This window comes from Cupressus sempervirens, chromosome 11, assembly GCF_028749045.1.
Source record: "Cupressus sempervirens isolate cs-2001-9-10 chromosome 11, ASM2874904v1, whole genome shotgun sequence".
In the NCBI taxonomy this organism is placed as follows: domain Eukaryota; kingdom Viridiplantae; phylum Streptophyta; class Pinopsida; order Cupressales; family Cupressaceae; genus Cupressus; species Cupressus sempervirens.
Genome location: NC_143128.1, coordinates 622,275,778 through 622,419,956, shown reverse-complemented (window position 1 = coordinate 622,419,956; position 144,179 = coordinate 622,275,778). Strand labels below are relative to the sequence as shown.

General features: G+C 35.0%; 3 protein-coding genes across 5 annotated transcripts; 2 read left to right on the top strand and 1 right to left on the bottom strand.

The window, feature by feature from the left end:
* Window positions 1-30,363: 30,363 nt before the first annotated feature.
* Window positions 30,364-105,435, bottom strand: LOC149531238 (short-chain dehydrogenase TIC 32, chloroplastic-like). Of its 3 annotated transcripts, XR_016358407.1 has the most exons (9): window positions 105,151-105,432; window positions 103,999-104,230; window positions 103,779-103,858; window positions 76,216-76,369; window positions 75,962-76,040; window positions 75,798-75,879; window positions 75,511-75,557; window positions 31,541-31,828; window positions 30,364-31,081 (listed from the first exon to the last, which is right to left on the bottom strand). XR_016358407.1 is itself a non-coding variant. In XM_089808451.1 (8 exons), the coding sequence occupies exons 1-8, from the start codon at window positions 105,266-105,268 to the stop codon at window positions 31,067-31,069; spliced, it is 807 nt and encodes a 268-aa protein (XP_089664577.1). In that variant the 5' UTR covers window positions 105,269-105,435; the 3' UTR covers window positions 30,364-31,066. The 3 variants fall into 3 exon arrangements, 2 of the variants coding, with proteins under 2 accessions (XP_089664577.1, XP_089664576.1); XM_089808451.1 differs by lacking the exon at window positions 31,541-31,828 and having other exon boundaries at window positions 105,151-105,435; XM_089808450.1 differs by lacking the exon at window positions 30,364-31,081 and having other exon boundaries at window positions 31,272-31,828.
* LOC149531240 (uncharacterized) lies at window positions 82,288-83,362 on the top strand. Its single transcript, XM_089808452.1, has 2 exons — window positions 82,288-82,505; window positions 82,704-83,362. Exon 2 carries the CDS (start codon window positions 82,736-82,738, stop codon window positions 83,360-83,362), a length of 627 nt encoding a protein of 208 aa, XP_089664578.1. The 5' UTR covers window positions 82,288-82,505; window positions 82,704-82,735.
* Window positions 83,409-85,116, top strand: LOC149531239 (uncharacterized). The gene is made up of 4 exons (XM_089808449.1): window positions 83,409-83,730; window positions 83,846-83,998; window positions 84,147-84,547; window positions 84,685-85,116. The coding sequence occupies exons 1-4, from the start codon at window positions 83,517-83,519 to the stop codon at window positions 85,099-85,101; spliced, it is 1,185 nt and encodes a 394-aa protein (XP_089664575.1). The 5' UTR covers window positions 83,409-83,516; the 3' UTR covers window positions 85,102-85,116.
* Window positions 105,436-144,179: the final 38,744 nt, after the last annotated feature.

Sequence of the window (144,179 nt, the reverse complement as noted above, 5' to 3'; positions counted from 1 at the left end):
AAATCAGCAAATGACATACAAAACTTGACTAAAAAAGCTAATGAAGATGACCCATGCGGGGTCCCACCGGGCGTGCCAAAATGTATATGAGCAATGTTAGTATGCTAATAGAAACCAAATTTAAATAAAGCTTCTACAAACTAAATAAAATTCATAAACTTCAAGATAGACTAAGATGAGCTCTTAATTGAGAATATGAGCCATTAATGGTCTCTCTCAATAAGAAGCTCTCTTGTTGAGTAGCTTTGTCTAAATAGATAGGATGTATGCTCAAGCTTTATGCTTCAAAAAGGGCTTCAAATGGAGTTGGAATTTGGGTGTGAGTGTATGGTTTTGATGTAAAATGGCTTCTCAAAATGGCATTATGACTTTACTTCATGGATTGTGTTATTTTGTAAAGGGGAAGGATCCAATTTATAGGCAAGAGGCTTGAGGGATTGAGGGCTAAGATGCAAGGATGGGAAAAAGCTTATGGAAGGCTTAGATTGCATGAGAGGAGAGCACATGGATTGTGCTTCCTTATAGCCAATCAAGGAGTGACACATGTCAAATGGTGAGAGGATGGAGGAAAGGGGAAGGATGAGTCAACAAAGGAGGCTCAAGGGATAAAATCTTCATAAAGACCCTCATAATGACTTGTAAGAGCAATAAAAGGGCTTGTAAGAGTCATTTATGACCTAGTGGACTTCATAAAGTTTTATGGTTGAGATATTTTGAGGGTGATGAGAGCAAATTCGACTTGGGCTTGATTAGGAAGGTTCTAAGCTTGCTTAGGCTTGTGCAAATGATTAGAGGATGGATTAGGATGGTTTAGGATTAGCTTAAGGATAGGCAAGTGGATAGCATTTAATGAGGGTGGGTGAAGGAAGAGATATTTGTTAACTTTGGCTTGGGTTAGTAAGTTTTAACCCATGTTTAGGGAATGTGACAAGGTTAGGAGGGGATTAGGATTAGGTTTAAAGACATCTTCTAGAAGAGTCTAGATTTTGGAGGAGGATGAAGACTTTCTAGAAGAGTCTAGAACTTCTTAGGATGAGGATGAAGACTTTCTAGAAGAGTCTAGAACTTCTTAGGGTGAGGATAATTTAGGATTTTAGGAAATAAATAAAGTTTTATTTATTTCAAGGGTTTGGGTTGAGGAGATATTTATTAAAACTTTTTTAATAAACATGAGGATTAATATTTAATTTTAATTAAATATTTTGAGTTGGGATTAGGGGTAGGAAATGATGGGATTAGCCTTTAATCGAAATTAAAGAAGGATTAGAAGATTTTGGAATAGGTTATTGGTCATAAGGAAATTGGCCAAGTTTTGGGCAAAAAAAAAATTTTTTATTTATTTTAGGATTTTTGGTCAATTTATTAATTAAATAATTAATAAATAAGAAAATAATGTTTAAATAAGATTTAAACATTTTTGGGAGGGATTTCTTAATTAAATATTTTTAATTAAGATAAAGGGATTTATTGGCATAAAAATTAATTAATTAATTAATTAAATAATTAATTAATAAATGATGATGTCATCAGAACTTTTTCAGAAAATAAAAATACTTTATTTTCTAAAGGTTTTTAGGTGTCTACACAATGAACCAAGTGAGAATTCAGAACATCAATTTTGGACTTGTTGTCTCACGTGAGGATTTCAACAAAGCTACACAAAGAAATAACAATTTGACCAAAAAGATAGGTTTTTGACTCAAAATTCAATGATTTTGTTGGTGTAAATAAGTATTTACTTATTACACTTACTTAAGTTTTACTTAGGTTAATGCATTATTTAATTATTTTGCATTATTTTATTATTATTTTAGGTGAGACACTTAGGAGTTTGTGAACTCTCATTGAGTTACGCAACTCTAATTATGCACATGGTGTCTACAACACAGGAGTATGCATCATTCACTGAGTTGTCATGTTGACAACATAGTTATCCGCACTCCTCATTTAGCACATGTTGTCTACACCACTGATTTGCGTGCTACACCATTGTAGGCTTATCCTCACGTCATCGCACTTAATCCCGTGCTCAATGGAGGATTATCCATATTTGGTGGACATGTGCCTAGTTGTATGACATATCGTGATGCTGACTTCTATGCATTCTAGAAGCTCTCCTGAGGCCTTTATATTTAGGCACTCCTAGTGTACTCTAATACAGTTATTGAATAAATATCATCATTCTGATCATACTCTGTCTATTTTGGTCTACTGTGTGCTTGTGTTGAGTTCTTTAGTTCTTGGGTGAATTTTGGCCTAAGCCAAATTCTTACATGGTATCAAAGCCAAGGGAGATTCTCATCACGTAACTATTCGAGACCGTTCATGCTTGAGCACCTCGACACGAATCCAGAGGATCCGCAAAAATTAAGAGCGTCTAGAGCCAGATCTGACCTCACTGTTGTGTCTGGAGCATCAATTTGGTGAAAATCGACTATAAATTTGGCTATCTTTGGCTAAAGTTGATCATGAGGCAAATTTTTTTTGCAAATCAGAACCTGAAAGCCCCAATTTGCAATTCAGGTATGATTGTTTATTTGATCTGATTATTATTTTTCGGATCTATTATTTCTCTAGTTATTTTTGAAATTATTATTTTTTGGATCTATTCCTGTTAGAGAAAAAAAATTTGCAGTATTGGTCTGTCAGATCCCGTACTGCAAATTTGGTTGGAATATTTATTTAATTCATAGGTTTTCATTAAACATCGTGGGCATCTTTGCAAACAAGGGCAGGTTGTACTCTGCAGAGAAGTTTTTTCAAATTGTAGCTTCAATTCCCATAGGCAAAACATCACCGACCAACCCATGGCCAATAATTTTCATCATCGTAACAGTATAACCAACTATTGCAAACCCAATTTTGGTGAGAAGCGCTCAACAGGTTGTTCTCTTTTCTTAACGCTTGCGGAAAGTTCCTTTTACATAGTGCATTCAACGTTATTCCCACAAATGTGGGACTATTCACAAAACTGCGGCAATCGCAGTCCACCAAAGGTCTGATAATCCGGCGTAGGCAATCTGAACTCGGACACAGTTCTAACATTGTCCAAATCTTCGTTTGATGACACCTAGCTACCCGAAGATGCTGCAACATGTATAGTTGGTAGGCCAACTCAACGCCAACCTGTTTGTACAGTCACGATAGCAGTAACTCATCAAACCTCCATTGCAATCCGGTCACTCCTCCATGTGGAGTAGCACATCACAGCCAGTAATCACTGAGTCAATGCCCAGTCAGATCTATAGGCTGCTACGTCAACCTTGTCCGTATGATTGATACAATTGTGACATCATTGCCACGTCATGCTGATGTGACTGTAGCCTTGGAGGTCGCTGACATCATCAAGTCAGTACCTTAAATTTGACGAGCATTTGATCATCATTCCAAGGCTACATAAAATTTCTGTGATGGCAGTATGACCATCAAATTTAACCCCGTATTTCACTGATGCAACCCCTCTCCAAATCAATTTTGATTTTTGCAACCCAACTTCAAGAGGCCATAACTCGCACATCCGGACTCCAAATCAGGTGCAATTTTTTTTGAAATTGGGTAGAATTTTCTAAATTTTTTAGTGGTGTAGCTATTTTCTAGTTTTGGTGCATATATTGTTTAGAAATTGCATTTTTTGGTTACTGTGCCTAGATAATCTTGCATTTTGCAACTTCAAATGCTCCGTACGAGCACATCTGGAGTCGAAAATAGGTTCTATTTTTTTTTGAAAGTGCATTTTTTTTCATCTACTTTCTAGATCTGGCATCAAATTATAGGGTTGTCTAGACAAAATTGTCACTTTCAGCAATAGGGCCTTTCTTTGCTTTGTAATGCTTCAGAATTGTAGCACATTGTAAAGTTTCAGATTTGTACTCTATTAAGAAGTTGTAACAAGCAAAATCAAAAGTCCACGAAGGCCAAAATTGGCAAGTAGCCCATTGTAATTGCACTAATGATAAAGTGCCCAAAGTATCTATTTCGGGGGGTTTCTTGATTTAGTGAAAAAGGGGGGTGTTCTCAGTGTTGTGTTCTCTCTTTTCTGTAATTTTCTTTCATTTTCTGCATTATGGGTAACTTTAAGTTTCCAAAATTAACTCCTCATAACTATGCTTCGTGGTCAATCAAAATGTTGTATCACTTAATGCATAATGAAGTTTCACAATATGTAGATGGTACTCTTTCTAAACCAACAGGTGATAATGTATCAATAAGTGAAATTTTAGATTGGGTAGCCATGGATAGGAAAGCCCTAGGTGATATATGTCTGGGGGTAGATGATAAAATCATGTATCAAATCAAGAAATGTACTACATCCAAGGAAGCTTGGGATACCCTCGAAAGCCTTTATGGTAAAGTGTCTGAAGGGGATGTGTTCAAGATTGAAGATGAGCTTGTATCCTTAGATCCTAAGTCGTATGACTCAATACAGGACTTCATCATTAAGGTGAATGAATTAAGGACAAAGCTTACTGATTGTGGGAGTTCTATCAAAGATGACAAACTAATATATCTCATCCATAACAAGCTGCCATCAGAATATTCCACATTTGTATCTTCTTTTAACACCTTTAAGACTACCTTAGGGCTACCTACAAGAAAGTCACTTTTGATGAATATGCTAAACTATTGGATGATGAAGAAAAGAAATTGAAATCAATGGGGATTCTCAAATCACCTCAGTCCAAAGCGTTGGTGGCCAACAATGAGGGTTCTCAATATTTAGCTGGACAATCTTCAAACAAAGGAAAGGGTAAGAAGAAATGGAAGAAGGACAAATTAGAGGATGTAGAAAAGACAACACCACAATCTAATCAACAAGAAAATTCCTCGAATTCCAACAAGAAAGGGGACAACAATAAGGAGAAGAAGAAGTGTGCGTATTGCAAGAAATCGGGTCATGAAGAGCATGAGTGCTATCTCAAAAAGATTGATGAATTAACCAACATCATGAAGAAACATAATGTTCCATTGCCTAATGCTTACAAGGATAAAGGGTCATCTTCATATTCAAAGGGCAAAGGGCAAGCCTTCATGGAAAATGCAAACTCTTCAAAGGAATGGATATTTGACTCAGGTGCCTCATATCATATGGGTTCTTTAAGAGAGGATTTTTCTTCATTGAATCACTCAAAGGTACCGCACATCTTCATGGGAAATGATAGCAAAATGGAAGTTGAAGGAAAAGGAAACGTGGAGATGGAAAATGGAGAGTTTCAAGAGGTTCTCTATGTTCCAAACCTAAGTTTGAATCTCCTATCAATCTACCAAATCACTCAACTCGGAGATGGACATAGAGTTAAGTTCCTTCCGGACTCAGTAAAAGTGCATAGTCTTAGAGATGATTCCTTGGTTGTAGTGGGGAAAGTGAATGATCACAAGAGGTTGTACTCTTTCTCGCATTTTGTTCCCAAGTCTCTTTCAAAGGCCTTGTTAACTCAATCCAATTCAAACATGAAATTATGGCATGAGCAGTATGGTCATCTTGACTATCGCTACCTTCAACAACTTTGCACATAACACATGGTGAAAGGTCTACCTCAAATCAACTTTTCTAAGGGTGAATATTCATCAGATTCAGTGGATATGCATCTAGAAGGGAAGTTACAAAGAGGGCAGTCTTCTAGAGAAACAAGTGTTCTACAGATGGTTCACATGGTATTAGCAGGTCCTTTTGCATTCAGCCAAGGTCACTATATGCTTACCTTTGTTGATGACTTTTCAAGGTTCACTTGGGTCTACTTTCTACATAGTAAGAATGAAGTGTTGGACAAATTTCTAGCCTTCAAGGCTCATGTGAAACGAAAATCTAGGAAATCCATCAAAGTACTCTAAATGGACAATGAAAACATGGATGTGAACAGAAGACTTAAGGACTTTTGTAGACATGAGGGAATTGATCTTTAGACTCCTTCAGCATTCAGTCCGCATAAGATAGATGTTGCAGCTTTGAGGATTCAAACTCTTAAGTCTATGGAAAGTTGCATGATTCATGCCAAGTCTCTCGATCCATCATTAGAAGTTGAAGCAATCTCTTATACCGCTCACATTCTTAATCATTCTCCTCATCCAGCCTTAGATGGAAAAACTCCTTTTGAGGCATGGTGTGGTAGAAAACCTATTGTGACACACTTCAGAGTCTTCGGTTGTCCTTCATGGGCAAAGGTATCTTCCAAGGGATGTAAGCCATAGACATCTCGACCTTGTACTTTCATTGGTTATGAAGACAGTGTGAAGGCATATAGACTTCTAGATCCGAGACACATCAAATATTTGTGCAGAAGGATGTACACTTTTAGGAAAGTTCACCCAGCTTGTCCTCTACTCCTCTCCGCACATCATACAGTGTGGACACTGATAGTGATTTCAGCGATAGTACTTCAACAGATTTAGACACATGGAGTTCTATTGATAGATATAGTGAGAGGTCACTTCATCAATTCACTCCACATGCATACATCACCATAGTGATAGGTCCAAATCAGCAGGGTACATCTAGTCTTCTAGATACAGGTTCAGTGACAGATTTGGGGGACAGTATTCATGATCTGCCTCTTCTTCTTGATGTAGAAATACCTTCTTCAGTTGTCACGAGGGTTCCATACTCTCTTGTTCATTCTCTACATGATTGATCCTCACAGTTTGAAGTGATTGTGGATACCTATGATCAACAGTTGCAACAGGGTTCTTCATTAGTTGCAAAGATAGATAGTTCTTTGGGACAGGTTCTTCAGCTAGATGAGCAGGTTTTAGAGACATCACTTATCCATGGGATTCTTTCCACACATAGCGGAAGCGTCTCATTTGTACCCTTGGCTTTGTTTCTTCCTAAGGGGAGGAACACCATTCTACAGTCTTGGATCAGCTTCTTCAGTGGAGTAGTCACTATTCGGCATTCTTCTTTGGGGGGGGAGCCCATCCTATCTCTCTTCCTCTTCTCATCATTCTCTTATGTATATATTGGATGTATTTCCCAATGGGGGGGTCTTGATTACTCCATCCATCCATGCATCCCTATTTATCTCTCTTTTTGGGGGAGGGTTTTTCCCATGAGGTTTTCCCTCTTTCCCCTCTTTATGAGAGATTGCATATCATTATGTAAATGGGTACCTAACATGGCCTAGTAGCTTGGACCCATATTGCATTGCATCCTAGATTTTGTAAGCTTAAGGGCATTCCCCTAAGTTGCACTTAAGGGGGGGTGTTGTTGTAAATAAGTATTTACTTATTACACTTACTTAAGTTTTACTTAGGTTAATGCATTATTTAATTATTTTGCATTATTTTATTATTATTTTAGGTGAGACACTTAGGAGTTTGTGAAATCTCATTGAGTTACGCAACTCTAATTATGCACATGGTGTCTACAACACAGGAGTATGCATCATTCACTGAGTTGTCATGTTGACAACATAGTTATCTGCACTCCTCATTTAGCACATGTTGTCTACACCACTGATTTGTGTGCCACACCATTGTAGGATTATCCTCACATCATCGCACTTAATCCCGTGCTCAATGGAGGATAATCCATATCTGGTGGACATGTGCCTGGTTGTATGACATATCATGATGCTGACTTCTATGCATTCTAGAAGCTCTCTTGAGGCCTTTATATTTAGGCACTCCTAGTGTACTCTAATCCAGTTATTGAATGAATATCGTCATTCTGATCATACTCTGTCTATTTTGGTCTACTGTGTGCTTGTGTTGAGTTCTTTAGTTCTTGGGTGAATTCTAGCCTAAGCCAAATTCTTACAGATTTGGCAATCTTTCATTTGAAAATTCACACCAAAGAATGTGCAAAAATGCAGAGCACTCTGCGAGGAAACCCAAATTGACAGTTTTCTCACATGAAATTTTGCAGAACTGCAAGTGAGAAAAGCCAAAACTGACAGGTTTTGACTTTACTTGAAGAGATTTTCAATAATTTTGACAGTTTTTGAATAAAGGATTAACAATATTTGCAAGTTTCAGGAAAATATGAACATCATTTTTAGATTTTTGGACATAATGTTGGTTTGAAAGTATAGAGTTGTTTTTCAGACAAGAGATCCAAGTAGTAGACTTAAACAATCCAACCAAGGACAATGTAACTCAGAAGGACAGGGGAGCCTTGAGCTTTTTTTTGCTTGGATTAATTAGACAATTTATAGACTTGAAAAAGAGACTCTTTATCCCTATAACCAAAAATGGTAGAGGCAAAAAAACCTTTGTCTCACAACTTATGTGCATGTGTTCATCTCACACAACCGTGTCATCCCACTAGAGGGCACCTATATTTTTGGTTTATTCTAAGGACTCAATAATATATACACTCAATGAGCACCCTTGTGATAGGGGCCAAGGGCATATACCACCTTCCACCATCTAGGTACATGCCTATGGTGAGTATCTATAATAGAGATTCTTCCCCCTCCTTGCACAAGGATTATGCCCCCTTTCAAAGGTGAATTAGGTAGCAACTATCTAAAAGTTTTTACTTGGCTTCCATTTACATTAATCCCTGGTGGCATCACAAATGAAGTTGAGGCCAATAGCCCACACCAGTATCTATAAGTGCACACACTTGACTAGAAAGCTTGGGGATGGTGGCGCCTAGTGCAACAAACATAGCCTCTTCTTGATATGCGATATCTGAATCAAGAAGAAGAAATTAATATGGCTTTGGAGTCTTTCGCTCTACAAAGCTTCTTTATTATAGTGAGTTGGAATCATCAACAAAAGGTTTGTGCTCACTTGGATCATTCCTGGAGGTTGGATCACTCAAACAAGCCCTCTAAAGGTTGACTCAAACTAGTGGCATGGATTCAAGGGTCAAAGTTTATAATTTTCCTAGAGGGAAAAGAGCATACTTCTCTACCTTGTCACCTTACCCAAACACACAGAACATGTTCATCACCGAGTTAATTTATCAATCCCAATGCATCTTTTCTCAAGATTTTAATTTTCCTAAAAGGAAGTCATCATCTCTTCATAAAAAAGATTTGTATGAGAGAACTACTAACTTTCTTGCCTCCCTCGGGTATCGTCTTCCAAAGGCATCTAGGTTTTTTTATTTACTCTTGGGCATCACTTTTAAGTAGCAAAGAGCATACTCCCTTATTTCTTTGTCTAGAGCCCTACGAAGTTCACAAGCCCTATTAAGTTATGTGTGTAAGAAATTATTAAAAAGACAACATTTGAGTGGGTTTGAATATATTCTTTGACCAAAGAATCTTTGACTGAGCATCCTTCGATCAAACTTTCATTATTGTTTGCATGTTTACGATAAAGTATCTTCGACAAATGATTTGCACACCACTGTTAGGCTATCAAAAATCAAAAATCATATACCAAATGCTTTAGAAACAAGTGTTAGATTAGACAAAATCATGAAAAGTTGAATCTAAAAATTGAAATTTTCCTTTACTAGTGTTGAGTTTTAAGAAAAATTCTACACAAACCCATGCAAGAATATGTTGTGCACCATGCAAGAAATGGTTTTCTCGCATGCAAGGATACACTTTTCCATGCAAGAGAATACAAAACTACAAGCGAGGATTATGTTTCTTCATGCGAGAATCGATCTTATCGCGTGAGAAACTGCTAAGTCGTACAAATAGAATGTTAGAAGAATTAGAATGTGGAAAAAAGTGGAGCCCAGAAAATGTATTTTTCGGCCCCACAGTGGGTGCTAGAATGTATGTGCTAATTGTGGGCCTCTAAATTAACCACACACTTCAACATTATCCTTATATGCTAGAAACATCCTGAAATGAACATGGAATTGTTAATCTAGAATAATCCAACAAACTAATTTGTTACCTTCTAAATAATTGGATTTAGTTGTCCACTCTCAGAGTTGAGAGATCAGCAACCAGACCACTAGTACGAAATTTTTTAATATATATGAAATGCAAGATTAAACTAGATGGTGAGCATATTAAACTAAGAATAAAATGAGAAAATTAATCTAGATGTGTGCATTTTAAACTATATGAAATTGAAAATGTGAAAACACTAAGCTATGAATGCAAATGATTGAGTCAAAAATTTGGCATTAGTTTGATACTATTCATGTGCATCCCCCAAAATGAAGAGTTGAAGGTTTCTTAAATAGAATCCTAGAATTTGATTAACTGTTGAGATCAAACTAAATAAACGATTGAGATTGAAGATGAGATTTAGTCAAACTAGAAAATTCCCTTATGAAAAGGAAGTTAACAAATCACTTCTGAATGTAATAATGAGTTAATTGATCTAATTCCTTTTCTAATTTCAGTCCACTCGGTGTTTCCAATTATGAACTAGAGAGAATTTGGAGAAAATATTTGATTTAAAAAGGTTAAATATGACCTCATAAATGAATAATCTAATTAATTAAATAATTAAATTCAATAATTAGAATGTGGATATTTAGTTAAATCAAATACGTTTAATTCCTCGTGTATATCAGCTAAAGGGGTGAATTCAATTTAATTAAAGTACTAGGACTTGTAATTAAATCAATTCAATTAATAGGTTTAATTTAGATAATTTGATTAGTATTTAGGAATTAAATAAAGTATGTGATTAATGTAGATTAGGGATTTTTTGCATTTGACACTTAGGTCAAGTAGAGATTATTGAAATCAAAATTGCCTAGTACAATAAGACTTTGACTAGAATCAATAGACCAAAATTGGTTTAGCACACCAATGTGCCAATCTAGGGGCATTACAGTAAGAGGAAAATATATTTTGACACACTTGATATCTAATTGCCAAGGATAGGTATTGTTTGTTCCATTTGCCCAATTTCTTATAATTATTTTGACCCAATGTGACATCTTCTTCAATTTAGGGAAAATGGAGAATGGGATATGCATATGTTTGACTTGGTGCTTGGGTCCCCCCAGGAAAATTTAATTTAGAGAAATAGATGGTTCTCTTCCCTGCCTTACATGATGGATTTTGAAAAAGAGATATTATTTTTAGACACTTTGCAGAAATTTTTTAACTTATCATTAACTTTTCCAATTTCTCTTTTTCCAAAGAGAGGAGGGTTATTTTATCATCTAAAAATTAAAAATTCAAGAGGTCTTCCTCATTGGGTAGGGTAATATTTTGATTCTTGGGAGAAGTTGGTTTGTCTCTTAGTAAGTAGAAAATGCATTTGTTGCAATCATAAATAAGGAAAGGGCAAGTGGAAAATCCTTTCTAATGGACCCTAAAATAAGAAGTTTAGATTCACACTCATTAACATCCACTTTGGTATTAGCATCTCTCATGAAAACCATTATCATCTACTAAAAGTGTTTAGGAAAGTTCAGTTTTCATCATCATAAAGATAAATTCCAATTTAATCCTATCATAAGCATTTTCATAATCTATGAACAACATACTGACCAACTTCTTCGAGTCCCTAGTCCAACTCATAATCTCCCAATAGGTGATTGGATTCTCTAAAACATGCCTCCCCTTATCAAAATGAATTTGGGTAGGATTAATGACCTTTGGTAAAACTTCCCCAGTCTGTTGAGAAGAACTTTGGCCAAGATTTTGTAGGAGGCATTTAACAAAGTAATTGATCTGTAATTCTTTATTAGTGACTTATTCCCATCCTTAAGAATTAGCTTGAAGACTCTTGAATTGATCCTATTTCCTAGATATCACTAAGTAATAGCTTCTTTATATACCTAATACAAATCCTCTCCTATCCACCTCAAGTTAGTCTTGTAAAACTTCTCTAAAATCTCATCAAGGCCCAAGGCTTTATCATCCCCTAAAGATTAACATCTTCTTTACTGACTTTCCTTTGGATAATGTTTTTTATTTGATCTCTAGCTTTGAACATGGAGTAACCTATGTCAACTATAGAAAATAAATTAGTATAGAATTGGGAAAAGGCTAGAAAGACCTCATATTGATTAGTGATATTGACAACCCATGCCAAATACTATCAATTCTTTCCTTGGCCTCTTTGTTTTTGAGTAATTAAAAAAAAGATTAATCCCTTTGTCAACATTGCTGAAAAAATCCAATCTAGCTCTTGCCATTGCTCTATGGTCTTTAAAGATTCATATCATTCTCAAAGAGTTCTTAGCATGGGAAAGGGCTTCATTTTCTTTTTTATTGCATGGATGATTTTGGATACAATTTGTAGCAACTACTAATTTCTCATGGAGCATAACCTCTTGTTTCCTAGTAACTTTTTCCTTCTTTTTTGCTACCACTTGAAACATTTTCCTTGAACTTATGATATTCTTATCCCATCTATCTATAGATGAATTATAATCTTTTTTTTGAAGTGTAATCCTTAAAAGAAATCGTGTCCAAGATGTGGTGGTGGTCAGACAAGGTATATGGAGTGACTAAGTGTGAGCACTTACCCCTTCACATTTCATGAAGCTAAAGAAGTATTTATTAGCATAAAATAAATGTACTATATATTTTTCTCTTATGCTATTGGAGATTACATTAGTTCTACCAGATGACAAGGTTGTCATGCTTGTCACCTATCAATAGGTCCCAAAGGTTATGCTTACTGAGCTTTTTGAACCCAAGGATATTTTGATTCCCTTTATAACCAAATTTTCTCCCACCCCACTTATCTTTCCACCTCCCACTATGTTGAAGTATCAAAGAATGACCCACAAAATCTCCTTCAACTGGGTGATTGATTTCAATAGTCTTACTCTTATCTTTTTAGTCATTGTCGTGGTCTCACAACACACGCCCCATTTCTCTTAGAAATAGGGATCCCCTAGTATTTTTTGTCTCCCAGACCCTAGTCTAGGGCCTGGGTCATTTGTGGACTCCTCCAGGAGTCCAAGTCAAACCTCAATCTCTAACTGGGGAAGTCTAAAGAGCCTGATGCAAGAGAAAAATGAATTTCTAGTGTCTAAGTGCTAAAAGTGCACACTAGTGCACATGTTCACCAGCTCAAGGTTCATAGGTGCACTTAGTGCATGAGTGCACACTCATCTCCTTCTAGGAGATGCACATATGTGCACTTGCGCATGTGCACACCTCCGAAAGGTGCACACTTATGGAGATGCACACCCAAACCCAGGTCTATATAAACCTAGATCCCCCCTCTTCCACTTCATTGTTCTCCATGTGCTTCTACCAACTGCACCTTCTTACGCCTTTGATGTGCTCTACCAACCTCTAACCTTGAAATATTGAGAAGGTGTTTCACCTTCCTAGAGCTAATCAGTATTTGTAGGTTTCTTATGAAGGAGCTGAGACATGGTACCAAGAAAATGAGAAAGAATCTCGAGAGATAATCATATCATCTTTTTTTATTGATATAATACCAGTGGGCCACAGAGTTAGCAAAGTAGACATGACCTAGGGATATATGAAGGATGGCATTGGATATGCCATTGTGCTTTTGATTAGGGTCATGAGACTACCAGTAACTAAACACCTACAAACCTAGATGGTCCACTTCATAGAGACCATCAAGACAGAAAAGATGTCAATAGATTGGGCTACAATTCTGAGTGATAACCTAGATGATTAGTTAGTAGCTATCAAGTTCGACCCAAAATTCTACATGACATCATATTTGGTGTACTTACTAGTGGCTAGAATGATAGACTACCTAGGACTTTACAAGAAAGGAAGCATGCAAGATGTTAATGTCTAGCCTTATGTGGTGTACCTTCAAATGGTAAAGAAGAATCTCTTAGAGCATAGCATAGAGTACAAGGTACTAAATGATAGATTCATATTTGCAATCATCTAATTCATAGAGGATGATTATGCTAAAATAATGTCAGTAGAGGCAATAGCTAGGATCATTGAGATCGACACCTACTAAATAAAATTAAAAATATTCACCTACCTAAGGGTCGTTGGTACATTGGAGAACCCTAAGAAGCTCCCATGACATCCATTTGATAGGGTCATTTTTCTAGAGATTTCCAGACAATTCACATCTGCATATGACAAAGTGAGGAATTAGCACAAAAAGACATTGGTGTGGCCAATCACCATCAGTGCTTTCAAGGTCAAACCAAAGTAGGATATAATGACCTTCAATTCAGAATGGGATCAATATCCTCTAGAAGAGTACAACTTCCCTTGCCCTTACTTCAACAACATTGGTATGGTTCAACATCTGGTATGGAAGCAATTTGTAAATGAAGATGCATTGGAAGACCATTGGATGAATGTGATAGATGACTATGATATCCAAATTAGGCATTATTGTAGGATGACTCTACATCTAGAAGAGAAAGTGCTCAAGGTCAAGATCTCACTAAAGGTTGTCAAGAAAGATACATAAGATGTCTTAGATCCATTGTACAATAGGGACAAAATCTACGAGAATCCTATAATAAATGTAGAAATTGGAAGGGATGAGAATGAAAATATCAATCATAGAGCTCACCACATATTCCAATTATAGAAGGAATGGATCAAGAAACCTTTCAAACTTCATCCAATTCCTTAGGATATTCCTCTTCAAGCCATAGCATGGCCTATTAAAGGTAAAGGTGTAAAAGTTGCAATACCAACCTTCTTGGTTCAATCTCCATTGAGGCTAGAAATAGTGCATCAACACGAGCAGGAGGTTGAGTATTCTGAAGTCAATATGGGATTTAAAAGGAAGAGAGCCCTAGCAAAGGGTAAGAATAAAATGGCTCAAGCTCAAGAGCCTCAACTAGAATAGGTTAATCTTGAAAAGGCAGAGCCCCAAGCTGAGTCAACACCTCAAGTCCATGATCAAGAGTTCAAGCAAGTGGCTTAGCAATAGGAACGAGTGCGATAAGAGAAAGAGGAAGAATAGAGGGTTCCACCAGCATCTACAGAGGAAGAATCCTAACCTAAGCTCCTAAAAAGGCTAGGATTGAGCCCACTATGGTGGGAAAACAATCATGGATAAAGGCTTAGCAAAACCACTTCCTCAGGCTACAATAACAGAAGAACAAGCAATGGAAGAAGTAGAGCCCTAGCAACTACAATCTGATGAAGTATCAAAGGAAGGGAAAATACCTAAGGAGCCTCAAAAAACTCCTCATGTTATAGAGGCTAGAACCTTAGCCCAAGTAAATACAAAGACTCCAACTGGTGATCTTCCTCAATAGGATAAGACTCTAGAAAGGACAAATAAGGGAAAAGGGCCTATAGTGAAAATTACCTCTTTAGTCAAGTACATGTCTCCAATGTGCACTACACCAGCATGGTTGAAGAGGGAGGTTATGTTTCAAAAAAATAAATAGATGGATTTAACTATTGGGGAGGGAATGAGATAGTTGGTTAAAGCCATCAATAAGCTTGAACCACCTATGGGTGATGCATGTGCACTGGCCTTCACAATGATGAACCAAGATTAGGAATTTCTAGCACACATAATTATTCCTCCTCCACAAATTGACATTATGGAACTAACTACTAAGGATTACTAGATCAAGGAGGTCATTTTGGGAAGGCCCACAGTAGATACCACAAAAGTGATGATCACTACAAAAATGAAAGAAGTGTTTAGACATATGGACCGAGATAATTTCGAGTTGCTAATGTCGTAGAAACAAAATGATCCTTTGAAAGTCTATTTACATGGAGCTGTGGGCCCTATAGATCTAGATAATTCAGAGATCACTATTGTTGTGGCACTAGAGAAGAAAGAGAAGAAGAATGTACAATTAGACCAATTTTTAGAGGCATGTCAGCAATGGTGGGATAGTTTTGAGGAGAGAGGTGTACAAATATTATAGGGGAACTTGAACCTATTACACCATATTCAATTGAGTGTGGGTAAGATGGTATCCATAGTGAACCAACATTTTGGATTGATGGATGAGGTACATACCTGGTCTAAAGACCTACAAGTGCTCCAATCAATAAAAGGTCAAAGGTACCATACGCTCACGAAAGTATATACAACTAAGGAATTGGATAAACTCAATGATTGGATTGAAAATATATCTGTCAGCAATAAAGTTATGGAGGGTCTACATGTAGATATTCAAAAAATAAGAGACCAAACTTAAGTGAAAATTTTGGAAGTAGAAAGGTATTACAACGCTGCTTGCCTTGAGATTTTTGAAGATGAGTCAAAGGCTAAGATCAATATAATGCAATCAATAGTCCAAAAATTCTAAGGAACCTTTGAAGATGCTTTTTCAGATGAAGATATCAAGCAAGCATTCAAAATTGAAAAGGTATTGTTGGAGTTGGACACTAAACTTGAGGATTTTACGACAACCCAAATAAAAGTCAACAATTACCAATTGGTTGTGAAGGATAAATATGGATCTTTTGGATTTACCAGAGGCTACCCAAGTAACAAAGATAATCAAGAAATTCAAGGGGAAACATCCAAACATCATTGTGGTATAAAGGGAAAGAAAACCCAATTTCTGGAAATTCAGTTTTGACACTTGCAAAGATTTTGCATTTTTGGAACCTGTCATGCAGGTGCATAGATGCACTATTCTCAGAGGTGCATTGATAATTTTGAAGAAGCTATAGTGGGCCAATAGTTAACTATGAGTTGCTATTTCAAGAGCATTCCATACATCAGAAACACATTTTAATGGCAGTTCAACTCCCAAAAACACTCAAAGAAGGTCAAGCTTTTATTTTTAGAGCTTCCAGTGACTCTTAGATCCTCTTGCAACTTCATCCTTCTTATCTACTTTTTCTTTCATTGCTTTAAGTCATGTAAAGGCTCATGCACCCATTAATTGATATAAACAAGGGTGGAGACCTACTTAGCGCCATTCAAAGAGTCAATTTATATATAATTAGATTTATTTTATTAGTTTTTAGCATGAGTTTGTATTTTAAGATCTCTCACTCCTAAAACAAAGGGAGGAGAGGGTTTCTTATAAATACATAGATGTAATATCTACTCCAGGCCATTATTTTGATGCAATAATATATGTTATTGGTGCTCTCATTCTGAGTGTAGTTATTCTTGTCAGAGTGTGTTATTTTTGTGAATGCATGTTCATGAATAATAATGGAGCCAATGGTTTTATTATATTGTTATGATTGTATGACCTTCTAGTTCTGGTCTTTTCCTCATTAACAAATTTCTCTGAGATACTGAATTGGAGAAAAAATCACATATTGTTCCTACATAGCTTCTTGTCTCACATGAGCACACTTTTTATGGCCTTACGAGTTGATGAGAAGTGAAATATCCTTCGGTTATTATTGAGTTCCCATCAACAATTGTATTAGTGGAATTGGGGAAGTGTTACTCCTATTTTCATTGGTTTCCTACCCAATATTTTCGACGATTTAAGTTGCAAATGTGTTGTTACTGTGGTTTATGTCCGTTAGGAATTTCTCTTTCAAGTTATTTTCTTTAATCTCGTATTACCTTATCTTTGTTTTTTTTTTTTTCTAACACTTGGTTGAAATAGGAATGCATATAGTTACGTCGATCAATTGCATTCATCATAAAACAAAAAATACCAAAAATATATCTCTTTTTTGGTTACTTTTCAAACAGCAGATCAAACATCTTATCTAAAATTGGTTGAACTAGAAAAGACCTCCTTGTGAACATACACATTTATCTTCAATCGAGAGGATTCCAGTAGGTCACAAGATCATCTAAAGCCTTGGAGTTGATCCTAGATTAGCTTTTCAAGAGAGGAGTTCGAAGGGATTTCTATCATTAAGCATCATGCAAAATGATAGCTCAATAGTCACTAGGGTCATACATAATTTTACTCTTATCTTTTTAGTCATTAGGGTCATAAAATAAGTACACATCGACTTCCACTCCTTTGTTGTTCAAGAAAGCCCAAACCAATCTATCATAATGTGATGTGCCTCATTTAACATCCACATTCTTCCACCTGAATCCCAGTAAGACAGTGGCTCCTTCTTTACCTTTACAATGTTTGGTAGTAAAAAAATGTTGCATTTCTCTAGATACATTTTTAAGTTGATTTTAAGGTGGAACTGTTGTTCTTTCATTTCTTGCAAAAGAAGAATGTCCATGCTTTTATAAATATTAAGGTTCATCTTTTCACTATATATTTTTGGTCTAGGTATTCCAAAACCCTAACATTCCAGGATGCACATTTTAGTTTTATTGGGATATGTCCATTACAGTTTTAAAGATCTTGTAGCATTTTGGCAAGGCTTTTTTAGTGGCCTTTTTGCTAGATCTAGAAAATATGGAACCTAAAGGTCTACCTATCCATTTGACAATTTTGAATTCACAATTAGTCCCCAAAGCGGGTTTGATATTCACTTTTTTAAATTTGATATTCACCTTCAAACAAAATACCAATGCATCCCAAGTCTTCTTCAACACCCTAATCAAATTAAGGGATCTTAGATTATAGCCATTAAGGCCTCCAACTTAAATGGAGTTTGAGTCACTACTACCATTGTGATCACAAAAAATGTCAGAATAGTGAGGGGTTTAAAGGGGGGAGTGGTTGTTAAAGGGATGATAATTAGGGAATAATTGGAAAGACAATCATTTGAGTCATAAACATCTTTAATAGCTTCAATCCCCTTCAATAGGAAAATTTGGGTCGGGAGCATCCTACATAAAATCCATTATTTCCCCAACCTCATACTAATGAAATAATAATTATTAGATAATAATGTAATATACTTTATACATATTGATGTAATCATAATGTATTCATTATGTATAAATTAAATATTCTTGCATCAGTACTACTTATTACTTAAAAAATCATAATAAATGGTAAAATATTTATTGTGGGTAATAATAGGTGTTATGGATAAATTACAGTATAAAAATATGTCTATTATTTTTATTATAATATAAACCAATTATTATATGTATAATTATACATGATACTATTTATATAATTATACATGATACTAGTTATCGTGATTTTTATTATATTGGTTAGTTAACAAATATTTAATTGAAATTTCATATTTATTATTATATAATCATTAATAATAAATAAAAGAATAACTACTTTAAATAATAATAGATGTGATTAATAATGAATATGATAAGAATATTTTCTTAATTGGTGAATGTTTTTTAATAGAGCTATGAATCAACATGGTCACATTGGGAGATTGCATCCCCATGGTGGTATGGGCAAGTGTTGAGACATTAACACCTCTTGGATTTGTCTAATATTAATTTCTACATTCTCCCCATTGACTTGATTGATTGAATGCCTCTTTATTCCTCTAAAACCATTATCTCTCCATTGCTCAGATCATTTGATATCCTTATGACTCTTTTGGTCATCATCTACAACCTCTTATCTCTTCAAATAACACCCTCGAGTCTCTCAAAGCACTCCCTCCATGATGGAAAGAATCTCCCAACACTTTTATATGACTTCATTTGTGATTCTATTTATGCATTTTTTACCACATTACTGTCTCTACTCAATCATGTTTGTCAACCTTTTGTTAGCAAATGCTAATGGTAATTGCTAGTGAAGCATCATGAACAATGTCAATTCTAGCATCAATATTATGCACCTATGTACATATCTGACTTCTAATTGTTCTTGACTGAAAATTATTGTATATAGAACTTTAATTCTAATTTCAAATTATTCTATTTTTTGCAAAACCATGACTATACATATCTAGTTTTTGTTACACACATATATAATTATTGTTACAATATTGTTGAACTAGCAATATGTTATAGATTTTACTAGTTGAAGGAAATTAGATGAAACATGTCTTTTTTTTACTTCCTAAGAAAACTACTTTATGTTTTAGCATTTAAGTGGCAATAATTCAAAGTTAAACTTGGCATATTACTATTTATTGAGATCTTAATATTCTTACAATTTCAGCTTTAATTAAAAATTATTATGACAAAGACATGATGCAACTTCGACATCTTGTTAAATAAGAGAATATTTTTATTTGAGTATTTCTCTCATAATTACGATCTAACATTGATAAAGTTAAATATTTAAATTTAACTTTATAAACTAATTTTATTAATACATAAAAAAATCACATCAATAATAATATAATTCTTGTGTCAATATTAGACATTGATCATCCATTTGTCAACATCTCTGAAGATTATGACCATGCACAAATGACTTATAAGTATGTTCAAAACTATCTCTAAACTCATAATGATATAAACTTAAACTATATAGGCTAAATAGCCAGAAAGCCCATAAAATGTCATGGTTGGCCTACAGAACTATGGGAAAATAGGTTCATAACAACATCATGCAGTAAGTCCTAGAAAGAGAACATTACAATATTGACAAGATAGATTTTTTCTATTAAGAATATAGAGTCAACAGGGAGGATCAACAAAGAGCAAGTTGGGGCAGAAAAGCCATATAGCTAGTAATTACAAAAGCCCCAGATATCAAAAAAAGGGGACTTCCAGCCATCCAATCATCTCAGAAAGTTTACCACTATCCATATTAACACTGGGCAGTACCCCAATACAAGTTATAACAGAGAACCGACAAAAGTAGCAGATAGTGCAAAAAAAGAACTAGGATCAATAAACCATTAGTTCCACTCTCCTTCATAACTAGCATTATCCTCATTAAGATCCCAGCCATCAGACTCTACTTCCACGTTGTTGGTGTCAACTATGTCTTGATTAAAGTGCTCTTCCTAGCTAGGCCCATTATTAGCTTTGCTTTCAAGATTATCAGCTAGTTGCTCAGCACCGAGAGTGCTCACATTTTTTTGCTGTACTCTCTCTATCATTATCATTTGTAATCCTTTCTCCTTCAAGTCCATTGTACCAAAAGTTCTCGATATCCTTTTATAAAAAAATCATCACTCCTTCATAGATCAAGGATTTAAATATGTCCTCTAGCACTCCATAATAGCAGTCACTTGTGACATTATGTGAAAAAAAAGTGATTTTATGATTAAAATAAGTAAGAACCTGAGGTATGGCTTGAAAAATATCTTCATTCCTTTGCCTCTAAATGAACCATAAGATCTCAGCAGTTAAGAGAAACTAGAAGCTGCTTAGATGCATGTCAAAGGACTCAACAAAACTAGTTATGACATTAAAGAAAGATATCCTAGGGTGAGCATTCCAAACCACATTATTACCAAGAAATAAAGCCCAAATCTTGGATGCCCAAGAGCAATTGAAAAAAAGGTGCTCATAAGTTTCAACTCAATGAAAAATATAGAAGAAGACAGTGTTTTACCATTTTGAGACAGGAAAGACCCAACAACAAGCTTCTTAAGGAGTAAAATCCATCTAAAGCAACACTTTTTAGGCTCAACCTTAGAATACCAGAATAAAAAAATCAAAAATAGAAATCCACCTATTACAAGGCCAGTTAAAGCCCCAGACCAGTGTGATATGGTTAATAATGTCATCATCATAATTCAACATCTAATAAATTTTCTTGCAAGAATAATCCTTTAAAACGTTCCAATTACTTTATTTCATGTGTTTGAAGGAACCATCAGCAGAAATGAGATTACGAGGAAACCATTTTCCCAATGCTTTCTGAATGAGAGTATAAGTTTTCTTTTGAGGTCTAGGAATATCAAATTTGGTCTTAAGAACATCCCATGGAATGATACCATTGACAGCCGCAATAGCTTGAACAAGAGATATGCCTTTGTTGTTCCAAATCTTGGTAGAACAACATTCAGTAAGAGCCAAAGGTTTATCTCTAAAGTAAATGCCCCACCAAATAGATTATCTCTAATAGCATAAGTAGTGTTTTTACCAACAACATGTCTAGAGAAAATAAGGAGTCTAACCCGGCACCATGCCTTCCAAATAGAAGCAAAAAGCTTGGACCCAAAAATCTTAATATCAAAAGTCCCAAACACCATGTCATGGAAGGGAATATCCTTCCAAAGTTTTCATTTTTTAATTTGAGATCTGCAGATGTTGTTTCTAAGTAGGACTTTCCAAGGCTCATTCCCATACAGTGCATTAAGGATCCACATAGCCACCAAAGAAACCCCTTGTAATCTTAGGTTTTGCAACCCAAGACCCCCTTTGTTTCTAGGATAGCAACACCATTTCCAATTAACACAATGTCTTTTCTTATTTCCCACTCCATTAGACCATAACATCTCCTTGAGGATTTTATCACGCTTATTGGTATGAGCCTTGGCAAAGAGCCAAGTGGAAGCATAGTAAAGAGCATGGGAGGCAGGCACTTTCTAAACAATTTGAACTCTTCTTGCAAGAGAACGAAGGTGGGTTTTCCATTTAAGGTGCTTTCTTTCAATTTATTTATAAAGACATGCCCACATATCTGACAAAGAAAGATCAAGAGCAGAAGGAATGCCAAGGTATCTAACCATGGTTAGGACCAAACCAACACCAATTTCTATCTTTAATCTAATTGGGAGGAGAGTCATCCCAACCAAACACAAAGGATTTATGGGGTGCAATCTTTTCTTCAGAGGCAATACAAAAAATTTGCAGCTTGGAAAGCACATTATCAAAGTTCTTCTCGAAGAGCTCTACAAAAAGAGTTGTATCATTAGCAAACTGCTCAACACAAAGTTCCTCGTGATGAGGAAGAGTTATCCCTTTAATAGGACAACCAAAATCTTTAACTTTCCAAATGTAGGAAAGGGCATCAACAGCAATAACAAAAAGAGAAGGGCCCAAAGGGCACCGTTGTCTAATGGATCTGCCCAAAAGAATAGGCTCAAATAAAACCCATTTCGCATCAATAACCATGGAAGCAGCAGTGAAAAGAATATTCACCCACTTGCAAAAGTATCTAGGAAAGCCAAAGGATTTAAGAACCTTGAGAGAAAATGGCCATTAAATTCTATCATAGGCTTTTTAAAAATCCAAGAGAATCGTACCCACATTTTTCCCATCCATATTTTCCCAATGCATTGCTTCCCAGCAAGTAATCAGATTTTCAAGAATATACTTCCCTTTGATGAACCCAGTTTGGGTAACATAAATAATCTCATTCAAAATATCAGTGAGTCTTCTAGCCAAAAGCTCAGCAATAATCTTATAGGAAAGATTAAGGAGAATGATTGGTCTCCAATTTTTTACTTGAGACATGTCCCCCTTCGTGGGGAGAAGCTTAATAACCCCTTTATTTATATTCCTCCCAAGAGAGCTAGTATCAAAAGCATATTGATAGGCTTGCAACAGATCTTCTGCAATCCAGTCTTTATTTTTTTAATAAAATTCAGTTGAGATACCATCCATACCAGGAGTCTTGCCATTAGCCAAGGAATCAATAGTGTTCTCAATTTCTTGGATGGATAACTATGGGCTCAAATTTCTGGCTTTTCCATTGTTGATCTTCTTGGGAATGACCTTAGCACATATTTGAAGCATATCATGATTAGCATTACCATGTTTTGAAGAAAAAAGATACTTATAAAAGGTAACAAAGGCATCCATAATTTATAATTGCAAGTAGAGAATTCACCATCAACTTGTATACCAGATACCTCTTATCTTCTTTGTTTGGCCCTAATGATCTTTAAAAAATATTTGGAGCCTCTATCCGCATCATTTAACCAATTATCTTTAGCTCTAATCTTCTGCCCTTGGATTTTATAATTTTGAATTTTCCTAAGCATATTTTTAGTATAGATAATCTCATTCTCCAACTCACTGTTATTACCATTTTTCTGAAGCTCCCTTTCAACCTCATTCAACTTCTTCTAGTACAACTTCTCCTTATAGTTTATGTCTTTGGCTTCCTTAATCCCAATAGTTTGAAAAAAAATTCCAACTCTCAGTCATCTCATCCCACTTTTGAATCGGGTTACACTTACCATTACAAAACTTAGACAACAAGGATAGGGTCTTGATTGCCTCAATGTTATTTTTTATCATTAAGAAAAGAGACATTCAATTTGAACAATCTCCTCTTCCAAGTTCGTTTATTGAAATCAGTGAGATCCTTCAAAGTAATACATGTTGAGATGGGAGAATGGTCAAAAATTCTTGTAGGGAAGACTTCAATCAGAGAAGCCCCTTGCTTCTAGACTTGGTGAAGATCTTTGTCATTCAAATAAATTCTATCAAGTCTACAATATATTCTTTTTTTTTTGGCTTGATTGTTGCACCAAGTAAAACAAATGCTATCAAAAACACCTTTCATATTCTCAATAGGATCTATCAAAGAAAACCTTCTTTTAAATTTCAACCAAAAAAAGAGCTCATTTCCTTATGTTATTTTTTATCATTAAGAAAAGAGACATTCAATTTGAACAATCTCCTCTTCCAAGTTCGTTTATTGAAATCAGTGAGATCCTTCAGAGCAATACATGTTGAGATGGGAGAATGGTCAAAAATTCTTGTAGGGAAGACTTCAATCAGAGAAGCCCCTTGCTTCTAGACTTGGTGAAGATCTTTGTCATTCAAATAAATTATATCAAGTCTACAATATATTCTTTTTTTTTTTTGGCTTGATTGTTGCACCAAGTAAAACAAATGCTATCAAAAACACCTTTCATATTCTCAATAGAATCTATCAAAGAAAACCTTCTTTTAAATTTCAACCAGAAAAAGAGCTCATTTCCTTTCCAATTCAGTCCCCCCCCCCACTCTATCATGTTTTCCTTCAATTATGTTAAAGTTGCCAATAAAGGATGAAGAAGCCTATGGAAGATTAGATGAGAGCCAATCCCAAAAAAAGGGCTCTCTCTCTCTCTATAGTCATTGGAAGCATGGGCATTGGATATACCAATCACTTTATTGTCATAATTAAAAGTACACCAAAGAGCTCTGTGGCAAGAAGGCATCTCATCGCTGACCATTCTATCAGTGCATTGTTGTCCAATTAAAATGGCAAGCCCACATTTCCCTCTTGTATGACTAGTGAAGAGACATTTGGCCTTATTCCAAAGGAATTTGAGCACACTAAACACATGATAACTCGTGACCTAAATATATTGAAGACAAATAATCTCCTTACTAGTAAGCATATTACACTAATTTCTAACAAAATATTTTATGTCAGGCATCTCAAGACCTCTGACATTCCAACTATGAATGTATATAATCATGATTAACAAGAAGGGGGGTTTTGACTCATGCAGAGTTTGTTAAAACTTTATGGCATCTCATTACTTTTAATCTTGTTGGCTCTTTCACAATTTTTACCACTATTAGTCCTCTCATAGGTTTTCCTTTTCTTTGTTTCACTAGCCACTTCAATGAATCCACCTTGATAGGTCTTTGAAACAATTTGATCACTTATGGGGTCAATTAGTTCAAGTTTTTCTTTGGAAGACATATAGTCAAGTTGATCCCCTGTAGACTCAACCACTTGCAACTTATTACTTTGAACCCTATCTGCTTTTTCCTTCAAGATCTCGAGGGCAATTTGTTGAGCATTAAGCCTAGGGGCATTATCTTCATTGACCTTTTCCGTTTGGACTTCAATATATTGTGGTTGACAACTGGTATTTTTTTCAATGTTCTTTTGAATGACACTCCTAGCCTCTCTTTCCTCATATTTCCCTTCAAAGAGGGGATTTTTTTAACATGAAAAGATCATTGGATTCGAAATCAAAATTAAAATTATTCACCTTAGTACCACTTTTTTCCTCTAGATTAACATTAGGGCTTGAGACATTAGTATTTACCTTTTTATTATTAACATTACTTCCATTAGCAGAGTTATAATCTTTCTAAATATTTTTCAAAGCCAGACACTCCTTTCTATTGTGTCTATTTAATCTACAGTGAAAGCAAGAACCAATGTCACCTAACTTAAAAAATTCCCATCTGAAGGATTCACTATCAATGTTTAAAGAGATTTCACTAGAAAAACCACATCGGGATTAAGAGCCAACAAAACCCTAGCATTAAGATGTGGGAGAGTAATCCTCAGGTTTTCAATTTGTAGAATCGAATCTAATGGCTTAAGCATTTGAGGGATAAATGGCCAAAATTCTGGCTGCAAGCCTCTCAACTCGACCCAAAAAGAGGAGACATCAAAAATTTCTTTATCACAATTACCTTTTGGTTACCAAGGTAAAGCCCTAAACAGTGTTTGTCCAACATTCCAAAGACATTTTTTTAGAACTTTCTCTTGCATAGAATGGTTTTTGGAGAAAACAACAAATAAACCCTTTTGAATCATCTGACTAAAATTAACCAAAATTTTCAACTTTTTATGCCAAATGTTATTAAACTAGTCATCCAAAAAAAATCTTTTTGGCAAGAACTTAACATCCATGCACACAAAAAAGCCACACTTTTTAACGTATTATGTTCCAACTTAATATCATCAATCTTATCAGCATTCGATGCAAGGGCGAGGATATTACCACCAGGTCATGAGTTCATACCTTTCGGGCCAAATTTTGTGTCCTTACCTTCTCCAATGTGACTAGTACCTCATCCATCTCCATTGGTATTGGGCCCTCCTCTACTTCCCACATTTCCTTTTTCAATTATTTCTTCAAAACTTGCAATTTCATATATTTTTGGTTGTAACTCCTCAGCCACCACTGCTTTATGCGATGGTCTATCATTCCCCAAAGCCTTGTCCTTGTGTCCATCATTGCTAGGAATGGCTTCCTCACCATTAGGATTTGCATCATTAGACAATACACCCATAATCAAGTTGGCTTGGGACTCGCATGAACTGAGTTCAAGCAACACCCACTAATGAATGCCCTAGAGCTGACAAATGGGCCAAGAACAAAACAAGGGCAAAAAACAAGCAAACAAAGCCAAGTAAAGACCCAAAAAAAAACCACACGCCAGGTGTCCCTTGGTCTGCAAGAGGGTACAGAGTACGAGATACGAAGGTGGATAGATGGCACGCAAGTTGCAAACCGCTTCCTCTTCAAGGATAAATAAAATATCAAAATCTTGACAAGATAGATTTGAAATAATATTATCTATATATTAAAAATTATATATAGTTTGAAGTGATTGATGAATTCCAATCATACATGTGGAAGGAAGTTTGCACATGACAATTTACAATATACATATGTAATAAAGTAATAGTCAAATCATCTTAAGCCTACAAAAGCATACCAAAAAATACTTATTACCTTTGTTACCTACAGCTCATGTCCAAGTTGTTAATGAGAGTAATATCTTAAGTCCTTGAGAACATTTAACCATTTACCCTATACACTCTGAACTCTAACAAATACGTATTTAAAGTTATTTATATTATTTTATATATTTATGAATTTGGAATAATTTACAAAACTCTTTAACTTTATTTCATTGAGATCTTTCCAAAATGTTGCTTTAATTGCTAATGATTTGTGTTGACTTTTAGTCTGTTTAATATTGATGTTTTTTTAATGAAAACATTTATTTTATTTTTGAATAAGAAATAGGTCTTGATTAATTATTATTATTTGTTAAGATTAAATATTATTATGAGTTAAATTTATGTAGAATCAAACCTAAGAAGTCCCAAATGAACAACTCACAAATTACCTTGCGTTAGGCTTGTGTTGTAAGCTCTTGCCTTGTTTAATATTGGAGCTTTAACTTCACCTTTATGTTCATGTTCACAATGTATTTGTTCTGAATGATGTTCATGCGGTTACAGTTTGTCAGGTAAATGGGGACCAAAGTAAAAAAAATTGGCCTTTGGGAAGAAGTATTCCTCATGTATCCCAGACTTGAAGCAGTTGTGGGGCTTTGAGAATTTCTGTGCTTATTAAACATTACGCAGCAATCGCAGATCAACCCAAAGCTCAATATTCAACTCTACCCAGCAATCACATTTCATTGTGTGTGTTTGTCTTTCTGTCTTTTCATGTACTTGTCCCACGTCCTCAACATTTAAATGTCACCTAGCTTGTGCACAAAATCCTAATTAAACATTCCTCAGGATTCACAATTTGATGAGTGCATGACTGCCTTGAGATTTCTTGTGCCTTCAATAAGATTTATTTACACACCTCTGTCTATTATCTCATGGCTACGAAGAAGTGGTACGTAATTGTAATATTTTTAAAAGGGGTAAAAATATCGTCCAGATATTCAAGCATAACCCAATCCGTCTGCTGCCTAAATTCAAGAAACACTACAACTGAATAAACCCCCTTAATTTGAAGAATATATTTGAAAATGCTCTGCCTCTGAGCTTCTTTCCATACAAACCTTCGACTGGGCACTAATTTCAAATACATCGGATTCTTTTGTAAATTTGAAATTGTCTCAATGTTAAACCTCATACAATTTTCCTCCTCTCAATATTAGTTTAAATTGTATTTTAGCATATCATTTGTATAAAACTAGCACACTCTCAGAAACCTACGGTTTAATTTAGACAGATTAATTTACTCAAGACAGCGGCTCAATCATCATTATTGCCAACTTCAAAATTGCCTTAAAAGTTCAAGTTTTTCTGGAGTTCAAGTGCTGGAATTATACAGAAGGACAGAAAGGAATATACAGATGTTAAGGAATGGGTTAATCTCATGAAAAATGACTCAAAATTTATTTAATACACAGTGTTTTCCAACTATGATAAACTGGATAAAAGGTGTCAGAAAAATGTTTCAGAACAATACTTGGAGGAAAGCTGAAGAATTGCAAGGACTCAAATTTTAAAGAAACGGAACCCTCTTTAAAATTTATCCATCAAAATTATATAACAAAATATAATTCTCTAACAAGATTTAATTCTCATTTTGAAGAAACTAGTCGATAACATATACAGATGTGCAGTTGCCAAATATCAATTTATATTGGGTTTGAGTGAAGCCGATTTCAAAGTATTAGACTTTCTAAACCATATCATTAAAAAAAATGTGTGGAAGGTAGCATTCAACATGAGGATATTGCTATTCAACAATTCATTAAAGACTATTCAAATATTACAATACTATTCACATTTCAAAAATATCGTTCAGAATTATTATCTATTTCTTAAAGATAGATCTATCAGATTAGATTAGAACAAACTAAAAAGAACACCAGCAAACCTGTATTATATTAAAAATAAGTTTGTTCTCATAACCGAAGAGAACCTGAACAGAACACTGTGGACAGGAGAAAAAAGTGCACTAGCATTTTCAGACCACTGCAGCAGAGTATAGAAACCATCTACAAAGCCTCTTCAAAAAGATAATTGCACCCAGAATAACCAAACAGCGTACAAGCACCATTGAGGAAACAAACATACAGTCAAAGAAAGTATTTGGGTGGTACATCTTGGGAGGAAGGAGTAATACTACATCAAACATTTCAATCCTACACATGACCATACTGGAAAGAATTACATAGGAATGGGAATCAAATGGAAAGCAAATATATTAATTGCCTGAATAAGAACTAGTTCACGCCAACTTAGGTGTAAAAGATGGATGATACCAAAAGAAGAGTGGGCAGATAGAAATGTTGTTATCACTCTCAAGGGGTGGTTGAGACCAAATGACATTACATCATATTTGAAGAAGAAAAGATCATAAAGGTAGTGGATCTCCTAACAAAATTACATAGCAGAAGATCCAAGCTGCAGAGAGAAAAGAGATACTAGGTATTTGATGGGGATCGTGGCATTTGCGTACACTCTTCTTTTCGTTGTTAGCTACCCGTGGGTCCCATAGGTTGTTTGGCTTCACAGATGATATGAAAAACTTCATTCATTCATACAGGCCTAAAATGTTCTGTTTTTGTTATTTCCAATGCAAAGAATAAACCACACATAGTTGCATTTGAATGAAGAATACCAACAGATGTCAATACAAAGAAACCAGCTGTCAAATAGTAGTGAAAAAAATTAAAAATAAAATAAAATTGAAGAAATTGTCCATCCAAAACATTGAAGACGTGCAAGAAGGGACCATACTTCTGACAGTATGCAGTCAATGAAGCCAGGCCCAATCAGAAACAGTGCAGGTCATCTCAGAGATGATGTATAGGGGTTCGTGCATTCTCTTGCTTTAAAATCCATGGGTGCCTTTTGTTCACCAATAATAATGTGTCAAATTTCCACCCTTGTTAACTTCCTAGCATGGTAATATCTTTAATGTTCAAATTATCAATATATAGAAACAAAAGAAAGTTGGTGATTGCCTAAAAAATACTGTTTTAATCAGTGTTTAATGTCAAGCCCATCACTACAGTTCCCAGCAGGAACTAATAAAAATAAGGCGTTTGAACTTATGTGTTCATATTGCCAAACATTTACAGCTGAAAAGAATCCATATCAATTAATTCATCCAATCTTTAAGAAAACAAAGTGGCAAATATATGGTGATCCTTCCACAATATAGAGCAAATCTAATAGAAAATCAAAATATCTGTGACTGAAAACATATGATTGTTGCAATATTATCTCCAACTTAATAATTTGCAGCAAGAACTAAGTACTAATCAATCCAACGACAATATACTAAATTCCAAACCAGTTCCAGCATAAATAGAGTGGATCGGACTAATTTTTAATTAGGGAACCTAATAAGGCGATGAGAAACTATAAAAACAACTTATTGACATTTAATATATGTCAGCTAACAATAAACTCAATGAGTGAAGAGTTCATTTATATATTTAGTGTTCTATATATAAGATGATAATTCAAGTCTACATTTCTCCCATTATGGTGTAAGAATACATTTTTGTGCTTTTGTATATCCATCTTGCCAGAGCTTATATTCTACTCCTTTACAGTCTGTTCTTTTGGCTCTTATACTGAGAAATTTTGACCTGTCTTTGGTGCTTTTTTGGAAGTAATTTTCAAGCAATATGCTCCAGTCCTATTTAAACTGTTATAAAAAATAGTATGCATAATAACTTTAAAATGCAGGACAGTACAGTAGACCAATCTGCTGTTAATTTTTAGCATTTTGTACACATTCTTTATACATTTCCTTCTTACGTCTTAATCTTTGAACCTTAGCAGTGCTCTTTTGATTCAATTGACAATTTAGTGAAAGGAAAATCTATTTATATTTATAGAATGCGTCATATCTTCTGTGTCGAGCTCACATTATCGTATTCTACACATTATACGGATACCCCATCCTCTACATGATGTGCATGTTTTCACTATGCATGAAAGTCAGACTTTCACAGGCCAGGAATTAGCTCAATAGGTAACCGTAAGAGTGTCCTGTGGTAGGCACGAGGTCGAATCTGCGCAAGCCTATGTGGTATTGAGTGTATTTAACAACAGTGTCACCAAGTTATTTGAAAAAGTTTACTCCGCGTGCTGCCGTCGGGACGGGGGCTACCCCACCCATTCCTGCAGTGTTTAAAAAAGATCACACTTTCACTTTTCTAATTTTCCAGAAAACACTCAATTCTGAAAAAATTTCATTGATTGGATGAATTCTAGAAATTTTCAACAAAGACTTATTATTTCACATTTTAATTTTTTACGAAATTCAGTGATTTAGTTTACATAATTATGCATTATAAAAAATGGTCAGAAGTTGTAATAGAGATGCTTTTCTCCTATTTGACATGTCTTCTTTTATTTGCTGTGGCACTCCAAATGATAGAAATGTATTAATTCACTAATCGGTATTGTCTACCAACTAAAGTAGCTCTACAAAATACTCTCAAGGGTAAGTATTTTCTCACTGCTAAAAGACACTCAATTTAATGGTAAATTCCATGTTATAGACACCTAGATAATGCTGAGTTCTAGTCTTCTACTACACCAAAAAAAAACACAAACACAAACCAAATACATCTCTACCGTGAAAGTCATCCTTGTATATGAACGAGTTTTAGCTCTTGCATTGTAGCAATTATCATTCAGTTGAGTCATAAGAATCTGATACAAAGAATGTCCTCAAACTCGAAATGCTCAATCGGTAAATGAAACTTCTGACACAAGCTTCTCACTGAAATCCCATAGTTGTCTTGCCAATGCAGGATTAGTAGCATTCGGAGTTGGTTTTGCCTCTTCACAATCAGAAAAGTATTTCCCGCTTATTCCATTCAGATTAGGATGCAGAGCCAAATAACAAGTAGTAGCTGCACCCTGAAACAACAGTGAAAGAAACATAGTGGCATTTACTCTAATGCCTTCAAAACACAAGAATTTACTAAAGTGCAACATTCCCATGATAAATTTTTATTTGAAAATACTTCAAACAGAAACATAGAATCTTTCCAAAGGACAATTCATGTTCATAGTATGAAACGCAGATTAAGGAAAACAAAATGTGGCAACTGGCAATCTACTATTTCAAGTACACTCAATGGAAAGTTGTGAGAATTTATTTTTCTTGTTAGTGATTTCCATGCCTCTAAAAAATTGTGCTGATTACAAAAAGGTGCAATTCAATTCTAAGAGTGGATCCACTCAATATATAGTGATTTCCATGCCTCTAAAAAATTGTGCTGATTACAAAAAGGTATAATTCAATTCTAAGAGTGGATCCACTCAATATGTATTCTGAACTAAAATTATTGTAATGGGAAAAAATTTGGACACCAATACAATTTCCCACTAAGTTTTGTGCACATTAGGTGAGAATGTTAAAACCAAACTTTGCTAATACAACCTTTTTTTCATGCATAATAGTTTAATTATAGGTGTAACAAATTCCATACCTTGGTAATTTGTTTATTTCATGGAACATGAATAAAATGACCACACTAATTAATATATTATAGTTGTCTTTCTTATTGATATTTTTCTGTGTTAAATTAAGGTGTAAAATATTTCTATATTCCAATATAAAAGTGATTTAATTTATAACCTTACCAATCCATGCTAATAGCAGCAACTCTTCACCATCAACCTACATACTTACACTCAATAAAGTTCTTTAAACGACCCTAGTTCTAGATATTGCTAAGGAACCAATTCATTGGTCCTTCCTACATATCCCATTAAGAAAATAATAGGCTCCATAATTTGCACTTCCTTTACAAGGGATTTATAGATAACTCTACTAGGTGAGGTTACCAAATTAAGTCTAACAATAATTATTCTTAAATCCAATAGGGGCAGCAATTCATGCCCAAATGACAATATTTCCAACTAAGGCAGCACTTCTACCCTCTTGGCAGGACTAATAATAACAAATAATAGTCAATAATCTACCACCTTATTTGCTACCCAATAAGGAAGATTTATACCAACTAAATCAAGAAATGGCTTAAGCATTAAGAAGTAAGGTATGGTGGCGATAATATTGTCATCATTAATTATTCATAGGGAGAATGCAAAATAATATTTATCAACTCATAATTCCAATAGAATGTACCTACCAATTACCTCTCTTTGATTCAAAATTTGTTGAGCTTATAAGTTAATCTAATCACTACTCTCATTACCTTTCAATACTTTCATTAATATAAATAGATAAAATTGTTTATGATATTATTTGGACGATGTTTGATGGATGACTCAGCCATATATTTCATTCAATGCAACTAAGTGTTCAACTGAATATTTAGAGAGTATATTTATTTTTATAATTTTAAATATATCATTTATGAAATTTTAGACAAATAGATTAAATTAGCAATAGTCACAAAAGGTTAGTGTTCATTTACAGTTATGGTTTAGCTAGTGTTAGATTTAGGTTAGAGATATGGTCCATTATGGTTACAATTCAATAAGGGTTCAATTAGTGTTAGGATAAGGATCAATTAAGGTTAGGATTGGGGTTAGGATTCAATTAGGAAAAAGATGTGTTAAGATTAGTGTTCAAGTAAGGCTCAAAGTTAGGATTAGAGTTCATTTAGCATTCAATCAGGATTATGGTTCAATTAGAGGTATGATAAATATTAACATTCAATTAGAGTTAGAGTTAGAGTCAGGTTTAAGTTCAATTAGGTTAGCTTTAGGGGTCAAGGATATTTAATGTTTTTGAGGAATTATCACTGCAAATGTAATAGCACTTCCTATAATTTATGTTTTTTTCCTAATGTAGTGATCTTGCTTGCATTTATATTGAGAATGAGGCAAGTAGAGACATGTCTCTTCATGGGACATGTCTATTCATTATTTTGAAATTAATATAATGACAATTGATTGTGTAACTACATAAATATGTATGTATATGTGTGTGTGTATCATTATTATATTAATTTCCTAATAGTATTTTAGATATATATCTATATATAATTATATATTATATCTCACATAATATTATATATATATATATATATATATATAGGTTAGCCCCATAGGATATTGCTTTAAGTCAATGGGCTAGACATGTGTAATCGGTTATTGCTTTTGATATTAATAATGGTAATTCATTCGATAGTATTGTACTTATGGTTAAAGAAGTGTTGCATGATCTTTATTTAGTGCTCTGTGTTCATTGCCTCCAACTCCGAGGCTAGGTTTCATTCAAACGGGTTGAACAATAATAACTCCTCTCAGCGAGTCTTATCAAAAAAGGGCCTATCATAGAGTATAATTAGTCCAACGTGCCCCGCATTGCATGCACATTACTGAAATTAAAGGTCTACATTACCCATATTGATTTTCTCACTATGTAACCTCTCACTTCTAACTTAAATCCCTATTGTCGATGTATGTTTTGTTCTCCTTCATCCTTTATTCCTTATCTTACATTTGCAACATGAACTGATACCATGTTGAGGAATGATCACTACAAATGCAATAGCATTTTCTATTATTTATGTGTTTTCCAAATGTGCTGATCTCCCTTGCATTTATATTGAGAATGAGGCAAGGAGAGACATGTCCCTTCATGGGACATGTCTATTCATTATTATGAGATTATATAATGACAATAGATTATGTAACTACATAAATATGTATGTATATATATACATATACTATCTTTAAATCATTATTATATTAATTTCTCCTATTAGTATTTTAGATATATATATATATCTCACATAATAAATATATATACATATATATGTGTGTGTGTGTATCTATCTTCAATAGTTTGGTCTCATAGGATTTACCAACAAAGGTAATGGTTTAAATAGAATGTTGGTTAAATCAAGGTTGGGGTTATCGCTAGGGTTCATTAAAAACTACACTTAAAATTATAACTTAACTAGTCTTAGGGTTTTAATTACAGTTAGGTATAAGGGTTAATAAGAGTTATTATTAGGCTTAAGATTTGACAAACATTAGCAATAATGTTAAAGTACAATTAAAGCTAGGATTAAATTTGGTCTAATTAGGGTTACGATTCGAATGGAGTTGATATTTGATTAGGGTTAGGCTAAGAGTTCAATCACATATAGACTTAGCATTCAATTAGAGTCTATGAGTTTTAGATTTAATTATCATTAGGGTTTAATAAGGATTAGAATTCAATTAGGGTTCAAAGTAAGGGCTAGAACTCAATTAGCATTGAGGTTTAATAACGATTAAGTTTTAATTAGAGTGAGGCTTGGTGTTAGGGATTAGCTTCATATTAGGGTCCAAATACTGTTCAAGGTTAGGGTATGGTAGTACATTTAGAGCTCAATAAGAATTCAATTAGAGTTAGGGTTCAATTAGCATTAAATTAGGATTAAGGGGCAATTCAAGTTAAGGTTCGGATTAAAATTCAAATAGGATTACAGTAAGGTTAGGGTTAGCATTTGATAATAATTAAGGTTAGGATTACAATCAGGTTTCAATTAGGATTAGAGATGAATTAGGATAGGGTTATGGATCGAGGTTATAGCTAGAGTTCAATAAGGGTTAAGTTTAAGGTTTCATTAGGGTTATTGGCTTTTGTATTTAACCATGGGGTTGATTACAATGAGGTTAAAATAGGCCTAAGATTAGGATTTTACAATCAAGGATGGAGCTAATGTTAGGGATTAATTAAGGTTACAATTTGATTACGTTATGGATTTGAATAGGTCAAATATTAGGGTTTTGTGATAGAGCATAAGACTAGGATTAAAATTGAGCTTCAAATAGGGTTATAGTTTAATTAAGGTTAGAGTTCAATTAGGTTTTGGATTTTATTAGCATTGGGGTTTAATAAGGATTCAAATTCAATTAGGGTTTAGAGTTAAATAGTTAAGGTTTAATTGTGATTAAGATTTAATTAGAGCGAGCCTTGGGGTTAGGGTCTGGATTAGTATTAGGGTTCAAAGTAGGTTTTAGAGTTAAATACTTAAGATTTAATTTGAGTGAGCCTTGGTGTAAGGGTTTGGATTAGTATTAGGGTCCAACTAATGTTCGAGGTTAGGGTATGGTATTACATTTAGGATTCAAAATAAGGATTCAATTAGAGTTAGGGTTCAATTAGCATTAAATTAGGATAAGGGGTTAATTCACGTCAGGATTAGGATTAAAGTTCAAATAAGGTTATAATCAAGTTAGAATTAGCTTTTGATAGATTCAATCAAGCCCCGTTTGGTTGCAGGAATTGGGCAGGAATAGGAAAATCTACATACCTGCATTCGCCAATTTGACGTTTGTTTGCAAAATACAAAATTGGAATTAGAATTCACCTATCCTAATTTGACCCCAAAATGAGCATAGCAGAATTCCTAAAGAAAGATGGAATAAAAATAGCTTATTCTTATTCCAGTTATTAATAAACCAAATTTGATTGGTTGTCGGGTCTGTGACTTTGCCGTTTGATTGTATTTTGCCACTCAAATGCATTTTTTGACTATTTTCTTCATTCATCATAAGATATAAACTAGGTCAACATTATTTAATGTTTAATATGTGTTTGTTTTGAAATGACAAAAAAGAAAAATATCAGTTTTGATATCTTTTCTTAACTTTCATAAAATTATCTTTACGAAAAAATCTTGTGTTTAGTCTTATAATTAAAACTATGTTAAAAGATCATTTAAATATCATATTAATAATCTCGACTTATTTGTATTTTTTATTTTCTTTAACATATTAAAAAATAATATGATTTCAGTTTTGATCTTATACTCACTAAAATAATTTGATTTAATTTAGAATTAAATTTATAATACACAATTTAATATGTCCTTTTAATTTTGATGAATTTCAAAGGTTGTGGTATATCTTTCACTTATAAAATCAATTTAAAAAATAAAATAAAGGCTAATTAAAAAATTTGGTTTTTATCAAGCATAAATAAAAAATTTCTGACAGGGATTGAATATTAACAATTTTGCTGACAATTTTATGGATTTAGTCTATTTTGTATGGGTAATTACTAATTTTGATGAGTTGGTAAGCCTCATTTTAAGTATAGCAGGATATAGTTATAAATCAAAGTTATGGGAAATAGTATATTCTTTCCAAGGTATCTTTTATGTCTAGGAAGATAAATATAGTACTATTGCTAACCATACAAATTGTCAAGACAGCAAGGCCGAGATGAATGGATCATTTAGTAATGGAAGATAGTAAAATGCAATGGCTAGAATGGTTCATCTACAATAGCTCTCAATTGTATATATAATTCATTTGATTATTTGTACTCAATTGTATTACAATCTTCCCTATTGTAATAATGACTATTGTAATAAATTGACTGGGGTATGCCCCTTTTATGGTGTAATAATAAAGGACCAAGGTCCCAACCTAGACTGGAGGTTTTCTTCCCCATTCTTTCCTACCAATGCCCGTTTGAATGGAGGTACTTTATTGTAATTTAATAGTTTTTATTAATTAATAAAATCAAGGCCTTGGCCGTTTATCGATATTAAAAAAAAAACCGAGTTTTTATAAATAAAAATTCTTGTTTATTTAAAATATTACCAAACTAAAAATAATAATTAATTATTAAAATTTTAAAACAAAACTTATTCTAATTCCTATTTCAATTGTTGCAACCAAATATAGAATATGCATATTTCGACTCCTCTTCTAGGTCAACCAAACAGGTCCAAATGATATTCTAGAACTTTATTTAAGAATGCACGAATACCAGAAGGGAGTTTATTACAGCATAGATGGATGTCACATTCGGCAATTCATGCAGCCAAACGGGCCCTTAGGATTAGAGTTGAATTAGCATTTGATCCTATGTTGTTGGTAGTGGGTGCAGGATAGACCTCGGTTGTGGTGGATATGGAAATCATGGGCCAAACCCTCACCAATGCCACTATGGATGGAGGATCTTGCATTAATATTCTCCCAGAAGAGACATGGAAGGCCCTTAGCAAACCAACACTTTGGTCACCGACTTACCACTTGGTAGGTGTCGACCAACATGGCATAAAAACAATTGAAACACTTATGGCGTAGAAGGTTATTAATGGGACCCGACAATTCTTCCTTGATTTTGTTGTCATGTCACTAGAGAAAAAGGGATATGACACTCTCCTTGGTAGGGATTAGCTGATCACAACAAAAGCCAACCACAATTGGATGAAGAACACTCTCTCCATCAACCTAAGGAACCAAGTAGTAAGTTAGTTGGCATCAAAATCGAAGTCAAAAAGAGTAGAGTTTGGTGAGGAAGGAGGAATGGAACAACACAATGAGGGGATACTGAGACTTGGGAAATTCTTGCTTGATTTTGTTGTCATATCACTGGAGAAAAAGGGGTATGAGGCTCTCCTTCGCAGGGTTTGGCTCATCACAACAAAAGCCAACCACAATTAGAAGAGAACTCTCTCCATCAAGAGTGATGGGCACAAATATGTCATCGACCTAACGAACCAGGTAGTCAGCTAAGCACTAGCATCAAACTCTAAGTCAAAAGGAGTAGAGTTTGGTGAGGAAGGAATGATGGAATCGAAAGATGAAGGAATACTAAGACTTGGGAGTTTCTCCGAGGATGAAAGAAGTTCCCTCAATGGACTATTTCACTTGCAGATGGAGAACTATGAAGTATTTCATCCTAGCTGCAACATACTAGAGATTTTGGAGATTGAAGTTGAAGAGGAAGTAAACTAATACATAAAGAAACCAAGAATGTGAACACTAGAAAAGGCAGTCAGGAGGACAAAAAATCATCTTAACAAATTTAAGGGAAAGAATGCCAAGGGTGAAAAAGGATAGAAAACACCACAAAAACAAAGGAAATTAAGAGAATTAACGAAAAATCCAAAGGGAAAATGTGAAAGAGTGCGGTGCAAAGAAGAAATTCACCCACAAGCAATCATGTGTCATACGACAAAAATAGGAGGGAAGGAAAATAATTCATTCATATGTGTTCAGTTTAGAGAAACACACATTGTTTGCTCCATACAGGAAATACTAGTACTAGAAGGCAACATACAAACCATAAATTGAATTCTCTGCATCTGTGTTGTACGACATGTGCGGAGGAGATTGACAAGGTTGGTTGTACAACCCATGCAGAAGGGATTGACAGGCTTAGTCATATGACCCATGCAGAAGGGCATTGACAAGTTTGAGCATACAACCCATGTAGAAGGGATTGATAGGGTTGAAGAGCATAGGATTATACTGAGAGGGGGGGGTGAATCAGCATAATAACAAATTTTCCAATTTAAAACTTTTATCCAAATAACAACTTCAAATATTGAAATAAACAAATTATGCACATGAACACAGTGACACAAGATTTACATGGAAACCCAATGCAAGAAAAACCATGGCAAATAAATGATTTTATATAAACTTGTTCTTTTACAATGATTTGTAGGTTCCAACCTACTAGAGGCTCCAACCCCTTTGTTTATGAGTACTGACTCATTGGAAGCTCCAACTCCCACACTTTGCAAGCACTAACCTACTTGAAGCTCCTACTCCCACACTTCGTAGGCTCCAACCTACTCGAAGCTCCTACTCCCACTGCTGATGAAAATCTGAAACTCCACCTTTATATAGTTGCATATTCAACCTGATGATGGGCGCCATTTATTTCCTTCCCTAACTTTGGAGTTAACCAATAATTTTCTTCTCACACTTTCACTTTCTTTATATTCTGATATATATATATATTCCTTTTACTTGCACTCACACTTCCAAATCTGCTGACTTCTTCTCCCTTATATATCACACATTCTTTCTTCTACACTCTTCACAAATGCCTCAAATTCACATTTACTCTTTTCATTAACAATCTTCCTTATTATACCAAATACACTCAAATCCGCAATCACATTGTTTCTCACTTCATATTCTTCATGCCACTGCTTTTCTTTTTGAGATTTTTTTTTAAAAATATTCTTTTCAACTAAAAGACATGACTTCTCAAACTGAAAAGTTGTATCTCCTTTAACTAAATAATATCTTTTTAAATTTAAATTATGATAAGGTAATTATCAGGAGGGCTTTCTCTTTAATGTTTACACATAAGACAAGATCACCATACGCACATGATGGCATATTAATGATGATCAGGCACAGGTTGACTCCATCATTCCATGGTGGTTTTAAATCTTTAATACTTCAGAACAATTTCTTCCAGCCCAATGATTCATATATCTCTGACTCATTTTCTCTCAATACAGTGACCAACTGTGAATTGACAGAATTGATTTGATTCCACCAATGATCTGGAGATGCGTACATTGCCCTCTTCCAAATACTTGTTTGATGATTGTTGATGATGTAAATCCTTTGCTGATATTAAACTTACGAAAAAATTCCTCCTTAAGAAATCTCGTCTATACTTTCAACGGATGAAGACATGGTTGCAGTTTGCAATCATATTGCTATAGTCTCCATCATATTATTATTTCAGGACTCACACACTGATTCTGGGCAATATTGGGCCTTCTGATTTTACCGTCTAATACATGTATAATATGCAACGCTTCAATTCTTCCATTTACAATCGTTCCATGAATAACTCTTCTTTACACATCGTTTATTTGATATCTATCAATCATTATGCTGCTGGCATCTTTGTATTGAATTGTCTCTGCTCTGTATAATATGTATCACAGCCTTTAAGCTTTAACATATAATATTGAATCCTTATTTTTATTGTTGTCTTTGACGTTTCAATTAGGATCTTTGTCTTAGCTGAATTATTCCTGTCTCACACTATAATCAGCGTTCTTCATATCAGTTCTTTAGCTGTAATCACTGTTGTTCATATTAATTTGCTTCCACGGAATATTGTGTAATATCACACATCTTATATAATTTTGTATATGAATTAGAAATAGTTCTCATAACAATTCTTCGAATCTGAGGAATCCAATCTTCTTTGTATATTAACTCTTGCATCTCCTTGATCATTGCTTAATGCATAATGATATCACAGTTTGCATCTACATATCCATTCACTTAAAGTTTGGCCTAGCAAGAAAGCAAGCACCCCTTGATTTAGTCTTCTCTCTTCTACATATTTGTAGTCAAATCTTAATCAATGGTATGCCACCTCCAAGCTACTCATTATAGTTCCTTCATTAATACAAGACTCTTCCAGATGTGACTTCTTGTAAGTTCATATTCATAACTTTGACATTGATGGTGGTTGTGCTAATATTTTTGTCCTTGCTAGTGAAACCCTTTGACATCAATGATAATTATTCCATCAAGGGTTGGTTGTACTACCTGTGTAGAAGGGGCTAATAGGATTGGTAGGTAGAGTACAGATGACAAAATCAAACAACAGCATACAAGAAGCAACATACAAGCAAGACACCAATTGTTGCATCCCTCATCTGTATAGTTCATACTACTGTCATATGTCACAGATAACAACTGCTGCAGAGTGGAAAAAAATACATAGCAGCTTGGAAGAAGAAGAAACAACAGAAAAATTATCTTGCTCTGTAATGTCCTACTTGGCATACAAACTACTCTGAGCCATGCGGGTCACTCCAAGCCATGTAGACCACTCTGGGTCGTGCAGGTCACTCCCAATTATGTGGACCATTTTGAGCCGTGCAGGTCACTCTAAGTCCTGTGGGCCACTCTAGGTCGAACAGGATACTTTGGGCCATGCAAAAACACTTAGGGTTGTGCAAGTGTCATGATTGATGCTCGACATAGATATATATATATATATACACACACAAAATATAACTCGTATATGAATTGTTCCAACTTATACATTCCTTTGAATAGATGACTAAATTCTTGATATGAATTATATATTAACAAATAGTGTTTGTTATTAAATAAATAATATTACTTATAATCATATGTTAAGTAATTAAATGTCAAGCCAATAGTGGCATGTTGTGATGGTTAAGTTGTTAAGTTGTTATCCTTGCCATCAAGGTTCAAATCTAATGGGGATGAGGTCCCCCATTTGTGACCTCACTGGTTCATAGCTCCAAGTCAAAGCGTTTACCCCTCTTAAAAAAAAGTTATTAAATGCCAAAAAAATAACAATTCTAAAATGTAAATATATAAATAATAAATACAATTAAACATTAAAGTCTCTAAAGAAATTAAGTTATTCATTTCTAATATTAAATAAATCTATATCTAATTTCAAAAAAACAAATTAGATAATCTAATATCTAATCAATATAAATTATTTATTTAATTATGTAAAGCCATTTATTCTAATACAAAGTTAATGGAATTTTAATCTTGAAATGTCATTGTAAAACTAAATACATCATTTGTAAGAGAATAACAATTACATGTAAAACAACTACAAATTACCAATTGTCGATTGTAATATAAACACCATCAAATTAAATGAAAAGATATTTATGGAGATACATCTCTTCACCAAGAGACACCATCTTAATAGATATAAATATTGTAAGGAATATTAAGAGGAGAGTATATTATTGAACCAAAAAAAAAGAAGAGAAACTAAAGGAGAAAATGAAGGAGAAAAAAATAGAGGAAACAAAATATAAATTACATTCTCCCTAAAGATATGGAAAAAGGATTTACAAAGAAAGAGGCACTTCACATAAAAAGTAAAATCATTGGGTAAGAAAAGGCAACATGAAAAACTAGCAAAGATAAATACATTAAAAAAGTTCCCTTCCTAATAGGTATGTAAAGTTGATTTTTTTTATATTCATGTTTTTTAAAATATGAAACTTTTATGAATATGATTAATAGAAAATAATATAGTTATTGATGAATTAATTCATTCATATGAGATATTTTAATGAGTAATCAATAAACTCATTATATATAATATGGAATTATTTGTATAATAGATGTATTATTAGTGTAAAAATACTTATCTAATTTAATTATTTAATCCCTTACTAATGCAACTAAGCAAATAGGGAGTTCATGAGAGGAGTAGCAAAGTAATTCGGTCACAATGAGAAGATTCTCAAAACGGGCTTTGTTCATGAGGGAGCCTCTTGGAGACTATTTCTGCACCTCAACATGGTAATTCTACCATCTATCTTAGGGTTGGGGATTAGGAGAAAAATAAGGAATTAAGACTAAGTATGAATTATAAGTTAATTATTATTTCTTCTACATATGATGATGATTCGAATGAAATGAATGTAATCTAAACCCTAATTGAGAATTTTGAGAGAAATTAAGTAGGACCCTATTAGGGATCATTACAGCGGTTCACTCTGAGTCATATGGACCACTTGAGGTCATGCAAGTCACTCTAGACCATGCACACCACTCCAAACCATGCGGGTCACTTTGGACCATGTGGGTCACTCGGGGGTCGTATAGGTCCCTCTAGGTCATACAAACCACTCGAGGTTGTGCAGCTCACTCCAGACTATACTGATCACTTCGATTCATACGGACCACTTGAGGCCATGCTAGTGGCGTGTGCAGTATGTGCTGTCTCTAGAGTGTGTGCAGGGTGTGTATGGGTCATGCACAGCATACGAAGTGCATGCGGGTGGCCTATGGAGTGTGAGTGGTGCACAGAGTATGCATGGGTGGTGTGCAACATGCAAGTTTGTGTGGTACTGAAAGTGTGCATGATACAGGGGGAGTGCATCATCAAGTAAGGTAGAAGTGTCCACAACATACAAAGGTGTGTCATTCGGTACATCACATGCTCCAATTTGAAAAATAAGTTTTAGGTGGTACTTGGTCGTAGTAGATAGAAGGCAGCAACACAGGAGTGGGACGTAAGGGAGACATCAAAAGAAATTGAGGGTAGTACACATACAACAAGGGCCGCTACCTTGTATAGTGCTGAAAAATGTATTTGAGGTACCAAATGAGAATGCAACACACAAGGCACAAGAGGCAGAGACCATATGAAAGGAGTAGGTTGTAGGGATGGAGGTTGCACATGAGGATGTGGTACGGATGAAATGCATACGAGGGATGGTAGCCCATAGAGAAGAGATTATAGTAGATAGTGGGGAGATGGCGGTTGGCACCCAAATGCTAGGAAGAGATGGAAATTTGCAATGAAGAGATGGCAGTTGGCAGTGGGGAGATAGCAGTTGGCAGTGTAGAGATTACACTTGGTACCTAGATGGTAGTTGGTAGTGGGGATGGCAGTTGGCACCGAGATGGCAGGGATGGAAGGGAGTGATCACGGAGGGGGAGATATGGATGCAAAAGCTGACAACTTGCTGGCAAAATCCTAGATAGAGGTGCAATATATACCACCACCCTCTCCCACTTTGATGATGAGAGACCAAGATGAAGAGGCTACCCAGGCCAAACCAGAGATTGGGGAGAATGAGGGTGGGAGTTAGCATATGGGAAACAACAAGAAGTGGGAACCATTGGTGGAGAAAGTCCCATCCCTCCATTGGAAGACTGAGCATAGAGATTATTGGTAGAATTGGGGACTATCGCAGCTGTCACACAAGACATGGCAAACCAAGAAAGGAAGTCGGATATGAGGCCTCTAACTGTGGCAGTAGAGGTAGCAACGACACAATTGAGGTTTATGGAAAAAGGGTGATGCACAAAATTCAGCAAGTGTCTCATACAACATGGGTGGCCTGGGACGAAAATACAAGAGAAGGTGGAAGCATGGATTGAATTTCATATTTCTTATTCTCAGATTAAACTTTCAAAACCAAAAGAATGGAGTCAATGGGCTTGAAACCAATCCCAGTAAACTTCAACTATAAATACAACGAACCTTTTATGTCCTTCATATCAGATTGTGATTCTAAGACAAAACAATGATTTAGAAATAGCTTCTTCAATGCAAAGTCTATCAAATTTTAATAACCTTCATCAAAGCTCCTAACCTTACTGCTTGTCAAGGAAATTCTGATTTACATTTTCAAGTCTGCAAAGGGTTAGTCTCCTCATACTTGCTTTTTTTATCCACAAGATTCTGATTTTTTTATAACTTCTGAGCTAGATGGATCCTCAATATTTTGCAAGGCCTAATTCTGAAATGATTTATCTTCCAAAACTTTGATTCTTTTGCACAGTTTTGCAATTTGCAACCTTCAATCTCTGAATTTTTTTTACTTTAAAAAAAAAATTGTTTTGCCTATGAAACAATTGATTTCTCACCCATTAAATAACCTAGGAAGCGAGTTGGAGGGGAAGATGAGTTTTTAGCCCCAAACAAGGTGGCATAATTTTGGGGGTGGCCTATCCACAAGTGGACAAGAGGGGATCAAATTCTGATCCCTTCATGTAAAATTTTGTATTCACGAAGGTTTCAGACTCGAAGTTTTCCATTTTCTTGAGATTTCACGTCAGACTTATCATGGCACACAATTTTCACTTCAATCTTGCAAGTCTTTTTTTTTTTTTTTTTTTGACCTAAGAGTTATCCCCATGACCCAGCCCAATGCCCAACCAACCTTATCTTGGTCTTAATTTCTGCCAAGTTGGGGTTGGGAAGGAGCAAGCTATGGCGAGACTAAAATCCTTCTTTGAAAGTCTAATTTTCACATTTTTCTGCCTTTTTGGCCTTTCAAATTTGACCACAGTTGAGGAAAAATAATTTTGAAACTTAATTCCACATTCTCTCATTGCCACCAATCTTATTGAATAAAAATTTCTTCCCAATTAGTTGGCAGAATTTTCGGTGGCTTCATCCAAGAATGGGCAGGAGAGGGTCAGAATCTGATGCCTCCTTGTCCAAGCTTGGACATGAGGGGGTCGGAATCCAACCTCTTCATATCTACTCCCCATGGACAAGTATACTTCACCTTGCAACTTTGTGATTTTTTCCTTCTTTTCATGCCTTCTTTCTCATTTCTTCTTTGTTTCAGCCTTGAAAACATCATGTCTATTGTATCCAAACTAATCTCATAGTTGCATCAAGTTGACTTCTCCCTTAGAGATCATCTTGACTTTATCTTTCTTCATCTCCATCCACCAAGTGTTATTTTCTTGCATGTTTTTCTTTTTCAACTTCTCACCTTACTCACAATAGTTGACAAGACATGGCTAACAACTTGGACTTTTTTATTCAATAAGATCATAGATTTCCAATCTTATCCCCTCTCATCTTCTCAACTGGCCTAAGAGACATTTTCTACTAAGGACAACAAGAGAACAAGTTACAACTCCTATTGCCAAAGAAAAAGAAGGGATCCCAATTTGCAATGGGGCATTGGGGCAATGGTGATTCTGAGACAAAATAATGATTTGGAATGATCTTATTAGATATAAAGTCTATCAAATTTTATCTATAACCTTCATTAAAGCTCCTAACCTTGCTACTTGTCAAGGAAATTCTGATTTAAATTCTCAGGTCTGCAAAGGATTAGTCTCCTCATACCTCATACTTGGTTTTTTTATCCACGAGATTCTGATTTTTTTATAAATTCTAAGCTAGATGGATCCTCAATATTTTGAAAAGCCTGATTCCGACATGATTTATCTTCCAAAACTCTGATTCTTATGCGCAGTTTTGCAATTCGCGGCCTTCAATCTCTGAATTTTTTCACTTTTAAAAAACTAGTTTTGCCTATGAAACAATTGATTTCCACCCATTAAATGACCTAGGAAGAAAATGAGTTTTTAGCCCCAAACAAGGTGGCAGAATTTTCGGATGGCCCGTCCACAAGTGGACAAGAGGGGATCAAATTCTGATCCCTTCATGTAACTTTTGTATTCATAAAGGTTTCAGACACAAAGTTTTCCGTTTTCTTGAGATTTCACCTCAAACTAATCATCATGGCACACAATTTTCACTTCAATCTTGCAAATCTTTTTTTTGTTGAGCCAAAGTTATCCCCATGACCTAGCCCAACAGCCAACCAACCTTACCTTAGTCATAATTTCTGCCAAGTTGGGATTGGGAAGGAGAAAACTATAGCGAGACTAATCCTCTAGGAATGTACCAAGCCACCTGCAAGCCAATTGTAAGTCTCGATCACAAAATCCTTCTTTGAAAGTTTGATTTTCACATTTTGCTGCCTTTTTGGCCTTTCAAATTTGACCATACTTGGACAAAAACTGATTTTGAAACTTAATTCCACATTCTCTCATTGCCACCAATCTTATTGAATAAAAATTTCTTCCCAATTAGGTGGCAGAATTTTCGGTGTCTTCATCCAAGAGTGGGCAAGAGGGGGTCAGCATCTAATGCCTCCTTGTCCAAGCTTGGACATGAGGGGGTCAGAATCCAACCTCTTCATATCTACTCCCACTTTGTGAATTTTTCCTTCTTTTTGCACCTTCTTTCTCATTTCTTCTTCGTTTCAGCCTCGAAAACATCATGTCTATTGTATGCAAACTCATCTCATAATTGAATCAAGTTGAATGATGTACTTGTTGTTTTTGGTAATCAAAAGAGAATAACTAGTTTCCCTCGCCACTATTGGTATGCTTGATGTTGGTAATAAATGCTTTGTTGATACTAATACATTTGAATTCATGCTTGACTATTTTTTTTGGTAAACATTCTACATTTTGGTGTCGTCGTAGGAGAATGAACCCGGGTCACTTGTGTGACAAGCGGAATACTCACCACTATACTACAATGATACGTAGGATGACCGTACGAAGGATATTAGTACAAAAGAGGTGGATCTACAAAATAATGACTGTACACAGGAGGAGGATGTCTATATGCAAGAGCAGGACCGTACGAAGGAGCAAGTCCATACAAAGGAACAAGTTCGTATGCACAAGTAGTAGGTTAGTACACAGGGTGTACCAGATATAGGATAGCTAACTCGTACATTAGAAGATAAGGAGGAAGGAGTAAAGGGTGTAGAAGGCAATACAGGACAGCTACTTCCCTGGTGGGGTGCGAAACAAATTTCTTTTCCAATAGTAGCAAGCTTGATTACTCTTGACCGGCTATTGCGCACTAAGATGATAGATCTTCGATGCCATTAGAAGGTTGCACATAGCATTAGACTGGAGACACCAGAAGGCATAGAAGTGGCTCAACCAATTGCCTTGGTTCAATCTACAGAACAAAAGGAAGTACAAAGTGGGAAACACATGAAAGGAATGAGTACAAAAAACAAGGTAGCACAAGTTGAGGACATAGTGTTGGAGGAGGAAAATAGATTGTTGGGAAAGTTTGAAATGATACCTCCACCTTCACCAACCCCCGTGGTGATGGAGATGGACAATAGAATGGAAGTACAACATGAGCACTTGGACCCCTTGGAGATAGGAATGAAAACACTTTCATTCGAGCAAAAAAGTTGAAAAATTCCTAATGGAGTTACAAGGGATGGAATCGACCGCTAAGGATGATGCACTATCAAGTCAAGACAACCCCGAAGGAGATGTCCCAACCCCCAGCAACACAGGAATATATACAATAACACAAATATTTAAATCCACACAATGCCAATTCTCATAATAAGATTTTCATCCAAAATGCTCAACTGTAAGGCCTTTCAGGTTACAGCCAAATACATCAACAATTACAATAAAAGTTCAGCAAGATCCAAATCACTAGCTAGCCCATATCCACAACCTGGTAGAGAACTCCAAGAAGAATCTCAACTTGTGCTCGCAAGCCACCAAGCAACCTTCTTGTTTCCAAAACCCACACTTAGCTACTAGCTCTGCTCCAACTTCGCTCTTCTCAACTACTCTTCTTCATGTCGGATGATAATGACTCTAGACTCCACAAGACCCTCTACTTATACTAAACCAAGCCACATGTTGGCCTAGCCAATTACATTAGTTAAATACACCCACGTTAAATATACCCATCAAGCCACAAGTTGGCTTGGCTACAAACATTAAATGCATGACATAAAATTAATACAAGGCCGAAGTTTACAATGCATAACTAACTCATAACACCACATAAGAATATGTGCACTTAGACATAGGTCCACATGCTAACCAACTATCCAAATCCAAGAGCACACACTCCAACTCCCTTGGATCAAAGCTCACAAATACAATCTCCAAAGCTCTGCCAGTAACCAGGAACACGTTACCAACAACCACTAAAATGGCTCTAACTCCAAGACAATTACTCCAAACTCTATGCGCATTTAGGACAAGGTTGTCCAATATCCCTTGAACACATCCCCAATTGTGCAAACCATAGGGTCCACAAAAATCTAAGCTCGATGCACCTGCATCAAAGGAGATCATAAAACAGACTTAGGGGAAGAACTTAGATACCATAGTTAGAGAAGCAGAGTACTAGTAGCATTTATGAAGAGAGAATACCATAAAAATTGAAATTTACTTGTGTAGAGTGGAGTGGGACATGAACATGCAGTTGAAATATGGAAGGTCGGACATACCATACCCAGGTTGGAGCAGTTAGCCCTCATACAGTCACTTGTTGAGATGAAGTGTTTAGAGGGACATTCTAGGCACTTCAACAAGAAAATGTATTGATAAGGAGAATGGACAAAGAAAAGGAGTTGACAAGAAGAATGGAAGCCAAATGGAAGCCGAAGAAAGTGGCTCTAGAAGATAATTTGGTAGTAGCATAAAAGGATAGGATGGAAGCCTTGTGACTGCTTCAAGGAGTTCAAGCTAAGCAAATGGCTACAAAGCGAGATCTATGGCATACCAGCGAAAGGGCATCTAATCAAGGGACATACTCCCACCCTACATCTTGAATTATGGTTTTCTTTTAGTTTTTTCTAAGTAGTTGTCTAGAAGACGACTTCCTTTTGGGGAGGGATAGATGTAGGGCATAATAAAAAATGATGTAATTAAAGCTAGTTAGTATTGGGGTTGGGTATTTAGGTAGTGAGTGTTGTCAGTAAATTCTATATTGTAGCCAACGAGTAGGATTGTATCCGAAAGGGCACGTGATAGTTGAGTCACCCCTTCGGGAAAGTATATGTACACCATCCGGAAGGGACTTTGGAACATCATTGTAATCATCATAATCATATTGTAAGCATTGGAGTGCATATTGCGTATATGAATAAAATATCTATTCTATGTTATATCTTACTGTACTACATGTGATAAGTATCCCTTTACCCTATACGGTAAACATTTGCCATTGTTGCTAGTCGAACCTAGAACGAAGGAAGTGTTATGTGTAATGTCCCCACTTTAGCAGTTGTCCAATTGTGTCCATTAGCCTTTTCTTTTATTTTATTTATCCTACATTGCTTGTGAAAAGTGGTCGACCCTATGAAGTAAACATAAAAGGAGAGCTTGTGGCTATTGTTAGGTAGGTTGAATATGAGAAGAAATTGGATGCAAGAGTTGTGAATCTGTTCTTGGCATTAGAGGACGTCTATCCTCTCTTGTGGCATTCTAGACGTCATTCCCTTGGAGTTTGCCCTTTGGAATTCATTTTTATCAGCTTCATTAACAGGCAGCTTGGGCGCATTTCCAACTACAGGCAGATTGGGTGTTTGCTCATATCATTCCCACTCCTTGTTCGATACCTATGCCATTGTGGAGGGATGATTTTATGAGGATCTTAGACTGATTGAGGGCAATTTTTTACTGTAGCAACACTGTAACGCGACACTATTCATATTATTATAGCAACAAGATGGGAAGTCGTTACTGGAATATCATGTTATAATGCTGGAGTAATTAGTGAGTTTGCTATGTGTTTAATTTTATTAGTTTGAAAACTAATATTATTTCAGCAGTAGTTCAATCTTTGTTTGCATAAATTCCTTCTTGTTCATATTATGTGGTTTCAAAATCTATGCAAAAACATTAAAATCTTTATCAGTAGTTGGTTCAATTCTTGGGCATTTCCAAGGTGCCCATTACAGTGGTATTAGAACAATTTCCTGCCATCCTATGGGGTAGAAAAATTACATTATTGTCAAATTTGCTGTTATATTTGGAGTGACCAGCACTCTAGCATTTTCTAGCCATGGACAGACATAGGAGGACTAGCAGTTCTAGAAGTCAATGGAGTAATGACGAAGTTAGTGCGAAGATGAATGCTTTGCGGGAGAGTATGGAAAAACTTAAGCTTCATCAATAGAGATTGATAGAGAGCTTGTCGGATCCAGAGACAATTGAAAAGGTAGCAAGGTATATGGTTTCTGCCTTTGGAAGGCCGACATCGAGGTTGCAAGGAAGGAAGCTTGATCTTTTCCCAACAAGAGTCCCTGATGCAAATGTACCCATATTTAGTATGACACCTACTAGTCTTATCTGCAGTGTTGATGATGGACTTATTTCACAAGGGCATGCAATTGTGTCAGTGGCAGCAGAGGATAACGGCACCAAGCTTCAATAGATTGAGGCTCCTAGAGCTCTTGCTATAGTTAGTGCAGAGATAGTTGATGTAGTTGTTACCACTAATAATTTCGGCTCTCTCGAGGACAAGATTATTATTGGAAATTTGTGTGTGAGATCTCATGGTGTTGCTACAGTGCAGGAGGTAGTTGCTTCCTTAGGTGGGATCGAATACGTATAAAGCCACTTAGCTATGATGTTGGTGATGTGGGTGTTTCGGCAGAGTCAGTAGATGTGGGTTTACACTCTAGTATTATTGATTCGCAATCTAGCGTTGAGCCATGTGTGCATAGTCAAGAGTCCACTTATGAGGCTTTGTCAGGGGATGGTGATGCAGCAATAGTGGGATTAGGAGAATGCGAGGATACTGTCATATCAACAGCCACTTCTGTGTCAGTTGAACCATCCAACAAGGAGTTTAGCAGTATGCATGCAGTTGTCGAGTTGATGATTATGAGTTTTCATCAACTACAGATTCGATTCAGTTTCTATTGCAGTAGTTAGTGTTGTTCCTATGTCCATATATTTTGATGTGGCTACACCTATTGTTGATAAAGTTGGCATGAGTGCATATAGTTCGCCTATAGCTACATCTTTTTCAATGCATGTTAGTGATGATCAGAATTCCAATCCAATATATATTATGTGGGTGGATACAAGGAAGAAGAGGTTTCATAGCTCTTCTACAAAGTTGCCTTCTGGTGACATTTTGACTTCTATATCATCAGCACAAGTTTTGGGTGCTAGGCTGCAAGACACGTGGCTAGTCCTGATGATGTTGGTTTGCAGTTGGTTTAATGTCCACAGGGATGTCACATACTACTTCATTTGGGATCCAAATGGAGGTTGGAGTTCATTGTGTTGCTGGATTGCTCGAGGACAAGCAATTTCAAGGGGGGTGGACTGTCACCACTTTAGCAGTTATCCAGTTGTGTATCCGTTAGCCTTTTATTTTATTTATCCCACATTGCTTGTGAAAAGTGGTCAACCCTATGAAGTAGACATTCACGGAGAGCTTGTGGCTATTGTTAAGCAGGTTGAATATGAGAAGAAATTGGACGCGAGAGTTACGGATCTGTTCTTGGCATTAGAGGACACCTATCCTCTCTTGTGACATTCTAGACGTCATTCCCTTGCGGTTTGGCCTTTGGAATTCATTGCTATCAGCTTCATTAACAAGCAACTTGGGCACATATCCAGCTACAAGCAGATTGGGTGTTTGCTCATATCATTCCCACTTCTTGTCAGATACTTATGCCATTGTAAAGGAATGATTTTACATGTTATAATGTTGGAGTAATTAGTGAGTAGAAAAGTTTTCTATATATTTGATTTTATTAGTTTGAAAACTACTATTATTTCAATAGTAGTTCAATCTTCAGTTTGCATAAATTCCTTCTTGTTCATGTTATATGGTTTCAAATCTATGCAAAGACATTGAAAATTTTATCAGCAGTTGGTTCAGTTTTTGGGCATTTCCAAAGTGCCCATTACATTATGAAGATTAATGTCGAATCTACTTAACAAGGATAGGAATAAGATAAAAGATAAGGTAGAGCCCAAACAGAAGCTTCAGCAGATTACCAACAAATACCAAGGGGATGAAGGAGCACAAACAGAGGGATTGCATTCACCTAGCAGACCGAGGAGTACCAAGGAATTGCTAGAAGAGACTTAATAACGATTGAATTTGGAGGAAGAGACAAGAGAGGAGTTCCTTAACTTGTATACACCGAGGGTGGAGAATCTGAATGTAAGGGAAGTAACTCGCACGGCTCGAAGTGCTTAAGGAACACGAGCGTGGAGTAAACTCTTCATTTCCAATACACCCAACAAACAAATACAGGTAGAGAATCGAACAACTTCACTTGAGAAAAATCTCTTCTCAGTAGGTAACGCGGTTGTTAGGAGTAGGGTGGTTGTTCAAAGTAACACGGTTGTGTAGAACAATGTGGGTACTTAGAACAGCGCAAGTACTCAAAACAATGCGGGTACGCAACAAGCACCACCACTTCAAAAGAAAGCAGTAATGACAGGACCAAAGGAAAAATTGCCGAAGTTCAGTAGTGACGAGACAACAGATCCAATCTGACACTGCAAGACATGTGAAACGATATGGACGGAAAACAATGTAACAAACCAAGATGACTGGGTCTGACAGTTTCCAGCAATCCTATGGAGTGTAGCAATTGATTGCTTTGCGGATGTCGATCCTTAGAAATTAACTCCATGGGCAGACGTTAGGAAAGATTTCATAGCAGAGTTTTGATTGCTGAGGGACAATAATGAAATTGTAGCAGAAATATACAGTACAAAGCAGGGAAAGAATGAAATGATCCATGTATATGCAAGAAGGCTAAAAAAGTTGGTGGGGAAGATGGAGAGCCCACCAGCTAACGGAGTAAAGAAACGATGGTTTGTTGAAGGGCTATGGCCAGCACTAAAGATGAAAATGAAGATTGTAGCTCCAGTATCATACACGAATGCCTATACTCGGGTGACTAATCTAGAGAGTGAGCTAAAGACAAGCAAAAAAAGAAGCACATATTGTCAAACTTAGATGATTCATCTTCCGAAAGTAGCAGTAGCGACGAAGAATCAAGTAAGAAAGTTTGAGCGTTGCAGAAAGATATGTTACGGATGATAAAGGAATTTAAAAATCTAAAAAAGAATCCTGACTCGGTGATGGGGGAATTGTGGTGTACGGACTGTAAAGAGGAAGGCCACACAAAGGGCTCCTACCTGAAAAACAATTTTGCAATATCTGCCAGATTGCGGGATAGTTCACAAAGGAATGCCCGTTCAATATGAAGATAAAGGAACATCAGCAAGTGCTACTGATGCAAGAAGTACCTGCCGAGGCAGAAATGAGCACAAACAATAACAACGCAACCTCAGAAGGATATTGCAACAATAACTAGCGTAGAAGGGGTGGTAATAATAATAACAATAATAACAATGGAGGCCAAAGTCAGATACAATATGACCCAAGTGGATGGCTGATGATACAATGCCATGCCTGCAACCTCTGGGGCACTTCACCAGAGATTGTACCATGAAGGAGACACCGCAAGTATTATGCAGATGGTATGGTCCAAAAGACCACAAGGATTCGAAATGCCTGAAGCAGGGGTGAACTTGTTGAGCATCAAAACATGTGATGAGGAAACACTAGCCATTATGTGTGAGCAAGCAAAGAAGGCAAAGTACCCTGATGTAGAGGAAGAAAAGAAGAGGTTGCAGCAAGCACAAATGAAGTTGGAAAAACAAATGGAAATAGAGAAATTACAAACAAAAGATACTGCCAGCACCTCAAAGAGGAACCTAGTAGAACAAAACATGATATGGCAGGTAATGCAAATAGAAATTCCTATAAAATTAAATGACCTTACAATGCCTCAGTTGCAGATGGCAATACTGGACATGACACCAATTCCGAAAGCAGCGGAAGAAATAGAAAGGATGCCCATGGAACAACTGCAGCAAACCCAATGCTACTGGCACTCATGACGGGAAGACATCCGGCAGTGGTAGAGATGGGTATCCTAGGAACTGTACTTACGAACACAATCATAAACGGAGGGTTAGGCGTAAACATGTTACCAGAGGATATATGGAAAAAGTTGAGACAACCTACGTTGTGGCCACCTACATTTCAGTTACTCACTATTGGATTAGCATGGAATCAAGTCGTTGGGAACCTTGATGGCACAGCCAGTAACTATTCGAACGCAACCATTTCTATTAGATTTTGTGGTCATTCTGCTAAAAAGGAAAGGGTATGATGCTATCCTTGAATGAGGTTGGTTGGTGGAAAAAAAAGTGAAACATGATTGGAAACGAAATACCCTAACCATGGAACGCAGAGACCAAAGATTTTTAATTGACCTACACACACAGATGGTAGGTGAGGAGGCAACGTCATCAGATTTCGAAGGTGAAGGAAAAGGTGACAATGAGGAAAGAAGAGAATGGAACCTGACGAAGAAGGGGTATTGAGATTAGGAGGGTCGAATGATGACGACCTAGACTCGGTGAACGGCTTATTCCATTGCTAGATGGAGGATTACGAGCTCGTTCCAAGCTATAACATGTTGGGAGTTGAAGAGGGAAAAGAAGGGAACGAGTTTCTGAAGGAGTATAGCGAAGTGAAGGAGGGAGAAGCACATTGATGTAGGAGCATCTTGGGTTTGCTTGCAATCCTACATGTTTGGAGGGTTTTTGGTTAAGTGTTGTGGAGCTTGGCAGATACTGGTGTTTGGCATACACTGGGAGCTCGGCATGGTCTAGGAACACGGTAGGGTCTAGGAACTCGACACAGTTTGTGGTTGCTCGGTATGGTCTAGAACTCGACATGGTCTATGGAGCTCGGCTTTGCTTAGAAATTTGATGGTGCTCGGCTTGGTCTTGGTTTTTGTTGGTGCCGAGTTGTCTATGAGCCGACTTTTGGCATTTAATTTATGTATGGGTATTTAATTCAGTGTTGTAGCCGACTTGTGGCTCGACCTATATTTAATGTAGGAGATTTAATTTAGTTTGTAATGAGTTGGGCCAACTTAAGGCTTAGTTAGGTATAAGTAAGGGGTCTTGTAGTGTCTTTAATGAGGACGGGGCAATGGTTATTCGTTCCAGCTTGGAAAAGCGGATGAAGTGTAGATGCAAATTTTGAAGAGCTAGGGTTGCAGCTTAGAAACCAGAGGATTACTTGGTAGACCTAAGGGTACAAGTGTGGATTCTTTTTGGTGTTCTTGTCCAGTTGTAGATCTGGACTAGCTGGAATTGGTGCGTGGTAACTGGATCTTGCAAGATCTTGCAGAATTGGTTTTGTAATTGTTGTTTGTATTTGGCCCTAACCCGAAAGGCCTTACAGCCAGGCATATTGCATGTAATCAGTTATATCTATGAATAAAGAGTTGTGAATTGGTATCAAATCTTGCATTGTTGCTTGTTGTTGTGTTTCTACTGTGTGGTTATTTGCTGGGGGTTTGGACATCTCCTTTGGGCATTCTCCTGCCTTGCACTGTGTCACACATGTAGATGAAATGTTGGCACATACATTTAGTGATGACAAACCTATACAGTATGAAGAGCCTATTGTAAAAACAATGAACTTAGGAGATGAAGCCAATCCAAAAAATATCTTTGTGGGAGATGATTGGAATCCAGTCCTAAAGGCAGCAGCAGCGTTCAAAATATTTATGGAGTAAAAGGACATCTTTGCATGGACGTATAAAGATTTAAAAGGAGTACCACCAAAGTTATGTGTCCACTAGATACCATTGATAAATGGTGCAATACCCATACGGAAGCAGTCGTACCAGATGAACAAAAATTATGTTGCATGGGTCACTGATGAAATCGATCGGATGTTGGAAGCAAGAACTATTTTTAGAGTGCAGACGAGTGAGTGGGTATCACCGATTGTGATATCTCTGAAAAAAGACACCATGCAAGTAAGAATATGCGTAGAATTTCAATGCCTAAATGCAGTAACGATTAAAGATCCATTTCCGATACCATTCACCAATAGCATTCTGGAAGAAGTTGTGGGGCATGAAATTTATTCATTCATTGATGGGTTCTCTAGATACAACCAGATATCCATCGCCAAAGAAGACAGGTTGAAAACAACATTCATATTGGAAGATGGAGTATATGCCTGCAACAAGATGTCGTTCAGACTGTGTAATGCTCCGACAACGTTCTAGAGAATTATCCCACACATATTTGATCAAATTTCTGTTGGAAACTTTAAAGCATTTTTGGATGATTGGTCAATTTTTAGTATAGAGGATAAACATATAACAGCACTCAGAGAATGCATGGAGAGATGCAGACGAGTGAGACTGCCATTAAATCCAAAGAAGTGCAGGTTCTTGGTACCACAGGGGAAGCTATTAGGACACATAGCCTGCAAAGCAGGGCTAAAGACGGATCTTGAAAAAGTTCGTGTAATTTTGGATATGCCACCATCAATGGATGTATCAGAAGTAAAATCATTCCTCGGACACATTGGATACTACCGGAGGTTTATCAAGAACTTTGCGAAAATATCCTACCCGCTAGAGAAACTTACCTGCAAGGGCGAACCTTATAAATGGGAAGCAGAACAAAATAAAGCTTCCAATGGATTAAAAACGAGGTTGGCCACAACACCAATTCTAGCCTATTTGAATTGGGATACAGAATTTCATTTTCATGTTGATGCATCGAACTATGCGATTGGAGCAACACTAGCACAAATAGGTGATCACGAATTGGATCATCCGATATATTTGCAAGTGGACTATTATCTAAAGTAGAGAAAAATTATAGTACGATGGAGCAAGAGACATTGGGGATAGTGTACGCAGTACAAAAATTCAAACATTATTTATTGGTGACACTATTTGTATTCTATGTAGATCATTGGGCATTGCTATATCTCGTAAATAAGTCGATCATCCAGGGAAGGATAAGTCTATGGTTATCATACTTGCAAGAGTTCACATTCAAGATTGTGGTACGGTTAGGAAAGAGTCATGTAAGTGTGGATCACTTATCAAGGATAAAATCAGGAGAGCCACCAGAGGGAGTCAACGATGATTTTCTTGATGCGCAACTATTTCACATTGCAGTACTGCCATCCTGGTACACACGTATCAGAGAGTATCTATCGACAAGAAAATTTCCTAGCGAAATGTCACTAAATGAGCAGAGGAAACTAGTGCTAAAGAGTTGAACATTTCAATTGATCAACGGGTTACTGTACAAAATGGAACCCGATCAAATTCTAAAGCGATGCGTTGTGGATGAGGAAATTCCGAAGGTGTTGAAGAAAGCGCATAAGGGACCAACAGGAGGACACATGGGGACAGACACAACTGCACGAAAGATACTTCTAGTAGGGTTATGATGGCCAATCGTGCACAACAACGCTAGGGAGTGGGTCATTGCATGCTACACATGTCACAAAGCTGGAAAACTATTGAAAAGGGACTTCATGCCTCTGAAACTTTTGCACGCGCAGAAGCTTTTTGAAAGATGGGGATTGGACTTTGTGGGACCCCTTAAGGTAAGTAAAACTAGAAGGTGCAGGTACATTGTAATGGCGACAGAATATCTAACCAAGTGAGTAGAGGCACGCGCACTACCAAACCTTCACCTCTTTTGCTTGATCTCCAACTAATGAAACTACAACCTTTGCTTCTCACTCTACAGGCCCGGTCGAGGTTGCCTTCTATGCTTCAGTTTATGACTAGGTCACTACTTCATGTGGGCATATCTAAGTGCACTGAGTGGAACTCCCTAGACATGGGCCTGGAAGCTTGCTCAATTGATCAATGTGCATAATGACATCGATTGCTACCTGAACCTTGGGCTCTATAGAAATCTGACTTTTCCTTTACCAAAGCTCTTGATGCTATGAGACTGTCAAATGCTTTAGGTGGATAAACTACTACCCCGGGCCCAGCAGACCAGGTCGACTACTTTTGCAAAGCATGGCCTCAAATGGTGCTGTTGGAAATCTGATTGAAAAGCTCATCGTTGTTGAAGATCAAAGAGAGAGATTTTTGTAAAAGAATGTTTTCGATCATTGTTTTGCCATTGATGTCAAACCTGCTATTTGTAGGAATAATATTTGCTTATAAGGTTCAAGCACTATCACTTAATTGATTGATGAAGAGGATTTGATCAACAAGATGTAACAAGAGCACCTAAAGGAAAGGTTGAGTTATGATGTTGTAATGAAGTGCAAGGATCAGCTAAGACAATGGTTAAGTGGTGTATTGATGACATACTCAAAGATACAGAGGATGGTCACACTTAAAATATTGAAGCTTTAATCTTGATCATCAGTTGAAGCCGAGTTAATCAGTTGAAGCCGAGCAAATTCTTAGTAGAAGCCGAGTAGCAAACATTTTCAGTGTGTGCCAAGTGATCTTCAAGTGCCGAGTAAAAGATCAGTTACCAAGCATCAGGAAAAAATTTAGTTGGTGTCGAGTAATCTTCAGGTGCCGAGGATTAGGAAAAACATAGTTGATGTCGAGTAACACAGTATGTGTCGAGCACCAGTATTTCAATAGTGTCGAGCTGCTGCATTATTTGAAACAATGAAGATTCGCCAAATACAAGCTGACTTAGTGGTTAAATTGAATTTTGTGAACAAGTTGGAGGATAAGGATGATGAATTGTTGGCACAGAATCCTATGTAAATCGTTTTTGGGCGAATTCTAATGAATTATTCAAGAAGTTTCTAGAGGAAACGGAATATGGGTTAGATGCAATGAATCCTACCTAATCCATGTGAATTGAAATTGAAGAAAAGAAGAATTAAACAGGAAAAAGAACTCCAAGACTTCTATTTAAGAAGCCATAGACCAAGAAGAAAAGAGCTGCTGATACTGTTGCTTCAAAAGTGTCAAATCTGCGAAGAGATTGAAAGGGTGTCAAGAAGGAGACATCTAGGAGAAGGAAGAGCACAGAGGCTCTGCTTTTACAAGTGGTCATGAAGAGATGATTGCACTGGTACATTGAGTATGGAGACTCAAGGAGAAAAAGCTTGAAAGATAAGGCAAGCAGTTAAGAGTTGCAGAGATAGAAGGCCAGGCAATGGAATGTGCAGAGAAGTGATCTGAGATCTGCAAGATAAGTTGTATGTTGTAGTCAGGATGACATTCCAAGTGAGTGTTCTAAAGTCCTTAATCAGGGCCACTTCTAACAGGGTGGTTAAATCCTCTAACAAGGTCACATTTAACAGTGTGTGTTGTAAGCCTTTCACAGGGCATCACTTCAGAAGGGTGAGAATTGAGTAGCATGTTACTGGTGGTTTTTCCCAAATTGAGTTTCCACGTAAATCACTGTGTCATGTGTTGATTTCTTGTGTATTATACTTGCATGTTGATTTACAGTAACTTGCTAATTAGATAAGTTAAAGCTTGAATGAATGAATGATTGAATGGATTCACCACATTTGGTGAAAAGTTTGAAAGGGACATTTGGACCTTGAATAACTAATTCACCCCCCCTCTTAGTTATTCTAAAGCAATTCTAACAATTGGTATCAAAGCCTTTTGCTGATTTAGTTTCAAGGTACTAGAAGTAGGAAGATCAAGATGTCCAAGAGAGAAGTTCCCAAGCTTAACAAAGACAACTTTGTTGCATGGCAAAGTTTGATGAAATTGCACCTTGGATCAATAGGTGACTATGCACAAACTTCAATTGGAACAGAACATGTAACTCCAGCAGGACCTCTTACTGCAGATGATTTGAACAAAAAGAAGCACAATCAAGCAATGTTGGAGATTGCCTCTGCACTTAGCTATGCCAAATATGATGATGTCAAAGACTGTGACACTGCATTCAAGATGTGAAAAACCCTATTAGAAATATATGGAGGAGATTAAAATGTCTAGAGAGCAAAGAGAGAAAGCCTAAGAGGGAAGTTTGATGACATGAAGATGGAGGAAGGTGAAAATGCTGCTCAGTATGCTGCAAGAATAAAAGAAATGGTGAATGCAATAAGAAGTCTAGGTGGACAACTGGAAGATGAAACATCCATCAGCAAATACTTGAGAACTTTGCTCCCTATCTATGCTATAAGAGTTTCAGCCATCCAAAAGCTAAGGTGTGTACAAGGGAACACACTAACTTTTGAAGGAATAGCTGGAAGACTGACTGCATTTAAGCTATCCAATTTTGACAATTACAGCCCTGAGAACCTTGAATCTGCCTTCAAGGCCAAGATGACAATAAAAGATACTAAGGAGGACACATCAAGCAAGAGAAAAAGAAAAGGAAAACATGTGTCTAGTGATAGCAGCATAGATGAGGAAGATGTGGAACAGTTAGAAGCACTACTGGCTAGGAGATTCCATAGAGGTAAAGGCAAATTCAAAGGTAAGCTTCCTATCATATGTTTCAATTGTAATGAAGTAGGTCATATAGCTACAAGATGCCCACAGAAGAAACATTTTAAAGAAGGAAGCAAGGTCAGAAACAAAAGAGAAGATGATAGCAAAAATTACAAGGAGAAAGGCAAGAGATGCTACATTGTTGAAGAAGACTCTGATGAAAATGATGATGAAGTAGTCTATGTAGCCATGAAGGATGAATCAGACAAAGATGAAGCAACAGCATTAGTTACCTGTGTGAACAAGAATGACAAGTGGATCATAGACAGTGGATGCTCACATCACATGACAGGAGATAAAAGTAAGTTCATTACCTTTACTCAATATGATGGAAATAATGTTAGATTTGGTAATGATGCCCCGTGTCAAATCAAAAAAAAAGGCTCTATCAAACTTACAAAGAAAATTTCATGTGATAATGCATACTATGTTGAAGGATTGAACTACAACTTGTTGAGTGTATCTTAGTTAGGCAATGTAGGATGCAAAGTGGAATTTGGAAACAAAACTACCAAGATTTATGATATTGATGGAAATTTGATAGGAAAAGGTGAACAAACTAGGAGTAATCTGTTTTACCTAGACATGGAAGAAGCAACATGTCTTATTGTTAGACTTGATGATGTGTAGTTGTGGCATAAGAGATTGTGTCATGTTAATTTTGATAAAGAACAAAGTCAGAGGATTACCCAAGTCGAAGAAACTTGAAAACACAATGTGTAAACAATGTCAACTAGGGAAGATGACTAAATCTAGTTTCAAAAGAAAAGCATACACTTCCAATGAAGTTCTAGAGTTAGTTCATACAGATTTATGTGTCCCAATAGAAGTACAAAGCTACCTAGGAGACAGATACATAATACTATTTGTAGATGATGACTGCTATGTTCTTAAAGCAAAAATCTAATGCATTTCAAATGTTCAAGTGGTATTTGGCTAGAGTTGAGAAGGAAACAGGAAAAAACTTGAAATGCCTAAGGTCAGACAGAGGAGGTGAATTCACATCAAAAGAATTTGAAGTGTTTTGCAATAACAGAGGTATCAAAAGGCAAATGTCAGCACCAAGAACTTCACCACAAAATGGTATTGCTGAAAGGAGAAATAGGTCACTGATTGACTGTGCTAGAACCTTGATGATGGAGAAAAATGTTGCACTTAAGTACTAGAGAGAAGCTGTAAGTATTGCAGTCTACACATTGAATAGAGTTCAAGTCAAAAAAGGTACAGATGCAACACCTTTTGAATTATGGTATGGTCATTCACCTAATGTTAAACATTTCAAAGTGTTTGGTTGTAAATGCTATATTCTAAACGACACTAGAAATGGCAAGTTTGATGCAAAAAGTGATGAAGGAATATTTCTTGGGTACTCCACTAAAAGCAAGGCATATAAGTGTTTGAATACTAACACTAACAAAATTGTAGAGAATGCAAATGTAAATTTTGATGAGCATAAAAAAGTTCAGGATGATGAGTCAAAGCAAATAGAGGATTATAGATCCTTTGTATACCTCTACAAAGGAATGACAACAGAAGACAATGCTGCAAATCAAGTTGGGAATCAGCAACAAACTTCAGTATCTGTTGAGTCTCAGTCTATGAATGCCAAGTTACATTCAGAAGCCGAGCTGCAAAATATTGAAAATGCATAAACTGGTTCTGAAAACGGTATACATGAAAGGAATGATGAATTACCTAATGAAGAAGAATGAAATGACTCTGAAGCTGAAGGATCAAATATGGAAAGAAGGACTAAACCCAGATAAGCCAAGTATGTAAAAAGACATCATCTTGCAAATCAAATCATTGGTGATAAGGATGCTAGACCAATGACAAGGAATAGACTCAGAAATGAATCATGTCTACTAAGCAAGGTTGAACCCAAAACAGTCAAAGATGCACTGCAAGATGATGACTAGTATAAGGCCATGAAAGAAGAAATAGAAGAACCAAACTTGGTCTCTAGTTTTCAGACCAGCTAATAAGAATGTGATTGGTAAAACAAACTTGATGAGAATGGTGAAATAACAAGAAACAAAGCCAGATTAGTTTGCAAAGGCTATGCACAAGAAGAAGGACTGGATTATGGAGAGACATTTGCTCTTATTGCAAGAATGGAAGAAGTAAGAACATTACTTGCATATGTTGCATATAAAGGTTTCAAAGTCTACCAAATATACGTGAAGTCAACTTTTCTCAATGGTATACTGGAAGAGGAAGTCTACATAGAACAACTAGAGGGGTTTGTTGATGAGAAGAACAAGGACATGGTCTGCAAACTACACAAAGCACTTTATGGACTAAAACAAGCGCCAAGAGCATGGTATGATAGGTTGCACAAATATCGTGTAAAGATAGGATTTGAAAGAACAGATGACAATAGCAATTTGTAGATCAACTCTGAGGAGAGTAAAGACATTTTGATTTCAGAAATCTTTGTTGATGACATAATATTTGGAGGAAAAGATGTTTCATGCAAAGATTTTGCAAATCAAATGAAGCATGAATTTGAGATGTCAATGTTTGGAGAAACTAAATTTTTTGTTGGATTACAAGTACATCAGTTGAAGCATGGCATATTTTTGACTCAATTCAAATACATCAAGGAAGTACTCAAAACATTTGTGTTAGAAGACTCAAAACCAGTCAGCACACCAATGGCAACTGGACATAAACTATCCAAAAATGATGAGTCTGCTGAAGTAAATCAAACATTGTATAAGTCAATGATTGGAAAGCTACAATATGTTGTACAAGTAGACCAGACATTGCATTAGCTGTTGGAATAGTGGCTAGATTTTCTGCCAATCCAAGAGAAAACCACTTAATGGCAGTAAAGAGAATATTGAGATACCTGAAAGGAACTGATGACTTTGGTTTGTACTACAAAAGGAATGAGAAATTTGAACTGAGAGCTTACACTGATGCAGATTGGGGAGGTAACATTGATGATAGAAAAAACACCAGTAGAGGAGCACTTTTCTTAAGAAAGAGGTTGATTGCATGGACAAGCAAAAAAAAAAGCTGCACCTCACAATCTACTGCTGAAGCTGAATATGTGATAGCTGCTATAAACTGCACTAATATTGTGTGGATCAAACATTTGCTGCAAGGTATGAAGGAAGAGGTAATTGAGCCTATGACACTTTATTGTGATAATACAAGTGCTATCAATATATCAAAGAATCCAGTAATGCATGCTAAAACCAAGCATATTGCAATTAAGTATTACTATGTAAGAGAGCTAGTGGAAGATAAACAAGTGAAGATGGAATATGTTAGCTCAAAGGAATAGATTTTTGATATCTTCACAAAAGCACTACCTAAAGAGGTTTTTGAGTATCTTAGAGGTAAGTTAGGGGTGATACCCCTAGCTAAGGCTATTTAAAGAAAAAGCAAGAATGCCCCGCATCAAATAAGTTGAATGTGAAGATTTTACATATTGATGCAGAAGATGTTTACTTTGGGATCCATGCCTAAAGTAATAGAAGTGCTAATAACTTTAAATCAGTCACAAGCAAGGTAATAGAGGGAGGAATTGACTAAATCTGTAAGAGCTACATCTGCATATTAAAGATGCTAATACGTCTTTGGCATTGTTTGCAAAGAGGGAGAAGTGAACAACTAATCAACAACTGTTAAAGATAAAGGATCAAAGAAGTAGAGGGAGAAGTGAACAACTGATCAACAATTGTTGAAAATAAAAGATTCAGACAAAGGTTGAATATAGACAACTGAAAAAATAAAGACAAATGGAGATTTTAGAGGTTGATCAGAACAGTAGAAGATGAACAATACAGAGGGAGAAAGACAAAGACTAAGGCTACAGCAGCAAAAAGGGAGAAGCTGAAATGAAGCAATCAGAATAGTAGAAGGAGATGTCATGTTACAATTTACTTTTGGCTTTTGACTTACTGTTCTAACCTAGTTAGTTTGTGGTTGAATAGTTCAGTTTGATGGTTGATCAGCTTGGTTTGCCATCAATGCCAAAGAGGGAGATTGTTGTAAAAGAATGTTTTTAGTCATTGTTTTGCCATTGATGTCAAACTTTCTATTTGTAGAAATGATATTTGCTTATAAGGTTCAAGCACTATCACTTAGTTGATTGATGAAGAGGATTTGATCAACAAGATGTAACAAGAGCACCTAAAGGAAAGATTGAGTTATGATGTTGTAATGAAGTGCAAGGATCAGCTAAGACAATGGTTAAGTGGTGTATTGATAACATACTCAAAGATACAGAGGATGGTCACACTTAGATATATTGAAGCTTTAATCTTGATCATCAGTTGAAGCTGAGCTAATCAGTTGAAGCCGAGCAAATTCTTAGTAGAAGCCGAGTGGCAAAAATTTTCAGTGTGTGCCAAGTGATCTTCAAGTGCCAAGTAAAAGATCAGGTGCTGAGCATCAGAAAAAAAATTCATTGATGTCGAGTAATCTTCAGGTGTCGAGCATCAGGAAAAACATAGTTGATGCCGAGTAACACAATATGTGCCGAGCACCAGTATTTCAATAGTGCCGAGCTATTGCATTATTTGAAATAACGAAGATTCGCCAAATCCAAGCCAACTTAGTGGTTACATTGAATTTTGTGAACAAGTTGGAGGACAAGGATGATGAGTTGTTGGCACAAAATCCTATATAAATCATTTTTGGGCGAATTCTAATGAATTATTCAAGAAGTTTCTAAAGGAAACAGAATATGAGTTAGATACAATGAATCCTACCTAATCCATGTGAATTGAAATTGAAGAAAAGAAGAATCGAGCGAGAAAAAAGACTCTAAGACTTCTATTTAAGAAGTCATAGACCAAGAAGAAAAGAGCTTCTGATACTGTTGCTTCAAAAGTGTCAAATCTGCGAAGAGATTGAAAGGGTGTCAAGAAGGAGACATCTAGGAGAAGGAAGAGCACAGAGGCTCTGCTTCTACAAGTGGTCAAAAAGAGATGATTGCACTGGTACATTGAGTATGGAGACTCAAGGAGACAAAGCTTGAAAGATAAGGCAAACAATTAAGAGTTGCAAAGATAGAAGGCCAAGCAAGGAATGTGCAGAGAAGTGATCTGAGATCTACAAGATAAGTTGTATGTTGTAGTGAGGGTGACATTCCAAGTAAGTGTTCTAAAGTCCTTTAACCAGGCCCACTTCTAACAGGGTGGTTAAATCCTCTAACGAGGTCACATTTAACAGTGTGTGTTGTAAGCCTTTAACAGGGCAAGCCTTTCATAGGGCATCACTTTAGAAGGGTGAGAATTGAGTAGCATGTTACTGGTGGTTTTTCCCAAATTGGGTTTCCATGTAAATCACTATGTCATGTGTTGATTTCTTGTGTGTTATACTTGCATGCTGATTTACAGTAACTTGCTAATTAGATAAGTTAAAGCTTGATTGAATGGATTCACCACATTTGGTGAAAATTTTGAAAAGGTCATCTGGACCTTGAATAACTGATTCACCCCCCCCCCCCCCCCCACCCCAATTATTCTAAAGCAATTCTAACAAGTGCTACTTCCCTTGTTGCCTATACTGCTATTGGTGGTGTTGAATAAACTGAATCAACAACTAGAGCAGCAAGCAATGGTGGAACTACTCGTATAGTAACATAAAGGGATGTAGGAACTTTAGCAGTAACTCTACGATGAGTACAACTAAATTTATTTATGAGCAAATCATCACTAGGTACAGGATTTTGCTTCGGTTGACAAGCGACTGAGGACACTTTTTCAATCACATCATCCGACTGTTCACTACCGAGTTCAAAATTTATCATTCACTATCGATCCCGTACTACCCAAGAGCCAACGGACAAGAAGAAGCTGCGAACAAGATCTTGGCCAGGGTGATTTACAAATCTTGTGCAATTGAGGGAGAAGATTGGGAATAAAAGCTACCGTCAACATTATGGGCATACCGCACTTCATATAAAGTAACTACAGGACACACTTCATTTCAATTGATGTATGGGCAGGAGGCCATGGTACCGATGGAATTCATGGTACCAAGTTTATGAATCGCAATTGAGAACAAACTAGGAGATATGGAAAGTCTGAGAGAGAGGTTGTACAATTTAAACAAATTGGATGAGCGATGATTGCAGGCACAAAGGGCTACGGAAGCTACACAAAACAGTAAGGTATGGCATGACAAGCATTTAAAATTGAATAAATTTCAACCAGGCCAGTTAGTTTTAAAGTATAATAGGCGTAACGAGATCAAACCAGGAAAATTCAAAGTGAAATGGGTAGGACCATATAAAATCCATGAAGTAGGCAATAACAGAGCAATCAAATTATGGACGCTTGACGGGAAGGAAGTAGCTAATGCAGTGAACGGGTCGAAGTTGAAAATCTATCATGAAAGAAATAATGTGCCTAAGCGAATGAACTAGAGACGGAATAAAAGAATAATAATTAGTAATGTATATATGTAAGATAATGTAAATAATGTATAAAGTTAAGCAAATTTTCATAGTACGGCTATAGACAAATAAGAGGAATTATAATTAGGTGCAAAGTGACATAGCCAGATAAGCAGACGGAAGGCAAATGTGCAACTTGGGAAGCCGTATAGTTGTACAACCATATGGCATTAAGAAAGCACTTGACAAGAGGCAACTACAAATGACCACCATATGGCAAGGGTGAAAGGAGAAGGACAACTACACGGTATCAGGAAGGCATTGCAACAAACCAATACCATACGGAACTTTACCAAAACACAAGAGAAGCAGGTCGTACGGTCGTACAGACAAGGGGAACACGAGCATATTGGCCGTCCAAATACACGGACTTGAGAAGTGCAAAAGGGAATATAGTGGACCGTACGACCTTGTACGGAGCCAATAGGAGATCATAGATGATCCACCATACGACCAAGTAGAGTAGAAACTGTATGGCATTAAATCAAAACAAGAGTTCGCACAGGAGAATGTGCATATCATATGGATCAAGGGAAGACCAATACACATGGTGAAATAACAACTATAAAGTACGGAAGGTACAGGAGGAAATATTGTGAACGAGGAATCAAAAAAAGAGAGGCAAACTGTATGGTCATTACAGTGTATAGGTATTTCATCACAAACAGGGAACGAAGACAAGGAGATATTCCATACAGGCAGGGCACTAGAAATCTAGAGGAAAGGATCATGAGCTAGCAGGAGAGCAAAATACAAAGGTATTACCATACGACATGCAAAAACACATTGAGTGGATGCCAAGGAGTAATACCCTACACTGTACGGCTAGAAGGATTACAGAGGGAAGCTATACATGCCACCGTACAGCGTATGGACATTGTATTGGGTCTAAATGCTTCAATTTCATAAGTGAAACAGAGTAGAAGCCATCTAGCCGTACAATCTCAGAAGGAGAAAATATACACCCGTACAGCAGATAAAGCATTGGAAAGAAGATGCCATACATGAAGCACTGGATTGAGGACCACACGGATCTATATGGACACCATCAAAAGTAAAAGGAAACTTCAAAATAAGTGTGTACGGAGGTAACTGACCTAACGGTTTTTTTTTGTTCTCTTCAAAGCAAAACGACAAAAACGTGACAATTATGCATTCAGCTGGTAAAAGAGCTTGGAAAAAGAAATTGGACGAAGATTCAACGACAATTGCAGCCATGAACACAAATGTAAAAACTTTTCCATGTGGAGTCCGTGTAGCAATAGGAACAAGTACAAGACCAAGCCAAAAAAAGGGGAGGCAATCAACACAGTTGGCTGCAATGGATAATCCCACAGTGCAGAATGTTGCATTTGAAGGATTGAATGGAGTAGAATGCAGGAAGTGGTGGCAAGAGACACCTGATAACCATCCAGTGAAGGCCAGCATTTGGAAGGCACAGGTTGAATGGGTGATACAAATGCCTGTGTTTTGTATCAGAGATTATGAAGGGTTTTTACACCTCATGATAGCAATGTACGATAGGTTCTCTCGAACCAATACGTTTTCCTACCTTGGTTGTAATTTGGTAATATCATTTAGACCGATGAACTTCACATGGGTATTTAGGATACCTGGTCATACACAAGGAGGAAGGAAAATAGATAGCAAACCAAAAAAGTTGAGTCGGGAAGTAAAGACACAATTGATACAGCTAATAGGTGGGGATCTCATATAGATGGAGCAAGAAGCTCTCACAGACACATCAAGGGGTAGAAGATTGAAGAAATCTAACGTGTAGGAAAGTCACTGGCATTGTCTTATGGAGGTCGTAAAAGGTCACCTCATAGGCTCTACCTGCACCTCAGACATTTCATTTCCATAGGTGGCAATGATGAACAGGATTCTACATGGAAGAGTGTACAACTAGGTCGCATTGTTGGCAGAACGGGTGTATGAATTTATGACATTACAACACAAGACATTCTACATGCCGCATTATGCCATCGGGCTATTCTTGGAGGCAACAACACGGATGATCCCCCACGATGCACTGGTGGCAAACCAGGACCACTCGCACCAAGCTAACCCCTGATCATGCAATGGAGGCATCTTGATACACTTGGCACCAAGACCATGGTCGAGCAAAAACAACTGAGACCGAATGGCAAAAATACTAACAGTGGTCATGAGGAGACTTCTTCTGAGGACAGTGGGACCGATAGGGAGGAGGAAAAGGACTAGGACGTAGAAGTAATTACAACTACACCATTGAGATTCTCATGGCCTACACTCTCAGCGACGACACACTTAGCTCCCATAGGTATACATGGCATTCTAGAGTTTGGCCGGTTTAGGCAGCCAATAGTGATGACTCCAACTTCAGTTGCGATTTAGCCTACTGCGGAGACACTAGCTATTCCAGAGGAGTTAGCAAAGGCACATCTGCCACCAACAGAGACAACCGTTTCAAAGGTAACGATGGAGCCTGCTTGCGAAGTTTTGTTAGAGGCTAGGGCTGAAGTACTTGCACCTGATGCAGAGATTACACTCAAGAAAAAGTAATGGAGATACCAATAGGCGAGGGTTTGATGATGCTGAGTGTTCATTTGGACATAGTGGGTTTAGATGCAGTGGTTACAGTGGATACGACATTGTTAGCATTGCCTGAGGAGTCAGACAGAAAGCAAACCCAGAAGTTGAGCACGTACCTGAGTACAAGGTTTCTCCATACCCCAGCGCCTCGAGTGACATACCTGCATACACCTACGCGAGAAGTAGTTCCAGAGGAAGACCCTTTACAGGCACAAGTGGAGGAACTGACACCGAATGGACTACCACATAGCCCTGTAGAGCAGATGGCGGAAGCAGTAGAGAGGGCTATGGGTGTGGAACAAAAGCCTCCAATAGCACTAGAAACAATGATGAGGCATTCTTCACTGATATAGTGGATCTAGCGACTCGGGCTCGCCAAGTAGTGGCCTCTGCAGAGATACAGGCTTTGGACTCAGTAGTAAAGGAGCTGGAGAGAGTGGTATCTTTCATGAAATTAGGATGCCCAGCTACCTTTACAGTTTGTTTCGAGGAACGGGGATGGCCGAATGTGGAGACTGCAAAGGTGCGCCAAGATTGAGCCACTACGAGAGATCCAGGTATGGAGAGCCAAGTAGAGGTTTTGACTCAGGAGATAGTTAAGATACACAAGGATTAATATTACACCCTTCAGAGGAGCCAAGAAGATCAGGTAGCAGTAGGGAGGACTCAGGAGGAGTCAGCTACCAGGCTAGCCATGGAGAGGGCAGCCTAGGAATCCGAGAGGGCAGCCTTGTTAGCCTGACAGAGTCAGCTACAGAAGGTGGTAGTAGAGAAGGAACAATTGGCAACAAGGAAGGAGCGGGTGGCAAATGAGAAAGAGAGAGAGTTGGGAGAGATTGCTAGGATGATGCAGTCAGCTTTGGAGCTTCAGACGGAGGCAAAAGCAAAATTGAAAGTATGGAAGGAGCAAGTGTACAAGCTACAAGCAGAGTTGAACGAGCTTAGGGAACAAATGGCCACTACACTAGGGACACATCCCTCTTCTTTGTATCTAAACATGGATGTAATTAAATGTTTTTGTAATTTGAGTTTTGTTGTAAGGGTTGTCTTTATTTTGTCGTCCGGAAACGACTTTACTTTTTGGGGGGGATGATATTGTCAGTAAATTCTATATTGTAGCCGACGAGTACAATTGTATTTGAAAAGGCGCGTGACGGTTGAGTCATCCCTTCAGGAAAGTATATGTACACCGTCCGCAAGGGACTTTGGAACATCATTGTAATCATCATAATCATATTGTAAGAATTGGAGTGCATATTGCATATATGAATAAAGTATCTGTTCTGTGTTATATTTTATTGTACTACATGCAATAAGTATTCCTTTACCCTGTATGGTAAACAAGGAGATGTGTTGGTGGTCTTCCTAACCAACCGACCACAATCTAAGAACATTGGAACTTGAATGATGTACTTGTTTTTGGTAATCAATAAAGAATTATTGGTTTCCCTCGCCACCATTGGTATACTTGATGTTGCTGATAAATGCTTTGTTGATACTAATATATTTGAATTCATGCTTGATTGTTCTGTTTGATAACCATTCTACAAACAGAATACCTACTTTGTGTAGTAATTGAGTATACTACTTAGTTATCCATGTAGAGTTGTCATTCATCTTTGATTTTTGGGATTGGAAAAGCTTAACTACAGATATGTTTTAAAATCCAAATTTTCACATACATACCATTATTTGACTGTTCCTTAACTGTTTTAGTTTTTATTACACTTGTTCCATGCATTGAGGCTATTGGGGAATTAGAAGTCTATGATTAGCTAAGTAACGTTTTGATTAATCTTCAAGTAAAATGTCATTGTGCTCTGTGAAAACATCATGCTAAGCATCCAAAATTTCCTTGATTGCTTCAGCTTGAAAAGAGTTATTGTTCTATGTTCCCAGTTTAGTGATGATAAATATTAAAAGGCCAATATTTTTGGTACTAGATAGTATAGATGATTTTAACTTCTACATATCTATGATAGGGGTGTTTCTAAGGAAGCATTGAATCAATCTGTCTATCAACTTTACAAAATTTGTACATAATGTGATATTCAATTACAAACAAAATATGTTTCATGTTAGCAAGAGTTACCTAGTAGGAGCTCAAGGAAATCCATGATGTCAATCACAATAAAGTGCGTCAATCACACAAAAGTGAGGCAACAAGCTTTATTGGTACATATAAAAAAGACAATTTTGTTCATCTAGTGTAACGTGTCTGCATAGCAAAAATGAGATGGAATTTTCCCAGGCTGCATTATCAAAATGATAAAGTTTGTTGATTAATTTGAAATTGTTAAAAAATGAATGAACAAAATAAGCAGATTTATATTGCATTAAAAATGAACTCTTAAATAGAGCTTACAAATGCCAATAATAGCGTGAACAAAAAAAAAAGGTTGTCTTAATAAAGACATCTATAAATAGAACAAGAGAAAACTAAAAAGAAAGCATAAATGACCATTAACTAGAACTAGCTAAATATAGCCAAACACTAGAAATATTAAAAATATTCTAATCTTCCCTTAAGGGTTATTCTATCAACTACCCTGTAGAAGACAATACATGTCTTGTAGTTGCAGACAACTCATAACATTTTGATGTTTATGAGACTCTCCTTGGATCTATAGAATGTCAATGACCAAGTTGAGCAAGAAAAAAATGGAGAAAATGGTCCCCTTGTCTGAAATGATTTGTAACAAGAGAGTAGAGCCTACCATAGACTCTTCCACTAACCCTCGTAGAATCTGCAGAACGAGAGACCATAAATGATCACAAAAACTCCCAACCTAAGGTTGGATAACTGAATTGTCCTTCCCTGGAAACAAAGATATAACCTAAGAACAACTAGCACAGTTGAGGAAAAATCAGCAAACCCTCCAAAATTTGCAAATGAGCAAGATGCTCTAGAATGGACTACACAATATCATGATTTGAAGATTACAAAGCATCATTTTTTTTGAAGAAAAATGGTAAAAATCCTGAAATAACACACCACATGAACTTTGCGTATTACAAAAATCATAAACGATTTTTTAGGAGAAAATTGACCATAACCAAATCGAAGCAAAGATGTAGATCAAATTGTACAAATTAGAGAATACATATCTCTGATCTTGAGGAAAAACTATAAAACCCAACTAAATTTTTTTAGGAAAGAAATTATGAAAACTCACTTGAATTTTTTTAAGAGGAAGTAATTATGAAAACTCATTAGATAATGTTTGAGAAAAATTTATTAAAACATCGAATTTTTTTTATAGGGGAAAAAATTAATAAAAAACACACGTATGAATCTGACACAAAAAACCTTCATCACATAGCTCAAATACATGAATTATAGAAGTGGGCTAGCTGAAAATTCCAAGTCCAAAAAATATGCCACTATTTGCCTAAAAAAGGTTACAAGTATTGGACCTGCTAGTGACTTTAACTTGACAGCAGCAAAAGAAATTGCAAATAGAATCCTCAAGGTCGTGCAGGTGTTGGGTGCCACCAAAGAACTAACGACAATGTTTGGCGTAGTGAGCTAGGCTTGAAAACATAGTCAAGATACCACATACTAAATGTACAGAAGGAACCAAACGTAGTTCAAAATATCTCAGATATATCTGCAATAAGTCTACTTATCGCAATATTTGAAGGCTTCTGAGAGGTAACATGAACTTATCTTGGATAAATTATTACAAAGAAGTTCTAAATATCGCAAAGGATTTGGTAAAATATCAGCAAAATTTATCTATTTTATCGTGATGAATAGAAAACTTATTGCCCATAGGCCTGTTATAGGAAGGGATGGCTCAAAAAGACATTTTTTTGATTGGAGAAACAAAATTGGAGAGGAGAGAAAGGGCAAAGAGGAGAAGTTTCTATTGGGATTGGAAAAACATATTTTCATTTGGAAAAATAGATTTTTTAAGTTTGGAATATTTTCCCAAGAATTTTTCAACATATGTCCGATATTTCCCAATATCTTTTTTTTTGCCCTCGGCGATAAGTTGTTGATAATGATATTTTGAACTATGCTGCCAAATAGAATAGAAAACAATTGCAAATAATTGAGAACGCCACTAATAGACAAAGGACGAAGATGAAATATTTTTTGCTGCTACCTGCCAAAACAATCCAGCCTTGCACACCTTACCAAGGTGGATCTACGAAAATAAATTTCATCGATTGGAAATGAACTAGGCACGAGTGGAAAAATTTTGGGTGTTGCAAAAGTTTTTGTCCTCTTAACTAATGAGCTGGAAGGCCAACATGGGCCAAGAAAAGAATTCATTTTTCCTAAAAAATAACGTCGCTGAAGGAATGCGGACAGCAAAAGAAGACAAAATCTAGGTGGACACAGGACTAGAAGAGAAAACTGCCAAAGAAAAAAGAAGACTTGATCAAGCTGCAGAACACAAAGGAGAAAGGAAAAGCCAATGCTAGGTAGGGTAACAATGACTATAATTTTTTTAATGCAGGCCTGATTTTTAGCAAAGAATTTTGACCTGTACACTGACACCCTCAAATCTGTAGTAAACCCTAGATGGGTTTAGATCAAACTGCAAATTAAAATCAATTTCGAACTTCTCCAAAAAATTGCCTGAGAAATATTGACCTCTCTTCAAAATTTGGAAAAAAATACCTTCAACACATTTTTTTTTTTCAAAAAATAAATTGAAAACCTAACTTTCTGGAAAAATTTCCAGATCAAAAGAGGCTAAATTTCTTTTATTACTGAAACCCCATCGACCTGCTTTGATATGATGAATTTGTTAACAAATGAACGAACAGAATAAATGGATTATATTGCATTAACAATGAACTCTTAAATAGAGTTTACAGACACTAATAATAGCATGAACAAAAAAGCAAGGTTGTCTTAATAAATATGTCTATAAAAATAATTGAAAGAGAGAACTAAAATGAAATCCTAAATGACCATTAACTAGAACTAGCTAAATATAGCGAGATACTTAAAAAATATTCTAATATAATTCTTAATCTGAAAGTTTGCTGTGATTAATATTTTCTTGTTACCCATCACACTGCTTCTAATGCCATAGGACTTAATGTTTGACATTAAAAAGTTTTAAGTATTATTTGTTCATTTATTAATGATGTTTAACTAAGGAATTTATTTATCTGCACTCAAATCTGAGAGGTAAAGCATTGTGGTAGTTTGTACAAGTTCACTGGCTTAGAACTAGAATTCTTTATGTATTACCACTATGATCATTTATAATTTGCAATTTTCTATCTCGTTACTCATGCAAACCAGGCTGCTTTCTGCAAACTGACCTTCAGAGACTCATAAGAGTTTTGAAGATACCTTGCATTGTCTCATACAGCCATTTATTGTTCAGCTACATGGTTTCCTAGGGATAGATCTATCACTCTAAAAGCAGAACACAGATCATGCATTAAGAAGTGAAAATGAAATAAAATTCTGACATTTGATGTGGGAATAGAAAACTTACTTGTGGTATGCTTTTCAGCAAAAACTTCACCAAAGTTGCAGGAAAAGCTGCAAATTAGCATGAAAAGAATTTTAGAATTGTGGTTATCATATTTTAGGACTGTTAAATGGACATAAGATTATATAATGAAGAGGTAATTTATTGGCATGTGTGTGTGTTTATGAGAACACTAACACATGATTAGTGACAGTGGAAAATTCAAAATTAATAAGAAATAGCCTGTTTTGGGAACCTCAAGAAAAAAACAAGAGAAAGATTGTCAGACAATAATTATATCATTTTCTCACCTAGCATTTTCATATGACGGACGATATTAGTTGGTATCACTCCTGGATGCAAAGAATTGACTGTTACATTGGCTTCTTCATCCTGATTTATAAAGAAAACATTGAGTTTCTACATCATCCAAAAGTAACTGGATCTAAATGTAGTTAGGAAAAGTTGAAATTACTTCAAGACGTCTTGCAAGTTCATTTGCATGTAAGATGTTTGCAAGCTTTGACTGCCCATAAGCTTGAAAAGGTGAATAACTGTTGTGAAAAACATAAAAAGAAAAGTTTTAAGGAAATTATCAACATGGTAAATCTATTCCACTGTGTGAAAAATGTTGTAAACAAAGATCGCCAAACTTATACAGCTTACTAAATACTAATTAGTAAACAATTCCACAGACATAACACATGCACTTATCAAAATTATGCTAACCTCGATTTGTCGTTAATCTTATCAAATTTAATACCCTCTTTAGGTGCTCTTCTGTGAGCAGTAGAGGAAACATTTATAATTCTCCCCTGAATTCCAGTCTCTTTAGCTGTGGCCTTAAGCTTTCCCAGCAGAAGATTTGTCAGTAAGAAGTGGCCTGCAAAAAATCACTCATGTATTAAAAAGGTAGATTTCTTGCTACATCCATAGGAGTCATTGCAAAGCAAAGGCAGAATTGTGTGAAATTAATAATAAGCCAAGATTTCCTTAATTATTCCTATTACAATCATACAATGTAAGCCATTCTAGAAAAGTTTTTCTCAACAGAAAAAATAGATGCAAGTAGAATTTCATGCAAATGATCACCAAGAATACCTTGTAAGGAAATCAACCATAGGACTCACCACAAAGCAAGGTGAGATGGTATGGACTTGTTTCTTAGCCCAATAACTCACCAAGATTTCCTTAGTATGTCCAATTTTATTCATACAATATTAACTATTCTAGGACAGAGTTAATCAACAAAATAAAAAGATGTAACCAAAATTTCACTCAAAAACTAACCAAGATATGCCCTATTAGGAAAACAATGAAAAGGTGTGTGTTGTTCTCAAGTTTTTCACTTAAAGAGAATGGTAAAGAACAAAACTAACCTAAGATCATAATTTGTAATTTAGAAGGATGGAAATTCACATCTAGGATGGCTCTGCAACTTACTTTTTCACTTTCCTTCCACCACTACCTACCAAAATTGGAAAAAAAAGGAATTTGTTGAAACTTATTGGATACTACATTTTGACTCCATGTGCATAAAAGAACAACTATAAAAAAATAGAATACACCAAACATCCATGCAAGCAAAATTGAAATTTTCTGTTTCCTCCAAGCCTATCATTGCCTTTCGCAAAAACACACAGATGACCTCAAGTGAACTTTAACAGTGAGCTCTGCTAATTACTGAGGAACCTCAAGTGCCCTTTGATTGAGTGGTGTACTGATTGCTAGAACCTTGTCAATCTGTAGAGTGTTCTTCTTCTTTTTTTAAATGCACAAATGGCCAGAAAAAGGATTGGAATGCTTATATTATTAGTCGGTGATAAACAGGGCATTGAAAAACAAGAAAAGGTTGCAATGGAAATTGGAATACACTATAAAAAGCAGAAAAATGCAGATGCCAAGACTGCTCACCGTTATGATATAACAAAAAAGATATTGCTCAGTTATGTGTTTATTAGGTCTAAGAGAGAGCAACAATATGACAAATGAGCCCAGAAAATGAGCCAGTATTCCTGTGATAATGCAGCCAAAATTAAACAACAAAAATATACATCTTCCACACCCTTTGGGTGTTAATGGTTGTAGCTTCAATCGGATGATTCCAATTGATGAAATCATATGTTTGAATGGCCTGTAGGCCTTAAACATTTGATATCTATCCTTCACTATTATTATCATGGAGCATTATTATTATTGATGATAAAATTTTATGTGTGTGTGAGTGTGTGTGTGTGTGTGTGTGTGTATTATCTATGTATAAATTATAATCATATATTATAATCATGATAATAAATTGAGCAAATATCATCTGTGATATAGGTTAAAGCAGTAACTAATGTGATTTAAGATACTAACAAGAGACATGTCTCTACGGGAGAGATGTCTTTTTATATCCTATGCATATTCAAGGAAAGATTAACTTGAAATGCATGAAATCAATGAGTGTTATTACAAGTTACAGCAGAGATATATCATATCATCTCAATAGGAAAGCATAACATTATGCATCTAGGAGATAAAAATTAAAAATTAAATTTCCTAAACCTAAATCTAATCGAACTCTAAAAGGCGTCAGAACAGCTTCAAACTTCCGGGAATCTGAATGATTTGGTTTTCCTGAATTGATGGTGCTATGATGAGAAATACATAGTATCAGTTCTATTAAAGAAAGGATTTGACATGGACAAGCAGCGAGTTTAAATACTACATGCTGATATTCCATAATCCTTATGTTCGGTGATGGTATATTATATACAAGAGAAAAGTTTGCAGTGATAAATGCAGTGCTGAATAGTAATACACATACGGTTTAAAATTCAATTAAGTCACGATAATTAGCAAATGCTTTTCTAGTAATGCAATATATATCAAGGCTGAATTCATTAGCATATTAGCCAATTCATTAATTAATTGAAAGATATATTCATTGGATTATTATTGTGTTAAGGAAAAGACACAATAGTGAGAAGTTGGCATCTCAGTATTGAGAAGACTGAATATTCAACAGGATTGGTTCTTAATTAAAGACTTCAGTGATCTGAACAAAGTTATTAGCCAACACAAAGAAAATAGTTGACTCGTCGGTATTATCAGTCAGCCATGTCATTGATGAAGTTAGCAGTATGGAACGAATAGGACAGTTATTAAGATTGAATTTGTTTTGTGATTTAGATGTATGAGTTGTAACAAGGATTAATGCAGATACAGAAGAGATATATATGCAGATATAGAAGAGGAATATAAGAGACATATATGCTGAAGCACTAGCAGTGGTCCATTCTTAGAGATAGTCTTGTGTTTATTTCGCAGATGCAAATTAAGAAAGAAGAAGTAAGTGTTTATTTTGCATCATGATAAGGATACCGGTCAAATGTCTACGCCGATAGTTTACAATGATCTCTATATCAAATTAGATTTATTGTTTTTACAATGATGATCATTGAGAAGGAATTATAATGTTAGGGGAGAAAGTCTATCTAGTGGATGAAGCACACCATTACAAAAGAAGTAAATCATTGCCTCCAAGAAAATATCGAACAATGTTTCCCATGTGTACTATGCACGAGGTCTAGTGCAGAGTAACTGCTGATAAATTTAACTTGGATAAATATATAAGAACTTTACATTAAATATATATTGGATGTAGCATCTCCATAAGCTAGGCACAAGCGTTAATAGATAGAAGTATTGTGGCATTAGTGTGATTGATCCATTGGTTTGAGTTACTATACCAAACCACCATTGAATAGAGCTACTAGTTATCACAGGATCATGTGAACAATCATTTTGCTACTTGTTATTGTTGTCCTCAAAGAATATAAACTCTATCGTATGATACTTTGAGCTTTTCCATAAGTAATTTGCCTTACAACTATAAAGGATGTCAATAATGATATTGACTTAAAAGATGATGCTTTGATTATTTCCGAATGAGAGGTGCCAAAGAATTAAGTGGCACTGTGTATTTGCAACCTTGAATAATTAATATGCTTGGTTCTAGAATGAATTTCTAAAGGATGTGGTAATCAAACTCCAAAGTTCCATGTGAGATAGATCTCATTGGTGCAATGCACGACCTTGCATGATAGTCTTAATCATTCACTATAATGGATCATTGATTTGCAAAGTCTTTAGGATGTTATCTCAAAGCTACTGAGGATATAAAGTTTTTGGGAGTTGAGGCGAATTGATGACCAAGGACTAACAGGATTGATAATCCTTTTAACAAGCAACACCACTGCAAAACTAGTCCAAGCCACAACAATGGTAGTGATTCAAGAATATCAGAAGTGTGATCCCATGATTGGCGAATATACTATAGAATGCCAATTATCTATGCAATATCATCACAAATACATAGATCGATATATATACAGGCATGTCATACATGGAGAAACACAACAATAGTCATCATGCACTTTTCATAGATTACAGCAGTCATGAGAAGCAGTTTCTTGTTGGTTTGCGAAATTCACAACAAGATTTAGACGGTGAAGCATAAAATATACTCTTATGTCAAACAATGAGTTCATTACAAAATAGTAAAATACAATAAGAAATATATTTTGCAATATATTGGTAGCGGAATTAATGTCTAAAGGCCAATTACTAATGCTCGCATTAGAGAGATTCGCCAATGACAATTGGTACTCGTCTTTGGGATATAGCACAGTCCATAACGTATTTGACTTGGAGTGTTGGATGAAGAGAATATATTGATCTTCATTTCGACTTGTGAAGGATAGACTTTCACACCCATCTTCTCTCTCTTTCTAAGAAATAATAATAATTTTGAAGTTCAGAGGCTATACCTTCTATGAGCCATCTTCAATGACCACATAAGAGCTCATAAGGGAGCTTGGTTTTTTGATACTGAGAACCATATTCTAAAAAATGAGATGCACAAAACAACATTAAAATTGGATGAAACTAAATAGAGAAATAAAGGCTAAAATACTAAGAGTAGAGACATCTCTAGGTCGCCCTCTTGATTCAAAGCCACAAGTTCCCATAGTCACATCACTAGATATTATGTCATTTATTGGTTTTGTCCACTATGGAAGAATGAAAGTGACTTCAGACTAATCTTGCATTTCCAAGGTGACATAACCTTCATTGGAGCACCTTATATCAGAAAGGATGTTGATAAGCATTTGCTCCTGAACAATGAGATAAGTATTTTATGATTATTATATCTTCTGTATTATCTTTATTTGTTTTTTGTGATCAGCCTCCTATTTGTATTTCTATATGTACAATAAGAGCTATTTGCCTTCATCTTTTCCTTTGTCTCCAAGAATGCTCTTGTAGGAAAAGAAGAATGGTACACTAGGCATGCTACCAAAATATTGTGTAGGACTCTATCTTATGACAATAGCTCCAAAGTGGTTTTGGATCTACAATTCATTAATCATATGATGATCACGCTAGATAAAGTGAGGCTATTGGAGCAAAATTGTAATGTCTCTGTCCTATTGTTTGGGATATTGAGACATTATTTCTCACTTTTTCGTAATAAGAGGTTTATTTGTATAACGTAAATGTCCTTAACTCTTTGAACTAGAGTTTTTGCTTCAACTCAAAAGTGTTTTATAATGAAGATTGATATGTCAAGTCTTGCTATAATAACAAGTTATATATAGAAACACAATTGATTTGAATATGTTGTGTTCTTATTAGAACCTTGTAGCTTATGCCTCATTAAAGAAGTCACAATTACTATAATCTCTGCTGAATATAATGAGCTGGGTTTCCCCTTTTATAATTCTAGTATAGTGGTCTATTACTTCTTCCTTAAATATCTTATAAAATTTCTTCTTTAATGATTCAGCTATTCGATACACATCTTTTAAACTTTGATTTGATGTTATCAATATTTTTTGCCTTTCTGTTTCTATATTGGTTACATTACTTCCAAGTCCTTTGATCTCTTTTTGACTCTTTTCAATCTAATGTCGATAATGTTTAACTTCTGTCATGAGTTCCCTATGGTGGATTCCTTGTGTGTTATTGCTGGCAAAGTCTTCTTATCTATTTGTCGCTGACTATATTTGGTATTCATGCTGAGTGTAATATAGAAAGTGTTGGATGGATTACTAGTTTACTTATTCGATGTAATTATGGAAGAAATATGAAATACTGATGATCGATGACGGGCATTGTATTCTCCATATGTTATAGTTTCTACAGCTGCACATTAAAATACTGATTAGGCACTCTTTTAGCAATCACATTGGTGTTCATGGTTCCCTCACAGTGCACAACTTCTTGTCCGCTACTCTCAATGACTCTTTGTTTTCTTAGTTCATGTCCAAATACGACCAGAGATCTCTATTTCTCTTTGGCAGTATATGTAGTCCTCCTATCATTATCCGAGGTATTAAAATATTAATTGAATTTTTTATTTCATGCCTCAATACTACTAGCAATTCCTTCAAGATTTAAATGATGTACATGATATTGTTGTTGTGACCAAATCTCCTAACATATCATTTCATCATCATTGACTATATTAAGAAGTTGATATGAGATTTGAAAGGTTTGTGTTGATGTGTTCATATCATAGTTCCAAAAATCGCCATGAAATCGTCGAAATCGCGATAAGATTCATGGCTCCCGATTTTTTTGGAATCGGAAATCGCTGGTGGCGATTTTTTCGTGTGAATCACCTGAATCGGCGATTCATGGCAAAAATCACCAAAATCGCCATCGTGAATCTCCAGAAATCGGCCGCGGCAGCAAGGATAGAAAGTTCAATTTTTTAAAAAAAACACATGTTTTATTTTCTTTCTAAGTTGACTTTCCTCTTTGTTATAACCCTAAAGAGCCTTCTATTTGCTTAGTATGAGTAGAAGAGAGGAAGAGTGAGAGAGAAGAAGAGAAAAGAGAATCCATAGGTTTCCAACCGGCAAGAAGGAAGAGCACCAAAGAGATCAGAAGTCCATTTGGGGAGGCCATAAATTGCATTGGGAGCATTAAGGAGTCAATATCAACACTCCTCAACTCATTTGCAAGAGGTAAGTGTTGGTTTTTTTTTTGCATGTTAGTGTAGTATGCATTTTTTGTTAAATTTTTTTAGTGTTCAAACTTCATTTGCAAATCTTGAATGTTTTTTATTTTTAGTTTTACTAAATTGCAAACTAGGGTTTGTTGTTTTGTAGTTTTTGTTTATTAGTTGCAAACTTTGATTTTTTACATGAATTTTTTTATTGCAGCAGCCCTTTGCTTTCATTTTCCAATTTCCACAATGGGTAAAAAAGATGAATGCTGGAAATATAATGAAGAGTTTCCTGGGAGAACCAAATATCAAACAAAATGTATATTTTGCAAAGAAAAAATAAATTCGGGAGGTATCTATAGATTGAAATACCACATTGCTGGCATACCTGGCCATGATGTCACAGTTTGCACTCAACAAACCGCTGAGGCAAAACGCTCTTGTTTAGTGGCATTAGAAAAAATTGAACAAGACAAGTTGACTAAGAAAATGCAACTTGAAGGGTTAAGAGGTATTGGCTCCCGTGCTCCCACATCCGCAACCGCATCTACATCTGCAAGTGCATCTGCATCAGCTTCCGCATCCGTAGGTTGTGTTGGGGAGGGTTCTTCTAGGCCTCCTTTTCATCCTAGTGCTAGTGCTCATGTGAGTGTTAGTGGTAGTCGGTCTCATACTGAGACAGAGTCCAACACCAACCTATTGCGGCCTAGAGTGCGAAAAAGCAGAATGGATAGTTACTTTGTGCCCCGCACTACTCCTGGCTCCCAACCCACGCTTGAGGGCATGGGTTTGAACAAGGAGATTCATGATGCTGCTAGAAAAGAGATTTGCAAATTCTGGTACTTTTGCAACATTCCATTTATTGCAGCCAAGTAATTGATTCTTTTTTCTTTGTTATCTTCAAAGTTAAAGTTAAAAGTAAAAGTAAAACTTTAATTATATCTACTTGTTTTATGATTTTAGTTTTTGACATCTAAATTTCTAATCAATATCATTATCTATTTGTGACAGGACTCCTTATTGGCAGAACATGATAGATGCAGTTGCCATTTGTGGTCCGGGGTTTAAAGCCCCAACTGAGGCTGAGTTGAGTGGATACCTCCTGGAGGAAATGGTTGAGGATATGAGGCATGAGCTTGAGGACAACCGAAAGGAGTGGATCGAAAAGGGTTGCACCATCATGACTGATGGTTGGACAGATAGGAGGGGAAGAACACTCCTCAATTTTCTTGTATCCTGTGGAGGTGATTGATCATTCTACTTTCCTACATACATAATTTTGAATCGTGATTGACTATTTCAAATTTTGATTTGTTGATTGCTAATAGTAATTATAATTCGTTGTTTTGTTACTTGTAGGATATACCATGTTCCTCAAATCCATTGATGCTTCTGCTCATGTAAAAAACGCCACATACTTATGTGAGGTTATTGAGGAAGTTATAGCAGAGGTGGGGGAACAACATGTGGTGCAAGTGGTGACGGATAATGCAGCAAGTTATGTTGCTGCAGGTAAACTTTTAACTTTTTAAGTTTTGAAAATAAATTTATTTGAATTTTGAACTTTTTCTAATTCTAACTTAGAATTTCTAAGTTTCCTAAGTTCTAAGTTCTAACATGTTTGAAATTTGAATTTCTAATTATCTTAAAATTGTTGTAGGCAAACTTTTGATGGAGAGGCACCCCACCATATTTTGGTCCCCTTGTGCAGCACACTGCCTTGACCTCATGTTGGAGGAAATTGGCAAACTTGAGTGGGTCAAGTCATGTGTGGAAAGGGCAAAAAACATATGTAAGTTTATTTATAATCATTCATTTGTCCTTAGCACAATGAGGAAGTACACAGGAGACAAAGAGTTAGCTCGTCCAGGGATCACGAGGTTTGCCTCGAATTTCATCACCTTGCAGTCCTTGTTGACATCAAGGGATGATTTGAGGAGCATGTTTGTTGGGCGGGAGTGGATTTCATCTTCCTATGCTACGACCACTGCAGGGATAGATGTGGTGGATTGCATATTTGATGATGATGGTTTTTGGAAACCTGCTAGAGAAATACTTAAGGTAATTTTATTGCAATTTAACATTTAATATTTTACAGTTTACTATGCTAATTGTTTAATGATTTAGTTTTACCTTATATTATTGAATTATTCTATGTTTAAGTTTTGACTCAAATTTTTGTTTTACTTTATATGTAGGCCACTGAGCCTCTTGTATCTCTCCTACGAACTGCTGATGGGGAGAAGCCCTCTATGGGCTACATATATGAGGGCATGGATAGGGCCAAGGAGGCCATTAGAGCTCAGTATGCAGGAGTGCAGGAGAAGTATGCCCCTATTTGGGACATCATTGATAGGAGATTGCAGAATCAGCTCCACAGACCCATCCATGCAGCAGCTTACTTTTTGAATTCGGCATTTCGTTTCCGTCCTGACTTCAAGGCGGATGAGGAGGTTCTCACCGGATTATATACAGTGATCCAGAGGTTGAGTACTGATGAGGATAGCAGTGCTGCAATTATTGAGCTTGATAAGTTCAATAATAAAGAAGGGCCACTTTTCTCTAGCAGGGTAGCCATAGGTGCTCGGGAAACAATACAGCCAGGTAAAAATTAAATAATATATTCAATGTTCATGAATCTAGATTCTAAACTTAAAGTTGATTATGTAATTTTAGAGTTAACTTGTAATTTGTAATTTGTAAATGAGACTAATTATTTTTATTTTCCCTTATTTCAGATAGATGGTGGCAAATATTTGGGGCCACAACCCCAAAACTTCAAAAAATTGCCATTCGTATTCTGAGTCAGCCAAGCAGCGCTTCTGGATGTGAGCGCAGTTGGTCCATGTTCGAGCACATCCACTCGAAGAGGAGAAACAGGTTGACAGTGCAGAGGTTGAATGATCTTGTCTTCGTTCATTACAACCTCCGTCTTAGGATCAGACAGATTTTGGGCACTGACTCCTCTCCGATCATTCTGGAGGAGATTGATCCAGAATCAGAGTGGCTCACAGAGGTTGTAGATCCAGTCTTCACTGAGGAAGACCGTGCGTGGATTGACCAAGTGGATATAGAGGCTGAGGCAGCTAGAGCACGTTCTTCAGGCATTGGTAGACGCACACGTGCACGTACAGACACAGGCCCTAGCGACATTCGTGAGCCCATCTTATATGCGGGAGATATGGCTCGACAGTCCTCTAGGACCTACATTAGACGCCTTGCTACTAGGCAGACTGGATACTTAGAGGCTGAGGCTGAGGCTGTAGCCGAGCTTGAGGATGATGTTGAGGATGATGATGACTATGAGCCTGAGGCTTGAGCTAGAGCCTTGTTTTTATATTTTGTTTACAGATATTGATACTGAATCATTGATAGACATATGTTTCAAAGTTTCAAACTTTCATGGATCTTCATCTTAGATTCTTACATAAATTTATGATTTGATGTCTTATGGATCATCTTACATACATTCTATGATTTAAATCATTATGATCATTTGATTTCTATTTACTTCAGCTAGCCTACAATTTACATTTTAGAATCTTAGATAACATAGTTACGTATGTGATGGATTTTATGTTTCATGTTTATGTATGTTAAGTTTTAACTTCTATTTGATGATGTTATAGTGTGCTTAAGTTATATTCAATAAAGGGTGCATGAAATAAGTTTTAAATTGTTAAAATCTTTAAATTTAAAGGGTTTTTTCAAATTTGCCGATTCATCGCCGATTCAGTGCCGATTCACGATTCGATTTGGCCTTGCCGATTCCGATCCGATTCCGATTCACGTTTCTATGGTTCATATGCTAATCAATCACCCAAATGTTCACTGCTGCCCAAACACTATATCATCCTTACTACTCTTTTGTGAAAATCCCCAATATGAATAATCTATTCATTATATCTGATTTCTGATTGCTTCCCTATGATAATTACCTCTGTTATTTGCTGCATGTTCAATCCATGAATGCTGAGTATAATTCAATAGCATTTGTGCTTTCTGTTCCAAATACTCGCTGCTTATAATATCTTCTATCTTCGGAATTAAATGATGAGCTTTTTCCTCCTGCATACTGTAGCCTATGCTACCTCTGTTATTTGCTGCCTGTTCAATCTCTGAGTGCTGAGTATGATTCAATAGCGTCTATGCTCTCCGTTCCATATTGTTGCTACTTATATTTTCTTCTATCTTTGGAATTAAATGATGAGCTTTGTTGATGCAGTGCAAGGTAGGAGAATCCCCAAAGGAGATGTCCTAGCCCCCAGCAAATAATCACACAACGGAATATAAACAATAACACAAAGATTTAGATCCACACAATGTCAATTCTCATAATAAGATTTTCATCCAACATGCCCAGTTGTAAGGCTTCCGGGTTACGACCAAATACATCAACAATTACAATAAGAGTTCAACAAGATCTCGCAAGATCCAAACCACTAGCTAGCCCAAATCCGCAACCTAGTAGAGAAATCCAAGAAGAATCTAAACTCGTGCTCACAAGCCACCAAACAACCTTCTTATTTTCCATGCCACATTTAGCTACTAGCTCTGCTCAAACTTCACTCCTCAGCTACTCGTCTTCTTCCACTTGAATGATAATGACTCTAGACTCCACAAGACCCTCTACTTATACTAAACCAAGCCATAGGTCAGCCTATTCAAATTACATTAATTTAATGCACCCACATTAATTATACCCATCAAGCCACAAGTCAGCTTGCAACAGACATTAAATACACAACATAAATTAAATACTTAGGACAAGCCCCAAGTTTACAATGCATAACTAACTCACAAGAAAACATAAGAATATGTGCACTTAGACATAGGTCCACGTATCAACCAACGATCCAAATCCAAGAGTGCACACACCAACTCCCTCGGATCAAAGCTCACAAATATAATCTCCAAAGCTCTGCCAGTAAATCAGGAACACACGACCAACAGTCACCAAAATGGCTCTAACTCCAAGACAATTACTCCAAACTCTATGCACACATAGGAAAAGGTCCACCAATATGCCTCGAACACATCCCCAACTGTGCAAACCATAAGGTTTACAAAAATCCAAGCTCGATGCTCCTGCATCATTTGCCCTCCTGCATATTGTGGCCTATGTCATCTTGTTCTATAGATAATGATTTCTATAATATATTCTTTCGTCTAATATCTTTTGCTGGTATCTCTTAGTTTGTATATGTTAAATGTATGCCCACTAATTTTTCCTTATTCGCTGATTTTCCTCCTTCAATTGCTTGTCTAATACTTCTCTATTCATAATTCTTGTCTGTTGTGTGTCCCAATGCATTGTGTCTTACCGTTGCTTAGTAGTCCTTCCTCGATCGGTCTGTAATCCCTCGCTTTATATATGTCCCTTACTATTTTAATAAATTCCTCCATGTTGAGTGGTTGTATCTTTTCAAAACGTCTTATCATTTCAATGTTCAACAATCATTTCTTTTAATCACATCTTTCTTAGACTATACACAGTCATGTCGTGACTTCACCTATCAACGGTTATCAAATTTGATATAAAGGTTAGTTTATCGCTATCTACACCATATAGCCACAAAGTTAATCATACAATTATTTTGATTGATTGTATTATTTTTATGTTTTTATATATTACATTCGATGTCCAGCCATGGTTATTGTTATTAATAAAATCTTATTATTATTTAACAATTATTATAATATATTATTATAGCAATAATATATTATTATATTAATAATAGATTATAATATATATTATTTATTAATTCTATGGTTATATGCATATATCTTATATTTTTATCATTATTTATTTAATTATTCTAATATTGTCTTTAATATTTATTATTGAATTTGGTCCTCAAAATAGGGGACAATACAGTCCGCCCCTCTTCAAAACTGCTTGTCCTCAAGCAAATTTGATATTTTCTCCTTGATCAATGCGTCTCACTTTCATCCTACAACAGAAATTTCATTTTGGGATTAGATGGTTATAAATATAAATTTAAAGATTATAAGATTCAATTTGAGTTACTAACAAAGAAGGAACTTATCTTGATCTATTGTGAAATTTTCTTGCTCCTGGCTATGCATATCCCTTGTCCATGATAAATCTTGATGAGTACAAATTTGATCTCTTCCAGATCTTATGGATACCCTTTTTACTATGTATTTTTAAACCTTAGGGGAGACTTTATCCTGCCCTTAGGCCTCTATGGATATCCCTTTAGGATTATCCCTCATTATTTAATCCTTTAGAGAGATTTTATCTCGTCCTAAGGCCTCTATGAGTATCCCTTTAGGGCGTATTCATCTTTGCAATCCTTAGGAGACTTTATCACATCCCAAGTCGCTAGGGATAATCGGATATCCCTTTAGGATTATCCCTCTCTATTTAATCCTTAGGAGAGGCTTTATCTCGTCCCAAGGCCTCTATGGGTGTCCCTTTAGAAATTACCCATCTCTATTAATCCTTAGGAGAGACTTTATCTCATCCTAAGGTCTCTATGGATAGCCCTTTAGGAGTATCCATCTCTGTTTAATCCTTAGGAGAGACTTTATCTCATCCTAAGGCCTCTATGGATATTCCTTTAAGATTATCCATCTCTATAATTATTGGGAGAGACTTTATCTCTTCCCAAGTCTCATAGTTCCTTAGTGCCATAAATTGTTCTTTTTTCATGACATAAATTGTCATTACCATTCATGCCCTTTGATATTTAGTTTTCTGATCTGTGATGCTCTCTTACATGGCTCATCAACAACTTCCATGTGTTTTTTTGTGTGTGTTGTTATCCTCTTTATGCTTCTTAAGTGAGATTCTTATATCTGAAAGTATGATATTTTCTTTTGCTATCTTTCATCTTAACAATGTTCATCTTGTATTGTCCTTATAACTATTTGGTTCATCTTTTAGATTCTATTTTCTCCATTATTGTTTTGCATTAGTTTCCACAGGATGGCAAGATTATGCTTGATACTGCTGTAATGTCCCTGTCCCATTGTTTGGAATATTGAGAAAATATTTCTCACTTTTTATAATAAGAGGTTTATTTTTAAAACATATATGTCCTTAACTCTTTGAACTAGTGATTTTGATTCAACTCAAAAGTTTTTTGTAATGAAGATTGATATGTCAAGTCTTGCTATAATAACAAGTTGTCTATAGAAACACAATTGATATGAATATGTTGTGTTCTTATTAGAACCTTGTAGCTTATGCCTCATAAAAGAAGTCACAATTACTATAATCTCTGCTGAATATAATGGGCTGTGTTTTCCCTTTTATAATTCTAATACAGTGGTCTATTACTTCTTCCTTAAATATCTTATAAAGTTTCCTCTTTAATGATTCAGCGATTCGATACATATATCTTTTAAACTTTGATTTGATGTCATCAACACTTGTTGTCTTGCTGTTTCTATATTGGTTACATTACTTCCAAGCCCTTCAATCTCTTTTTGACTCTTTTCAATCTAATGCCGATAATGTTTTACTTCTGTCATGAGTTCCTTATGGTGAATCCCTTGTGTGTTATTGCTGACAAAGTCTTCTTATCTATCTGTCGCTTACTATATTTGGTATTCATGCTGAATGTAATATAAAAAGTGTTGGATGGATTACTAGTTTACTTATTCGATGCAATTATGGAAGAAATATGAAATACTGATGATTGATGATGGGCATTGTATTCTCCATATGTTATAGTTTCTACAGCTGTACATTAAAATACTGATTGGGCACTCTTTTAGCAATCAGATTGGTGTTCATGGTTCCCTCACGTTGCACAACTTCTTGTCTGCTACTCCCAATGATTGTTTGTTTTCTTCTTTCATGTCCAAATACGGCCAGAGATCTCTGTCTCTTTGGTGGTAAATGTAATCCTTCTATCATTATCTGAGGTATTAAAATATTCCTTGAACTTTTGATTTCATGCGTCAATACTACTGGCAATTCCTTCAAGAATTAATTGGTGTACATGATACTGTTCTTGTGACCAAATCTCGTAACATATCATTTTATCATTGACTATTTTAAGAAGTTGATATGAGATTCGAAAGGTTTGTGTTGATGTGTTTATACGCTAATCAATCACCCAAATGTTCACAGCTGCCCAAACACTATATCATCCTTATTATTCTTTTGTGAAAATCCCCAATATGAATATTCTATTGATTGTATCTGGTTTCTGATTGCTTCCCTATGATTACTACCTCTGTTATTCACTGCCTGTTCAATCCATGAGTGCTGAGTATAATTCAATAGCGTCTGTGCTCTCCGTTCCATATAGTTGCTGCTTATATTATCTTCTATCTTTGGAATTACATGATGAGCTTTGTCCTCCTGCATACTGTAGCCTATGCCATCTTGTTCTATAGATAATGATTTCTATAATATAGTCTGCCATGTAATATGTTTTGCTGATATCTCTTAGTTTGTATATTGTTAAATGTATGCCCACTATTTTTTCCTTATTTGCTGATTTTCCTCCTTCGATTGCTCATGTCTAATACTTCTCTATTCAATAAAATTTGTCTGCTGTGCATCCCAATGCATTCAGTGTCTTATCACTTCTCTGTAGTCCTCCTTTGATTGGTCTGTAATCCCTCACTTTATATATCTCCCTTACTATTTCAATAGCTTCCTCCGTGTTGAGTGGTTGTATCTTTTCAAGGCGTCTTATCATTTCAATGTTCAACAATCCTTTCTATTAATCACATCTTTCTTAGACTATACACTGTTTTGTTTAAATAGTGACTATTCCATATTCATCAATGTCATGCGGTGACTTCACCTATCAACGGTTATCAAATTTGATATAAAGGTTAGTTTATCGCTATCTTCACCATATAGACACAAAGTTAATCATATGACTATTTTGATTGATTATATTATTTTTATGTTTTTACATATTACATTTGATGTCCAGCCATGGTTATTGTTATTAACAAGATATTATTATTATTTAACAATTGAAATATTATAATAATATATTACTATAAAAAATATATATTATTATATTAATAATAGTTTATAATATATGTTATTTACTAATTCTATGATTATATGCATTAACCAATAGTATTATATATCTTATATTTTTATCATTATTTATTTAACTTTTCTAATATTGTCTTTAATATTCATTATTGAATTTGTTCCTCAATATAGGGGACATTACAAAAATATCTTCTAAGATTTAGATTATGAGTATCCTTCCATAACAAGAGGGAGCATGACATTTAATTAGAGGAAACCTTGGACGAAGAATTTAGGAAGTTGATGCATGTACTTGAAGCTTCAAAAGGTAACCACATTATGTTTAACGTTTGGTGTTGCCAAGCCAAAAGATAAATCCATAGTTTAGTACATTAACTCTTGTTATTATGGATCAAGGTATGCTTCCATGATAGAGGGAGAAGATGGAGAATATGCTCAAGTTGACCTTTGAGATCTTGGTCATATTTATTCAGAGGGAGTAGATAATGTCAAGATGGATTCTCTAGTGATCAGTAAATTATAGCAGTTAGACGACTATGATTCATGAGATGAAGTTCCATGTGTATAGACTGAAAGGCCTTATGCAAATGCCTAAACCATAGATAGATACTTGGAATGCTATTCATTCAGAGTACATTATCACTAGAGATCTGACAAATGATTTTTTCTTCAAGCCTTCTGGCAAAGTGAAGTTTGTACATTATTGAAGACAAGCTTGGAGTTATTGATTGGGGCACTTATTGAGAGGGAGCCTTGGCATTAGTGATTACCTGAGATGTACTTTAATATGTCCTTCTCTGTAAGAGAGAAGTTTGAGGTGAAAACCCTTGTTCCACCCTTTGGGAATATCCATGGTGGATCCATCCTCTAATATGGTTCATGGTGGATGTCATGGGAGTTACTACATGATTTTGTAGAAGCATCATGAAAGGTGACAATCTTTCAATGATGTTTGATTGCAGTTACTATTGTAAGGTGACAACCTTAACAATAGTTTAACCTATCATGATGGATATCATATGGTTGATGTCTATGAGAGATCATGATAGTTCATGTCTTTTATGTAATTAACTAAGTAGTGTGCAACTACAATAAGTTATATTACTGAGATATGTCATGGTGGATACTATCATACGTAGTATCCATCGATATGCCATGAGAAGATATCTTCTGTGATAGACATCATGAGATGTGATGTCAGTGCACATACCAAGAAAAGATATGAGTATGGTCAAATATCATATGATTGATATTCTTGGACATACCATACTCCTAATGATATTGTGAGGTAACAACAGTACATTATGTTGTTTATTTGGATAGAAATCATCCTCCCTAGCTAAGAGGGAGTGTTAACGATTGTAGCTTCGATCGGATGATTCCACTCGAAGAAAAAAAACAAATGTTTGAATGGCCTATATGCCTTAAACATTTAATATCTATTCTTCACTATTATTATCATGAAGCATTATTATTATTATTGATCATAAATTCTAAGAAGATATATATATATATATATATATATGAGATATATTATACATATACATACATATATATACTATATGTATATTATATATGTGAAATGTATAGCAAAAGCTTCCTATAATGATGCAAAAGGGCCAAGATATATTATACATATATATTATCAATTTTATATATATATATATACATTGAGCAAATATCATTTGTGATATAATTAAAGCAATAACTAATGTGAGTTAAGATTTTAACAAGAGACATGTCTCTACAGGAGATAGCCATGTTTATATCAAATACATATTCAGTAACAGAGTAACTTGAAACACACGGAAATCAGTAAGTGCTATCACAAGTTACAGCAGAAATATATCATATCATCTTAAGTGGAAAGCATAACATTATGCATCTAGTTGACAGAAACTAAAATTAAAATTTCCTAAATCATTGGGAGCCCCCTTTTCCCCAATCTTCCTACTTGACAAATGTCTTTGTTTTACAATGTCTCTCTAAGTTCTGAAGACATGGGAAAAGGTTTTGGGGGTGGCTAACTTATCGCCAAATTTTGGAGAGAGGGATGGTTCTTCAAATCAAAGATTAAAAACTCCAACTCAGACTTGACTCATCAGTCCAAAATTTTGAATTGAACTTGGGACTCAGCATAGACTCAGTAAAAAAAGTCAACACACAATCAGTACAAAAAAGCTAAAAATTGCATTAAAAAGAAATCAATGCATTTAGAGAACATAGAAGTCTAATTTAACTATCAATTTGTCATAATTCAGACATTACACTTGTCATATGACCCTCAAACTCTCAAAATTTTAAATTTCAGTTGTTATGCCTATTATATTCAAGTGCTAGAAGAGTCCACACCTAGAACTCCAAAGTCCAAGCCTAAGACTTGAGAATCTTGGAGGAAGACTTAGTCAATTAATTGGCCAAACTTGACTCAGAAACCCTGCACCCCTCCTACAATATGGCCTCAAGCCAAAATGGTGGGGTCAGCAAACGAAAGTAGAAACTCCCTCAAAATTTGCAAAAAACTTCTTTCTTCCCTTATAACTCCCTCAAATTTGTCCTGACGTTCTGTAATTAAGTCCAAGCCTAAGACTTGGGAACCTTGGAGCAAGACTTAGTCAAGTAATTGGCCAAACTTGACTCAGAAACACCAAACCCTTCTACAGTATGGCCTGAAGCCGAAATGGTGGGGTCAGAAAAAGAAAGTAGAAACTCCCTCAAAATTTGCAAAAAACTTCTTTATTCCCTTATAACTCCCTCAAATCTGTCCTGACATTCTGAAATTAACATTGTAGATGTAAATCAATTATCAAACTATGAAGCCCAACTATGATTTCTGAGTGAAATCACCATCAAGTCCTCCAAATTAGATCTTTTACTGATGTAGAGGATGTTCCTTGCAAGGATTTTCATCCTCCCAAAGCCACAAGATGAACAAGTTCAACCAGCCAGATCTGTTTTCAAAATATTAATCCAAACATAAAGTAAATAACCTCATAAACTACTTATACAGGCTTCCAAAAACCCACACCTAACTAAGATTCAATTTTAAACACCTTATATCTCCCTAATGGTGGTGCCCAACCCCATAAAGTTACTTTATCGATATTTTACCCAAAAATATTTTTAATTTTAACCTAGTTACCCATATAGTCAAATATTACGAAATTAAATAATTATAAAGTTAATTATTTAATTTAAGTTTATAGCTTATCATGATTTAAATTAAATAAACTAGACCATATTGAAGTCTGAAAATATCATCATCACCTACTCTAACTGACACCCCAAAAATAGAAACATTGGCAACTAAACAAGTCAGTGTCCAACCTAAAACTTGCTAAAAGTAGTATGGACCAAATAGCTAAATTTACTCTAGAAAAGGTTATTATAAAAATCTCAACTGCTTAAGATCAATACAACATTTGTCACCACCAAATATGTTGGATTGAACTCTCACCATGAGTCCCCTAACCCTAAGCTCATTTGCCTATGAAAACCCACTGAATAGGCTAGCAATCACCATGTTGAAGTGCTTTATAAAGGGACATTAAATCAATGTAATTGGCTAAAAATTTGTTTGTGGAAGGAATTTATCTCTTGTGCCAGTAAACCTTTGCCTTCTAGGAGCTAGTAAAATTTCCTCTACCCTACATGCAATTATTAAAAGAATTGAAGACATTAAGAGAATTAAATATGCATACCTAATTTCAAATATGATCTTTAAGCTCACTAAAAAAATTCATCAAGTTCTCCTCTATAATTTTTTACACTCAAAAGGATAGGTCCAGAATTGTTGAATATAATCCTTGACTGATCCTATTCACTTCAGTTTAGAACTTTAGATGACTAAGTGAAGTGATTTTTTGATGCATTATTGTTATAGTGTAACTATAGTTCCTCTATAAAAATTGATCAAGTGATACTAGGAACTTTTTTCTTTGGTTAAGCACATAGCCATTGTCCCAAATATAAGGAAACCACAATCACCTTTTGCCCATTTAGGATTTGGTGCACATTAAAAAAAATCTCCATTTGATTTAAACAAGTAATTAGATCCTTGCCACCAGAATACACACATTCATCTTCAATAATAAGTTTTGAGACCTAGAGTGAGTACCATTGTTAGAACAAGATTGACTTGTTCAAAGGATTGAAGAATTGGGAGTGAAAGAGTTATGTATAGTGTTGTACCCTTGGTACAAATGAGTTATGTATAGATATTAGATTGCCCTTTCCCATTGTCCTTTCATTTCATGCTATATGCTAGTTGTTTCTCCTTTTATTTTAGAGTATATTTAAGCATACCATCTTTCAATTGGTGGACATTTTCATCTACTGTAGACAGCATCAAATATGAAGTTCCACCTAGTACTGACTTCAATCTATATCCTTTGAGGATTTTTTCTAACTATTTAGCAATCCTTGCCTTGACCTCTAGTTTGCAATTTCATCGTGATGCCTAACAAACATTTTTCCAATAAATTATTCCAAATAATCTGAAAATTTTCACTGTCACTTACACAAATCTAGAAGTTACTTGCCTAAAAATACCTCAAGAAATTTACTATTTTGCAAGCTTAGAAGAGAATTTAATGAAATCCCTAACTTTGCAATAACTCATTCAAATATACTCCAAATGACCTCCAATGTGTATTGTAGCTACTTGAAATTGTTCTTGACGAATCCTACAAATTTTTAAAACATCACAAAATAAAGAGAGATTAACTTTCAAGTCAACCTCCCAAATCAACAAAATTTAGCTTGTTTCTTACTCTCTAGATGCCAAGATCATGCTCTGATACTACTTGTAATAAAATTTCTTGCACAAGAGAAGAAACTATAGAAAATTTGCTGCAAATACTTGATAATAATAAGCCACTATGAGGAGGTAAACCTCTATAGTCTTCAATAAGAACAAAATTCATAATATGATAATTATAAACTAACCACTACCTCCTATATATACCATAGCCATGCCATGGATACAGCTTCCTAAGGTTTATGCTAGCCACAAATCAGCTGCACATATCTCCATGCACCCTATAAAGTAAGGGTGTAGAAGTAACTTGAAATCATATTATACTTCAACATTTTACCTTATTAAGCTTAATGAATTTCACTGTCTAAATTTTGGGGCACAAGTACAAGGAAGGAAAGAGGAATGAGAAGGGAGGAAGCAATGCCTCACAAGAATCGATGACTTTACTCCATGAAAAAATAAAAGAAAATAAAGGATGTCTCAACTAGGGCAAAAGCACCCTAAAGAGTGATGCAAAGGCAAGGTTCAACATTAACAATATGTAAGCACATCTCACAACAATGGGCTCAATGACCCAATCGTGCAACCATGAAAACCTTCTTGACACATGAACATCTCATAATGAACAAGGATTCTCATGAGATTTGTTTCAAAACATCCCATAACCATGAAACTTCACAATTCCATGCTTTCCCTTCACAAGGGCACCCTACCTTATAGGCTACAAACACCAAATAAGGGCTTTGATGTTCACAAGACTATCTACTTTAGCAACACCTAAGACCATCCCAAACACATTTCAACACCTTAGTAACTCCCACAAACATCGATTCCTCTAACTGTCATTACTTCCACATTACCTATCCTAGTTTCTATGAGCCTTGTCCAGAGACAAAATTTAACATATCTTTAGTCACACTCCTAATATCCAATAGCAACTGGACCCAAAAGAGGTGCAATGTTTTAGCTGATAGCAAAACATATTTAGTATTACATCATTCTAGCAAAAAAGGCTAGACAATTAATAGGAATGTAAATTGATCTCTTTTATTTCCTCTATCTAAGTGAAGGATTACATCGATAGCAAGATATATTGCATCATTTGAAAAGGTGGATCACATATTTCAATATTGAGATATTTTCATTCTCTAATATTTACTAATCATATTTTAATTCACAAAGAAAATTGTGATATGTTTCCAATATCCCACATATTGTGGTATTTTTGGAACAACTTCTCCTACCAATTCAATTTCACAAATTTGCATAGTTTGAATTCAATGGTTTGTTCAACTTATGCCCTATACTATCTCTCAACTTTTTGTGGTGACGTTGGAGGAGAGGCTTCCAAGATTGTTTAATACAATCTCAGCTAATTCACTGAAGTAGAATCAATGGTCGATGCTATTTTTTCTGTCTTCTCCTCTTCCTCTTCCTCGTATTCTCCTCTGCTGCCTCCACCTCCCCCTCCTCTCCTTCTCCTTCTTCTCCTTTTCCCATCCCCCTCCCCCCCTCCTCATCCTCCTCCTTTTTCTCCTCCTCTTCCTCCTCCATCACCTGCTTCCCCTCCTCCTCCTCCTCCTCGTCTTCATCATCTCCCTTTCCCTCCCCCTCCTCCTCTTCCTCTTTGTCTTCCTATTATATCTCTTGTGTTTTGTCATTAGGATTATGTTAAATAATCTTATACCATAATCTATTTTATCTATTATTCTAATATTACCATTATCTATTGTATGATTGTTATAGTGTTTAATTTAGTGGTGAAGATTTATTTTGGGTAGTGTAGTAAATATTTAATAACATTTATTTATTTAAGTTTGTTTAAATTTTTGAAATTTATATGAAAATTTAGTTACATGTTGGAAATCTTTTTATAAATTTTGACTTTTTAAATTAAATATGATTGTAAACTATTAATTAATTATAATTCTTGCTATACTTTTAGATATATTTTCTTAAACATAAATTTATATTATTATTATCTTTATTTTTTCATCATTTACATTTTTACAATTTGAATATTCAACTTCTCATTTTGCATTTTCTCATTATATAAATTATTTTTCAAATCTCTATGTTTGAAATAATTAAGCTTCACATTTATAGGAAGAACACACGCATTGCTGAAGCCTGCGATTACATTTTACGAATTTGCTGTAACAAATCAGAGAAATCTGTATCTTACAATGTCTGGTTACTTAACCTAATACATTCATATTTCTCCACATCTCACAAAGTACCTTCCTCTTACGGTCACATATAGTGGTCTTTTATATAATCTATTACACTAATTTTTTTGAATGCTAGCTAAATTTGTTATTCATGACATGTTTTTATATACAATTATATGAGAAATTAGATTTAGTGGAAATCATGTTATGATTTTAAAGAGGAAAAAGAAAACATATTTTCATTAGAAAGTACAAATACTTAATACTTTTAGTTCAATTTGTACCTATTTTTAAAATTATTTTACTCCTATGCTTTTTGAAGAATAGTATTAAATTATTAATTAATTGTAGTCATAAGGGTTGCTATCCTTGATTCAAGGAATCTCAGCACAAATTCAATACTACAATATATAAAAACAAAAAAGCACAAAAATAATTTATTAAATTGTTCTGTTTAGTTTGCCAGTTTTTGTTGGGTGGTCTCACTCCTTCCTTTCCACCTTTTGACATTTTTAAGAGCTGGGGCCTTCTCTCCAAGCCTTTCCAATTATCTAATCAGAACATCAATCAACATTCTCTGAAATCTGAAATAAAAAGACATTAAAGACTTAGCATTAAAAAAATATGAACATAAAATAAATATTTTGAAATGTAAAAAACTTTATATAATAATTATACAGATCTTTAAATATAAAATTATACCTTGTTTACTAATGTATTAATAGAACTTATTTACTAATCATTCTGACACTGAAAATTTAATGACTCCCATGAACTTCTCATACGAAAAGAAATATTGACGCAACTGAGCAAAGGACTCAAACAAAATTCCTGGTTGATGAGCCCTTTGTATATTTTTTAATGTGTCCCTTCTTTTTCCGAACAGGTACACGAACTCCAAATTTTCTAAACATTATTAATTTGAGGCAAAGTTGCATGGATACGGATACGGATACGGATACAAATACGGATACAGTATTGGGTACAGATACGGCCATTTTTTAAGACCACCCATATGGATACAGCTGGACACAACATTAATAAATAAAACATACAAATATATTTAACATAGTTTATCAGTGTTATTATAAGAGATCTTCATTACTTCAAAAGCGATATTGACACATAAATATTTATAAGTTAACACTTCACAATATGTAAAGATACTAGAGTTGCAGTAGAAGCTAACCCAGAAAATGGGTTGCTGAAATAGATAAACATTTTATTTGTCTTTCTCATTTGGTGCAGGTTTTGTTTAAACCATTTTTTTTTAAATTGCTTTAATAAATTTTGTTTGAAATCAAATTTGGGATGTGTTATGTCAAATCTTTTGAAAAATCAAATCCCATAGCATTTGGCATGGTTGGAAAATCAAGTTTTTTTAGGCAGACATGGGTACAATATTTGACATGTATCCGGGCAGTATCGGATACGTTTCCAAATTGGATACGAGGATACGAGCGCCCAAGGATGGATAGAGGAGTTTCCGGCAACTCTGATTTGAGGAAATGATTATTGGACTAGTTTAAAAATAGTTGAATGCTTCTTTGAATTGAGCAACATGCAACATTACTGAAATTTTACAGTCTTAGATAGGGTATTGGAAATAAATGAAATTTTTTTGGGAACGAGACAGTCAGATATAGTTTTCCTTTGCAAGGCCTGACAAGAAACGCCGGATGGTTTTGAATGAGAATGGAATAGAAGAGGTCATTCGCTGGATTGAAATCGTTTTTCTCAGTGTTCACTTTAAAGTTTTTCACAAGTTGGTGCAGTAAAATCAGCGCCCAACCAACAGCAAATGGGATATGCCAACATTTGCAGGTGGGTGAGATTTACCATATAACATTTTCCAGCAGCCGTAACAGGGAACTGCCCATCATTTTCAAGTTCTAGGTGAGACATCATGCTTTTCTGTCGGCATGTTCCCGCATTACTAGCCTAGCGGCTAATCAAAGGGGAATGGTTTTGATTACCCTTTTGGGAGACACAACACATACCCAACCTGATCATACAACTCCTTTTGAACATTTGACTCAAATGTTTGACTGATTTTACATAGCCTCAGCCTATCTAAGCCACTTTTACAAAGGAACTGTTAGCAAAACCTTCCCTCAGCTTCCAAACTATGCTCAAAACTTCTTCACAGGTCCCAAATGACCAAAATCCACAAATTTCATAGTTGAAACACCCATCAATATACCAAATCAGAAAACCCACAATTAAGCCCCTTTCTAGGAGGGTTTATTGGAAACTACACTCATGGCTTTATCCCCCTTTGCCACTGCTTCCAACACCTTCTAATGAATCTGCACAACCTCTCTGAGCTCTCTTACACAATCTTGTCCCTATCATACATCAATCAAGATTTCAAAATCAGACTTTTACTGCTTTTTACCAGTCTGAGACATAAAGTAACAATGCTAGGGCATCCTAAAAAACCTATGAAAAGTACAAGATTAAAATCTAAGGATCTGAAAAATGAATGATTGCGTTGAAATAAATCATCTAAAACAATTTAGGCTTTGTCCACCCAGGAACGTTGGAATTACACAATTTCTTATGCTGACTGTTTACGATAGCCTAGTTTTAAGCCCATTGTAAGAAAAGTTGCTCTAACTCTCTTGAAACTTCATGGAATTTCTTCAAACCAAATTCATACGAAAGTAGACTCTTAAAGTTGATACTATCAATCGCAATCAATTTCAAATCATAGAAAATCCATAACTGTAAGGACAAAATGACTGAAACAGAGAAAATACATGAAGTTGCAGAATTTTACATTGTTTTTATTGCTTCCACATACCCAAACTCCAAATCCTCTTCCATTAAACAATGGAACATTTATATATCAACCTTGCATACTTGAATGGTCAATTACAACCGATCAAAACCGATTCTTGACCCTTCAACTTCCAAAACCTCCACTAGACAACATTTTTTTGCATTTTGCATAATGACTTTTTAACAACTTTGACACTTTTTTGACCATTTAACTCCTAATTTATTCCAATGACCTAGAATAACTCATAACCCTTTAAAATGAATTTATATGACTTATAATGTCTTGCTAGACCCCATATTCACTTTATCCATCTAAGATGACTTAATGGCAACATGCTTTCATTGATAAAATATTGACAATCATTACAATATTTCATCATTTTACAAATGAGAACTTCCTAGTGACTTCCAATGGCTTCATAGAGCCTCAGAGCATACAAGAACATGATTTGAACATTGAATATGATCATAAGATCTTGATTGTCTGTGAAGGCAAGGTGCTGCTGCACCAAAGAGAGCTCCATTTTGAACTTATACCTTGATCTACTCTACTTCCTCGATCTATATCGAACAACCTTTTCTTTCCTTTCTTGCCATATTATCTATTCTGTTTCAGGTTCACTCACTAGGATCAGGTGTTCTGTTTCTAAAAATTAAATTTCCCTCCTTGTTTCAAACAGGAATTAGCAGTCACCTTTTTTCACATAAGCACAATTCTCTGCAATTTCTAGAATCTGCTCCATACTGTCATTAGAACACTAGAACCCCTTGATTTGGGCTTTCTTTTTTGCACCACCAAGGTCTTTCAATAAAACAAGTATCAGTATAACATCTTATTTAGTAAGGAAACTCACCAATTAGCTTACATGATAAGAATTGGACATGGGATGCTCACTACAGATCTAGATCACAAAAGGCATTGTTCAAAACAAGATACCTTTTTAGGGATAAAGTTTTCTTCTGATGGGCTGCAGTTAAAACATAGTCAGTAGATGATGTATTTTTTTAATTCGGTAATCAATGCACGATATGGTACTGAAACAGTGTTTAGCTCTGTCTGAATAGTTTTTTCAACAAAAGGAGCCAAGCCAGAGCTTTAGTCATTATGCAGTGAATCTTCATTGTTGACTATTGAGCTGAAGAGAACAACCCAGTCTTTCGAAATTTTGCCATATACAGAACTTAGTTGAAGCTTTAGCAGCCAGGTAATAGGTATTGAATGTTGTTATTTCAGTTAGAGAGAACAATTTTACTTCAAAATGGAACTTATTCTTGAGAAAATGCCCAAGTGGATAGGAAAACCCATCATAGAATCTTAGATTTGTAGAGAAGCAGAAGTGAGATTACTGGAAACGTACATTTCGTTGATGATCCCTATGAAGTCCCCTTCTTTTCCTTAATCTCCCCAGGAGCTTGCTTAGCCTATTTTCTCATCCCAATAGGCTAATAAATTAATTCAGAACGGATGTTTTCCACTGACAACTTTATTTGGGGTCAAATAGAGGAGAAATTAATATTATTTGATGGTTTATAGAGTTAAAGTTACTAGATAATATGAAGTGATTATATAAAATTAAAGTGGCTTTATAAATTAAAAAGTGACTTTTAATTGCTAAAAGTAAAGGCATTCACCAACTTGAGAAGCAATGTAAGCAGAGCTCTTCATTCATTTGGGGATATGTTATAAGATTATTTCATTGAAGCTACTTCATTTGTTGCTGACATACAGTGATTGGATTGTTCTAAGGATGGAAACACTTGGAACCAAGAATTTGGTTTGGACGAAAACCACTCATTCAAAGATTGGTGGATGCTTATAAAGTTCACATCTCGACTTAATGGTGGAAGTTTTGGTTTGAATAACAAGCTAAGACATAGATTGAAGGTGACATGAATAGTGTTGTGAACAGTAATGTGAGTAGTGTTGTGAATAGTAAAGTGAATAGTGTTGTGAACAGTAAAGTGAATAGTGTCATGAACAGTAACAGTGACGTGAACAGTGCTGTTACAGTGCATGAACATTGTTGGTACTTATTTGAAGGTCTTCTAGTGTGGCTATACCATGTAAACATGACCAGGTAGGCTGGGAATCAATTTGCCTGAGTTTTGGGCAGTTATTTACATGTTATCCATTGATATTCACATCCAAAGTGCACACGAGTTACATATCAATATCCATCTTGGTTTTGTTTTTTGTTTGACGGAATTACAATACATAGTGATTGTATTTTATAATATGATTTGGTGCAAGAAGAATCAGAAATTACAGAACAATCCGTGCAAGACAATTGTTTGACCAAGTTTCTCCATGACTTACTGAATATTTAAGGACAAATACCGGTAAGGGATCTTACAATTCCTCCTATGAATAGGCATATACTCTTAATTTTTGGATTTACCTGAACTCTTACAACTGTTGTGTTCCCTCCGCTAGAAAGCTTTACCATAGCCAAGCTTTGAACTCAGATGTCTTAATAAGTGCATGCTAGCCTTTAAGCCTAAGCCTTACCAGTTCAAAACTTTGATAGATAGATAGAAACAGAGAAACAGAGAGATAAGTACAATAAAGTCTTTATGTACCTAGATGATTGGTTGCAAACTGAAGCTCTATGCCATCCTCAGAAAGTTGGAAAGGGCAGGCCATGATTCCAGCATTATTTCTTTTCAAACAGAAATCTCAATCCATTAATTCTATTGCAATGTTAAAAATGAAGGGTGAATTTATAATAAATTGCATTGAAACCTTACACTAAAACATATTCTACAGAATGAATTGTATTAAATATAGTCAGTTACTCACATTAGGATATTTAATGGCTGATTCAGTGACTTGAAGGACGCTGCAAATTTGTAAACAGACTTGAGGGAACTGACATCAAGCTCCATAACGTCCACTTTAGCTGTAGGGTTTTCCTTGAGAAGGGCTTCCTTTACCCTGTTTCCGTTCTCCACATTTCTAGCAGGCATGAATACTCGAGCTCCTCGCAATGCCAGAACTCTCACAGTCTCTGTGCCAATGCCACTGGTTCCCCCTACCAAACAAAGAAAAATGAAAAAGTTATAACCATTCTGATTGACCCACTACTGGAATGCATGTATATGTTGCTGCTCGATTTAAACAACTGTGGTCTGAGAAAATAAAAAGTTGCGAGAATTCTGAACAGACCTACATTTTAAATGCGTGTGCATATTCGATGTAAAGAAATATGATGCATGGAAACTAAAAATTCACGCGAATTTGAATAAACCCATAATTTGAATGATCTCTATTTTCTATCCCCAGAACAATGTTGCTATAGAAATAAACAATTATGAGCATTTCGAATAGATGCAGACTCTGAATTCACGCAGTTATTCAATCTAAGAGAATTATAGTACAAGCAAGAATAGAGCTAAAAAATTGTAAGCATTCCAAATTGAGTCATAATTCTATTGATTCCAAATATTCAATGAAAAAAACTCTGATGTGAGAAAACTAAAGAATTGTGATATATCAAAAATAAAGCCACAATTTGAATGCATCTGTATATTCAATCTAAAGAAATGTGCCACGATAACAGTGAACACTATAAACCATCTGATCAAACTACCAATCTCCATGGATGAATGGTTTCAACGTGAAACAACATGGTGCGAGGAACTATGAATTATGACCATTCTGATTAGAGTCGGAACTTGCATGCATGTGCAAATTTCACTTCAAGAACGCTGGCGAGAGAAAAATTACATAAATTGAGTAAACTTGAAAAGGATACCTGTAACGATTATAAACACTATGAGCAGTATGAACATCCAAACAGCATTTATGGATGAATGAATTCTTTAAACATGGAGTGAGGAACTCTGATTATGACCATCCTGATTAGACCCACAACTTGTATGCATGTATAAATTTAACTTGGATGAAGCTGGTGGGAGAAAAGAAAAAGATTATGTGGGCTTCAAAGGATACCTGTGACAATGGCAGTAAGAGCACTAGCATCAATTCCCTCGGTAACATCCTCGGCGGTAGAGTAAGGGGTGAAACCAGAGGGACCTGGTTTCTTAAACCATCCCCACAACCAAGCCATTAGATTGAACTAATAGAAATGATCGTTCTGGTTATCTCGTGGTGTGGGAAGACAAAAGTAAATATGATTGGAACTTCAGCCACGTCTTCTCACATTTCGTTCACAAAAACTGCCTCAAGTCACGTTTGTTGCATGTTGGGACCATTTTGAAGTAAATATTCCAATGGTTATCTTGTGGTGGGGGATCTTCTGCTTTAAAGTACTTTGTACATAACCAAGACCGTTTCGATGCTTTACATGTACTTTCTCGAGAGATCTTATGTTTCAAGTACTTTATAGTTGGAAAAGAATATAAGAAATTATTAAAAAAATATATAGAGGATTTTATATTATTTTTTATATATTTATAGATGGAGATGTATTGATTTTATTAAAGTTTTCAGAATTTTATCTATTTAAAAGTTGATAAGTAGGAGATAATTTCCAGAGCAAGTCAAATTGTGATATTACTATCACGATTTAAAGGGTGATCTTGAGTCAAACTCATTGACTCATGTTTGATGAGTAGTGATTCAACATGAATCTATCTCTCATAAGAATAAATGGAACACTTAGCACTCATTGGATCTAGGTGATGCTTTCTCCTTCTTATCAATTGATGAGCTTAAGGAGCTTTCTAATGAATGGTACATAAGGCACAACACTTGGTGAAGGTTTTGTAAATGGGGTTGCGAGCTTTGGGTTTAACCATGGAAGAAACTTCATAGTTAAGCACGCTCAGGCTGGAGTAGTACTAAGATGGGTGACCTCCAAAGAAGTCTCGATGCTTCACTCCTATGAGCATCACCTAGATCCAATGAGTGCTAAGTGTTCTGTTTATACTCATGGGAGATGGATTCATGTTGAATCACTACTCATGAAACATGGGTCAATGAGTTTGACTCAAGATCACCCTTTAAATCGTGATAGTAATATTTCAATTTGACTTGTTGTGGAAATTATCTCCTACTTATCAATTGATGAGTTTAAGGGGTTTTCTAATGAATGGTTCGTAAGGCACAACACTTGTGTTAGGATTAACCTCAAACAAAAATAACAATTACATGCAAATATAAACAATATCAGAAAATAATAGATCACACAAAAGAGAACACAAGATGCCAAGATTTACACCCAAACCCTAGGATACGTCCACTAAACAACAAGTCCAATATTATTACAATCCATAATCCCTTACAGCTCAATATCACCGCAAGAAGCAATTTTCACATCACACCTTATAGAAAAATCCCTAACCCTAAGCCATTTTATACAAGTATTTTTGCCACTTTAGGGTTATAGTTAATTACAATATGTCAGCCCAAAATTACCGATAAAATATTCGCGATAAAATAGGGCCCAAATTTTTTTCCAAATAATTATGAAGTATGTATTGTACTTTCATGATCAGTCACTACAACTAACAACTTGGTGAAGGTTTTGCAAATGGGGTTGCAAGCTTTGGGTTTAACCATGGAGGAAACTTCATAGTTAAGCGCGCTCAAGTTGGAGTAGTATTGGGATGGGTGACCTCTGGGGAAGTCTCGTTGCTTCACCCCTATGAGCATCACCTAGATTCAATGAGTGCTAAGTGTTCCATTTATTCTCATGAGAGATGGATTCATGTTGAATCACTACTCATGAAACATGGGTCAATGAGTTTGACTCAAAATCACACGGTTAAATCCTGATAGTAATATCACAATTTGACTTGTTGTGGAAATTATCTCCTACTTATCAATTGATGAGCTTAAGGGGCTTTCTAATGAATGGTTCATAAGACACAACACTTGGTGAACGTTGTGCAAATGGGGTTGCAAGCTTTGGGTTTAACCATGGAGGAAACTCTGTTGTTAAGCGCGCTTAGACTAAAGTAGTACTGGGATGGTTGACCTCCCAGGAAGTCTTGGTGCTTCACCCCTATGAGCATCACCTAGATCCAATGAGCGCTAAGTGTTCCATTTATTCTCATGAGAGATGGATTCATGTTGAATCACTACTCATGAAACATGGTTCAATGAGTTTGACTCAAAATCACATAGTTAAATCTTGATACCAATATCACTATTTATATTTATATTTATTGATATCCATTTTTATTATCTAATATATTATAATTTATAATTAATAGTTTTATGTTTATTGATATGGTTATTAATTTTCATGATTCATAATTTTGATACCACTGATTTAGATGATGTCAAAGAATTCCAATAATCTAGAAGAATTCAAGTTATAAGTTTCTAAAACCATTTCATGATATACATTTCATGGAATTATCACTAAAACTCTACTTTAGGATGGTGGGTATAGATGTTTTTCTAGGTGTTATGATTCTAATATTTTATGCATGTCTTTTAGTATGTATGTTTAGTTTTAATCATAATTATTGTAAGTAGAATTGCTATTTTATATCTGTAAAATTCTATGGTTACATGATATAGTATATTTATTTTGTGTTTTCTATTTTATTAATTATTTATTTAATAATATTTCTAGTTTGATTATAAAAAAAAAGATTTTGGGTTGTTTTAAAATCCTTTACCGTTGGAACTAAGGTTATGGCCCTTGTAGATTCAAAGGTGAAATTTGCTCCCTACCATGGTAATGGTGCCTTTAGTTTTAATGGTGAACATTGCAAGATGAGTGCACAACTTAGCTTGATGCAAATAGCTTGGCAGTTCAATCACAGAGTAAGGATTTTGAAGGTTCTTATCCTAAGAGTCATATGTGAATTCAAGCAACATATTGGGCAGAAGGGGTAACAGAGTACAGGACAAGCAAATCATAGTAAAACCCTCAACATTGAGTTCAAGCGAGGTAGATAAGGAAAAATTGATGGTAATATGGCAGCACTATTTCTCATAACAGAGTTGCCTTTAATGGTCGATGAAAGACGATTCCAAAAGTGTCACAAAGTTAGGTGGGTGAATCAACCACGTAAGAATTAGGCTTATAGGTTCATCATGAGGATGGGGGGAGTGTCCTTCAAACTTGCATCCAAGAAGGTTGAAGTAGAAGTGGATTTAGACAAAAATGTAGAGATTTCCTAGAATGTAATAGTTTTTTTTTTCAAAACTAGATTTAATCAGGTGTTTTAGGTGCCTTTGGCCAAGCTTACATGATCTCCACTCTTGGATTACAGATAGTTGGAAGCGTATTATTGACAAGTATGTTCAAATATACCCTGAAGGAAAATGTTTTTTTGTTGTGTTTAAAAATTCTCAAGATAGAAATAAGGTTTTATGTGAACATTTATGGATCTAGGAGGACAAATTTTCTCTGATATAAAACCTCGACATCCTAACTTTTGTCCAACTATGAAAATATTTGATAAGATTCGGTTATGGTTCAGGCTTCCTGTTGAAGTTGATGATAGATCAACCCCATAGCTCTCAAGAATCACTTACATGCAAACACCTATCACAGAAAGAGAGAAGCAAAAGCTATAGACATTGAAATTGCCAGATCCATAGATGAGACATTCTTGATGAGTAAAAAGAGAAATTTCTATTATCAAAAGTGAATGAATAAAATTTCAAAGAGATCAATCCTTATAAAAGGAAATCAAAACCCTAATAAGTAAAACCTAGGTTACATGATAATAATTAATTATTATATGCCTAAAGTTTAGCTTAAGTAAACTAGATATAAAAGTGAATTAATAATTAAATCAAAATGATTTAATGAATAAGGCAAAATCTCATTACTCTATCACCCCCCTTTAAGATAAACATAGGGGGTAGCTAAAAACCTAGAAACTACCGCTGAAAGTAAATTTGGGCCCCAACAACAAAGCTTGATGAGGTACCCAAGCACAACCAAATCTCTAAAAACAGAAAAAATGGAGAAAACCACATGGGAAAAACCCTACTCTAAAAAGAGATGAAAATAAAATGTTCCAAAAGATGGGAACAAAAAGATGATCATGAAGAACACCACTAAAGCATGAAGCTACAAACATTGCCAAACTGTTGATCTGAAGAACCTCCACTGTATAGAACATGACCATGTAGAGAAGACTAAGTTTGAAGAGCTTATCAATTGAAGATGGAAGATATCTTCATGGTCTCCAAAAATAGGAATGAAAGAATGTTTATATGGTAAATGATCCATCTCACCAAAATGCAATCGCCTAGTACATAGGATCAAATACTTAATACATAGCTCACTCCATCGAACCAAGAAAGCAATAGAACCAACATAAATCCCCTATAATTTTGAGAGGTAAGACATGAACACTGAAACTAAATGCAATATCTCCTATAGAAAAAAGAACCAAGAACATCGAGAGTGCAAAGGAAGTACAAACACCTATAATGGCACGTGTCATCAACACATTGTGAGGCTGATATCATGGAAGGAACACTCACTTGAAAAATAAAGATGGAAAATATGGCCAACATGTAACCCTGTAAGGCACTTTATAATGTAGTGTGAGCACCATAAAATGAAAAGATGTCCAAGATCCCGAAATGCAATAGAGTGTCACTTTATCTCAGTGTGTTTGCAAAAATACTACAAAAGGATGTCAACAAAGATCAAAAGAGATATAAGGCCGATACAATAGATAACTACAACCCATGAAAAAACATTTGAAACAATAAAATTGATCTTTGAACCTGAAACAACCAAGACATCCACTAGAATGCAAAAAAACAAAGCTGAATGGGATGTGCCTAGAGCAGATCTGGAAAATAGAATGTCTCAAAATATGTCTCCTAGAGTGCAAAATAGAACCTCTAACTTTGACTGCATAAATTGGCAACCAAGCAACATCAAAAATCCAAATAAATTGCACCATCACAACAAGCTCGGAACCAACTCTCTAGCAATATTTTGTTTGCAAAAAAGGAGTTTTGATGAGTAAGTTATAGCCAAAAAACCATAGGTGGGTCAAAAAAGAATTGGAAAAGAAAAAAACAAATCATTGCCTCAGGATCCATGCCAAAATACACCAGGAAGCATGCCCACTAGTACCATAAATAACCTTAAGAAGCGTGACAATTTTGTACCAAAAAGGTCACAATTTTCATGCCAAAATCTCAAATGTTGTGCCAAAAATTTCAATTTGTGTGCCCAAAAATCTTGATTTGTGTGCAAAAAAACTCAATTTTCATACCAAAGAATCACAAAATTGTCATCTTAGGAAGCATGCAAAATCTTGATTTTTGAACAAAAAATCTCGATTTGTGTGCCAAAAATTAGAAAATTGGCTCCTCAAAAAATGTGCAAAATTAGAAAAACATTGCCTCAAGGTGTCCAATCTAGGAGCAATATTTTTTGACTCAAATTTCAACTTTGTCCAAATTGAACAAATTTTTTTATGAAAATATAGGTTTTTGGGTGCTCTAAGCTCAATAGTGCAATTCGTTTGGGCTCAAAGTGCACCGAAAATCAGTGACCCCCCAGATTCAATACAAAAATGCTCTAAAAAATGAAACCCTCTGAAAGAAAAAATACATATTTGAAAGCCAAGCCAAATCTCTCATAAATAGAACAAGGGCATAAAGATTTGGAGCTCTAATACCATGTTGAAGTTGATGAGAGATCAACCCCACAACTCCTAAGAATCACCTGCATGCAAACACCTGTCACAAAAAGAGAAAAGCAAAAGCTATGGAGGTTGAGATTACCAAATCCATAGATGAGACATTCTTGATGAACAAAAAGAGAAATTGCTATTATCAAAACTAAATGAATAAAATTACAAAGAGATCAATGCTTATAAAAGGAGATCAAAGCCCTAACAAGTAAAACCTAGGTTACATGATAGTAATTAATAAAATAATTAATTATTATATGACTAAAGTTTAGCTTAAGTAAAGGAGAGATAATAAGTGACTAAATAATTTAATTAATAAGGCAATATCTTATTACTCTAACACTTCCCAACCTTTCCTTGCATCTTTGTTTTGATTCTGTAGAGGGAGTTGTGTTGAGCATCATTTATACGTAGTGACAACAACAATGATTTGATGCAAACTTATGTCTTGAAAAGTTGACAAGATCAAATCCAAGGTTCATTTAGGTTGTTTGTAAATCGCCTGGTTAGCTCAATAAGAGATAAATGTGATTTTTCATGATGAGGTCACTATTGGTTCAAGAAAACTAAAATTGTGATACCTGTAAAATAGTGAGAAGACAAAAATTTTCCAATATTTTTCTATTTTCTATTCATTTAATGAATGCAAGTTTTAATAATGTAATCATGATGAATTTTCCTAATTAACCAAATTTGTGAAAATAAATGTAGAGAGCATGTAGGGTAATGAGAGATAAACAAAATTTGCAAAAAATCTAAAATCTAATAGACGTAAGCCACCATTGTAATGCTCTGCAAATTAAATCTTCAAGGGAATGAGGAGAAACCCATGGAGCCCAAAGAAATGCAATGTGACTTCACATATGCAATTGTCGAAGAAATTTTTTCAAAAGATGTATGATTTTTCATAACTCGTCAAATCTTTGAGCCACCCATATCTACATGCACATGAAATGAACTACTATCAATGCACCAACAAAAATTCCCTTTTCAATTCATCATAGAAGAGGAATTTGCAACAAATGTGATAAAATCCAAAAAACTAATATCAACAAGCATCACATACAATAACCAATCAATTCTTACATTATTTATGAATATGAAATACACATTCACGAAGATGCAAAACTATGTAGGAATAACCACACCGAAAATAGGAACACCAATTGTATATCTTTACTGTGTAAAATGCCAGCCCTTATTACAATATACAATCATGCTTATATAGAGATCCAACTTTTAAATTATAATTTCTAGATTAGCGTTTCTCCTATGTAAAAAATATGAAAAATAATGCATTTAAGCTAGAAATTTATGCAAAACTAGTTTGTAATATGTTGTTGACTAGCCTGCACTAATTTTAATGTGTTTATTGTGTGCATTGGGCCATTAAATGGGCATAAAACTAGATAAGAAGAGGAGAGAAGAAGAAGAAACTCTAGCTAAAAATGTTCTTTGAGGTGCTACTCGAACTCCACATCTCAAAATATAGTTTTTTAATAGAAAAACCATATCTCTCCATGAGAAACTCATAGTTAACTCCAATGTACCCCATCTCCCCCAAAAACATGTAAGAAAATATTCTAAAATAAGAATTGGTGGTGAGGAATGCATCATCGATCAGAATCATCAAAAGTTGATTTTGTGTCTACAGTTTTGGCCTCAAAATTCTTCTAAGTGTAGAGTGCCCATCAAATTTGTAGTTGTGGAGATGGTTGCAAAGTTTTAGAGTGTGGAGATCCACTTTTTTTTTGACAAAACTATAAAATTTGACTAAGTCCACAAAATTGCAAAATTGGGATCTAGATTTTGCACTTTAGGCTTCTAGAAGCACCCGATGATATTCTATGTAGGGTGTAATTTGAAGCAAGGAAATAGGGCTTAATACATCACATAGCACTATACTTCAAGAAAGATGGGGTTAAGGAAAAAGATCGTCACTAAACTAATCCCAAGGTTATTAGATCTTAGTATGGTAATGCAATCCCACTGATATTAGACCACTAACACAAACCAAGATCTAATGGATATGGAGCTAGATGAAATAATATCCAATTCCTTGAAATCATAACAAGTATAGAAGTAAATCAATTCTAAATATATGAATAAGAAAGAAGTAATAAATAGAAGATCTAAACTATAAATTAACTAATTAACTAAAGCAAATAAAGTACTTACCTTGAAAGATGATAAATGTTTGGATCTAAATTTGTGTTTTCTATATTGCTCCCGACAGTGAACAAACCTAGATTTGAACTTGAAACTACAAGATCTCCGAGACCAATAAATCATTCTCCTCAAGGAAAGTGTAGTGCTTGCCCAAAGTTTGCATTTATGTTATCATTGTCGAACTCTTTTAGGCTAGTTTTATGCTTATGACTAGTAGTATTGTTTTGAGATTGTTAGACATTGTTTTACATTCAGTTGATTATATGTTGAGATTACTTGATACTCCTTACTTCATGTATGTATGATGATTATTATAGCGTTTTCAATTATTGATGATGATTCGTTAGATGGATTTTTATGTCTTTTCTTATGGATACTTACCCCATATTGCATGTGTATGGTGTGCGTGTTTGTTTTCTTTATGTATGGCATTTCTGATGTGGTTAAGGAAGGGAGTCGTAGTCACTTGCTAGTCAGGATCTACACGATGCACCACTTCCTGCCATTGCATGTTTAGCTTAGAATATTGTGTTTGTACATGCATGAATTTTATGCAGGTTGTAGGTACCAGGTATCAACTTCCCTAAATTGCCAAGATGAGCATACCCTATCACATTATCTCAATGGTAGAGGGGAGATAAATTCTTAAGTCCAAATCCTAAACCCTTAAGCCATTTGTTCTAATTGAAAGTTAGGACAAGTATCTGAGTCGAGTACCCTCTGAATGCATCGAATGGCGTTAATTCGTGATTATAACCCTTTAGTTTAATTTTGTATGTGTTTTTGTTTGATGGGTTTTCGTATGTTGTTTTATGAGTCTCTGGTGGATTTTCTATTAATTAAGTCTAATTAAAAAAGATTTAATTAATGATTTAATTTAATGAGAAATTATTATGATATTTTAATATTTAATTATATTTAATTATATTTAATTAAATAAAAAGAATTAAATGTGGAGATAAAATTTTTAAGTGTCATTTAGAATGTGATAATATTTATTTAATTTAATAATAATATATTTAGAGTTCATTTTTTAAATAAATGCTAAATAATATTATTATTGAAGTTAATAAATATTCTATCAATTAAGTTTCAAAAATAAATAAAAAAGTGAAAATAAATTAATGAAAAAGTCGTTAGTTCGCATGATTTATGCATGAGATGAAATATAAGAAATAAACTAAAAAGATAAAATAAGTGAATTAGTAAGAGTTGCATTAAGTGCGAATGAGATTGAAAATTAATAAATTAATTAAAGGAAGAGTCAAGTAAAAAGTAAGTTTAAAGTAATTTAGTAATTCATTTGACGTGCATGGAAAAGATAAAGGAAAGATAAATAAAAGTTAATTTAGAGTTAAGGGTGGTGAGCAAGGAGTTATCTCGGGCGAATGCTCACTTAGTGCCCCGATTTAAGGAGAGAACTTTTTATCACAATTAGAGGGTTCATTTTTGGGGGAGATGAATTTGGACGCAAATTTTGAAAGCGAAATTTGGAAGCAAATTTTGGAAAGAAAATTTTGGAAAAAATTTCAGAGAGAGGATCTTTGATAGAAGCGAATTCTCAAACAAATCTTCTGGGCATTGTGATTTTAGCATCAGAACCAGGTAGGTTCTTGAGTTTTGTTCACAGTAAAAATTATGTTGTTTAGATAATCATGTCTTCTTCGTGTCTGTTGAATGGCTATCTGGATATTTCTTGTGACAGGTGTTTTCAATTCTATGAATTTACAGTATGCATGTTAACTTCTCTGTATGCGTAGAGGTTGAAAATTTTTAGAAAACCTTGTCCATTAATTTTGCAAATTAGACATTAAATAGGGGAGGGTTTTGTTTCGAAATCGAAAATTTAAATAAAGAATTCGACCAGTTGGTCGTATTTTCCCCATCAAACTAAGGGTAAAATTTTGTGTAAAAAAAAAAATTATATTTTAAAAAATAATTTTTAATGGGGGTTATTGTTATACAAAATTATTTTAAAAATATATTTTTAAAAAAATTTATGTATATTATTAAAAATATATGTATATATATGTATATATATATATATATGTATATATATGTATATATATATGTATATGTATATATATGTATATGTATATATATGTATGTATATATGTATATGTATATATATGTATGTATATATGTATATATATATGTATATATATATATATACATACATATATATATATATATACATACATATATATACATATATATACATACATATATGTATGTATGTATAACATATATGTATGTATATATATACATACATATATGTATGTACATACATATATGTATGTACATACATATATGTATGTACATACATATATGTATGTACATACATATATACATATATATATATATATATAGATATATATGCATACATACATATATACATACATACATACATATATATATATATATATATATATATATATATACATACATATATGTATGTATATACATATATGTATGTATATATACATACATATATGTATGTATATATGTATGTATATATATACATACATATATGTATGTATATATATACATACATATATGTATGTATATACATATATGTATGTATATATACATACATATATGTATGTATATATATACATACATATATGTATGTATATATATACATACATATATGTATGTATATATATACATACATATATGTATGTATATATATACATACATACATATATATATATATATATATATATATGCACATACATATTGGGGGTGGAGTCACCACACCCCCATCGCCCACTATATTAATGCAGTTACAACTGCTATAAGCAGACCGCGAGCCTACCAATGGCAAACCGCGGCTACAAATGCAAACCGTGGTTGCCTTTGGCAGCCCACGGGCCTACAATAGTAATCCTCTTATAGATGAATATGGGGTGTGTTTAAATTTTATTTTATAATTATAATTTTAATAAATTTTAAAATTATATTAAATTCATATTATTATTTATTAATAATTGCATTATTAAATTATACTATTAATTATTAAAAATGTTATTATTAAATTATATTAATAATTAAATGAATTATTTCATAAACTTTGTTATTAGAAATTTTGATTTTGAATAATAAGTTTTATTATAAGTTTCTAAATTAATTATTAATAATTTTAATCATTATTATTGATTAGTAAATTTATAAATGAGTATATTATTTATCAATAATTATTAAGTTTAATAAATTATTAGTACATGATAGTATGCTTAGTTTTATGTATTTATTAATTAATTAAATTAAATTAGTTAATAATTGTAGTAATGTAGTGAATTATTGATCAATTTAATTAAATGGAATTTGATTGGGATCGAATTAAAGGGGAGTATCTAATGGAAGGAAATTCATTTTATAATGATAATGATTTTTAATAAAATTAGAATTATCTCATTGAAAGATCATTAGTTATAATCTTAATGTTTTAGATAATCAAACATTAACCCATAGGGTATTTTAGGAAAATTGACTTAAAATCAATAAGGGTAAATTTGGACTAAGAATGGGTTAATTCATTAGGGTGAATTATGAAACATATTTACTTGAAACATACATGAAATTGGAAACTGGAACCATAAATTTAACTCAACTATATGCTTTCAAATCAAACGCAACTGTGAGATGGTCCTATTTTCTATATGATGTCTATGCTTTGGGGGTTTTGGGGTTGATTAAATGTTGACCAGTTTAGGTTGTTACCAGAGGCTTGGGGGTTGTGTGATTGTGATATTATGATATTTTGATCTCGATCTTTTTAAAACCCAACCATGGTAATGCGATGGCATGCTCTATGATGTGTGTGGATTATTGATTGTTATTGCTTTCAAATTTCCTTGTGTGAAGCTGAGGTGTATGTTTATGAGATACCTAACTTAACCATTTTGTAGTCCTCAATTAGATATACTTGGGTTACTTTCTAGTTGCCTTGATGGGACTGAAGTGTTTGCTTTGTTTTTTATGATGTCATATCATGACATGTTTTGACTTAACCATTTTGAGTCATTGATCAGTATTGTTGGGATACTTTCTGGTTACTCATTGAGAACCAATTGGATATTGTGATTTATCATTTGATGCTTTTTAGTTGCTCGTATAGAACTGATGTGATTATTGTGGATTATCTTTTGATGCTTTTCAGTCGCTTGTATAGGATTGAGGTGATTTTACTATGATTTTTTGATTTGTGAATTTATTGAGCCTAGGGTAGGTAATCTACTTGCAGTTTCAGGAAGTGGCTTGCAATGGGAGCCAGGGACCCTAAGTGGTCCTGGGGGTAACCCATTGTAAGTTGTTTCAATAAGTGAAAATATTACACTAAATGGGGATTAAAATGAACCTAATAAGATAATTACTCGAGTGCTAGTATAGACTAGGAGGGGAGTAGAGAGGATGCTTAGTTGTGACCTTGCATTCCTTAGTATGCCTTGTCAGTACAAGATGATACTAGTGGCTGCATGGGGATCATTAAGGACCCTGGAGTCCTAAGAAATTGCCAGGGTAACTCCTACGTGATTCATGCGATGACACTTGCCTGCTTACATAGTAGGTTTCCTACGTGTCTTGTGTGCCTCTGGGATTAGATGTCATTCTTTATTAGAATCTTTGAGTTAGATTACTTTTAGGATTTCTTGGACTTAGAGTGTACTTTTGATACGTAGTTTTATATCATGCTTGGGACTTGAGACTATCTCCTCAGCGCAGTGGGAGTGGGCCATTTAGATTCCATGCGGTCGGGTGGTAGTGCTTTTCACTCTTACCACTAAGATCTATCCATAGTCACCGTGGCTAGAGCTTCTTGGGATGCTTGTTTATCATGGCTAGATGATGTTATTTATTGATGCATTTCCTTATATTGATCATTAGCATGTAATAGGTGATGTTATCTACTTTGTAGGATCATCTTATACTTTATTCTAGTATATTAGATTTCCTTATGCTTATGTTATAGTATGTTTAGTAGTGATGTCACTATTACAATAGTACTGATGATTTATTCGGTGGCTTGGGATGTTATGCATAGGGGATGGCTAGGACCCATGATGGTCTTATGATGTTATTGATGGTTGGGAGGAACCGCACACCGTGTTAGATGTTTTTTATAATGGATAGTTGTATTTCATGTTGGATGTTTATATCTTTTATGATGGATGGATGTATCATGTATGGTGGATGATTTCATTTATTTTATTGCACTTGTATCATTGAACTAAGGAGGATGTTGTAAATATAATTCTTCATATGTATATTCTTTTAAGCCTTTCATACCCTATGACATTTATAGTGGATGATTGAGCATTCCAAATTAATTTGCCAAGTGGCATTCAGAACAAATGTATATTATGGACATTAGACTTTATACTTATTCTTTCATATGGATGTGATTTTGATGCACTTAGTATTAGATTAAATTTATATGTAATTCAATGTCATGGGATCCTTAAGAAATGTAACCTGTTATGTGTGTTTTAGTTGGTTGTATGTTATTGCTTCTGCTACTATGTGTTTGATGTGTATGTTATTCTTTCTTGTTTAAAAAAAAATGTTTGAAAAACTTAGTTAAATTTTAGGTTAATTCTTTTGGATCCCTTGGCAGGGTGTTACAGAAAGAGTTAATTTCCCAAGGCAATATCAATGTAAGACATGGTCAATCTGCAAGAATAAGGACACAATGTTTCCCTATCCTTTTGTGCCTGACTACATAATTAGTTTTGGATCTTTGATATTCGGTGATATGGGTATCCATATATGTGTACTATTTGTCTCTTGAGATCTATTAATATCTAAAAATGGGGGTTTTTGGTGGCTATGTAGGGGTTTACCTCTATTTTGGTGGTTCTCACCTCCACGGATAATCATTAAATTGAATTATGTGTTTTGCTTATATATGAGCTTTGAAAGTGTGCAAGCTAGAATCTAATCCCTAGATCAAAACCCTAGCATGTAGATTAAATTTGAGAATGAGGATGAAGTGACAATGCATATCTTTGAGGATAACCAAGAAAGATTTAGCAAGACCCCAAGAATAAATTACTCTAATCCATATTCATAATTCATATTTTCTACTATGTGATTGAATGCTTGAATGCTTGAATGTTAAATTGAATGGAAAAGTGAAGAACTTCTTGCTTCAAAGGATGTTTCCAAGCCTCTTTGCTTCCATCTTGCAATTTCCTTATGTCAAATTGGGGTATCCACATTGTCTTATCCACATGAAGTTTTTTTGATTGATCTTGATGTCTTATGTGCACCAAATGAAGAAATTGAGTGTGCTTATAAAGGATTCAGAATAAACATTTTCCCATCGGTTGATCAGGCAAAGCAATAATGCCTTAGATCAACCCTAACAAAAGGACCAAGAAGGGGACCCAAAAAAGGTCCCTAAATAGGGATGCACTACATCCCTGTTCCAAGGTCCAGAAAGCTCTGGGATCCCCATAAGGTCCTAAAACAAGCACTAATTTTGGAATATTTGGTGTAGATTTTGAGAAAATCCCTATTTCAATGCAGAGAAGGGATTTTTGTGATTGGAAGATGAAAAGGAGGACACTGTGTGGCTAGTTACTACCTTGATCTTTGTGCCATTGAATAAGAATACCAAGGAGGATCCATTAGATCCTATCCCAACTCCATCTAAGAGAAATAAAGAGAAAGATGTGAAAATCCATATTAAATGAAAATACATCATTAAATTGCATTAAATAGGTGCTAAAATGTCACTAAATTGAATTTATTTATGTACCATCTTAAATAGTATGCACCTTAATTTATGACCTTGTATGTCCTCTTTACTATGTTTGCATTTCATGATTGCACTTTGAGCATACACTTTCTGTATTTTCTCTTCTTTCTCCTAGGTAAAATTGGGTAAGACCTAATAAATCCTCCTTTATTTCCCTTTTTCTCACACATTGACCAAGGTAGGATCTAATTTCTAAGCATCCTCCTCCTTTTAGGCTTCATAGCTTAGATTTGGTTTTAGAATATAAAACTCTAATAGACATTACACCCAGAACTTCTACAAACCTTAAGGTTGGAACACTAGGACAAAGGAATCTGACCTCCTAGGGAATAGGTTGACCTTGATCTCTTCCTATACTAGAGGTCAACCTTTTCTAGGAGGAACCTATGATTCTAGGCCTAGACCTATTTTACTCTCTTGGTAATCTTGCTCATTGTAGTTAGCTCCCATGAGGTAATTTTAGAAAATTCACTATAAAAGGACATAAAATCCCTCATTTGCACATGAAGGAAGAAAGAAGAAAGTACATGTGGAAACCCCAATCTGACATAGAGATATTTTAAGGTGAAAGTGAAGGGCAGGTTTCTTATTCTTCATTACAAAGCGAGGTAATCATTCCACATCAAGTATTCAAGTACAAAATATCATCATGGAGATGCAAGGGGATCTTGAAGATGGTTAGATTACTTTACCCTTCAGCGCTTGGTATTATTTTTATGCTATATTCATATATTTTTCTTTGTACCTTTGTAATGCCCTGCCAAGGGATCCAAAGAATTTCACTAAATTTTCCAAACAAATTTTTTTTAAAATCATGAAAGAAAAACCATTCATAACATTCACAGAAGCAATAGCAACATCCATCTGAAAGTAAACATAACATATATACATAACAAGTGACATTCTTTTAAGATCCCTTAACGTTGAATCACATCTAATCTTAACTATCCATCTAACATCACATCCTTATGAAATAGCAATGATACATTCAACATTCATAAATTACATTTTCAATTGCTCAATCATCCACTGTACATGACATATGGTATGAAAAGCTTAAAAGAATAAACATCCATGTAGATAAAGTACATCATCATCCAATATTAATCCATAATGCAATTAAAATAAATGAAATTTCATATCATACATCATCACATAAGATATAAACATCCATCATAAAAGATAACCATACATCACAAACATAGATAACTAAGTGCACGGTTCCTCACAACCGTAAATAGCATCATTAGACCATCGTGGATCCTAGCCATCCCTCCGTGCGTAACATTCCAAAGCACCGAAGAGATCATCGGTATTATCATAGTAAGAATGTCACTCCTAAAACATCCTACTAACATGCAAAGCAAAGCATAATATATCATCAACTAACATATGCAAATCATCAATATAAGAAACATACCAATAAATACATCCATTATAAGGTATATCGTCTATCATAATGCTCCAAGAACAGAATGAAGATAAATACCAACCAATAATACTCCAGCTACGGTGTCTCTGACAGATCTCAAATGATAAGAGTGATAAAACACTACCACCCGACCGCGTGGAACCTAAGTGGTCCACTCACACCATGCTGAGGAGATAATCTCAAGTCCCAAACAGGCTATCCAAATCACAAAGCATAAATCTCTATGAGTCCAAGAATCCTAAAAGTATACTAACTCAAAGGTTCCAACACACACAAAATCAACATCTAATTTCCAGAGGCACACAATGACATGTAGGAAACCTACTCTGCAAGCGGGAAAGTGTCATCGCATTTATCTCGTACAAGTTACCCTAACAGTTAGCTAAACTCCACGGGTCCATACAGATCTCATGCGGCCACTAGTATCCTCTCATACTGACGAGGCATACTACGGAATGCAAGGTCGCAACCATGCGTCTCACTACTCCCATCCTAGCCTGTACAAGTGCTCAAGGCATGGGCGAGAACCAAAACAATTATCTTTTTAGGTTCATTTAATCCCCATTTAGTGTGTAAATGTTATCACTTATTAACCAAACTTACAATGAGTTACCCTGGCAGCCACTTAAGGCCCCGGCCCCCATTGCAAGCCACTTTCCGACACTACAAGTAGATTACCTACCCTAATGCTCATGGAATCTTAAATCACACAGTCCTGTACAAGCGACTGTAAAGAAATCCAAAAGATAATCCATAAAAAGAATCATTAAATATCCATGATAAAAGCATCAAATATCCACAATAAGAATCATCAAATCTCCAAGATAAGAATCATCAAAATCTCCATGAGCATCTGGAAAAACATCCATAGAAAATCATGACCACAACAGTTCTCTATTGAAAACTGAAGGTATCACTGATAATCATAAATATCCATTGGTTCTCAATAACCAAAATAAATCAGCACATCCATTGGTTCTCAACAAGCAACCAAGAATATCTCAAAATCATACTGATTGAAGACTCCAAAATGGTTGAGTCAAACATGAAATCATCAAAAAATAAATCCACATTTCAGTCCCATCATAGCGACTAGAATATAACCAAGGATAACCGATCGATGACTCAAACATGATTAGCTCAAGTGTCTCATACACATACATCTCAGCTTCACACATGAAGACTGATAAACAATAATAAACATTAAATACAAACATTTCATAGAGCATACGATCACATTACCATGGTTGGGGTTATAAAGATCGAGACCAAAAAGATCAACATGCCATCACATCTCATAACCCCCGAGCCTCTGGTAACAACCTAGGACTGGTCATCACTAGTTAACCCAAAACTCAAAACAAGAAGCATAGAGAATTACACGATGCAGACACATGTTTTGGTTTACTAAATTCACATAGTTGAATAATGTGTAGGAGTTTCCAGTTTTCTGTTTGTAAGTATACTTTCAAGTGTCTTAAGTTTCATCATTTGACCTACAAGTCAACCCAATTATTTCTCGAAAGCATTATCCTTCCATTATTAAGAATTACATTCTAAGAATAACTTAAGGATAAATATTCACTAAACTGATCATCATTGACCTTAATTAAATTGTTCTCTATTGTAACCATGATCCATATTCTAATTAATTAACTCTCCTTTAATGTTACTACAACTTTCGAGATAATCAAATGATCATTATTCATTTATAAAAGAATCAATTATCAATCCTTGAATAAGAAGAATTATAACTTAATTAAAATGTTCAATTTAACCAATCAATTAACATAGATATACCATCCATGACCTATCAACATTCTAATAGTCTTCAATTAGAAACTTAATTAAGTGTTACTAAAGTTTGAGTCTTTTAATTTAATCGTTATCATCATTGACAATCATATAATATCTAAAGTTATTATTCAAATCATGAGAGTACGACTTATCAATTTCGATGTAAATACTTCACAACTTTGCTAAAGGAATCGATATTAGCATATCAATTAAAACACTATTACATAACTTGATTATTAATTAAATCTAATTAACTCTAATTAATTTAATTAATAATTACATATCCAAGGCAACGTTCCAATTAATATCAGTTGACTAATAACTAACTATAATTTTGTAAGTTAAAAATCAACTATAATTCAATACTCAAATGATCATATTAATAATTCAATAATAATAATTTGTTAATATTTAATAACAAGCTATATTGGGAATCTTATTAATAAATCTATAATGACCACATTCGTCACTCTACAACAATGTTCACATTTATATTTTAATAATAACAAGTTATAATAAATCCCCAATACCAAGTATTATTATCTCAAATAAGTTTCCCCTATGTACGTTGATTCAGTTAATTGATACTCTTCCAAATTATTAACCAATTCAATTTGATTAATATCTTTTATAGTACTTCAATCATTAAATAATCTTTTCTAGATTAACTCTGATCATATTAATTGATAACTATTTAAACTATTTATACTATTATTTATTAATAGTTTGTTAGACCCAACAAACATTAATAAATAATAAACTCATCAAAACTATTATTAATCGATCTAGAGAACTTTACATAAGCTTCATTAGCTAACTCTTAATACCATTAAGGTATATCAATAATTTAGTTAATAATATATAATGTATTAATAACACCATAGTTATTCAAATTATAACAATGTTATAACAGTGACTCCATATCAATTAAATCTTAATCCATTATCATTAAAGTCTCTTCATTTAAAAACATAATATAAAATTACCATCTCTAAATTATTTAATATATATTAAATAGTATTTAATGTATATTATAAAATATATAAACTATATTAAAATCTCTTTTCTTTTAATTTTTTCTCATTTAAAAATCCATTTACTTAGATTGACTAATAATTAATTACACTTCTTCCACTATTAACTAATCTTAATTAAATTTGATTTAATTAGATTAGATAATAAACCATATAAAACTAATGCATATTAATAAGATTCTAATAAGGAAAGATTACAATAATATCTTTAATTCATTCTATGCTTTGATATATTATTTTTGTGAAGTTTAAGCATAAAGAACTCTTGGTTATGGGAAATGGAGAAATATACATTTTTTAATAAAACAGTCCCAGTACGACGGCCATATCTCTCTAATGAACCGTTGGATTGAGCTGAAATTAAAATATGTTGGAGAGGGCCTAGTTGCGCCACTTCTGACTGGAGCGATCGAATAAATTCGATCCCAATAAAAAGTTATGAATGACTGAGTTCGGGTCTATCCAAAGGGCAACGACAGGACAGTTTGTGATGAATTAAGAATTTCTTTTTAAAATAATTGTTCTCTAAATTTATCCAATAATTTCACTAATGGATTTGGCCATAAATCTTGATACCATTTTCAAATCTATTTTAATTTGATTCTAATTCGAACCCAAACCCGTTTAGATCTAATTTCTTCCTTAATTGGATCTAGGATTTTTTTTATTTTTTATTTTTCTTCTCAACTAATAAAATATCTAAATTCCAATTTAATTGTAGATTCAATCACAAAGAGTTTTGAGACACATATAACAAACATGATGAAGACAGGAAGAGAAATAGTGCAAAGAGAATATGCGAATATCACAAGTGCACCTAGACACTGATGCTAATCCGTCATGCCTCAGAAGTACATAGCAAATCCCTTCCTTCTCCATCATTCGCAACTCCTTCAAGATCCAAGCCAACCAAATCCTCCAAGTGACTAGAAGAGCTAGAAGGAACATAGAAGCATGTAGAAAATATATGAGCATATGAACTTCTCAATGCATGTAAGCTTTGAAGCTTCCATTTTAAGCTTGCAGCTTGTAGCTTTCCTTTAAGCTTGTCCAAACACACTAGGAGAGCCTCTATTTAAAGGCCTCTAAGATGCATCTAGCGTGTCTCTAGAAACAATTAGAAGATAAGCATGACAACCAAGCATGGATCTTCTCCAACTTTCTAAATGAGTCTTAAAGTTGTAGACACCATGTGCTCAAATAAAATGCTAACTTCTAAGTGTAGACAACTTGTGCATTCTTAAAGTGCAAACTCCAGTGTTGTCTACATGACAACTTTCGAGAATTTGTCAACTCCTATGTGAGCAAGTATTAATATAATATTTAATTTACTCTTTCTAATTTAATTTATTTATTTATTAAATCTCATGCACTAACTTTAATAATTCCACTTTTCAATCTTAATATATTTATATTTCAATCACATGAGATTTAGAATCTTTTATTAATTTAAATATATCTTCCACTTTTAAATTTCATTTTCCAAAACTTAATTGCTAAAATATTTATTAGCTTTAATAATATTATTATTTAGTCATTTATTTAAAAATGAACTCCAAATATATTATTATTAAAATAAATATTGTCACATTCTAAATTTAAACTTTTAACTTTTATTTTCTAATTTAATTATTTTATTTTATTAATTTTCCAATTAATTAAATAAAATAAATATTAAAATATTATATTAATTTTTCATTAAATTAAGCCATTAATTAAATATTTTAATTAGGCTTAATTAATAGAAAATGCATCAAAGACTCACAAAGTAAAAATATGAAAACCCATCATAGCCAAAAATACATACAAAATCAAACCAAGGGTTTATATCACGAATTACGTCATCCAACGTATTCGGAGGGTACTCAACTCAGATACTTGTCCTAATTTTCCAATTAGAACAAATGACTTAAAGGGTTGGGATTTGGACTTGAGAATCTATCTCCCCTGTCTTATCATTGAGATAGTGTGATAGGGTACGCTCATCCTAGCAATTCAGGGAAGTCGATACCCGGTACCTGCAACCTGCATAGAAACCATGCATGTACAAGCACAATATATACTAAACTAAACAGGCAATGGCAGGAAGTGGTGCATCGTGTAGATCCCGACTAGCAGGTGACTACGACTCCCTTCCTTAACCACATCAGACACGCCATACAAAAGTAAACACGCAAAGAAAACACACACACCATACACATGCAAGTATGGGGTAAGTATCCATAAGAAAACACATATGATAATAAATCATCTTACTAATCATCATTAATAACTGCAAACACTGAAAATAATCATCATGCATACATGAAATATAAAGTCTAAGTGATCTCATCACATAATAAACTGAATCCATAACATAATATCTGATAGTCTCAAAAGAATGCTGCTAACCAACAACATAAAACTTGCTCTAAAAGAGTTTAACAATGATAACAAAAATGCGAACTAGGGGCAGGCACTACAACCTTCATACATTTTACATACACACACACACACACACACACACACACACACACTTACATGCCAAGGTTTCACTCATAGAAAAGATTCTTAGCATTCTTAACACTTTTGTGTTCTAGATCTATGATCTAAGATACATAAACACTACATATGCACATAACATCTTTCCCAGTGGCTATTTGTGGAGGTCAAAATTACTGAAGTGTGTGGTTGACTAAGTTAAATCCCTTTATAGCCACCCACACACACCAAATTTTTTACAAGATTGTAGATAGAAAATTGGCAATTTCAAATATGAAAACTACTTATCAAGACCTTTTTGGAGAAGTCAAGTTGACCTTTCTACAGTGCCTCAGAAACATAGCGACATTACGAGAATTATTCTAAAACAATTACCACTAGGTCAACCTATTCTTTGCTCCTCAACCTAAAAGTCAATATATGGATTTTTCACTTCATTCAGGAATCCATAGTCAGATATTCAAAAATAGGAACATATTTTTTATTTTTCAAGAAAAAAGTCACTCTTTTGAGCACATTTCAAGGCAAGTCCTTTATCCTTTATTTCATCCTTTAGTATTTACTTATTTGCATATCGATATTATGTTGTTTGTGTACATTTGAGATTCATTATTATCTTGCATAGATTATTTAGATCATCATTGCTTCTAATTAATCATATAAACATGGCATGAAAGAGGCCTTGCTAGTGTACTTCCTTTATAAGTCTTTACATTTTGTATTGGCATCCCTTTATCACAATTTGGTTTTTCTAATGAAACTTGGTTCTTATTGAGAGTTATGCTTGGAATCCCACTCTTTATCTTATATTGAATGTCCTAGGGAGAAAGTGTTAAACTAGTTACACCTAGTTTGTATTGTTATCATTGATGTCATTTCCCCCCTAAACACTTTCAATTTAGAATGATACATTTAGCCCCCACTTTAGCTAGATATGACACACATAAATATGCAAGATAAAGTACAGAATGTTTTTAGTAACGAAAAAGATATAGCAAATTCCACAATGTCGAGATCTTGCAAGAAACAATTAGCACTTGCACCCTACAAAAAACTTGTTAGTCAAAAAAAAAAAAAGCTAATACTTACTAGAGATGATTATGTGAAGTTCATAGGTGCCCATACGCCCCCCATATTTTGGCCTACTCCTTAGGAATGATGAAATGGGGTGATATAGCTAACCCTATGGACTGAATATGCAAAATGATGAAGAATGACTCTAAAACCAATGAGGAATTTTTCCAAATTTCTCTAAACCAATTCTAGAAGGAAGGAAATTGAATCATAATTCTAATGCCTATAATGGTGAGATAATTTGAGTCACCTAGTCCAAGTTATGAAAAAAAGAGTGTATGCCTATCTAAATGCATATAACAAAAAACCCTGATTATTTCCCTAATTCTACTTCAAAAAGTTATAAATAGGGGATCTTACCATTTATTTTTTACCTTCGATTTATAAGAGAGGAAGAAGAGTAATGAAGATGTCAAGGAAGGAGATGTTGAAGCCAACATAGATGGAGGTTATTAGAGAGGCAATAGCAACGAAGCAACCATTACCTATGATAAATCCTTACTTTTATTATGTTTTGCCCCATTTTACATGGTTTTACCAATTCTATATCATACTTTGGAGATTTTTACAAGTGATGGTTAATTTGGATCTAGATGTCCAACTTCCATATTTGGGCAGAAGTCAATCCTATTAAGGAAAATTGACCCTATCCAAGAAAGTCAACCCTATCCAAGGAAATCAACCCTATCTAGGGAAGTTGACTTTGTCCCAAAAATTCAACCCTATCCAAGGAAACTGACCTTTTTTCTAGGAAAATCAACCTTGTCAAAGAAAGTTGACTTAGTCCAGTTTGGTTGGTCTTTCTAGTAGATTTCTAATTAGTGTTTTGACATATGATTTTGTTTAATTTTGCATAATATGTCATCTCTATGCGAGCATCCTATGTCACAGGTAATGCATTTCATTTAAGAGAGTGTGTAGGACTTGAGTGGTGATGATATTCATTTATTGAGAGATGTGGACGTAAATTGGGTAGAGTGGTTACCATTCATGAGATTCCTTCAAGCTATGATACTAGCTCTTATAGAGAGATAGAATGAGGACACATGCACATTCCATATTCTAACAAGAGAGAACATAGTGACAATAGAAGATGTAAAAAGGATTCTCCACCTTCTCATACATGGGATCCTATGAGGCCACATTCAGGTAGAGAGATAGAGGAGATACATAGAGATGAGGGGTATTATCTGGGTTGCCTATCAGAAGTGAAGTCCCAAGAAAACCATATAGATCTTCCAACAATATCAAATTTCCACAATATCAAACTTTTTTTTCTATTTCAAATCCTACACTCTTTTATACTAACGATGGATCACATAGTGTGATCCAAAATGTTGATGCTAAAAGATATACACAATCAACTCCAAAAGAGAACTTCATAACATATAGATATTTTTTGCATATTAGTGAGTCTAGTGTCATCGATTTGATGAGTGATATGTTTCCTCCTAACATGTGTTGTGATCCCAAATGGTAAAGGGACAATTTTTATAATGTAGTTTACACACCTGGTATGACACACAAAGTTAGATCAAACAATATTTGCCTAGGGGAGGAGTATGTTGGTAGTGTTGTATTCTAAGCTAATTAAACTTGGTAGGTATTAGAGAGATATCTTAATAGCTTGTACACTCTTATAGGTTTGGATATTTGAGAAATTCTCATGCACCAAATATGAAAGTGTTATGATTGCACTACAGGAGAGCCTATTGAGAGTATATACCTACATATTGGGAGAGATGTGGCAGTTTGGAGACACATTTTACTAGAGAGTAAGATTTGATCAAATATAAGAGGACGATATGGTACAAAGATGATATCTTTGTATGGTAGAGTGGCCTAATACAACATACCAAATGAGATGGTTGTAGATGAGAAACTATTAGAGGGATGATAGAGTCTTATGGTCATGCCATACTACTATGATTGGGTACTGAGGCAATTTTTCCTATGACAAGGTATCCCTAGAGAGGTACCATGGTACATGCATCCTAGGATATTATTTTAGAGACCTGGGTCCATACCTAGGCCTATAGTAATTGATAGCATGTTTAGTGATATAGAGGAGGGAGAGGGTTTTTTGGTTCCACTAGGAGAGCATGTCAGTACTATGCAAGAGTACATATGTTACTAAGCTACTGAGGGAGTGAGATCCATCTTCCCAAAGGATTACACCACTAGAAATCTAGGTCCATTCTACAGGGCTCACAAAGGAGCAAACATAGAGGAGGATGAGTGGGTGGGAGATGATGAAGAGATATGAGAGGTGGACCATCCACAAGGAGGTGTTATGAATGAGGAGATCTTTGATCCAAAGAGAGGAGATAATAGACACAAGTCCCCAGTAGAGGAGGTAATAGAGAAAAGAGTAGAAGCAATGTCAAAACATAGAGAAAAGGGAGAGAAAAGGAGATGCCCTCAACATACCATGCCATACGAGGAGCCAATATTTATTATACCTGCTAGACCACTTTGAGCATGGTTGACATGCCCTCATATTGAGACATCACCTCCACAATCAACGAAATAAGCACATGGAGGGAGTAGTCACTCCATGCACCCACCTTCATCATCATAGAGAGAGATATATAATATCATGAGGGATATCTAGGTATAGCATTATTACTAAATTAAAGATATAGATTTGAAATTGTATAAGAAAGATATATTGATAAACTAAAAGGCTTAATTGTAATGATAGTTGGAGAGTGGAGGAGCTTTGTAAGTGAGGTCATTTAAGACTTGACTATATAATTGAGGATACCATCCAACTACCAGCATAAGATCTAATAACAAAGAGATCCTAATAGATATGTCGATATCTTTTCATTTATGGTGCTAGAGCTAAGAGTGAGGAGAGAGAGCAATGAGAGGCTAGAGCAATGCATAGCCCATTAGTGAGCCATAATGTCTATGATAGTTCCTATATGAGCATAGCTCATCTAGGAGATGTTGTCACAACATGAAATCTTATAGGCCATCATCCTCCCACCATGGATTAGAGGGATTCAAGAGCCACCATCTAATGGAGTATTGAGAAAGATAGAGAGATATTTTTATGATGTCAAGAGAAAATTTTGTATGATTCCTTTATGTATAGAACTTGAAGAGATACATATCATAGACACATTTTTATTTCTATGATTAGTGGGAATTAATTGCATATAAAATAACAAGGAAGGAAAATAATATATTAATATTTCTAAAGAAACATATTAAGAAAATTAAACATCACACATAATCAAAAGATAATTAATGTTCTATAAGGGAAAATATTAACACATAAAGGAAAGAAAATTCTAAGCATAATAATGCCAAACATGCATAATATTAATGGTTTCCCTTAGGGGAACACCATCTATATCAACAATCATATAAGTGCTTGAACCATAAACTTCAGTAACAACAAAGGGGCCTAGCCAATTAGGACTAAATTTTCCCTTTTCTCCAGTAAAATCATTCACATTCCTTTGATTTTCATAAAGAACTAGATCGACAATAGAAAATGAATGTTTAATCACTTTGTTTTTATATTGTTTATCAAGAGATTTACCGAAAGGTTGTAATATGTTCCAAAACATCGATTCTTTGCTCAACCAACATTTATAATTCTTGCAAACATTGTTCTCTAAAGATGTCCTTATCAATGATCCCATGAAAAGAAACTTGAAGTGAAGGTATTTCAAATTCTCGAGGCATAATAGAATTGACACCATAGACAAGATTATAAGTAGTACTCATAGTAGTACAGACAGTAGTCCTATAAGCCCACAAACCATAAGTTAACTAAGTATGCCAATCTTTACCATGTTTATTAACAGTTTTTAAGAGGAATTTTATTAATGACCTTATTAGAAGCTTCAGCTTGCCCATTTGATTGAGGGTTGTATAGTGTAGAAAATTGTTGATGAAATTTATATTTCTCCAAAATTTCAAAACCTCCTTGTTTTAATAGTACCATTATCTAAAAAATGGTTGAAGGAATACCAAAGTATGAAATGATATCTTGAAGAATGAAATCACAAATAACATTAATATTGGTACAACAAAGAGGAACAACTTCAACCCATTTTTTGAAATAATCAATGGTTGTTAGAATGTGTGTATGTCCTTGTAATGAAGGAGGAGAAATATTTATGATTAGATCTAATCCCCAAACACTAAAAGGCCATAAAGTTAATTGAGAACAAAGAAAAGTAGAAGGAGAGTGAATAAGGTTACCGTGTTGTTGACATTGCGGGCATCTTTTCAAAAAAGTAAAATAATATTGTTCCATGATTTGTGAGTACTATCACATTCATAAGAGTTTATTCACCAATGACATTCCACCAAAATCCACTCCAGAAGACCCAACATGAGATTCTTATAAACCTAACGGAATCTAATTATCTCCAAGACATCTATGTAAATTTCCATCATAAGATCGCTTATAAAGAGTGTCAGCTAAAATAATGTAATATGCTGCAATTTTTGGATCCAATTAAAGGTGTTATATGTAGAAGAATCAAAAAATGCACCATCCCTCAAGTACTAAAAGAAATGTGAATACAACGCATCTAAATGTATATTAAAATACTCAGCCACAATCAAACTATTCTTGGAAACTATTAGTACAGTAAGTTTATGAATAGTAAATTGGAAGTCTTTATTATCATCAAAACAAAGAATATATGTGGCACTAGCCATGATGTCAACATTCCTATTGTCTTTCCTAGGTACCATCTAAGCAACATACGATAATAATTTAGGCTATAATTCAAAGGTTAATTCATGATACTTTCCATCTTATCATTATTATCATGATATAAACCTTTGATCTATTCCAGAATTATTTGTGAATCTCCAAAAATTTCCAAGTGCTTGATTTGAAGGGATAAGGTTATTCATAAACTAGCAATAAGAGCCTCATATTCCGCAATGTTATTAGTGCACTTAAAGGTCAATTTATAAGAAAGAGGAAGTGGTTTCTTAGGAGGAATTGAGATCACACTTGCACTAGTGTCAATCCTACACCTAGAACAATCAAAATAAATTTCCCAAGTAGCATCCTTACTTATCAGTAAGCTATTCACATTAGGAATGTCTATAAGAGTAGCAATTATATGCAAGGGAGGAACCTTAGCTTAGTAGTTAGCCAAGGCTTTCCTTTTGATTGATTTTTACGAGATAAATTTTAAATCAAATTTGATCAAGAGCATCACCCATTTTGCAAGATGACTAGATAAGTCTTTTTTTTATTGAAAATTTGTATAATCTAGAAGGTTGCAACTTATCAGAGAGAAGTCAGCAATATAGGCACAAAAAATTGATAGACTGTCCAACCAAAAAAGTTACATATTCATTACATATACAACTTTTATCACTTAACAAACTAACAAGATTATCATTATCTATATCAAGATCATTAAATATCAAAGCAAAGTTGGTGAACATTATCTATGTTAGCACTATTCCTTTTAGTTTTATTATGTCAGTCTCTAAGTTTGTATCTTTCTGCCTGTTAGCATCATTATTCTACATATTAGAATTGATTTCAATATAAATAGATATAACCTCATGTAAACTATTATCAATACTAGTATAGGAGGTTTTTCTATCTTCCAGCCAATTGAGGTTCTGACTATCATTTTTGAGAATAATTTGTATCAACATAGCTCCTTCTTTTAAGAACATGTAGAACTGATCTTCAAGGATTTGAGTGGTAGTTGTAATCTCTAAAACAATAAGAAAATAGGTGAGTTTAAGATTAAACTCGATAAGGTCCCTTTTGTTAGGAAAATATACTCAATATTCTTCTTCTAAATAGCCCATGTAATCTCAATTATAAGCACAAACCAAAGTCTATTCATGTTTGAATCAAAATCAGAAACAAAACCAGCAAGGATTTTATGCCAAACTAAGCCATTGTTATGATTCCGAATGATGGGATGACCAAAAAATTAGGACCAAATTCTTTTAGCAAAAATGCAATTGTAAAAAGATGTTCAAAGGTTTAGGGAAATTGCACAAGAAGCAAATAACAAGTTGCATACCATAATCAAAAAGAACAAAGCCAACAATAAGCATTTTTTAGTAGCAAGATCCATCTAACGTATAACACCTTGGATTCTATGGGAGAAAGCCAAAAAAAATCAAAGATAAAGTGTCATCTAGTGTTATCCCAGTTAAACCCCCCAATGTGATTAATCCTATTTAAAATTTCATCGTTGTGTTTAAGCATATTATAAATCTTCTTACAAGAACATTTTCTTAATCCACTGCCATCTAGTCATTTAATTTGATCTAGCCACTATATATATGTCATGGTTTTTCCTAGGAATAGTGAACACACTGCCTTGGAGATTGTCAAGTAACATGGATCTTTTCTACAAATGTACTAATATGGCAATTGTAATTGATATGTTCCAAATGCATATTTGGATCTCATATAAATATGAGAGGAGGAGACATGTCACTCATAAGGTTTAATCATCATTTTTTAATTTATATATTTAATATAAAAAAAATTATAATATTTGTGTGTGTGTGTGTGTATAATATATATGTCTGTGTATTATATACAATATAATATATGTGTAATATATATATTTATTGTATATAATATTATATTATATATATATGTATATATATTTGTTACATGAATATGTAATATAGGAAATGATGATTTACCTATAACAACAATGTATCTTAGATCAAATTAGTCTGAGTGAAGCTATAACTTTTACACTCCCTCTTAGCTAGGGAGAATTTATAGAACACATTATGCTCTCAAGAATATGAAGAAATCTCATCTCAATATGATATTCAATTCACTATGAGGCTAAATTTATCACCTTTCACAACACACAATTTAACAAATTTTCATAACTTTAATATAAGCTTAAACACCACATTAAGTGTGGTCTATAATACTAACTATGTCATGGTGTCCAACCAGAGTCGGCCCAGAGAACCATAACAAGTTAGTTATCATGGTGTATAAGCAAAATCCATCCCAAAGAACCATGATGAGTTGATTATCATGGTGTCTAAATAAACCAAGCCCAAAGAACCATGATGAGCTGGTTATCATGGTGTTCGGCAAAATTTGGCCCAACGAACCATGATAGCACTTGCTCCTAGACAGCAAACACGTCTAGGTCCTACAAGTTTTGTAGTGTATCTAGGAGATAGGTCAAACTATTGATAAGTTCGTCACCTTACAATAGTGACCTTACACACATGAAAGATCATCACCTTTAATTACATATCATATGTGAAATAGTAACCACCATGAACCAAGTCGAAGGGTGGTATAAAGGTTTTTACCTCAATTCTCTCTCACAAAGAAGAATGCATTACAAGGAATTTCACTTAGAACTTCTCCTTGTAGAGAAGATATCATTTATAGAGGATTGCACCTCAAAATTCTTCCTCTGAACAATGATCCTAGGAAGCCATGTCCTCTAAATACTCCCTTGGAAGCTCTCTTCCCCCAAGGATTCTTGCCAGGTTAACTCTGAATTTGATATCATTTTTTTTAATTTTTTGGTGATAAGTCATCACTTCCTCATGATAGACATAGGAGTAGGCCCATAAACATTATGTAGTCATACACATGTATTTCTAAACTCCCTTTGAGTATTAAGCTCCTGTGGTGCCTTTGAACAAGTGTCATACTCCCTTTTAATATAGAAGGATACTCATTATCTCAATCATCAAAGATATTTGCTTCAAGATGACTAATGAATTCTAAATCACAATTTCTTTAGAGACACTTTCATAAGATTGAGTTTGCACAGTATTTGGTAAAGTGCCAAACTTCTTTTCCTACAAGAACATCCTTAGACATAAAGGAAAAAGATCAAGGCAAATAACTCTTATGGTATGTATAAAACTACAACTAAGAGAGAGACTATAATGAGTAGATAAATGTAATTCTTAAGAATAAAAAATGTGTATCTTTACATAAACATCCTTGATATTAATCTCTCCATTGAAGGTCCATATGTATCAAATTAGAAAATGTCTTCAAAGGGAATAAAACATTGGGTTGAGGTAATTATTCACCCCCCCACAATGTAAAATTCCCAATAATTTCATTTCATAGAGTTGAACCGTTCCTTCCAATTTAGTTTGGGAGTGAACCTATCATTTTTCTGTAATATCAGTGTATATTTGCATGGACATAATCATTTATATCCTCATATTACCATCATTGAATGATTGAAGAATAAGTTATCACAATTTAGAGAGAAAAGAGGTCACCAGTACCACTAAATGTCATGGGTCTAGAAGAACTCATGATATTAACTTAAGGATATATCATGTTGAAGTCATGTGTTAGTTGTGTAGTGGTAGAAGCATGGTCAACAATCCTTAAGTACTTTTCTTTCACATTCACACTTTACTAATAATTATTCATCAATGGGGACATAACTTGATAACTAATAGGGAACTAGTGTCTCATAACAAAGAGTTGTACTTGTTAATAGACCCAATGTTTATGGTCCCAATCTTCTTTGATTTTTCCCCCAAATGGATGTTAGCATGACTTTTTTTATAATTGGTTTCACTTGTATAACTCATAGTGAATAGTGAGAGAAATATAGGCCTTCAATCCATGGTCATAACTTTTCACCAATATTTTCTTCAGCTTTCCTCATTTAAGTTCAAGAAGGTTTGGTACTTAGAATGCTCTACACAATTTTGAAAATCCTGTAAATGAATGCAACCACTAACATGTGGAGGATCTTGAACACTCCATAGATCATCTAAACTTAACCTCTCTAACTTCCTTAGTCCTAAGAGGTTGGGAAACTTTTCTAAAGATATTAACATAAATAAATAAACTTTCTTAAAAAAAAACCACAATATGTGAGATCCAGTGGGTCCTTTCTATCATATTCTCCAAGTTTGACCATGGTCATATTTAATAAACATGTGAAACTCAAAAGTTTCTTCAACTACTACATATATTCCATAGCCGAAGATAGTCTAGTCTATCAAATGAGTTTAATCTTTTGGGAATCAAGGTTGCTAGTGATGATCAGAATAATTCTAGTTTGTTTAAAGCATTTGATACATCTAAATATGGATAATCTCTCATTTCATCTGTTGGAGTTGATGAAATCCAACTCTGAAGATGCTCAAGATCACCTGCATGCTAAAACCTGTCAAAGGGAAGCCAAGGAAAGAAGAGCATGGAGCAATGGAAAAACCCTAAACGGACATGAGAGAGAAAGAATATGCAAACACAAGAAAATATGTATTTACAATATGCTAAATGTCTTGATGTTGTGAAAATACAATGAGGGATCCTGAATATAAAGAGCTCAAGAAATCTTTCAGAACAAACTAGAAGACGCTAAGAGATAAGTGTGACAACTAAGCATACATCCACATAAGGTGGAAAGTCCTCGAACAATGTGAGAGGATAAGTATGACTTAGGAGAGAACAAACTCCCGTATTGTCAACAACTTATAACAAACTCCTAGACTACAACTAATTAATAATTGCATTTACCTAAGTAAACTTAAGTAAATAGAATAAATATATAATTATTAATTATTTACTCTAACACCCCCCCTTAAGTGCAACTTAGGGAAATGCCTTAAGCTCACAAAACTAAGATGAATGCAAAATGCAAAATGGGTCCTGGCAACTAGGTCATTTTAGGTACCCATGAACAATGCAACAAAATGCAACCTCTGAAAGTGGGGAAAGATAGAAAACCATATGGGAAAAAGCCTCCCCCAAAAAGAGGTAAAAACCTAGTGAAGAACTAAAGAAGCATCTAACTAGGGGAATGTCCCCTAAAACAGGAACAAGGAGTGATCATGAAGAGCATCACTGAAGCATGAAGAAGCCACGAATCTACCATCAAGAAGAAAATTGCAACTATTGATCTGAAGTACTACCATGGAAGAAGAAGGCATGAGCTAAGTGTGTCTATATGGTAGATGATCCATCTCACCGAAATGCATAGGTAGCCAGCGACTACAATCACCTTGTATATAGGATCAATCACTAAATACATAGCTCACACTAATGAACCATCGAACCACAGATGCATTAGAAAAATAGCATAACCCCCCCATAATATAGATGAGGTGTGATGACAGGCACCTAAGAAGGTGGGCCAAAGTCTCCTACAGATGAACCAAGAACGACAAGAGAGGAAGAGGTACAAACACCTATAAAGACACGGTCACACTGATGCTACATGGGGCTAATGTCATGGAAGGGACACTCACTTGACAAAGGGAGAAGGCCTAAAATTGCAGACAACTATCCCCTCATGGTGCTTTATAAAAATAGTGCATGTACAACTTACTAAAAAATAACGTTCATGACTCTTGGAATGCAAGAGTGGCACTTTATCTTAGTATGATACATAAAAGTGCTTCAAAATGATAGCCACAATGATCAAAACTGAAAACAAGCTGTAATAAAACATAGTACAGCCTAAAACAAAAGAAACCATGCCAAGAAAATGATCCTCGGGCCTAAAACACTCAAGATACCCACCATATAGCAAAAATGCAAAAAATATGATAGAAAGAGCATGGGCCAAAAACTAAGAAAAATGATCATATTTCTGAAAAGGTGACAGTACCAGCTTTCCAAAAATATAAAGTTTTCAAAAAATTGACATGGGACGCAAAAGACATGCTTGTTGGAGTCAAAAACACAACTTCAAATTTCAATTGAGAAAATGGGTAAGAAAAAAGCATCAAAATCTAAAAATACCTACACCAATGTCTCTGTCTTGAAACTAGCTTTTTGGCACTTCTTTCGGATTGGAAAAATACCTCTGTATGCAAAAGTTATGGCCAAAAAACCACAAGTACGTCCAAAATGACCCTTGGAGAGTGCAAGAGGAAGGATGATGCAGTGTTAACATCATGCTGATGTCAGCATTTCACGAGGTTAAAATTGACAACTTGGAGGCTATCACCGTAAAAAAGGTGCCATGTAGCAGGCCACGTGGCAACCATGTGGCAGAAGGCCGATGTGGCAGGTGTGAAGTGGCAGGGCCATGTGGCAATGTGCCACGCAGCACACGTGCCACGTGTCACACCTGCGTGGTGCTGACTATGCACAAATTGCCATGTAGGCTCAAAGATGGCTGACTATACACTGATAGCACAGGAGTGGAGGATGAGAGGTGACTAGGAGGTGCAGCCGACTGAGGCAGAGTGCAAGCTGCGATCCGATGCGGCCGGCTAAGGAGGTTGAGAAGCAGCGCGGAGGCGGCACAGCTTGGTGTAGCAGGGAGCAGGCAGAGTGCAAGCAGCCCCACAGTGGCCATTGGGCGGAGCTATGGTGGCGTGCTCTACACTATGTTTTTTTTTTTTTTTAAATGCAGAATCATCCGTACAGTCGTATGGAAAGCCCTGGAACTAAAAAAATTTTGCCTCCCAGAGCCCTGTCTCCAAAATTGAAAAGTTTTATATGGATCCTAGCTGAAAAGCACCTTCTAGATCCAATGGTAGTGTCCATTTGGGCTGAAAGTGCTCCAAAAAATTGTTGTTCCCCTGATTTGAAGAAAAATGCATAAACAAACTAGGGTTTGTGACTCCAAATCACGATTTCAAAAATCTTCAATGAAGCAACAGCAGGGAGGCTCTGATACCATGTTGGAGTTGATGAAATCCAACTCCGAAGATGCCCAAGCTCACCTGCATGCGAAAACTTGTCAAAGGGAAGCCAAGGAAGGAAGAGCATGGAGCAAGGTAAAAACCCTAAATGGACATGAGAGAGAAAGAATATGCAAACACAGGAAAATATGTATTTACAATATGCTAAATGTCTTGATGTTGTGAAAATACAATGAGGGAGCCCAAATATAAAGAGCTCTAGAAATCTTCCAGAACAGACTAGAAGATGCTAGGAGATAAGTGTGACAACTAAGCATACATCCACATAAGGTGGAAAGTCCTCGAATAATGTGAGGATATGTATGACTTAGGAGAGAACAAACTCTCGTATTGTTAACAACTTATAACAAACTCCTAGACTACAACTAATTAATAAATGCATTTACCTAAGTAAGCTTAAGTAAATAGAATAAATAATTAATAATTAATTATTTACTCTAACATCATCACATTTCCATAATATAATTTTAGATAGATTCATGCCATCTAGCTGTAACTATTGAGGATATACTTTGAAGCTTAACGCGTTATGTAAATAATAATATTGTAATGTGCTTGATGGGGAGTCCTAACTCTTAGAGCCCTCTGGCTCTTTCTAAGGCCTATTCTTTTTTCCTAATAGGCTATCCCTCACTACCCTACTTAGATATCACTTCTAGGATCTCTAACTCCTTATAAAACTCTCGACCAACTTCAAACACTCAATTATGCCTCAGATTCCAACTATGCATTCATGGGCTCAATTAGCCATTTTCCTTCCCAAACTCTTCTTGGAGCTAGGATTGGGTATTCCCCCTATTCCTTTCTTTTTTTCAATCCATTTTGACCCATTTTGATAGATTATTACTTAGGTTTTCTATCGAGTTCTTATTTTTCTAGTTTTAGGCCTTTGTACCCTTTTTGCCCCCAATTAGGCCTCCCAAATTCAATTTTATTGGGATATCTCCTAACTTATTCAAACCAAGCCCCAACCTAGTTATGGATTCTTCTTAAGATCTCCCTAGGCTTCAACAGTTCCTAGGTCTTAGTCTCCCAAAGTGTTTGTACATAGGACTTTCAGCAAACCCCTATTTTTGAGGGTTTATAGGGTATGTGACACTGTTTAGTTTCTTTTGTCTCAAAAATGGATTTAATGGTATCCACTATGCTCCTCCTTGCATAAAATTTTCTAGGACACATTCCCCTTAACTTCTATACTTCTTTATTGGTACACCCAATCCATTAAGAAAGCCCTATTGCTTCGATTTTGTCAAGCACCCAACTAGAATGCCTTTGCGCTTGGCTAAGGCCTAATGGAAAATATAGCTCTCTTGAAATCAATGACTCCATAGACCATATTTACAATATATAAAAGGTCTCCTACTTTATTCCAAGAGGCCATGGATGTTCATGCATAGGAACTCAAGTAGGACACATATTTACAAAACTGGCTCTAAACCAGGCAATGAACCAATGAAACATAAGAAATTAACAAAATGCTAACTAGTCATATAAAGAAACTAAACCAATGCCACACAAGGTCAATACAAAACACAAATTAAAGTCTCCAAGCATTATTTTATTCCTTTCAATCCATTTTATGACTAGATGAAGGCTCTATTACAAAAATATAGTAAAATCTTGTTCTTTCCAAACCTCAGTCTATACAATGCCACTCCCAACTATAAGTTTAGGATTTGTCTGACCTTCTATACTCTATTCCCATATGCTTAGACTCTTAGGTTGGCCTTAGAACATCATTAAGGTAATTTACTAGTTTTTAGGAAAAAATGTCATGACAACTTTGCAAAGTTGTCATGCGCAACTTTTGGAATTTTTTCCTTATTCAGCAATTCCCTGTCCTAACTTGCATATCTCGAGCTAGAATCCACTCCTTGGATCTCAAACATCTTTAAAACATCAAAAAAATAAGTGCCACTTCATTTTCAATTTTTCTCAACCTCTGACCCTTTTTTTGACTTTCCTGGGACTTTGATTCTAGAGCCCAATTGAACACACAAATCACAAATCTCTAAACATCCTTATCTCAACCCACACACCAAATCAACCATGGGACTTTATGACTAGTCCTTATTACCTTGTTTTTTGTATAGAACCACCTATAAGCCAAAATTGTAAAGATCTTCCAAGAAGACTTTAAGGTGCTCTTGCACCATTCTCCCCCCACAACAAGGAAGTTAAGGCACACATGGTCTTAAGAAATCCTCACTAATACCATGCCTTTTCAAGTCATTCTTTGCTATCCAAGTAGCCTCTGAATTTGGTCAATGTCTCCATTTCACTAGGTTCTCCATGTATGTCTTGTGCCTACTCTTCTTCTTCACTCTTGAATCCAAAATCTTGTCAACCTCTGGTTTGATCTTATCAGATACCTTGAGTTCTTCTACATCCTTACTCACTTTACTATTTTATTGTTTATCATTCATCTATGGTCCTTTATATTTGATCAAGTTCTTCACATTAAAGATAGGGGAGATGGATATCTCCTTGGGTAATTCCACCTTGTAGGCATTTGGACCTTATTTAGCCAACACCTTGCATTGTCCAATTATTTTCATTTGTAGCATACTTAGTATGCTTTTATGTAGTCTAGCCTGGTTTAATAAAACCATCTCCAAGTCCCCTACCTCAAATTGTAGGTATCTTCTCCCTTCATATCTCTTACCTTTCAACTTCTTATTGGTCTCTATTAGGGCCTTCTTTACTTACGCATGTACCTCTCTTATTGACTAAGAAAAGTCATCAGCATGACCTCTAATCCCTTCATACCCCTTCAATTCTTTGAGCTCAAGGACTCCTCTTGGATGTAAACCATACACCACTTCAAATGGGCTCCTGCCAGTAGTCCTAGTTGTACTATCATCATAGGAAAAAATTTCCTAAGGGATGACTTATTCCCATCCTTATCCATAATCCTTCGTCAAACATCTAGGTAGGTTACCAAGTACCCTATTAATTACCTCTATCTACCCATTAGTTTGGGGATGATATGCAAAGATATTGGAAAAGTTTGTTCCTAGCTTCCTCTAAAGGGTCTTCCAAAAGTGTCCCATGAACTTCAAATCTTTGTCTACAACTATGCTTATTGGAAACCCATGTATCCTTACTATCTCTCTGAAGAAAAGGTGGGCAATGTGATTGGCATCATGTGTTGTTTTACATGGGATAAAGTGACTTATCTTATTGAATTTTTCCACTACCACAAACATACTCTCCAAACTATTTGGTGTCCTAGGTAAACCCACTAAAAAATCCATGTTTATGCACTCCCAAGGCCTATTTTGGATGGGCAATGGCTGGTAGAGACCTGCATTTGATGATGTTCCCTTTGCCTTCTGACATACTCCACATTGGTCCACATATTTCCTTACATCTTTTTGCATCTTAGGCCAATAGTAGAACCTTTCTACTAAGTCTAGAGTCTTATTCAACCTAAAGTTCCCACTCAAACTCCAATTGTGTCTTTCTTGAATGAGATTCTCCCTCATAGAGTCTCTTGGAACACACAATTGTTTGCCCTTAAATAGTAAACCATTTTGTAATGTGTAGTCAACATATTCACTATAAAAATGATTATCAAATTCAATGCATACCTTGTGGATCTCTGAGAAGTTTGCATCTCTTTTGTAGAGGTCCTTGAATTCCTCAAACCCAATGTTCTACAATTATATTTCTTGGGCAATAAGAAACCTCATGCTAAGTGTATCTGTAACCTTATTATTGTTAAAGTAATTAGATATTTCTTAATTAACTATAGTCTACTTAAGCTAAACTTTAGGCATCTAATAGTTAATTATTTTATTAATTATTATGATGCAACCTAGGTTAGACCTTTTTCAGGTTTCAATCTCCTTTATGAGGATGATCTCTCTTTTTAATTAACCAATTTTATTGTTGATAATAGAAATCTATTTTTTGCTCATCAAGAATATCTCATCTATGGATCTAGCAAATTTTGCCTCCATATCTTTTTTCTTCTCTCTTAGGTAACGAGTGTTTGCATGAGGTAATTCTAATTGGGAGTTGTGGGGTTGATCTTTCATCAACTTCAACATGGTATTAAAGTTGTAGATCTTCATACCCGTATTCTGTTTGTGAGAGATTTGACATTGGATTTTAGATCTGAGCTTTCAGTGTTTTTTTATTGGTACTAGGGGTCACTATTTTTCATGCACCTTGAGCCCTAACGAACATCACCATTAAGCTCAGAGCATTGAAAACCCCCATTTCCATAAAACATACATCCCATTTAGATGTAGTTGAGGGGGAAAAAAATTGCACCTAGGTTATTTTTGCATGGGTGCATAAATTGAGGTAACGCGTGTTTAGTGGAGAGCAATTTTTAAGCTACAATTATTTTGTCAGGTCCTGCCCACCTATTTTGAGGTAGTTCCTTGGAGTCACGAGAGTTTGATTGGAGCTTGAGCGAAGCTTTTTGGAGTTGGATGGTACTATGTACTTCATTATTGGTTCTTGTCTTGCCGTTACAGGTTTTGCATTTTCTTTGGCCTGTGAAGACTGTTCGAACTCACTTTTTTGGTCTGACCTAGCTTATTTCATAAGTTATTTGATAAGCCTCCAATATTTATGATTGGCTCCAAGTTTTTCAACATGAAATTTTCTCTGTGAATGGCATTGGGTTCTTGGGCCTCCTCCTCATATTTTGGCAGCTTGTATGAATCAAACTCAAGTGTCACATCCACATTTTTTGACCTTACTCCACACACATACACTATTTCATGGGATGTGAATGAATTTTTTTTAGAAGACAAGTGCATTTTAATAAAGAATTGCATTAGCTCTAGAGCCCTATGCACATTTTTCCACCTTGTTTGTGGTTTATTGGCATGATTTTCAGCTCTAACTTGGAGATTGTTCTTGATTTATGTGTGCATTGAAGTTGGATATAAGTTGTTGAAGGTGTAGATAGAGGTGCTTTTGCTCGTGCTTGCAACCCAATTTTTCCATAGTCCACACAGCCTAAAGCTCTT

What these genes read in the sequence shown, in the direction of transcription:
- LOC149531240 (XM_089808452.1), top strand. Translation starts at nt 82,736, where the DNA reads ATGGGTAAAAAAGATGAATGCTGGAAATATAATGAAGAGTTTCCTGGG.
- LOC149531239 (XM_089808449.1), top strand. Translation starts at nt 83,517, where the DNA reads ATGATAGATGCAGTTGCCATTTGTGGTCCGGGGTTTAAAGCCCCAACT. An exon ending in AGCAAGTTATGTTGCTGCAG is followed by an intron (nt 83,999 to 84,146) that starts GTAAACTTTTAA and finishes AAATTGTTGTAG; the next exon opens with GCAAACTTTTGATGGAGAGG. An exon ending in CTGCTAGAGAAATACTTAAG is followed by an intron (nt 84,548 to 84,684) that starts GTAATTTTATTG and finishes CTTTATATGTAG; the next exon opens with GCCACTGAGCCTCTTGTATC.
- LOC149531238 (XM_089808450.1), bottom strand. Translation starts at nt 105,268, where the DNA reads ATGGCTTGGTTGTGGGGATGGTTTAAGAAACCAGGTCCCTCTGGTTTC. An exon ending in AACTTGCAAGACGTCTTGAA is followed by an intron (nt 75,880 to 75,961) that starts GTAATTTCAACT and finishes TTTATAAATCAG; the next exon opens with GATGAAGAAGCCAATGTAAC. An exon ending in CCGTCATATGAAAATGCTAG is followed by an intron (nt 75,558 to 75,797) that starts GTGAGAAAATGA and finishes GCTAATTTGCAG; the next exon opens with CTTTTCCTGCAACTTTGGTG.